Source organism: Ahaetulla prasina, chromosome 11, assembly GCF_028640845.1.
Source record: "Ahaetulla prasina isolate Xishuangbanna chromosome 11, ASM2864084v1, whole genome shotgun sequence".
Lineage (NCBI taxonomy): Eukaryota > Metazoa > Chordata > Lepidosauria > Squamata > Colubridae > Ahaetulla > Ahaetulla prasina.
The window spans coordinates 23,390,905-23,535,083 of record NC_080549.1 but is presented as its reverse complement, the minus strand read 5'-3'; the positions used below and the strand labels follow the sequence as shown (position 1 = coordinate 23,535,083).

General features: G+C 42.9%; 2 protein-coding genes across 3 annotated transcripts; both read right to left on the bottom strand.

Annotated features, from left to right (window-relative positions):
- Positions 1 to 13,344: 13,344 nt before the first annotated feature.
- ASB12 (ankyrin repeat and SOCS box containing 12) lies at positions 13,345 to 24,214 on the bottom strand. The gene is made up of 3 exons (XM_058197037.1): positions 24,006 to 24,214; positions 18,921 to 19,763; positions 13,345 to 17,505 (listed from the first exon to the last, which is right to left on the bottom strand). Exons 2-3 carry the CDS (start codon positions 19,738 to 19,740, stop codon positions 17,372 to 17,374), a joined length of 954 nt encoding a protein of 317 aa, XP_058053020.1. The 5' UTR covers positions 19,741 to 19,763; positions 24,006 to 24,214; the 3' UTR covers positions 13,345 to 17,371.
- A 1,176-nt stretch (positions 24,215 to 25,390) lies between these two features.
- MTMR8 (myotubularin related protein 8) lies at positions 25,391 to 104,641 on the bottom strand. Of its 2 annotated transcripts, XM_058197035.1 has the most exons (15): positions 104,538 to 104,641; positions 84,482 to 84,604; positions 68,205 to 68,367; positions 64,648 to 64,805; positions 63,992 to 64,120; positions 59,204 to 59,338; positions 58,334 to 58,466; positions 57,066 to 57,175; positions 54,639 to 54,764; positions 52,200 to 52,249; positions 50,536 to 50,736; positions 45,429 to 45,557; positions 44,059 to 44,185; positions 36,558 to 43,153; positions 25,391 to 26,280 (listed from the first exon to the last, which is right to left on the bottom strand). In XM_058197035.1, exons 1-14 carry the CDS (start codon positions 104,559 to 104,561, stop codon positions 42,854 to 42,856), a joined length of 1,908 nt encoding a protein of 635 aa, XP_058053018.1. In that variant the 5' UTR covers positions 104,562 to 104,641; the 3' UTR covers positions 25,391 to 26,280; positions 36,558 to 42,853. The 2 variants fall into 2 exon arrangements, with proteins under 2 accessions (XP_058053018.1, XP_058053019.1); XM_058197036.1 differs by lacking the exons at positions 25,391 to 26,280; positions 84,482 to 84,604 and having other exon boundaries at positions 40,429 to 43,153; positions 104,538 to 104,591.
- Between the last annotated feature and the right edge of the window lie 39,538 nt (positions 104,642 to 144,179).

The following is a 144,179-nucleotide window of genomic DNA, read 5'->3' as shown; positions in this document are numbered from 1 at the left end:
GAGGAGGGAGCACCCCCCGGCCCCAGCCCTGGCTCCATGCCCAGGCAAACGGAGCAGCTAGACCCCTCCCCCGCCTCCACAGCATGTGAGCCTGAGGAAAGTTTACTTCCAACAGCTGATTGGAGTGACCCTCGCATCAGAAGATTGGATAGGCGGAGGCAACAGAAGGAAGGGAGGGGCAGGCCTTAATGAGTGCTGAGTCATGGAGCCACACCCCATGGCCTATATAAAGGATCTGCTTTCTGGCAGTCTCTGAGTCAGGCAAAGTCGAACTTATCTTGCTGAAGTCACTTACTGGTCTCCTGGCTGCTCTGAGGACTTTGCTAGGACTTTGGGCAGAGCTGCAGAGGCAAGCCTGATTCGGATTTCCCTGACCCGGCCGTCAGTGGAGGAGTGGGACACGACAATGCTGCCCACTCACCCTTCACCTTGGGTCGGGGGCTGGGGCCCCAGGGATGCACCATTCCCTAAGGCCGCACGCCTTGGCTTGGTCAGGGAACACGTGATTCCCTGGCTCTGGCCTTGCATGGAGCTCTCGTCCATTCGCCACCCGCTCTCCCTTATGCGCGACACGTCGCCCCATTTCCTCTCCTTCAGAGACCCTGGCCCTTAATCTCCCTGCTTCTTCCCCATGACTGCCTCTTTCGTCATCCTGTGGCTGCAACCTTACCTTCCTCCCATGGCTGGCTGCCATCAGTGCCGCTAGGCTCCCCGCCAGCCGACATCTCGCCCCCCTAGTCGCAATATACCTGCAGCCACTACATGTTTTTTTGCAGGACAAATCCAAGTGGAGCAGGCAATGGGGTGCGCCTGCATGGCCAGCACATAGAATAGGGCAGCAGCGGCAGTGCATTGGAGAAGTGGAGCCTGAGGTTCGTAATTTTCACTGCAAGAAGCCTACAGTTGCCGTGTCTTTTTTTCGGTCTTCTCCTCCCAGCCACTGCCTCTTTGCCAGCCAGAATCGAGCCAGCAGCAGTGGCTGGCTGGAGGCTTCTTGCGCCAAAAACTACTGGTGGTCTCGAATGCGCCAAAAAAGCTGCTTCTTTTGCCACCCTGTTCTTCGACAGGACGGTGATGGCACTGCAGCAGCTTTTTTGGCGCGTTCGAGACCTCCAGTAGTTTTCAGCGGCCTCCAGCCAGCCACCACCTGTTTGAGAGCTTCTTTGCAACATTTTATTTATTTATTTATTTATTTTATTTTATTAAATTTTTATACCGCCCTTCTCCCGAAGGACTCAGGGCGGTGTACAGCCAAGATAAAACACGAAATATATACAAGTTAAAACATTTAAAACCTAGCAAATTACAAAAAGGCTGAATATTAAAATTTAGTTTTAAAATTTTAAAAATATTAATAAAATCCCAAATTAAAATTTGACACTATTATGCCAGTCCCGCTTGAATAAATAGGTGTGTTTTGCGCTCACGACGGAAGGTCCGAAGATCAGGCACTTGACGTAAGCCAGGGGGAAGTTCGTTCCAGAGCGTCGGTGCCCCCACAGAGAAGGCCCTGCTCCTGGGGGCCGCCAGCCGACACTGTTTGGCGGACGGCACCCTGAGGAGACCCTCTCTGTGAGAGCGTACGGGTCGGTGGGAGGCATAAGGTAACAGCAGGCGGTCTCGTAAGTACCCGGGTCCTAAGCCATGGAGCGCTTTAAAGGTGGTAACCAAAATCTTGAAGCGCACCCGGAAAACCACAGGAAGCCAGTGCAGGCTACGGAGTAGTGGTGTTACGTGGGAGCCACGAGCGGCTCCCGTTACCACTCACGCAGCCGCATTCTGGACTAACTGTAGCCTCCGGGTGCACCTCAAGGGCAGCCCCATGTGGAGAGCATTGCAGTAATCCAACCTAGATGTAACCAGAGCGTGAGTGACCGTACATAAGGCATCCCGGTCAAGGAAGGGACGCAACTGGCGGACCAAGCGAACTTGGTAAAAAGCCCTCCTGGAGACGGCCGCCAGATGTTCATCAAAGGACAGCCGTCCATCCAGGAGGACGCCCAAGTTGCGAACCACCTCCTTTGGGGCCACTAACTCGCCCCCAACAGTCAGCCGCGGATGCAGCTGACTGTACCGGGGTGCCGGCATCCACAGCCACTCCGTCTTGGAGGGATTGAGCTTGAGTCTGTTTCTCCCCATCCAGACCCGGAAGCGCACCCGGAAAACCACAGGAAGCCAGTGCAGGCTACGGAGTAGTGGTGTTACGTGGGAGCTTCCAGGCACCGGGACAGCACTTCGACCGCTTCGTTGGGGTGGTCCGGGGTGGAAAGGTATAGCTGAGTATCATCAGCGTACAGATGATAACTCACCCCGAAACCACTGATGACCTCACCCAGCGGCTTCATATAGATGTTGAACAGGGTAGGCGAGAGAATCGACCCCTGAGGCACCCCACAAGTGAGACGCCTCGAGGAAAACCTCTGCCCCCCCGTCAACACCGTCTGCGACCGGTCAGAGAGATAGGAGGAGAACCACCGATAAACGGTGCCCCCCACTCCCAATCCCTCCAACCGGCGCAGCAGGATACCATGGTCGATGGTATCAAAAGCCGCTGAGAGGTCTAATAGGACCAAGGCAGAGGAACAACCCCTGTCCCTGGCCCTCCAGAGGTCATCCACCAACGCGACCAAAGCCGTCTCCGTGCTATAACCGGGTCGGAAGCCGGACTGGAACGGGTCTAGATAGACAGTTTCCTCCAGGTGCTGGGGGAGCTGCCATGCGACCACACTCTCTACAACCTTCGCCACAAAGCGAAGGTTGGAGACTGGACGATAATTTCCCAAAATAGCTGGGTCCAGGGAAGGCTTCTTGAGGAGGGGCCTCACCACCGCCTCTTTCAAGGCGGCGGGGAAAACCCCTTCCACCAAAGAAGCATTTATAATCCCCTGGAGCCAGCCTCGTGTCACTTCCTGAGCAGCCAGCACTAACCAGGAAGGACACGGGTCCAGTAAACATGTAGTCGCATGTAACCTCCCCAGCAACCTGTCCACGTCCTCGAGAGCCACAGAATCAAACTCATCCCAAATAACATCAGCAAGACGTGTCTCTGTCATCTCAGTTGGATCGCTGCAGTCTTGGTCCAAACTATCCCGAAGCTGAACAATTTTATCGTATAGATAACCGTTAAACTCCTCAGCTCGTCCCTGTAAGGGGTCATCCCGTCCCTCTTGATGAAGAAGGGAGCGGGTCACCCGAAACAAGGCGGCCGGGCGGTTATCTGCCGATGCAATGAGGGTGGAAACGTAAGAACATTTCGCCTCCTTCATTGCCACTAGGTAGGTCTTAGTAAAAGACCTCACTAGTGTCCGATCAGCCTTGGAACGGCTGGACCTCCAGATGCTCTCTAGGCGTCTTCTCCGGTGTTTCATCTCTATCAGCTCCTCGGAGAACCAGGGAGCCAATTGAGATCTACGCCGGGTCAGAGGCCGCAAAGGCACGACACGGTCCAAAGCCCCAGCCGCGGCCCGTTCCCAGGCCGCAACTAGTTCTTCAGTCGTGCCGTGGATAAGATCCTCAGGAAACAGCCGAAGCTCCGTCAGGAACCTCTCCGGGTCCATCAGGCGCCTGGGACGGAACCAACGCATTGGTTCCGTCTCCCTGCGGTGGTGGGCGGCGGTCTGAAAGTCTAGGCGAAGAAGAAAATGATCTGACCATGACACCGGTTCCTTCACTATATCTTCTAAAACCAGATCATTAACCCACTGACCAGAGATAAAAATCAGGTCTAGTTAATTTTGAGTTAAGCTGCTGTTTCCATCCATTGTTTCTTGTCCTGCCCTTTGGTGCTTTGGAAAATAAATTGACATGTCACCCTTAGTCCTACTTTTCTCTAGACTGGCCAAATCCAAATCCTGCAATGCAGTGATGGGATTCAATTTTTTTCTTACTGGGTTCTGTGGGATCATGTGACTGAGTGGGTATGGCCAGGAGAGATGTCAAGTTTTTTACATGTTTCATCCATAATCACATAGTTTCAATGGCCAGGTAGAATAGAATAGAATAGAATAGAATAGAATAGAATAGAATAGAATAGAATAGAATAGAATAGAATAGAATAGAATAGAATAGAATAGAATAGAATAGAATAGAATTCTTTATTGGCCAAGTGTGGCTGGACACACAAGGAATTTGTCTTGGTGCAAATGCTCTCAGTGTACATCAAAGAAAAGAGACATTCGTCAAGAATCATAAGGTACAACACTTAATGATAGTCATAGGGAATAAATAAGCAAACAAATCATATTAGGAAACAGTCAATATAAATCGTAAGGATACCAGCAACAAGATTATAGTCATACAGTCGTAAGTGGGAGGAGATGGGTGATGGGAATGATTAGAAGATTAATAGTAACGCAGACTTAATAACTAGTTTGACAGTGTTGAAGGAATTATTTGTTTAGCAGAGTGATGGCCTTCGGGAAAAAACTGTTCTGGGTCTAGGACTTTTCGGCTCAAACCCCCCTTGCCTGTTTCACCTCAAGGTTTTTGCCTCTGGGTTATTAGCCACAAACTTTTCTCCTCGGCTGGCCCTCCCCCAGTCTTTTGCCCGGGCACAACGGCCACGGCCACTCCCTCCCAGGCGCTTCGCTGCAGCCCATGCACAGAAGAAGGTTTCCTCCTAGGTTTTTTGACACCTGGGACAGCTAGGGCCCAACAGATCAGCTAGACGGGGAAGGAAGGAAGGAAGGAAGGAACAGTTTTGGTGAAATGGGAGGGATAAGGCAGGAGAAAGGGGGGGGGGACTTCCACCTCTGGGTTTTGTTTTGTTTTTTTGTTTTGTTTTTTGTTTGTTTTTTTTTGAGAGAAGGAAGGACCCATTTCAGGCCAAATATCCAAATCAATAACTAATGACAATGAATAATTTATGGCATTGATTCCCACCCCAAAAAAGGGGGGAGGTGTTGGCAAACATCCCATTCAAGATTTAGAAAGGAAGAAAAGGAAATTGTAAAAGCGCTCCGTTCCCACCCCTGCCCGTTCCCCCAGTTCAAAGGGAAGCACTCCTGTGGTTTTTGTGTGTGTGTGTTTTTTGCAAGGGGAAGAGTTAGTTAATTAATATCTTAACCAAAAGCAATAGATAGTAGTGTTTCACCACTACCTAGTGGCGATACCACATGATATCAACGCACCAAGCTCTCCGTGTGTCTCGTCCTGTTCGACTAGCCTGACTCACCTGGGGAAATGGGAAATGGCCAAGCTTTTCGGCGGACTGGAGCCACAGTTGCTGGCAGTTCCTGAGGTTCCCAGATGACCACCATCACCATCTCCTCCTGTAACCGTGTCGATCCAAGGGGAGTCGCAGGTGCCCACCGTATTTGGACAATTACACATGCACCATCCAAGTGGGAAGGAGTGTTGTGTATGAGGCACAACAGCTCTGCCGGTGACAAAAATGGACGTGCGCTCTTGGTCGGCGCATTTGAGAACTACTATATAAATAGCAGCCTGCCTGTTTGTCATTGTTGCCAGTTCCCGCTACTTGTTAGCACGTTGCTGTTCCTGAATAAACGAGTTAAGCTTTAGCCCTCTGTGCCTCACTCAATTTGCACCCTTGTTCTTTGTAGAACAGTCTACAAAGAGGACCATCGCATAGGTCATTGGAGATTCAAGATGTTGTAGGATGTAGTTCAGAGCCATATTAACAGCATCATCTGTTGATCTATTTGCTCAGTATGCAAACTACACAAGGTCTAACAGCGGGTCCATGATGGTTTCCAAGTGGGACAGCACAAGCCTTTCAAAGGTTTTCATAACTACAGATTTTAGAGCAACTGGTCTGTAGTCGTTCAGTTCCTTGATGGTGAGCTTCTTCGGCACTGGGATGATAGTAGAGCATTTGAAGCAAATAGGAACATAGCACATCTCTAGTGATTTATTGAAGATTCGGGTGAAGATGGGGGCCAATTGGTCAGCACAGACTTTTAAGCAAGAAGGGGACCTGGGCCGGGACCTTTTCCTGACTTTTGTCTGTGAAATAGGTCTTGCACTTCCTTTTCTGTGATCATTAGGGGTTGGGAACCCAATGAGATGGGGTCAGTTGTAGGAAGTTTGGCTGTGTTGGTGTGTCTGAGATGGAGTCAGTTGTAGGAAGCTTGGCTATTGTTGGTGTGTCTGAGATGAGGGTTGTGGAGATAGGTGGCTGTAGTTTCCTTTCAAACCTGCGGTAAAATATGTTCAGGTCATCCGCCAATCGTTGATTTCCTTCAGCCTGGGAAGGAGGTTTGCCGTAACCAGTGATATTTTTAAGAGTTTTCCGCATGTTTGCTGGTTCATTTGTTGAGAACTAATTCTTTAGCTTTTCAGAATAGCTTCTTTTTGCTGCTCTGATCTCCCTTGTTAATAGATTTCTGGCCTGATTGTACAGCATTTGATCACCTTTTCTGTAGGCTTCCTCTTTGGAACGATGTAGCTGCTTAAGTTTAGCTGTGAACCAAGGTTTTGTTTTGTCCCCCTCCCCCCAACACTCCCAAGAAAATACTCCAGTCAAAGGCCTTCTGCCAACAGTTTATTTACACTTGGCCGGGTTCCCTTTGGAACAGAAATGTTCTGGCCACATTTCCCCACGTGCCTGCCAAAATCTCTTATCTCGTAGAAGCAAGCTGAAACTGTTACCAAGGTAACCAGGAAATTACAGGGAAAGCAAAAGGCACTCACAAATAGATTCAGTCTTAAATCCATGAAACAGATTGTCCAAGGAGTTTGCGGCTTTGTCCAACACAAAGAGCCACGGAGCTCCTCCTCCTGCTTTTAGCCCCTATGAGGTATCGCTCCATGACTCAGCACTCCCTGGGCCTGCCCCACCTTTTCCTCTGCTGCGCACGCCTATCACGTCTTCGCAGTCTCGCATTGAGCCAGGATTGGTCCTCAACAACTGTCTCTTGGGATGTTGCCACGTGTTGTGTCTCGTCCGATCTCACCACAGCCGGGGTCTTCTTATCTGCTTCCGAACACGGAGGAATGTCCTAGTATGCCTCCCGGCCCCAGCCCTGGCTCCATGCCCAGACAGGCTGAAGAGGAGGAAATACCTCCAGCCCCCAGCTCTGGCTCCATGCCCAGGCAAACAGAGCAACTAGACCCCTCCCCCTCCTCCACAGCATGTGAGCCTGAGGGAGGTCAATTACCAACAGCTGCCGATTGGAGTGACCCTCGCGTCAGAAGAATTGATAGGCGGAGGCAACAGAAGGAAGGGAGGGGCAGGCCTGGATAAGTGCTGAGTCATGGAGCCACACCCCATGGCCTATATAAAGGATCTGCTTTCTGGCATTCTCTGAGTCAGGCAAAGTCTAAACATATCTTGCTGAAGTCACTTTCTGGTCTCCTGCCTGCCCTGAGGACTTTGCTAGGACTTTGGCAGAGCTGCAGAGGCACGCCTGATTCGGATTTCCCTGACCCGGCCGTCAGCGGAGGAGTGGGACACAATATCACGTAGGAAGAGGGCCCAGGGGAATCAGGCCTTGTCAGCCCCTCCTCCTCCTCCTGGGGCGGTGTCAGGGAGGAAGAGGGCCCGGGGGTATCAGGCCTTGCCAGCTCCTCCTCCTCACTCTCTGAGTCATCTTCCTCCAGGATGCCAGGCCCGGGGGCCTGGGTCACAACAGGTTTGTTGTTACTGTATATTCACAAGTTCCTGGTCGGTATACAATAGGTCTTCACAGAAGCTGACATATGATGTTACAATATCTGAGTTCATCTGCAGTACTTTCGAAAACATTCCAATCAGTGCAGTCAAGGCAGGCCTGTATTTTAATTTTGCCTTGTCAGTCCAGGTCCTCACTGATTTAATTGTTGGTTTTGTGGTTTTAAGTCTTTGCCTGTAAGCAGGTACAAGGTGAATCATGCAATGATCAGAGTGTCCCACAGCTACTCATGTTAATGACAGATAAGCATCTTTTAGTGTTGTGTAGCAATGGTCTAAAGTAATCTTGCCTGACAATTGACCCGCTGAAAGTATTTTGGTAGCTCTTTCCGTAAGTTTGCTTTGTTTAGATCTCCCAAAATAATGGCCAGTGAATCGGGGTATTTGGCTTCAGCCTCCATAATCTGGTCAGCTAGAGTTCGTAATGCCTTGTTTAAGGAGGCTTGTGGAGGGACATAAACAACAATTAGTAGAAATGAGGAGAACTTGCGTGGACAGTAAAATGGTTTACAGTTGATAAATAAAGATTCTGTTTTCATTACAGAATTTGTATATTATAGTTATATCCTGACACCAGCTGTTGTTGATATATAAGCATAAGCCTCTTCCCTTCTTTTTACCTGATGATTCTACAATTCTGTCTGCTCTATGTATCTGAAATCCTGGAATTTGCATGCTGTTGTCATCAATATCATCATGTAACCAGGTTTCAATAAAGCATAGTGTAGCTATGCTGTGAAAATCAGAGTTGCATTTGTTTAAAATCTTCATCTATTTTGTTAGCAAGTGAACATAAATTTGTCAGGAAGATTGAAGGGAGGGCAGTTTTATTTCCTCTATTCTTTAGCCTGTTTAAAATTCCCACGCTTTTACCTCTCCGTCTCCGTTTCCTCCATTTGGTTTTTTTGGGTAATCTTTAGCTCCAGGGAAATTGCTTCTTCCTGTTTTAGAATCTCCTCCATGTTTGTAAAGACTGGGGGGTGGGATGAGATCACAGAAAGTTGCTCCTTAAAGAAACGTTACTTAATTCTTAGCAGATAGTCTTGTGAGTATGAAATCCATAGTGAGTCACAGAGAATAATAAAAAATAAAGAAAACAGGTCTTCAGAAAAGGTCGTGATATTTTGTGATTTTTTCCAGTTCTTTTTCTTCGACTCTGGCATTTTCTGGTACCATGATGTCAATAAATTGTACATTTTGGTCAGTAGTGAAATCTGAACCGGTTTACTACTAGTTCACTGGCTGCGCATGTGAGGTGTGCACGCATAGTGCATGTTAAAAGGAGGCATGTGGTAAATAGAACAGCGCACGGGGGGAGGGGTCAGCTGTTGTGCATGACCTTTTTTTTACTTTTAAAAGCATTTTTTACAACCTATTCAGCCAAATAGGTTTTAAAAAATGCTTTTAAAAGTTAAAAAAAGGCTCTGATGATCGCGTGGCTCAGCTGGGCGGGGGTGGGGGGGTGGGCAGGGATTTTTGCTACTGGTTCTCCGAGCCATCCACTGCCATCGCTACCAAATCGGCCGATCCGGTCCAAACCGGGAGCATTTCACCCCTGGTTTCGGTCTTCGACAACTGTGCTATCTGGCATGTTGTGTTCCAAATAACGATCCATCTGTATTCGAAAGTCCCACAAAATCTTCACCTTCTCATTTTCTATAAATTTTTCCACTTTATGTTCCCATGACTTTTTGGATACAGGTAAATCGTATTTTTTACATAATGACCAGTGGATTAATTTAGCAACTCTATCGTGTCTAGCTTTGTAATCAGTTTGTGTGATTTTGCTGCATTCACATATTAAATGTGAAACAGTTTTAAATTTGTTGTTGCAAAGTCGGCAATTTGGATTGTTGGTGGATTTTTGTATCTTCGCTTTCATTATTATTAGTATTATTTAAAAAGTTTTCCTTCAGGAACCAAGGTCATCTCGACAGACCCACACTGATCATGAAGCACGACCAAGGACCAGAAGCCAGACCCCAGCTGCAACATTAGCCATGTCAAACCCCTCCAACCCATACATGCAGCAGACTGACACCCACTATGAAGATGTAGCACGACCACGAACACAAAGCCAAACAACAGCAATGCAGCTCACCAACTCAAATCCCCCTGCAACTCAGACTAATCTGAGCACAACCAAGCTCCCACCCAAACAGGACACCCCCCCCCCATCCAATCAGAGCACAAAAAAATCCCCATCCAATCAGAGCATAGCCAAGCTCCCAACCAATCAGTTCAAACCCCCACTAGCAGTTAAAAGGAAGAAACAGCTGCGATCACACATTGCTCCCAGAAGCACGAAGCTGAAGCCTGAAGATGACGAATGAGACTTTGTTGAAACGTTGCCAAGACACTTCCAATTTTACGTGGGAGAAAACCCGAATAATCAAAGACCTACATATACATCCATCCATCCATCCATCCATCCATCCATCCATCCATATATATATATATTTGTATTAAATTTATATGCTGCCATCTCACTATCAAGAGATTCTGGGCAGTTTACAATATCATAAATAACAGTATAAAACAATTATAATTAAAAACATTGAGCATTAAAAGTTAAAACACTAAATTTATCAACAAACAGGATAAAAAGGATCAATGCAGACGAAAAGACGGTATCTTTTCTTTTATGTACACTGAGAGCATATGCACCAAGACAAATTTGTAACAGAGTTGTTAACGCTTGGAACTCACTACCTGACTCTATAGTCTCTACTCAAAACCCCAAAATCTTCAACCAAAAACTGTCTACTATTGACCTCACCCCATTCCTAAGAGGACTATAAGGGGCGTGCATAAGAGCACAAAAGTGCCTACCGTTCCTGTCCTATTGTTCTCTTCATTATAGTATTATATGCATACTTTTACTTATACTTTTACTTATATATACTTTTTTTCTCATGATGAATTATTGTTTATGTTGATGATTGTATATACTGTTGTGACAAAATAAAAAAAAAATCCTTGTGTGTCCAATCACACTTGGCCAATAAAAATTCTATTCTATTCTATTCTTAAAAAGACCAAGAAATTTACAAATGTCTTGTAAAGAAAAAAGGAATTTTGGTGGCCTTCTCTCACACACAAAAAAACACCATAGCAACCTTGCACTGATTAAAGTATGAATTGATGGGAAAACTTGTTTGATGTCTCATAGATCCCAACAGGATCCTGTGTTTGGCAGTGATCAGCCTCTCCCTACTTTTTTTAAACAACAAAAACAACAGAACAATGTCCAGCCATTCCAAATGGAACATTTAAAATAAGTAAAACCTCCCCAAAATTTCAAACACCTTGACAGCAAGACATTAAAAACAAAACCTCTTTCAGTAAAGAAAGAAACATTTTGAAAATCTTCTATTATCAGCACACACTAATTTAAGCACCCTAGGAATTCAGGGCTTAAGCACGAATAATGCAATTATTCCATTGGGAATTGAATGACGTTCTCAGTTCTCTTGCAATTGATTATATGGTCAATGACTACAAACAGCAATATTAGCGAAATGCAATTGTTTCAATATCTCCTTCACTTGGAATTGGTTTTCTTTTCTGAAAACAAAGCAGATTATTTTCCTTCTTCAACCTTATTATTCCTCAGCAGAAATTCTGAGGGAAAAAAGTGTAGTTGTTTCCATGCAAAGAATAGAAAGTAATTATAAACTTTTATCCACCAGTCGTTTACTTACGCTCTAGGAAGCAGTCAGCATCTTCTCTTTTTGCAAGAAAGAACTATTTGTCATGAAAGTTTGAATGTTCTTCCTTTGGCACTGAAATTGGCACAAATTGAACGTGCTAGTTGTCACCTTTAAAGCCCTACCTGAGCTTATTTGAAGACCCTCTTTTCCCAGTTGTATCTACCCAAGTCACCAGAGTGGACAGACAGGGGATGTTACAGGTCCCCACTCTTAAGGAGCTCCATCTGGGGGACCAAGAGGAAGGGTCTTCTCTGTGGTGGTTCCTTGTGGAACATCCTCCCTGCCGAAATAAGATTGGCCTCCATTTTGACACTTATGAAAGGCCCTGAAGGTATGGTTTGTCCCTCCAAGACAGAGTGGCTGTGGATGCCGGCATCCCGGTACAGTCAGCTGAGTCCACGGCTGACTGTTGGGGGCGAGTCATTGGCCCCGATGGAGAGGGTGCGCAACTTGGGCGTCCTCCTGGATGAACGGCTGTCTTTTGAAGATCATTTGACGGCCGTCTCCAGGAGAGCTTTTTACCAGGTTCGCCTGGTTCGCCAGTTGCGCCCCTTTCTAGACCGGGATGCCCTATGCACGGTCACTCACGCCCTCGTGACGTCTCGTCTGGATTACTGCAATGCTCTCTACATGGGGCTCCCCTTGAGGGGCATCCGGAGGCTTCAGTTAGTTCAGAATGCAGCTGCGTGGGTGATAGAGGGAGCCCCTCGTGGCTCCCATGTGACACCTCTCCTGCGCAGACTGCACTGGCTACCTGTGGCCTTCCGGGTGCGCTTCAAGGTCTTGGTAACGATCTTTAAAGCGCTCCATGGCATAGGGCCGGGCTATTTACGGGACCGCCTGCTGCTACCGAATACCTCTCACCGACCCGTGCGCTCTCACAGAGAGGGACTCCTCAGGGTGCCGTCAGCTAGGCAGTGCCGTCTGGCGACACCCAGGGGAAGGGCCTTCTCTGTGGGGGCTCCCACCCTCTGGAACGAACTCCCCCCAGGACTTCGTCAACTTCCGGACCTCCAAACCTTCCGTCGCGAGCTTAAAACACATCTATTCATCTGCGCAGGACTGGATTAGATTTTAAATTTATATTGGTTTTAATGGGTTTTATTATTTATATTGTTCTTTTAAAAATTCGGCCATGTAGAATAAGTTTTTTAACTGTTATTTTATTCTGTATTTATATGTACTTTTTTACTTGCCTGTGAACCGCCCTGAGTCCCTAGGGAGATAGGGCGGTATACAAATGTGATAAATAAATAAAATAAATAAATAAATAAATAAATTGGGCCTGGGGACCCCAGGGGGATATGGAGCCCATCAAATGCTTGATTGATTGTTATCACTGTGGGATGTCTACGGAGATTCTCAGTCATCCAGGTCATGGTTGTCCCAGAAATGCTTGTTCAAAAGGCAACTGGGAAAAATGGAACACCTTTATTACTGTAGGCACTTTTTGGATTTGGATTTGGAGTTTTATTTCTGTGACCTGCCTGGGGTCACCGTGAGTGAGTTGGGCAGCTATATAAATTTTCCTAATAAAGATTCTCGGTCTGTGACGGTTCAGTTCCTCGGATTGTCAGTTCAAATTCCTCTCAAGCCAAAAGGACTTCAAATCTGGCACTACGTTCTGAATCATTGCCAGGTTCAGTGCAATAAAAGAATAAAAATACACCTTGGTTGATAAGAGCGTCATAAGCACAGACATTCTAGGCTGCCCAATTGTCTAATCTGTTGATGAAGAGCCAATGACTGTGAATCCCCATTTGGTGAAAATGGCACCTTTATTTACTTACCAGGAAACCTCAGTTATCTTCTTCCTAAGTGGATGCAAATCATATTAGGAATTTCTTTCAAGCTACTGACATACATTTCTTTATCTTTTGCAAAGTGAGATTTAAAATCTGCCTGAGTGTGCTTGTCTTTTCTTCCTTTCTTCCTTTTCTTTCTTTTTTTTTCTTTCTTTCTCTTTCTTTCTTCTCTCTCTCTCTCTCCCCCTCCCCCCTCTCTTTTTCTTTCTTGCTATACCTCTTTGCAATTATTTTCACTTCTGGAGGGAAAGAAGACCCTGCCAAAGTCAAAAGTTGACTTTGTATATAATATACAAATGGATGAGACTATTGCTTAACACAATGTAAGCTGCCCTGAGTCTTCGGAGAAGGGCGGGATATAAATTCAAATTTTAAAAAAACTGAGGGTAGATACCCGGTTATGTTTTTTGCAGGCTGAAAACTACAGACTCGGAACGTAGCATTTGAGCAACATTAAGTTCAAAGGAAAACACGGGAATTTTAGCATCCATCCTGCTTGCTTGAGTGTCAAAGCAAGCTAGATTAGAGATAGTCCAATGGAGTAATTGCCAGGAGCCTACAGCAATGTTTGTCAAGGTTGGCAACTTTTAAGTTGTGTGGACTTCAACTCCCAGAATTCCCTAGCCAGCATTTTATTTTTCCTTAAGGGAAGGGCCTGCTGCAAAGCAAAGGGCCAGCTTCCAATCCCCTGTTTATTTTTCTAGGATGCAGCTAACCATTGTCAGAAAACACAATGGCGAAATGGTTGCAACTGAAGCACCCCCAAAGATAGCTCAGGTTAGGGATGCAGGTAATCCTCGACTTACACTCATTTGTTTAGCGAATGTTTGAAGCTACAACAGCACCACAAAAAGTGACATACAACCAGTCCTCATACTTACAACCGTCACATCATCTCCAAGGTCAAGCGATCAACATTTGAGTGCTCGGAAACCAGCATATATTTACGCAAGGTTGCAGCATCCTGGGGTCATGGGATGGCTATTGCAACTTTCCAAGCCAACAACAATGGCGGATTTGCTTAACAATTCCCCGATTCACTTAGCAACTGCAGTGATTTACTTAACAATCATAACAAAAAAGGTTGTAAAATCAGGTGAGACTCACCTAACCATCTTACTTAGCAATGAAAATTCTGCTGCCCCCCCCCCCCAGTTGTGATCAATAGCTGAGGACTACATATAAGAGAGTTTGTCTCATTTTTATTCCAGGGAGGTTATGTTATCATGTAGTTTGCTTTATTTGAATGCTCTGGATCATCTTGAAGTCTAGCCTCTAGCACTTCCATGAGCCAAGAAAGGATTGCTCAGAAAGCAGAGATTCTGGCAGCTGATTGAACTGGAAAAATCTACTACTAGAACTGTCAGAAAGAGCCACAAAATAAAGGAATGTGAGGCAATGTGATGGCTTTGCTTTGTTTTTAGAAGTTAGAAGCAAGGTTGATGGGTGAGCAAACTCACCAGTTTTCCTTCTGATAAATGGCTATGGCTTGATTGGTTGGGTCAACCAATTATTCCAAGAAATAATTTCTCCTCCTCCTTCTCCTCCTCCTCCTTCTCTCTCCCTCCCTCCCTCCCTCCCTCCCTCCTCCTCCTCCTCCTCCTCCAGTAATTATCTTGTGAGGTCACCTGTTACTTCTGCCAAAAAATTCAGCTCTCCGTTGACCCACAAAACAGTTTAAATGGTGATTGGAATCAGAAAAGGTTCTCAGCACTCTGTATTTTTGAATCAATACAGAACACAAAGAGCTATCTGTGTATAATTCAGCCTCCAAGCTATTCCTCAGACAACATTGTTCTGTGTTTCTGACAGCTTCCCCAGTTCCATTTTGAAAGAACCAAAGCACGGAACTCAACATTTCCCTCAGGAGACCTACCTATGGCTTAGAAAATGCTGGTTAATAGGGTTCACAGTCCTCTGACATAATTAGATTTTGGGTTTATAAATAATGCAAACGCTTTTCTATTGCCCTGTGCTTCAAAATATCCAAGATGATATTGGCAGATGGATTTCTCATAAAGCCTAGTTTTTTACATGCGGCAGATGAGATAGTAATTAAAACTGTCCAATAGAGATGGGAACCCCAAAATTTGCCACAACCCTCCAACTCTGTTCAACATCATAATTGCCAACAATATGAAAATGACAGTATAAGCTCTAAAACCAGCTTTTCTTTAACAAGCAGAAGAAATTGTCAGAATGTACTATTTCAGAATAGTCTTTCCAAGGAAGAGGAGGAGGAGGAGGAAAGGGAGGGAGGGAGGGAGGGAGGAGGAGGGAGGCTTGGGTTACAAAATGGCTAGGATCTTTGCAAACATGGGAGAAGAAAACCAAAGAAGGACTTTGCCACTTTGGTCCAAAATCCATCATAATCTCACCTCCATCTTTGCACCTTCCTGAATCGCTCAAGTAGAGCTTGAGTGCAATTGTCCTCTTCTGCCCCCTTCTGTTAGAATTATAGAACAACAATACATAATGGTACCTAGGTAATGTTTTTGGTTCAATACTGTCACCTAGTGGAAAATAACCTGTACTATTCTTTTTTTAAAAACATATTTCATTTTACAGGCATTATTGCTTAACATTAAAATAAACACTATAATTAAAATATTGTCAAAATAGTTCTCAAGGCAGCAGTTTTAGTCCAGTTTGGCATCCTCCTGACAGGGAAAGACACTGATGAATTTTAAAAAATCTGTGACTTTTCAGATGAATCCAAGCAATTAATTTTGCCATTTATTCATCCATTTATTAATATTGAGCCTGTGATATTGCAGCATAAACAATCTTCTCCCAGATTAAACTGAACAGTGCTGAAAACATGCAAAATAATTTTCATGAAAATCTGTTGTTCTAGATTGACTTAATGATGGAATATAACGATATATATCTTTAAAATAAATCTGATTTTGCTTCAGAATTTGAGAGGAAAAAAATGTTTGCATTTAAGGCAGTGAGTTTGCTCTTAAAATTGCATTTACTTTTACCTAGAGAATTAAAAATGCTTCCACTAGTAATAATTAAATTCATATTTGCATTTCCCAATCTTATTAAACAAAAGTGATATTGATTAAAACACTCATATGGTACCACAAGATGAGCTATCAAATATGGAATTTTTCAACCTTGGCAACTTTAAGATGTTTGGACTTCAACTCCCAGAATTCCCCTGATGGGACAAGTCTACTTTGGCAAGATTTCTGTCTGTAAGTGAAGAACAATAAAGAAATAAATAAAGAACAGCTTGCATCCAGAAGTTGTGGGTGCTCTATCACTGGAGGTTTTCTTTTTAGAATAGAATTTTATTTTATTTTATTGGCCAAGTGTGATTGGACACACAAGGAATTTGTCTTGGTGCATATGCTCTCAGTGTACATAAAAGAAAAAATACCTTCATCAAGGTATGACATTTACAACACAAATGATGGTCAATATATCAATATTTCAAGAAGACCCTGGACATCATTTATTCAGAATGGGACGGTATCTCCTTTTGGAGCAGGGGGGTTGGACTAGAAAACCTTAAAGGTCCCTTCCAACTCTGTTATTCTGCATCCCACAAATCTGTTTAGAACAACTGCATGTTTTTCTTGGGTTTTAGAACCTGACAAAAACAGATGAAAATTGTAGCCGAGTCCAAACATAGGAATGTCACAGTTAAAGACCAAAGAATTTTAGAATTCCTTCTAAAATGTCCCTCTCCTGATAAGAGCAATGGGTTTCATTTGTTCTATCTCTTCATTAATTGTGCCCTTTTGTTAACTTGGTGTTGCGAATCTCTGTTTTTGAGCAATGGAGCTTGATTTTCAAAAAAAAACCCCACAAGAATAAAGCTTGATTCTTCCCAGCTGTTCACCAGGAGAGTGAGATTTTTTTTGTCCATTTTAGTTAGTCAAGGTTAAAGTAAAGTTGGTGAACTTGTTAACATTAAGATACTGAATTTGTTAATATTAAGCATGCTGGCTGGAGGAATTCTGGGTGTTGAAGTCCACGCTTCTTAAGATTCCCTAAATTGGGAAACTCTGTTTAGCTAGTGCATTATTTTTCACACACACCATCAAATTCATTCAAGCAAACCACCACACACTTGTGTTTCAATTCTTAGAAGTGTCTTTCTTTCTCTTTCTTTCTTTCTTTCTCTTTCTTTCTTAATTCCTTTCTTTTTTCGTTATCCAGTTACATTACTTGGTAACCCTGGGCAATTCAGTGTCGATCTTCTGTTACACTTGGTGTTTGAGGTAGTTGAGCAGCACTAGTGGGATGTCCAGTTGATCCACAGCTTTGGGATGGTTCTCCAGTTTCATAAATCTTCTGATTGCCAGTCTGCATTGAGACATCAAGGATTTGGGCAATGCTGGAACAGCAGGAGGGAACGGTGAGGAGAGAGAGGCAGTAATCATCATTGCATGGTTAACACTGCTAAAGATTTCACTCCCTATAATGTTTTCAAAGTCATCACATCAATAGAAATGAAGAACAAAGAACCATGCATGCTTTGTGGTTTTTGGTCTGTGCCCAGCATGAAATCTAGCTGTTCTGGATATGGATTGAAATAGAGCTGTTCCAGGCAGAATTGGTTTCTTGGGGGGAAATATGTAAAATAATCAAAGATACCGGAGATGAAAGAGGAAAGGAAGAAGGGTCACCTTGAAGAACATTGGAAGATCTAGGATGAGCTGCAGGGGAGAGGGGAAAAAAGAAAAAAAAGTGCACCACCCTTGTTCGAACAACCCTTAAAGTTCACCCCAGGACCCCTAGAAACCTATTCACCTGGAACTCGGAGCAACCAATGTTCATAGTGTCTATGGAGAGTCTCCAACATCCAGGTCATGATTGTCCCAAAGGTACTTTTCTAAAAGTCAGCTGGACTTTCTTGCTTTTTTTTCCTTTGAAAATGTTTTGCTTTTCATCCAAGAAGCTTCTTCAGAATATTTTCAAGGAAAAAAGTAAGAAAGTCCAGTTGCCTTTTGAAAAAGCATCTTTGGATCAACCATGACCTGGATGATGGAGAATCTCCATAGGTATTCAACTTAATGACTTTGCTTAACAAAAACCTATGGAGATTCTCCGTCATCCAGGTCATGGTTGATCCAAAGATGCTTTTTCAAAAGGCAGCTGGACTTTCTTACTTTTTTCCTTGAAAATGTTTTGCTTCTCATACGAACAGCTGAAGAAGCTTCTTGGATGAGAAGTGAAACATTTTCAAGGAAAGAAGCAAGTAAGTCCGATTGCCTTTTGGAAAAGCACCTTTGGAACAAATGCTCATAATTTTGTTACTCCTCAGCTGTGACTGACGTAAAACCGTTTGGTAGAGTTTTTAGAAAGGGATGATTACTTCCATCCAGGCTATAAAGAAAACCAGTTATTCATTTTGTGCTTAACCCATACAGAAAATAATGGAAAGACATAAGGAATGTTGTTATGAATGTAGATTTAGCTATATGTATATGTTTGTCTGGGTTTTTTTTCTTAGCTTGTGACTTGAATTGTTTTGGGTGACTCTTTTTATTCATTTTATGCACCTTGTTTGGTATTGCTTACCTCAGAAACAAATAATGTATGGAAAGAGGAAGGAAGGGAAGGGAAGGGAAGGGAAGGAAGGGAGGGATGGAGGAAGGAAAGAAAGAAGGAAGGAAGAAAGGAAGGAAGGAAGGGAGGGAGGGAGGGAGGGAGGGAGGGAGGGAGGGGAGGGAGAAGGAGGGAGATTTTAAGAATCTGCATAACCTTGTATTAATTTAATTTTACATTAAATTAAAAAAAACAAGTTACCTCTTTCTCTGGCCAACAGCTCAAGCACTTCAGGGTTTGCTGAGCTCTTCTCCAGCGTGATGCCAGGCAAGTATAGATTGGCACCAAAATCAATGAGGAGCTTGACAAACTCCACCCTGGAGCCATGCTTCAAGCAGACTTCCAGGAGAGTCTTGGGGTGTTTAATTCGGGTGATCATGTTCCTATCCAAGCAGTTGTAGTTGGGCTCAGCCCCGTACAGCAAGAGGGTTTTGAAGCACTCCAGATGACCATAGACAGTAGACAAATACAAAGGTCCACAGCAGGCCACGGAGTTGGCCGCCCACTCTGGGATTCGAGGTTTGACGTTAGGGTCTGCCCCGTGTGACAGCAGCTCCTGCAGGATTCCCAGGGCTCCTTCTCTCGCAGCCGTGAGCAGCGGGGTGCAGTTGTTGTGAATGCTCCCAGAAGGACAGGCCCCTGCCTCCAAGAGGACCTTCACACAGTCAAGGTGCCCATTGTTGACGGCAACGAACAGTGGTGTCTGGGCCTTGACATCCAAGCTGTCCACTTCAGCTCCGTGGTCCAGAAGCACCTTGACGCACCTGATATGGCCCTTGCAGGCCGCTAGGCGCAGGGGAGTGCCTGGCACCCCCCAACCGCTCCGATTATTGATGACCCGTTTGTAACTCTCTTGGTGCAACAGTTGGTCCAACAGCTGGTAGTTGTCCTGGGACACGGCGAGACTCAGCTCTTGTCTTTCTCTGTCCCCATCTTCATCTTCGCTGGGTTGGAACAAGGAGAACATCTTGGTGATATCCAGCAAGCTCATCTTGAATTGTCTCTTGAGGGGGACTTTCATCGTGAATGGTGCTGTGCTGGAAGCTAGGAGTCACACAGATGCTGGGTTAACGATTTGGATAAAGCAGAGATTTGCAACCTTGGTCAGGGGTCTCTTGGTGGTTCACAAGTACCAAATCTAGCATACACTAATTACATGCAAACACAATGTAGTTTCTAGGATCTGGATGAATAAATAAATGTATTTCAGGTGGCTTCCCTAGCATTTCCCTACAAAGTAAAGAAAATACTTGGCAACTTTAAGATATGAGGACTTCAACTCCCAGAATTCCCAGCCAGCTGTGCAACAAAGATGACTAGGGGACTGGAGGCTAAAATATATGAAAATCAGTTGCAGGAGTTGGGTATGTCTCATTTAACCAAAAGGAGTGACATGTTTGATTTAGGTATAATTCTTTTTGCCAGGGGAAAGATCCAGTTCTTCGGGATGGAATGGGGGGAGAAGCAGCTGAATGTACTGAGTCCTCAACTTGCAACCATTTTTTTAGCAACCATCTGAAGTTGTGAAAAAAGTGAAAAACATGACTTAAACCATTAGAGTGTCCCCCCCAAGGACTGATGCTGGTTGCAGCATCCCGAAGTCACATGATCACCATTTGTAACCTTCACAGATGGCTTCCAACAAGCAAGTCAATGGGGGAAGCCAGATTCACTTAACAATCATGCACTTCCTTTAATGACTGTGGTGATTTGCTTAATGACCATGGCAAAAACAAATCACAAAATCAGGCGTCATTCACTTAACCAATTTAGCAATGGAAGTTCTGGTCCCAATTGTGGTTGTAAGCCAAGGATGACCTATACCTGAAAAAGCATCTAAGGATGTCCTGATCCACAGAGTAGAAGCCAAATTTTGGGTAGCAATAAAATATCCTTGCTTCAATCTCTCTGGGAAGAACAGAGGAATCTTAGACAAGAAAAACCAAACGTACAAGTACAGATAACTGTAAATGAAATCTGGCCCAAAAGCGGTAACTGTGAGAGGGATCTTGAAAACGTAATGGACAATTCCTTAAATATGAGCCAGCAGCCAAAAAAGCCAATGCAATCCTAGGCTGCATAAACAGAGGAATAGAATCAAGATCACGTGAAGTGTTAGTACCACTTTATAAAACCTTAGTAAGACCACACTTGGAATACTGCATCCAGTTTTAGTCATCCCATTATAAAAAAAAGAGTGCAGAGATGATTAAGGGCCTGGAGACTAAAACATATGAAGAATAGTTGCAAGAATTGGGTATGTCTAGTCTAATGAAAAGAAGGACTAAGGGTGACACGACAGCAGGGTTCCAATATTTGAGGGGCTTTCACAAAAAAGAGGGGGTCAACCTATTTTCCAAAGCACCAAAAGTCAGGAGAAGAAGCAATGGATGGAAACTAATCAAGGAGAGAAGCAACCTAAAACGAAGGAGAAATTTCTTGACAGTGACAACAATTAACCAGTGGAACAGAAGTTGCCTTCAGAAGTTGTGGGTGCTCCATCACTGGAGGCTTTTAAGAAGAGATTGGACAGCCACTTGTCTGAAATGATACAGCCTCCTGCTCGAGCAGGAGGTTGGACTGGAAGACCTTATAAGGTCCCTTCCAACTCTTTTATTTATATTATTCTATGTTACATTTTGGGTAGTTCCAGTGATTCTGGCCTCTAACATTTAACAAGCGATTCAATATTCCCAAAGTTGAAGATGCTAGCTAGGATGAAAATTTCTGATAAACAAATCCCTATTCATCCACAAAGACTTCTTTTGGTCTTGGGAAATTGATAGTTCTTAAACTTAAACTCAGAAGCACAGTGCAGAAAATCGAGACACGCTGTTTCTTAGCTGAAGAACAAAATACAGGTGAGGATTTTTTTCATGCTCATATTTCAAGGTCAGAATTTTTGAAATGCAATCACTTAATCTGAGTGTTCTGCAAGTAAAACATGTTTAATACTTTAGAATTGGATTCTGAACAGTTTTACTTCTGTTTAATTTAGCAATGTTTCCATGTCTAGGGCCTCAGTGTGTTCACCTGTGTGGATTGGAGCTGCAGAACACACCATTTCTGTGGCATAATGGGACTTGTAGTCCAAGACATCTGGTCATGGGACACCAGAGGAAACAGGGAAAGGTTTGAAAGGACAAGGAGAGTTGAAGGCAAGGAGTGATGCTATCATGCTGGGGAAACGGTAACCACATCAAGCCTCCACAGTCGGAATGGATTCGCTTATTATGCTAATGGTGCTTTGTCTAGTCATAGATTTGCTGAATATGGGTAGTCCTTGACTTCTGACCACAATTGAGATCAAAATTTCTGTTGCTAAGTGAGACATTCGTTAAGTACGTTTTGCCTCTTTTTATGACCTTACTTACCAGAATTGTTAAGTGAATCATTTCAGTTTAGCCACTGAATTACAGGTAGTCCTCGACTTACAACAGTTCATTTAGTGATGGTTCAAAGTTACAGCAGCAGTGGAAAAGGTGACTTATGGCCAATTTTCATAGCTACAACCTTTGCATCATCCTTATGGTCATATGACAAAAATTCAGATGTTCAGCAACTGACTCATATTTATGACGGTCACAGTGTCCCGGGGTCATGTGATCCCTTTCTGCAACCTTCTCACTAGCAAAGTCAATGGGACAACTGGGATACGAACTTAACAACTGCAGTGACTCACTGAACAACTGTGGCTTGGAAGGTTGTAAAATGGGGCAAAATTCACTTAAATGTTTCACTTAGCAACAGAAATTTTGGGCTCAATTGTGGTCATAAATCGAGGACTACCTGTAGTTACTGCCTTCCCCACTGACTTTGCTTGTCAGGAGATCACAAAAGGGGATCACGTGACCCCGGGATGCTGCAACCGTCATAAAAATGAACCCGAAGCCAAGGGTCTTAGAGCTTGATCATGTGACCATGGGAATGCTGCAAGGGTCATCAGGGTGAAAAATGGTCATAAGTCACTTTTTTCAGTGCCGTTGTAACTTTGCCCGGTAGCTAAACGAATGGTTGTGTCGTGTCCCACTCCTCCGCTGACGGCTGGGTCAGGGAAATCCGAATCAGGCTTGCCTCTGCAGCTCTGCCCAAAGTCCTAGCAAAGTCCTCAGAGCAGGCAGGAGACCAGAAAGTGACTTCAGCAAGATAAGTTCGACTTTGCCTGACTCAGAGACTGCCAGAAAGTAGATCCTTTATATAGGCCATGGGGTGTGGCTCCATGACTCAGCACTCATTAAGGCCTGCCCCTCCCTTCCTTCTGTTGCCTCCGCCTATCCAGTCTTCTGATGCGAGGATTACTCCAATCAGCTGTTGTTGGGAGTAAACCCTCCTCAGGCTCACCTGCTGTGGAGGAGGGGGAGGGGTCTAGCTGCTCCGTTTGCCTGGGCATGGAGTCAGGGCTGGGGCAGGGAGATGCTCCTTCTTCTGCAGTTTGTGTGGGCATGGAGCCAGGACTTGGGCCGGGAGGCATACATTCCTCAGTGTTCGGGAGCAGGTAAGAAGGCCCCGGCTGCTCTGAGGGCGGGCAAGACACAACAGGTTGTAAATCGAGGACTACCTGTAACTAGGCTTGCACAGTGCCTTATGCTGAAAGCTATCACTTGCAAACCGCAACTGCTCAACCTAAGGAAGGCCATGAGTCAACTTAAGGCAAGGGCATTTGCTGTGATACAGTTTTCTGTTCAGTGGGTGCAGCCCAGCCAAGAGGCAGAATCCTGAACTGGCTTTAAAAACCCACATCCACTCCTTCAAGTGGCTGACGGACAAAACAAGCAGACTAAGCACTCTGCGAAACTTAAGAGGGGAAAAAAATCTGTTCAGAGAAAGCCACTTTATGCAATAAATGCGTTCACACCAATTATACTTGGCTAGTACTACCTTTAATGGACTTTTTGGGGCACACTGTATGGGGCGGAAGCCCCTCTTCTGGCTAATCTTATGATTTAACCTATTGGGTGACAATGGGATAACTCAAAATCCAGGTGAAGAGTGTAAGCAGCCAAAGATTTGCATGTTGGGGTGCAATGGCTTGAGCCAGGCTACTGCTCCCCCATTTAAATTGCAGTCAGTTTGGGAGTCGCCCTCAAGCCCAGCCCTTCCCTTCACTCCACCTGTACCCAGGTACCCCGCCTCAATCCAGCTCGGAACCTGCCAGGCTGGAGATGCGTGCCGTGAACCGCCTGCTCCCGTCCCGCGCCCTCTTGGCCCGGCAGAAGCCCTCCGCTAGTCGGAGGGAGCAGGGCTGGAGAGGAGTCCCCGGCCCGCCCGGCGGCAGGCGATACTCACGAGCTGTTAGCGGTCGGACGGGTTGCCGGGTCGCCCGACGGAGCGTCGCTCGGAGCCACCACCGGCCGGGCCGGCTGTGTCGCAGCCCGGCCTCTGTGAGGTGGCCGGGACCGGCTCGCCCGAGCTCTTGCCTGCCCCCGCGGCCGCCCCGCTTCTTCTCCGGGAGAGCCGTCGAGGGTGGCCAGGCCAGGCGATACAAGACGGGACGGGACAGCTGCGCCGGGACGCGCCGCGCTAATTTTAGCCCCGCCGGCTGGGCAGCTTCCATTCTGGGAGAGCCTCTCCCGCCCCGCGGAGAAAGGTCGGGACTGCGGACGGAGGAAAGCAGCCCCGCGTCCCGGCTTCTCCAAGCCGGCGCCCGCCTCCCTCCAGGCTTCCGTGCGGGGCAGGTTGGCCGAGGAGAAAGCGGAGATCCTGGTCTTGCTGGCAGCCTGGGAGGGAGGAGGCCTTCAGGCCGGGGTTGCCCCGCTCCGGTTTTTAAGAAGGCCAGAAAGTCAAGGCGAAAAGGAAGATGCAGAAGGAAGGTTGAGCGGCCGCAAACGCAGTTACGCTTTTTATCTATTTTCTGTTTTTCTTCAAGCCACAGAACTAGGAGCTGGTTGGGGTTTCGTGCATTAAGCGGGGCCACCAAAACCCCCAATGCGCCTTTGGCCCCGTTTCTGGCAGACCTGGGACAAAACGCCCCCAGGAAGTCCTTCGCCCACCAGGCTCCCGTTGCGGACTTGGGATAACTGTGGAGACGGCAAGATGTGGTCGGGTTCAGCTAGCACTTTGGGGCAATTGACTCGAGGATGGAGAAGCCTGGGGTTAAGATCTCAGATTAAGGTGGCATGCTCTAAACCATGTTGTGAGAACCCAACAGATGAGTTTCTGTAATAAATCACAAGGAAAAGTATTAGATAACCGTCCATCACAACCAGAGCTTGCAGCGTGTCCAGCTTTTACAAAATTAGCATTTTCAGCTTCTTCCTAGACACATCCACATCTTTGGTTTTTTGGGAGGTTTGGTTTTGTGTGTGGGGAGGAAACTTCCCTTTCTAGCCTACTTCACTGGGAATTTCTTAATTTTTCTCAGCTGAGAAGATTGCAATTGTTGAATGTTTGTTTGCTTATTTGTTTATTTATCTGCCACCCATCTTGCCAAGAGGCATTTACATTACATGACCCACTCAGGGACATTGCAACCATTATAAATACATGCCAGTGGCCATGTGCTCAAAATTTGATTATAGGATAGAATAGAATAGATTTTTTTTATTGGCCAAGTGTGATTGGACACCCAAGGAATTTGTCTTGGTGTATATGCTCTCAGTGTACATAAACGAAAAGATACTTTCATCAAGGTACAACACTTACAACACTTAATGGTAGTCATAGGCCACAAATTTAACACTTAATGATACAATATTTAATGATAATCATAGGGTACAAATAAGCAATCACGAAACAGTATCAATATAAATCGTAAGGATGCAAGCAACAAAGTTACAGTCATACAGTCATAAGTGGAAGGAGATTGGTGATGGGAACAATGAGAAGATTAATAGCAGTGCAGATTTAGTAAAGAGTTTGACAGTGTTGAGGGAATTATTTGTTTAGCAGAGTGATGGTATTCAGGGAAAAACTGTTCTTGTGTCTAGTTATTCTGGTGTGCAGTGCTCTATAGCGTCGTTTTGAGGGTAGGAGTTGAAACAGTTTATGTCCAGGATACGAGGGGTCTGTAAATATTTTCACAGCCCTCTTTTTGACTCGTGCAGTATTCAGATCCTCAATGGAAGGCAGGTTGGTAGCCATGGTTTTTTCTGCCATTCTAATGATCCTCTGAAGTCTGTGTCTTTCTTGTTGGGTTGCAGAACCAAGCCAGATAGTTATGGAGGTGCAGATGACAGACTCAATAATTCCTCTGTAGAACTGTATCAGCAGCTCCTTGGGCAGTTCAAGCTTTTTGAGTTGAACGCAGAAAGAACATTCTTTGTTGTGCTTTTTTGATGCTGTTTTTGATGTTAGCTGTCCATTCTAGATCTTGCGATATGATAGAACCTAGAAATTTGAAGGTTTCTACTGTTGATACTGTGTTGTCTAATATTGTAAGAGGTGGAAGTATGGAACGGTTTCTCCTAAAGTCTACCACCATTTCTAGGGTTTTGAGTGTGTTCAGTTCCAGATTGTTCCGGTCGCACCACGAGTTCAACCTCCCATCTGTATGCGGATTCATCATTGTCTCGAATGAGACCGATCACTGTTGTGTCATCTGTGAACTTCAGTAGTTATCTGACTTTGGGGACAGGTGCAACAATTGTAAGTGTGAGGACAAATTTTCAAACAGCTGGAGGTGGTCTAGTCCAGCTCAAGCAGGGGACCCTAGGGCCTATACCAGTGATGGCTAACCTTTTTGCCATCGCGTGCCAAAACTGGGGGCAGTGCAGGGGGGGGTCACGTGTGCATGTGCCCACACCCATAATTCTAAATGCCCTGCCCGCATGTGCACGCAACCCCCCCCCCCGTGCTCCTCAGCTTTTGGCACTCGATGGCACGATGGGCACAGTAGGTCCATTTTTCGCCCTCCCCAGGTTCCTAGAAAGGCTCTGGAGCCTGGGGAGAGCAAAAAACGGGCCTTCTGGTCCCATTGGAAGTCGGCAAACGGGCCATTTCTGGCCTCCGGGCAATGGTGAGATTCAAGTAATTAAAACAACCGGTTCTCTGCCCTAATGATTTCTTCCAACAACCAGTTTGCCAAACTGCTCAGAAAGTTAACAACCGGTTCTCCTGAAGTGGTGCGAACTGGCTGAATCCCACCACTGCCTCCAGGGGATTAGAGAAGGCTGTTTTCACTCTCCCCAGGCTCCTAGAAAGCCTCTAGAGCCTGGGGAGGGTGAAAAACGGGCCTTCCCCAACCTCCACAGAGGCCCTCTGGAGGCTGGAAACAGCCTGTTTCCAAACTTCCGGTGGACCCAGAAGGGCCGAAAATCAGCTGGCCAGCATGCACATGCACGCCGGAGCTGAGCTGGTGTGCCCACCGATATGGGTCCATGTGCCACCTGTGGCACGCATGCGATAGGTTCGCCATCACAGGCCTATACCATTTCAGATAAATGGTTGTCCATTCCCTTTTTTAAAGTCACGTTTTCAGTACTTAAAAAGTAACTTTAAAAACTGGTTTTGTTATTAAGCAATGTTACAATTTAATACAGTGTGCATGGCCAAGCATTTAACACTTACAACACAACGCATGCAGCTAAACTGAACAGGTGTAAGAGCATCATGATTAGGAAACCCAAGACCAACTGCCCAGCCCCACCCCCATCCCAGAAAAAGTATTCTTGGATCCCATCCGCATGATGCCCGATGGTTTTAAAACTGACCAGAGGTTTTTATCAGAAAAACAAGAGGCTTTATCAGTACTTACAATTGATAATGGGCAAACTAAATTAGTCATAGTAAGATGTTCAAGGATGGAAAAACAAAAAGGCAGGGAGGGTTTGGCTTTTGATTCTGCTAATTTATTTGGGCTTTTCCTTTGAGATTTAGATGCAGATTTTACTCAAGAAGCTTAATTTTAATAGTCTGTATTCCTAGTTTACTTATTTTACTCTGCTTACTCATTCCATGTATATACACAGGTATTGTCCTCTCTCTCACACTTTTTTTCCTGCTGTTTTTTTTTTTTTACACCAATCAAAATGAATAAAAACTATAGTCTGTCTATTTATCTAGACAACACACTTTTTATAAGATTCTCTTTTGACCACCGTGTTTCCAAAGCAGCTATAAAATACACTTGGGGGAAAATGCACAAATCAATAGCTGCATGACTTTAAAAAAGAACATCAGAACATAAGTAAGGTTTGGAAAAGAATGAATTACCATGGTTTATAAGATTACTCATTACATAAAGGAGAAGCACCGTACAAATATTCATGTGGTGAGGAGGAAGACCAGAGAAGGCGACAAGGCAGCAGCTGTGCAAAAGGATGAAATTAAAAGCAGCTGCAGCAATGCATGCAAATACCTGGCTGAGCATCATTTATTATTAGTCACTGCAAATGGAATTGTGTAAAATAGATTAGAATGGTTAACCGAAAGAAAAAAAAAACCCGTTCAAGATTGCCTTCTCCATCTGGCATTTTTCACATGTGCTAGATCAGTGGTCACCAACTGGTGGTCCGTGGACCACTGGTGGTCCGTGAGAAAATTTTGGTGGTCTGCAGAAAAATGATTTGCATTTTTTATATTGCATTAAATCAGGGGTCCTCAAACTATGGCCGGATACGTGCAATGAATGTTTGTATTACTGCAGAGAGTCTCCCCCTTCAGGTATTTTTGCATGGGTTGGAGGGGGGGGGGCAGAAATTGCAACTTAGAGTCTGCTTCAGCTTCCTGGTGTGGGGCTTTGGGTGAAGGCTAGAGGGATGTGCCACTAATGGCAAAGAGTTGGAGGGCCTCATTCCAGTGGGACTGCATCATGGCCTAGAACTGGCTGACCATCTCAGCCCACTGAGCCTCCAGGCACCGGTACCTGAGCTTGCACTCTGGCAGGTCTTCCCTCTGCTTGAAAAGTCTATGTTCGTAGTCCTCTGTGAGGTGCTTCTGCTGAGCCTCCTTCTGGTCAGATCCAATTTGAACTGAACCAGCTGTTTTGCCAACTCTTTCTCATGGTGGCTGCTTAGCTCCAACATCTGCTTCCTATTGGGGCCCTAAGGAGACCGGATGGGGAGGCGAGGAGGGGCTGGGAGGGGAGGGGTGAGTAGAGGCCAGCGAGGGGACCCTCAACATGAGTGACATCAAGTTGGCCACACCCACTCAGTCACATGACCACCTAGCCACGCCCACCCAGCTGGTCATTAGGCAAATCATATTAGTGGTCCGCAGGATTTAAAATTATGAATTTAGAGGTCCCTGAGGTCCCAAAGGTTGGTGACCCCTGTGCTAGATGACAATCCTGCCATGCTAAAGGATGATGGGGCCTGGCATCCACAGTTGGATTCGTCCAAACCAGAATCTGTTTAGTTTAGTTTTAGTTTAGTTTATTTAGACTTTTATACCGCCCTTCTCCCGAAGGACTCAGGGCGGTTCACAGCCAAAGTAAAAAACAACACAATATATACAATAAAAACAATAATAAAAATCTTATTAGACATCAGGCCAGATTAAAACTATTAAAACATAAAAAACCCCAAATTAAATCAAAGTCTTAAAACTGCTAAAAATTTATTTTTAAAATTTCTATGCCAGTCCTCCACGAATGAATAGGTAGGTCTTCAACTCGCGGCGAAAGGTCCGAAGGTCAGGAAGTTGTCGTAGTTCTGGGGGAAGTTCATTCCAGAGGGTGGGAGACCCCACAGAGAAGGCCCTTCCCCTGGGGGCCGCCACCCGACATTGTTTGGCAGATGGCACCCTGAGGAGTCCCTCTCTGTGAGAGCGCATGGGTCGGTGAGAGGCAATCGGTAGCAGTAGGTGGTCCCGTAAGTAACCCGGTCCTAAGCCATGGAGCGCTTTGAAGGTAGTAACCAAAACCTTGAAGTGCACCTGAAAGACCACAGGTAGCCAGTGCAGTCTGCGCAGGAGCGGTGTTACATGGGAGCCACGACCGGCTCCCTCTATCACCCGCGCAGCTGCATTCTGAACCAACTGAAGCCTCTGGGTGCTCTTCAAGGGGAGCCCCATGTAGAGAGCATTGCAGTAATCCAAGCGAGAGGTAACCAGAGTATGAGTGACCGTGCATAGGGCATCCCGGTCTAGGAAGGGGCGCAACTGGCGAATCAGGCAAACCTGATAAAATGCCCTCCTGGAGACGGTCGTCAAATGATCTTCAAAAGACAACCGCCCATCCAGGAGAACGCCCAAGTTGCGCACCCTTTCCATTGGGGCCAATGACTCGCCCCCAACAGTCAGCCGCAACTGCAGCTGACTGTACCGGGGTGCCGGCATCCCCAGCCACTCCGTCTTGGAGGGATTGAGCTTGAGCCTGTTTCTCCCCATCCAGACCGGCTTCCAGACACCGGGACAGTACTTCAACCGCTTCGTTGGGGTGGCCTGGGGTGGAAAAGTACAGCTGCGTATCATCAGCGTACAGTTGGTACCTCACCCCAAAACCACTGATGATCTCACCCAGCGGCTTCATGTAGATGTTGAACAGGAGAGGCGAGAGAATTGACCTCTGTGGCACCCCACACATGAGGCGCCTCACGGTCGATCTCTGCCCCCCTGCCAACACCGTCTGCGACCGGTCAGAGAGGTAGGAAGAGAACCACCAATAAACGGTGCCTCCCACTCCCAAACTCTCCAGTTGGTGCAGCAGGATACCATGGTCGATTGTTGTGTCTTGCCCGCTCTCACAGCAGCCGGGGCCTTCTTATCTGCTCCCGAACACGGAGGAATGTATGCCTCCCGGCCCCAGTCCTGGCTCCATGCCCAGACAAGCTGAAGAGGAGGGGGCACCTCCCGGTCCCAGCCCTGGCTCCATGCCCAAGCAGGCTGCAGAGGAGGGAGCATCCCCCGGCCCCAGCCCTGGCTCCATGCCCAGGCAAACGGAGCAGCTAGACCCCTCCCCCTCCTCCACAGCATGTGAGCCTGAGGAAAGTTTATTTCCAACAGCTGCTGATTGGAGTGACCCTCGCATCAGAAGACTGGATAGGCGGAGGCAACAGAAGGAAGGGAGGGGCAGGCCTTAATGAGTGCTGAGTCATGGAGCCACACCCCATGGCCTATATAAAGGATCTGCTTTCTGGCAGTCTCTGAGTCAGGCAAAGTCGAACTTTTCTTGCTGAAGTCACTTTCTGGTCTCCTGCCTGCTCTGAGGACTTTGCTAGGACTTTGGGCAGAGCTGCAGAGGCAAGCCTGATTCGGATTTCCCTGACCCGGCCGTCAGCGGAGGAGTGGGACACGACAGTCGATGGTATCAAAAGCCGCTGAGAGGTCTAATAGGACCAGGGTTGAGGAATAACCCCTGTCCCTGTCCCTCCAGAGATCATCAACCAACGCGACCAAAGCCGTCTCCGTACTGTATCCGGGCCGAAAGCCGGACTGGAACGGGTCTAGATAGACAGTTTCCTCCAGGTATTGGGGTAGTTGACGTGCCACCACGCTCTCTACAACCTTCGCCACAAAACGAAGGTTGGAGACCGGACGATAATTTCCTAAAACAGCTGGGTCCAGGGAAGGCTTCTTGAGGAGGGGTCTCACCACCACCTCTTTCAAGGCAGCAGGGAAAACCCCTTCCAACAAAGAAGCATTTATAATCCCCTGGAGCCAGCCTCGTGTCACCTCCTGCGTGGCCAGTACCAGCCAGGAGGGGCACGGGTCCAGTAAACACGTGGTGGCATTCAACCTCCCCAACAACCTGTCCATGTCCTCAGGAGTCACAGGGTCAAATTCATCCCAAACAGTTCTCTGGCTTCTCTGCTAGCACTGTAAAAGTTCTAGCTAAGAGGGTCTCTTACAAAGGGTGTGTAAAATGTCTGAAGTGGTACAACTGAAGCACAGTCAACTCATACGGATAGTCAATCCTACAACCACAATATCTGTTGCTAAGCGAGGCAGTTGTTAAATGAATTTTGCATTATTTGCACATTTTCTTGCCACAGTTGTTAAGTGAATCTGGCTTCCCCATTGACTTTGCTTTGCTCAGAAGGTTGCAAATGGTGATCCCATGACCCCGGGACACTAAACTGTCTTAAATACAGGTAGTCCTCAACTAACAAAAGTTCATTTAGTGACTGTTCAAAGTTACAACAGCACTTAAAGTTCCTGCCACAATTTTTCCTTTTGGGAATTATAACGGATTGTACAGGGATTGAGACTAAACTGATTCTGAATTTAATAACAGCAGCAAGACTGTTGATTGGACAATACTGGAAGAAAGAAGAGATACCTACAATAGAAGAATGGATACTGAAAGTCATTAATTTGGCTGAGATGGCTAAAATCTCAGCGTTTTTAAAAGACAATACGCAGGAAAGATATTTAATTGAATGGGAAAAATGGATTGATTATCTACAAAACAGATATCAGATTAAGAAATATCAGATTGCCTTTGAATAATTAGAAAGTTATTTTATGTAATGGGGAGGGGGTTGGGAGACGAAAAGCTTTGGATGTGGTTAATTGGATTGGAAGGGAAAATTTTATTCTATGTTTGGTTTATGTATAACAATACCTTGTGATTGACCCGGGAAGCCGGGGGGGGGGGGAGGGAGGGGGGAAGGGTTTTGGGTTTTTTTTGGGAGGGGGAAAAAAGGGGGAAAAATGTTTTTGTTTTGTAAAACTCTTTCAATAAAAAAAAAAAAAGTTACAACAGCACTGAAAAAAGTGACTTATGACAATTTTTCACAACTGCAACCTTTGCAGCATGCCCAGGATCATGTGACCAAAATTCAGATGCTTGGCTCATACGTATGACCATTGCAATGTCCCGAGATCATATGATCAATTTTTGCAACCTTTTGACAAGCAAAGTTAATCAGAAAGCCAGATTCACTTAATAACCTGGTTACTAACTTATCAATTGCAGTGATTCACATAACTGTGGCAAGAAATGTTGTAAAATGGGGCAAAACTCATTTAACAAATTCTTGCTTAATAACATAAATTTTGGGCTCAATTGTGGTCCTAAATTGAGGATTAGCTGAACATGCCAGTTACACAGTATCTGAATTTTGAGTATGTGACTATAGGGATACTGCAGCGATCTTAAGTGTGAAAAACATAATACATTACTTTTTCCAGTGGTGTTATAACTTTGAACAGTCACTAAAAAGATGGTTGTAAGTTAAGGAGTACCTGTACTTTTTTTGTTGTTGCAACTATTGTTAAGGTGGGCATCATTGCTTATGTCCTTATTCTGATATTCCTGCCCACAGAACCTTCCACAGGGCAGAAGGAGTGACACAGTGCCTGCTCTTATCCCTTTAACGGGTGATAAGAAGAGTCATTAAAAGGTAAAGGTAAATGTTCCCCTAGCACATTTATTTTTTTATTTTTTTATTTATTTTGTCACAACAATATATGTTAAGTATCATACAGAAAGGTTATATAGTATATAAAGGTATAAGCATATATATATATATATATATATATATATATATATATATATATATATATATATATATATATATATATATATAGAGAGAGAGAGAGAGAGAGAGAGAGAGAGAGAGAGAGAGAGAGAGAGAGAGAGAGAAGAGACCACAGAATCAGGTAAAGTATTCCAAGCACTGATGATTCTGTTACAGAAGTCATATTTTCTGCAATCTAGATTAAAGCGATTGACATTAAGTTTAAATCTATTGGTTGCTCTTGTATTATTGCAATTAAAGCTGAAGTAGTCTTTGACAGGAAGGACATTACAGTAGATGATTCTATGAGTTAAACTTAGGTCTTGTCGAAGGCGACGGAGTTCCAAGTTTTCCAAGCCCAGGATTTCAAGTCTAGTGGGATAGGGTATTTTGTTGTTTACAGAGGAATGGAGAACTCTTCTTGTAAAATATTTCTGGACACGTTCAATTGTATTGATGTCAGAGATATGGTGAGGGTTCCAAACAGGTGAGCTGTATTCTAGAATTGGTCTAGCAAATGTTTTATATGCTCTGGTTAATAGTGTAGTGTTTTTTGAAAAGAAACTACGCAAGATTAGGTTTACAACTCTTAGAGCCTTTTTTGCTATGTATTTGCAGTGGGCTTTGGCACTTAGATCATTTGACATGAAAACTCCAAGGTCTTTAACGGGATGGGGGTCATCTGTAAGGTAATGTCCATCAAGCGAGTACTTAGTGTTTGGGTTCTTTTTTCCTATATGTAAGACTGAGCATTTGCTGGTTGAGATTTGGAGTTGCCAAGTTTTAGACCAAGCGGTTAGATGATCAAGGTCTTTTTGAATGATAGATGTATTATCAGTGGTGTTAAATATTTTGACATCATCAGCAAAGAGAACACAATTACTTGAGATATGGTCACAAAGATCATTAATGTATAGTATGAAGAGTGTTGGTCCAAGAACGCTGCCTTGGGGAACGCCACTTTTGACAGGAACAGGATTTGATAGAGCATTGCCAGTTTTGACCACTTGTTTTCTGTTTGACAGGAAAGCTGTTATCCAATTGTGGAGGGGTCCTGAAATGCCTTGGATTTTAGTTTTTGGAGAAGTTTATTGTGTACTACTGAGTCAAAAGCTTTGCAGAAGTCTATGTAGATTGCATCTATTGTTTTGCCTTGATCAAGATTTGTAGTCCATATATTTTTACAGTGGAGAAGTTGTAAGTTGCACGATAATTTTTTCCTGAAACCAAATTTTTTATTGGAGAGTAGGTTGTTTGCTTCTAAGTGTGAGGTAATGGATTGGTTGATGATTGATTCCATGACTTTGCAGGTGACGCAGCATAGAGATTGGTCTGTAATTTTCGACTAAGCTGGGGTCTCCCTTTTTGAAGATAGGGATGACTGTGGCCAGTGACCAAAGTTTGGGAAGGGAACTGGTAGTGAAAGCTTTATCAAAGATTATGCTTAGGGGTTCTGCTAAATTAGTGGAAAGTTTTTTTAAGAAGTAGGCACATAGTCCATCGGGTCCAATAGATAGCAATGGTTTTATGTTATGAAGAGCTTTGCCAACATTTTCTTCTGTGAAGTCTATATGAGTTAAGTCATCATGTTCATTGCTGGTACATTTGTGGAATGTCGGATATGTGTCATCGCTGTTAACAAAAACTGAGCCAAAGAATATGTTGAAGAGGTTGGCTTTAACTGTTTCGTCATTGCATTCTTTGTTGTTAGAATCCTTTAGTGGTGGGATGGATCTTGTGTCTTTAAGTTTATTGTTAACAAAATTATAAAAGGCACAACTGGAATTTGTGCGCAGAAGGTCCTCTTCTTGTTTGGTGTGGTAATTTGTGCATTCAGTTTTTATTTGGTTGCATATGTTTCTGTAGCGGTTTTTGAAATTTGCTACAAAGCCTTTTTTGTTTCTTTTCCAGAGGGATTTTTTTTTTGATTGAAGCTTTTTTATTGATATGAGTAGTTTGCTTTTCCTGATCATGGTTATCATTTGTGGTACATATAGTTTAATGACTCTATTGATTTCAAGTAGGAAAACTCTATAGTGGTCGTCAGCAGTTATGCAGTTTGCAAACAGATTTTGCCAGTCCAGAAATGAAAAATCGTTATTTATAAGGTCGTAGTTGGCTTTGTTGAAGTTGTAGATAGGGATACTATTGTTATGACAATTTGAGTATGGACGTATATTGAGACGAAAATCAATCATGCAGTGGTCACTGTTGGAAAAAGGTTCTTTAATTTGTAGTCCATAAATTGAGTTTGGGTTGTTGCAGAAGATGAGATCAAGGCAGTTGTTGAGTCTTGTATTGTTAGTTACAAGTTGTTCAAGACCTAGGTTTGTAACAGCGTTGTATAGTGCATACGTGCTAGTCGTTGTCGCCTCTAGGGGGCGGTGCTCATCTCTGTTTCAAAGCCCAAGAGCCAGCGCTGTCCAAAGACATCTCCGTGGTCATGTGGCCGGCATGACTCATGACTCATGACTCATTGCTCCCAGAAATAGCTGGGAGGGGTCTCCTAGGGCACTTTGCTCCTGAGATATCTAAGGAAACCAAACTTAGCTCAGAAACTGAGGACTTTTTCAGACTTTCTGGTATTGTGAATTGGCACCAAAGTGACCATAGGGTGGACTTGTCAAGGCAACCAGGAAGATGAGAGTTGATACTGTCATGAGGTGGAGTAGAGCTATGGAGAAATTGGACACTCTTCCATCTCATGTTCCAATACTCATGAAGACATTGTTTTGTTAGTCATATACGAAGAGAAACATTTTCAAACCAGAAAATGGGAAATTAGAACATTTGTTCCACATCATGTTGTCTTTGTCAGATCTTCTGCCATATCCCTTTTCCTACTGCTTCTTCAGATACCCAGACAGAAAGTCGAAACATTCCAAATATTTATTTATTAAATTTATTTGCCTCCTACCTCACCGTGGAGCTATTCTAGGCAGCTTACAGCAATAAAAAGGAAGGAAAAAATGTAAACAAAGTGTAAGTAAAATAACAAAACAATAAACATTGAAAAAGGAAAATGAGAGAACATCAATATGATAACAAAAGTTGTTCCTTCTTCATAGGTTGTCTGAGTGAAGAAAGATGGCGGAAGTGATGAGGAAATATGGCAAAGAAAAAAATAGAAGTTCCTAGCAATGCCAATTGCGTGAATGAGGAAAGTTGATTATCCAAACAAAAACATGGGTAGAAGCAGCAAGGCACACTTAAGGGCTTACATCAATGGTGGGATTCAGCCGGTTCGCACCACTTCGGGAGAACCGGTTGTTAACTTTCTGAGCAGTCTGGCAAACTGGTTGTTGGAAGAAATCATTAGGGCAGAGAACCGGTTGTTAGATTACCTGAATTCCACCACTGGCTTAAATCATCATTTTTGCAGATTCTCCTACAAAAGAGCATGGAATCACATCACAATCTTCCAGACTTTGGGGTTGGTAGGGCTCTAGGAGGCCACAAAGACATGAGAAAACCACATGCAATCTTGGGCTGTATATACCTGATAGGTGGGTTGCATCACATGGACCTTCCTTCTAGCCTTGTTCTCTGCGTTTCCAAAACACTGTTGTGGTTTTCCATTTACCTCCAAAGTTCTCCAGTCTCACAGTCAGGCATTTGCACTGTGTGGGAGAGCAAAGAGCAAACCAAAAGGAGGATTTCAAAGCCAGCTAACCTTTTCTGGTTGTCAATAGGATTCATAAGACTAACAGTTGTACCACACAAGAAGACCTGAATCACAATCCAAGTATGAGTTGGCCAGGCTGTTCTCAAGTCTGCAACACATCTAAAAGCATTTGAGTGGGTAGCTTTGGTACTTCCATGAATGTGCAATTTTCGCCTTCAGTTGCCAGAAGTTGGGGAAATGTTATTCCCCAAAGAGCTGGTCCATGTTGATGTCTGCAGTTGCAGCTCATATCCTATAGGGGGCATGATAGAATAGCACATTCTGGAATCCAATGCATTTGAGGCTAGGAATTTATATGCTGCATTATTATCTTTCTCCAAAGAATAACTTTGCTCTTGCTCATTTAAATGGATAAATACAGGAAAAGCTTTCCTGTTGATCTCCATCGTGTAGTCCAATGCCAAGTTGTTTTAAACGTAGGGTATTTTCATGCTATGATAACAACTGCATTCCTAATTTAGAAAAATAAGCAAGTGTCTCGAGCACATTATCACTCCATGATTATCTCAGCATTTGGAGAGCACAGTCCAAGACACCAGATGCCTGAAATATTCTAAATAAAAGTAGGTATGTTAAGCACAGCTTCTTGGCTTCTAGAGATACGATACCAATTTTTTTTGGCCACACTATGAAAGAGGCTTGCTATTGCTTTCAACATCTAGTGCCTGTTGAAGCATTAATTCCAACCCTGCTTACCAGTAGCTTTTGAAGATCAATTTAATGTGAGATTGGAGCCAAATGAAGCACCGAAAAATTACTTTGCCACTTAAAGCTTAAACTCGATAACATAATTTAAGGTTTTAAAATAGCAGTATTGATATGATTCATGTCACCAGATGCTGAACCACAAATTTAATACCAACTAAATTCCAAATGTTGGGATTACACTTCCTAACAACATGAAGCAAACTGGCTCACTAAGGGAGGCAAAGGGAATTGTAGTCCCATCTATACAGGGAGGTGATGGTCTCAATTGAGGTGTGATATTTGTCTATCAACTTGGTAATTTGGTGTATAAACCTATCTTGTTATTTTAATGATGACATTTATCTTAGCAGGGAAAAGTGCTGAGTAATACTGAATGAATAATTAGATACTGAAACATTAAGCCTGGGAAATATGCAACAAAATCAGAATCAATGCATAAGAAAAAAACACAAAAATCAGAGTCCATATTGCTGCTAAGATAACTAATTGTGCCCATGGAGTCATGAGCTGAATTGAGTACATCTTTACTCTTTTCTTCAGAGTCACGTTAGAGACCAATTTCTGAAAAACTTTAAAAAATAGCTTTTTGGCAGAGATGCAGATGCGGGGACAGATCAACCAAATATATTTTTCAGGAATTCATTTTCTCACATATTACAAGCAGGGAAACATTGTTTTGATAGGTTGGCGTGAAAATCTCCTAAACCCTCTCTGTGGTAGTCCACCACCATTAATGATCAGAGCTTCAGCAAATGACTTCTGTGAGACATGTCACAGATGCAATTCACTTTTTAAAAAAATCAAACAAATGCCAAGTGACATGTATTTATAGTGCAGAAAGGCCAGGAATACTTTTAGACCAATTCTCAGCTGCCTTACCTCTCTTTCAAAATGTGTGCCCACCCAAGAATCTCAATCCCACAAAGATCCACAGTGAGTGGCTGCTACAAAGAGGAGGGGGTCAACTTATTTTCCAAAGCACCTGAAGTCAAGGCAAGAAGCAATGGAAGGAAACTAACCAGAGAGAAGCAACCTGGAGAAACAGTGTTCCTGACAGTGAGAACCATTAACCAGTGGAACAGCTTGCCTTCAGAAGTTATGGGTGCTCCATCACTGGACAGTCATTTGTCTGAAATGGTATAGGTTCTCCTGCTTGAGCAGGGGGCTGGCTAAAAGACATCCATAGTCCCTTCCAGCTCCATTCTCCTCCTCCCCTTTTCTTTTTCTTCCTTCCTTCTTCTTTGGATAGGAGCTTCTCCAAGTTGATTCTGCTGCTTGTAAATTTCTCTCCCTCCCCCAAAGAAAATGTCAGTTTAGATCTCTTTTAAAAGATCATTCAAAGCATTTTTGGTTTTCAATTTATCAGTTGCCAAGAAGAATGTATATCTCTCTCTTAATTTATATCACTGAGTTTGACTTATTTTATAAACGATGGTTACGAGACTTCATTTTATATTTTCAAAAAATTACTAAAAATTTGGAACCACAATAAAATCGACATCAATATTGAACATTTATTGGCATTGGTTGGGGAATTCTGGGAGTTGAAGTCCACACATCCTAAAACTGATGAAGTTTAAAAACACGGCACTGGAAGAACTGCTTTTTCTAAATTAGAGGTAGTCCTTGACTTATAAACATTAATTTAGCAAACTTTTGAAGTTACAACGGAACTGAAAAAAAGTGACTTACAATTGGTCCTTGCACTTAGAACCATTGTAGCATCCCCATATGATGAAAATTTGGGTGGTTGGCAACCAGCATATATTTATGACTGCAGCATCCCATATGATCATATGAACCTTCCTAGCAGGTTTCCAACAAGCAAAGGGGAAGCCGGATTCATTAAACAACTACAAGATTCACTTTACAACTGATTCTCTTAACAAGCATGGCAAAAAAAATATTGTAAAACCGGGTGTGACTTATTTAAGAACCATGTTTGCTTAGCAACAGAAATTCTGGTCTCAGTTGTGGGTATAAGTAGAAGACCATCTGTACAGATAAATGTTCATTTGAGTTTCACAATACAAAGTAGAACAGTAAACCCAGCAATGAAAATCTTAAACTGAACCCAGAGTCTTCTGCATTAGTGTTGGCTATTCAATAAAGCACATAAAATAAGACTGTCCTATATCTTGGGAAAGAATAATTGATGTTAAACTCCTGAGGGCAAGTTTTAAGCACGATAGTCTGTCACAGAGGCTCTAGTGCAGGGCTGTCAAACTTGTGTCATCACAGCAGTGTCACGTGATGTATCGGGACTTTTTTCCTTTGCTAAAGCAGGAATGGGCGTGGCCACGCGTGATGCTTCCGGCCTGTGGGCGGCAGGTTTCACAGCCCTGCTTTAGTGTAAGGTTTTTCAAACTAGTTCCATGGGACTAGATGTAAAAATAGAAACTTTCTCTACAAGGACTTAGGGACAACTATCCATAAGAGGTCCAAAGCTAGGAGTTCAGAATACAGTTTAGCCAGTGGAATGGATAGAAGGTGAGTCTCATTAGAAGGCCCCCTGCCCTTCTTTCCGCTCCAGTTCTGACCGTGGGAATGAATCTCTTCTAGATTGAAGCCATATTTGCATTCAGTCTCATAATAACTTTGTGGTGCACAAGATCAACTCTATCTCATCCAGCACAATGACCAGTGGAGGTGCCCCCAGAAAGGGCCTACTGCACAACATTCAAAATACAGAATAAAAGAGTTGGAAGAGTCTCTGGAGATTTTCAAGAGACCCTATACCATTCCAGATGTTGCTAAATGAGACGCTTGCTAAGTGAACTTTGCTCCATTTTACAACTTTCTTGCCATAGTTGTTAAGAATGTTCTATGGTAAGGACAAAAAAAAATCCTTTACCTAGAAAAACTCAACTGTGAAAAAATCCTTTCTGGAATACGTGCTGGGCTCAGAATGTCTTCAAAGCCGATCTTATTTAAAATGGTCTCAAATACAACATGGATCCAAGAAACCATCCCTGACTCATTTTAGAAACGCGAGGAATTTATTATTTTCATAAGAAATTAAAAAAAAATACTTACAAATTTAATTTACCATAAGACTTGCAGTAATATATCTTTATATACACAACTATAATCTCCTAATATTTCTACTTTTATTTTAGCAGGGCTTCAAGTGGACTCAAGACACACATTCAGGATGAGTTATCAAAAGTCTCTGATTCCACGGTTTTAGACAATCTTGCAAGACGAAAATACAGCCAGTCAAACTTTATAGGGACTGTAAAAATATTTCAGCCTGGATATGCAACGCACTTTTAACTATCTGCAAAAGGAAACCAGTGAACCTTTTCAAAAGAAATCTCTAGATGTTCACTTTAAAATTTGTTAGGCTTTGCAGTATAAAAAACATCACAGACGTCAACAAGGATGTTGTTTGACAACACAGACACACATAACAACGCAAATCCTTTAAAATGGACAAGCAATCATGCAGCTGGTAAAATTCTCTTCCTGCACTATTGTGAGTTCATCAGATGATTAAGATTACTGGGATGCTATAACCAAAAATATTTCAGATATTTTGCTTACAACCATTCAAACCATGCCAATAGGCATACTGCATAACAGTATTCCAGGGAATTTCGAAGTGCCGCAATGAAGACAATGATGGTGTGAGCATATGCATACACACATATGTGCACACACGCTTCCTTGAAAGAAGGTTGCTAAACACTGTCTTCTGAAATGCACTTACACATTCTGAAAGCTGCCTGATTCCAGGATTTTGCCCTGCAAGGTTTCAAGTCCATTTGCTTTCATAAAGAAGACAGTATTTCCATGAAGGGCCGTGTGTGTAAAATGACATCCTGAAACTGAGCACCAAAGGCAGCTGAAGAGCAATGGCTGACTTTTTCCAAGAAACACCCACATAGGTTGGAACAAGAACGCCAAGATGTTTCTCCTTAGGAATGTCATTTGCTTTACTAAAAAACTGGGGAATGTTATTGTGATCTGATCCACTGATGCAGCAGAAAATGGAAGATACAGTATAGATGTGCAGGATCCAAAAAAAAAATAGGTTGGAAGAACTAATTATTTATCGAGGGAAAACTGTTATTTCTCAAGCATTTTTGAAGCTGTAAGCTAACTCAGAGCTGGAATTCTTGATTCAGGACGTTCTCAAGTCTTTTGTCTCATCTTTTTGAAGGAGATGGATCTTCATAAAATCTATTGTCATTTTCTTGTTTCAGAGAATATTAAGAGTGTTTTCTCCCAAGAAGATTTTTCATCTGCATCACTAAGCAGAAAGGAACATAGATTCTGCATGTGCTTCTGTTAGTGGACTTCAGAGTCAGACTTCAGAGCGCTGTCTCTGCTCAGTGTTTCCTTGCTGGCATTAAGCCCTGCCCTAAATAACAAAACAGGAAGTGCGGGTTTCCTTTTGGTTCAAAACATGCATGGAACATGCATTCTAGCCCAGGTCAGAACTCTTAGTGAAACTTCAGGCAAGCGCATTATGCATGAAGCCGGGTGTTCAATTTGTGGAAGCTTTGCTGCTAAGGAGGAGCAGGAAGATGCTTTGTAACTTGGATAAAGTAAGAGAAGGAATTGCAGAACCTGGGGGCGGGGTTAAAAGAGGGATCAGCCTAGAATCCCTATGTAGCCACAAGCGGACTCAGTCTTTTTTAATTCTTCCCCCAGTTCTGATACACCTTCTACGGCCAAGTTCTCCAAAGTGACACCACATGATAAATGAACCATTATGATATTTGCAGATGCATTAAGTTTTTATCCTAACATGCCACAAACACATTCAAGGCCATGGACTCTGAAGAGACAAAACGACAAGTTCAGGAGAGTTAAACAAAAGACACAAGAGACAGGAAGTCTTGCAAAGACAAAAACCCACACTCCAAATACTGCATCACAACAATTAAAGTCACCTTGCCAACAGTTGGACCAAATGGGAATTCTAACTTAGTAAAGAGAAAGAGGCTCATAGAAGGATGAGGGGGTCTACCCAGAAGCGACCCTGCCCTCTGGTGGAACTCAAGGAGTTGGGAGCACTCTTTTGAAATGCATTGATGCAGGCATCCTTTATCTATCTAAATTCTCCCCCCCTTAAAAAAGATAACCTGCCATGAAACCCGACAATAGCATCAATTGGCTGAGTGCACATCTGTCCCCTCCCCACAAACAAATGTTTGGGAAATCTTTTTGGCTTGAATGAACTGTGGCAGCCCCTAAATCAACGTCACCCGCAACCTTTGGGAGTTTGCCCCAAAGTCCCCACTGGGCTCTGTCCTCCTCCACCTTGAGAACACAGAATACAACACTAAGCCACATGTCAGTGAGCTGGTGTTCCCAGCACAGAGTCACGGATCTCACAGACTTTATTGCCTCTTTGCTATGACTCTTCCAGCAAAGATGGAGGTCCAGCAGCTTCAGGCCCTCTGGAGATCTGCTTGATCACTACCCCAGAAAGGTACGCTGTGGATGGTGGTTGGGCTGCAGCCATTGCCGTTTGGGGTGTCGGGGGGAGAGAGACCCAGTTGGCTTATCACCTGCCCGTCTGGTCTGTCGCCTTCTCTTCCACCGACAGTGCCATTGGCCAGCAGCACAGGGGTTTCATAGTCCTGGGGGGTGTTGACCATAGGGGAAATGGAACTGTCCAGCGAAGAGGCAACCCCTTTGGAGAAGGCAGGTGTTTCATTTGGCAGGAGCCCATCCGAGAGAGGCAATTTCTGCATAGGTAGAAAGGAAGAATTAGAAAAGAGCTAACTCATAGGGATAAAAAAATGGGAATGTTGGTAAAACAAACAGGAAACTTAACTCCACCATGGGAAAAGTTATTGTTTGGTATTTTTCTGCATTCTGCAACTGGATGAGCACCTATGGCTCCTAAGGCAGAGAGAGGCAATACTTATCTCTCTGTGTGTGTCTCTGTCCTTCTCTCAAACACACGCAAAGAGAGAGGGGGCACTTCCCATGCCTTTTTAAGATTTATATCCTGGCTTTAAGATTTATATCCCCCAGAGCTTCAGATGGCTTACTTGAGGAATCCCTTAGATTTGTGCTCTTAGTAGCTTAAAATAATATTAAATATTAAATGAATCATGGTGATGCAGTAGTTAGAATGCAGTACTGCAGGCTAACTCTGCCAACTGCCAGGAGTTCAATCCTGACCGGTTCAAGGTTGACTCAGCCTTCCACCCTTCCAAGGTCAGTAAAATGAGGACCCAGATTGTTGAGGGCAATGTGCTGACTCTGTAAATCACTTAGAGAGGGCTGTAAAGCACTGTGAAGCAGTATATAAGTTCTATTGCTATTGCAATAGGCAATTGTACAATAAAACCATCAAAATTCTACAAAACAGCCCAAAAGGTCCTAGACAAAAAAATGAAGTAAATAAAACCAGAAAACCAACCAATTAGTGCTTTTCAGCCTCTTCTTAATTTGTAGTAAAGAAGGAACTGGTCTCGTACAGTCCAAACCAGAGAAAAGGTTGAATGAGATGCTAATGTCTCCCTGTTATTTTTCTTCTAGATACAATTTTGGAATTCTTCTGCCTCTTATGATGCAGAATAGCTGAAGAGATGTTGCAAAATGAAGTTGGGGGTTCAAGCAGTATCAGGTGCATTCCACTCACGTGTTCCAGGTCTGCAGCGTTGTTTTCCAACTGCAAATTCTGGCTGGTGCAGCTAAGCAGATGATCCAGAATACATTGTTTGGGATGCATCCCTTTATCAAAACGGTTATACATGCCGCACCAGAACCTCCGAGAGAGAAAGTAACAGAAAATAATAGTTCAGAGATCCTTGAAATGTTCAAATTCTGGGAGCTAAAGACCACACATCTTCAAATTGTAAGATTAAGAATCACTGCCTTAAAGGAAGAAGCAAGCTTAATTCCAATGGCTCTGATATAATCAAGCTGCAAGCTTGGAAGAAGGAACCTGGTTTCCTTTCTGCTATCCAACACCAGGGTCAACTTGCATTGTATATGGATCCAGAGTCTGATAACCATCAATCTTAGATGGGTCAGTTATTGCTAACAAATCTCAAAACCTTTAAACCAGAGTTACAACCCAAGTTTGATCCTGACTGGTTCAAGGTTGATTCAGCCTTCTGAGGCTGGTAAAATAAGGACCCAGATTGTTGGGGACAAGAGAACTCTGAGAGGGCTCTAAAGCACTAAAGAGCAGTAAAGTCTAAGTGCTATTGCTATTATTACAGGTCATATTTGACTTAAACAGTTCACTTAGTGACCATTTGAAGGTACAACACCGGAAAAAGTGATTTATGACCATTTTTCATCTTCATCTGCGCTGTGGTGGCACAGTGATTAGAATGCAGTACTGCAGACTACTTCTGCTGACTGTCGGCTGCCAGCAGTTCAGCAATTCAATCTTGACCAGCTTGAGGTCAACTTAGCCTTTCATCCCTCCGAAGTCAGCAAAATGAGGACTCAGATTGTTGGGGGGGCAAGATGCTGACTCTGTAAACCGCTTAGAGGGCTGGAAACTCCGTGAAGTGGTATATAAGTGCTATTGCTATCTTTATGACCGTTGCAGCATCCCCATAGTCACATGATCAAAATTCGGATGCTTGGCAACTGCATCATATTTCCAACATTTACAGTGTTCCGGGTCATGTGATTCCCTTTTGTGACCTTCTGACAATGTCAACCATGTTACCAATTTAACAACTGCAGTGATTCACTTAACAGTTGTGGCAAGAAAGGTAATCAAATGGGCCAAAACTCAATAACAGAAATTTTGGGATCTATTGTGGTCATAAGGCAATGACTACCTGTATTGGTGGTTCAAAAGTGACTAGATTCAAACAAGCCCAGAACTTATTCCTAAATTATAAAAAGCAGAGTTTCTCCTCTCTAACAAAATCTCTTTCCTGAGATCTCTTTCTTGATCTGCTGTTGATTTAATATTTCATAAACATTAAGCAGCATGCACAGTGGGGTTATCTGCGTTCACTTCTCCCTTCCCCAGTCACAACTTACTGGAAACTGAACGGAAGCGTATTGGGCTGGAGAGATGTGTAAGCAGTGTATCCCTTGTAGATTGGATTTCTGAATTCCGGCTTCCTCTGAAGAAGAAAAGGCCACAGGGAATGTGTTTTCTCAAAGATTCTACAAATAAGAGAGCAAAGAAGAACATCAGCACAACTGCAAAACATCACTCAATGATTGGGGAACCTGTCATTTAGATTATAGGGAACCAGCCTTGGAGGTTGTACAGTATCAAACAGTTAATTCAAAAAAAGGAGGGCAAAGTATCAATGGTACTTTTAATTGCCATTTCTTCTCACTTTTTCACCACTCATTGGAGTTGCAGAGAGATTCCTTATGATGAAGTTTCAGGACAGACAGAATCACAGAGCAAAGGGTCTTCATTTTTATTTGCTTCATCTGCTAAGCCAGTGTTTCTCAATCTTAGCAATGTTAAGATGAGTGGACTTCAACTCCCAGAATTCCCTAGTGAGCCATAATGTTTTCTTTGGGAGTATTTTTTCAGCAGCCCTGAGTAACTCATTTCCAAGAACCCGTGATGGTTTCCCATCCGCACCCCACCAGTCTTGAAACTGCTGGTATTAGAGTAGTGTTTCTCAACCTTGGCAACATAAAGTTGGGTGAACTTCAATTCCCAGAATTCCCCAGCCAGAATGCTAACTGAAAAAGAGACAATCCTTTACTTATGAACTTAATGGAGCCTTCCCATTATGGTTACAACCAGGATTATTGTAAAATGGGTTGCAACCAGTGGTGGGATTCAAGTAATTTAACAACCGGTTCTCTGCCCTAATGATTTCTTCTAACAACCAGTTTTCCAAACTGCTCAGAAAGTTAACAACCGGTTCTCCCGAAGTGGTGCAAACTGGCTGAATCCTACCACTGGTTGCAACCATTTTTGCTGTGGTCACTAATTGAATGCAATGGTATTAAGCAAACCCATTGATTGTTATGTTTACAACAAAAACATTGTAAATTGTAATCAGGTGACTTTAGGATGCTGAAAGCCACAAATGAGGGCCAGATGCCAAGCACCTTAAATGTAGTCACATGACCATGGGAGGAATCAGAACTGCGTTGTAAGACCTTTTTTTGGGGGGGGGGGGGTTTCCATCGTAACAGCGCAGTCACTAAGTCACCGGTCACAAGTCAAAGACTACCTGCATTAAGCAAAGATCTGCTCCAAATTATTTTCTTGGGATGCACACATGGGACAAATCCAAATCCTGGTTTAAGAGACTTGCTAAATTAGGTTAAAAAGTTCCTCTCTCTAACATCCTGCTTCCAACCTATCATTATGTATCATTAAGTGTTAAATTTGTACCCTATGGCTATCATTAAATGTTGTAAGTGTTGTACCTTGATGGAGGTATCTTTTCTTTTATGTACACAGAGAGCATATGCACCAAGACAAATTCCTTGTGTGTCCAATCACACTTGGCCAATAAAAAATTCTATTCTATTCTATTCAACCTGATGTATTCAAGGACCCACTTATTTCCTAGCTGTGGGCATTTCATGAGATTCTTTTCTTCCATGAATTTGTCATTAAAACTTTCTAAAAAGGTATATGTGGATGCAGTAGGAACACTGCATGTAGCTCTAGCAGAGCCCATACCAAAGCTCACTTGTGTGCCACACATTTACATGCACCAAACTCTCCTCCAAAAAGATACGAGAATTTTGCTCTCAATGTTAATAGCAATAGCGCTTAAACTTACATACAGCTTCACAGTGCTTTACAGCCTTCTCTAAGTGATTTACAAAGTCAGCATATGCCTCTAACAATCTGCATTCTCATTTAACTGACCTTAGAATGATAGAAGATTCCATCCATTACTTCTTGTCCTGCCCTCAGCTACTGTCCTGCTTCCCTGAGCAACTGGCATCGAAAGGACATATTGACCTGGTACCGGAAACTTTGGTGACCATCATGACTAAGAGCCATTTAATAGCCTTCTCAGATCTTTGAGTAACCGCTAATCTTCCCAATCTCAGCACTGTTGTTACTTTGAATTTTGAGACCAAGACAAAACTCTACCAGTGCATGAACAGAATGTTCTCCTTCAAATACAGGTAATCCTCAATTTATGACCACAATTGAGCCCAAACTTTCTTTCTTTTTTTTTTTTTTTATAAAAAGTTTTATTTTTACAATCATATCAAATAATTCATCCAATGTACAGTTATATACAATTAGTCGGGCTTGCCCAGTCACCACCACCCTTTTTAACACTCTTCCCTCTTCTACCTTCTTTTACTTTCCAAACCTTCCTCTCCTTCTCTTATCTACATCCACTCCTCCCTCCACCCTACACCTTCCTTCTTCCTCTACTATCCCTCTTCCTTCCTCTTCTCCTCTTTCCTACCTCCTACTCTCTCTTCTCCTCCCCACCGTTCTAAAATGGTAACTATGCAGACCCGACCCTACATTAATTATATTTCTTCAATAATCCCTGTACATTAACCATCACTCCATCTCTACCAAACCCCCCAATTCCCTCCCCTTACCCCCACCCCCACCCGACTTCCCAGAACAAAATGCAGGGTATCAAAACTAACAATCATAATCCAAAATAATTCCTAAATTATAATCTTTAGTCACACCACACTTAGTCACACTCTCAATTCCCCTCTCCTTCAAAAATAAATCTAATACAAAATATTTCCTAAATTTACTCATATTCTATTCGATATTTTTTTATCTGATACTTATTTTAAATATAATCAATCCACATTTTCCATTCTAAAATATATTTTCTAGTATATAGTCTTTCAAGTAAGCGGAGATTTTGTCATCTCTGCCAGATTTGATACTTTGAGTGTCCATTTGTTGTTTTGTTTTGTCCATTCTTCGATTGTAGGTAATTCTTCTTTCTTCCAATACTGAGCAATCAAAAGTCTTGCGACTGTTATTAAGTTCAAAATCAATTTAGTCTCTATAGCTGTATAGTCCATAATTATTCCTAGTAGAAAGAACTGCGGAGTAAACTTAATCTTCTGTTCAAAATATTCTGCATGATCCACCAGCCTTTAATCCAAAATACTTTAACTTTTTTACAAGTCCACCATATATGGTAATAAGTAGCATCTTCACAATCGCATCTCCAACATTTAGCAAGATCTAATATGTGTTTCTTGTAAACAGGTAATGTCATTTTTAAATTATTTCAAATAATGAAATACTTTCCTTCTCTTCTGCGGTGAATTCAGGCCATTAACATTCCAAGATAATAGTTTAATTGCCATTATCGGCCAAAGGAAACTTTTGGAACACCAGCCGCAGATCACATTTTACTTTAGGCCTTGCTCCTCCCACTGTTTCCATTGTAGTAGTTGCCAGTTGTTGTTGTGCCTTCATCTCTTGTTCCTTGCGTTTAGCAGCAGCTCTAGTCAGCCTTTGTTCTTTTGAATCTAAACCCGTCGTAGGTATTTCCAACACTTGTAATAAATCTTCTTCCATCACAATCTGTTCTTGTACCTGCTTCACTTCTCTTCCTTCACTTCAGCCTCCTTCTTCTAGCTTCCAATGGGGAAGACTTCCAACTTTAATACCTCAACATAAAATTCTCTTGCTTTTCCAACCGTATTGAAACGATGTACTTTCCTGCATAATATACTATTATACCAGTTGGAATATCCCATCTATATTCAATCTGATGTTTTTAAGTTCATTCACCAGGAAGGCAAATTCCTTCCTAGCCCTTAACATTTTGGTGGAATTTCCTTTAATATCAAGATATCTTGACCAGCAATCTGAATCTTCTCCCCTTATATGAAGCTTGCAAAATCTGATTTCTCACTATTCTGTTTGTAAAATAAATAACAACATCCCTTGGCAACTTTTTTGCCTTGCTATCCAAGAATTCACACGATATATTTTTCAATTTGATAAGCCACATCTGCTGGACGAGCTGCTAATATCTCAGCAAATACTTCAGAAAAAAATTCCCTTAAATTCTCTTCCTTATTTTCTTTCAAACCTCGGATTCTAAGAGCAAATTCCATATTTCTGTATTGTATCAAAACTATTTCATCCTCTGTCTTTTCCATTTTACTTTGAAATTCATCCATTTTATTTTCTAATTTTGAATTATGTTGCTTAATTACTTCAACCTCCTCTTCCAATAAAATCACATTCGTTGCCAAACTTTGTACTGCCATTACAAATCCTTCTTTAACTTCTTTATTTCCCACTTGAATTTCTGATATCTGCTCTTTCATTTCAGACATCTCATCAGTTATAACTTTAAATTTTTCTTCTATAAAGCCTTTTAAGTTCTCTTGTAACGCCTCTAAATTCAATGTTCTAGTCTCTGCTGTATGAGCTGGAGAGGCACCAGCTGATAAAGTTCCAAAGCTCTTTGTTACAGTAGACTTTAATTGTTTGGCTGCCATCTTCTATAAAATTATTTATTTATTTATTTCCAACTTAATATTCACTTTAAATCTTCTTAACTTCTGAGAAACACAGTCTTTTAAAGCAGTATTTAAAAAATCTCCCTAGATTCTATCAGCAGGCAGCAAAGAGTTAAAGCAGCAAGTAACATGCAAATTACCAACTGCAGAGGCACACGCTGAAAGTATCACTTTCGCTTTCCACTCCTTAACTTGTTAACAATTCGCCTCCATTTTCTTGCTGTTTTCAAGCTTGTTACAAAGTATCGGGGAATCGGCTTGGCTACTTGAGCCCAAACTTTCTGTTGCTAAATGAGACATTTGTTAAGTGAAATTTGCTCCATTTTACAACTTTCTTGCCATAGTTGTTAAGTGAATCACTGCAGTTGTTAAGTAAGTAAGAAGGTTGTTAAGTGAATCTGGCTTCTCCATTGACTTTGCTTGTCAGTAGGTCACAAAAGGTGGTCACATGACCTCAGGACACTGCAACCATCATAAATATGAGTCAGTTGCCAAGCATATTGCGCCTAACAATCTGGCTCCTCATTTTACCAACCTTAGAAAGATGGAAGGCTGTGTCAACCTTGAGCTGGAGAGAATCGAACTGCTGGCAGTCAGCAGAATTAGCATTCTAACCACTGCACCACCACGGCTATTCCATGAAACAGAAGGAACTCAAGATTCTGCTTATAGGACTCACTTTAGATCTTCTCGATCCTTCTGACAGGTTCCTAGAAAGTTGCCAAACTGGCAGGAATAGACATGATCGTGAATTTCAAGAAGCAGTCGCTCATTGAATTCAAATGCACAAGGAAACTGTTGCATGAGCTGCCAGGTGCATTCAAGGAACTGTGTGAAGATGGGAGACACCTCCTTGGGATCTCCTTCAAGATGGCCACACCTGGAGAGACCAAAAAACAAGCAGCAGCAATGCAATGATTGTGGTACTGATCTTTTTTTTGTTTTGTTTTTGCAAGTGCTTGCAGGTAGTCCTTGGCTTATAACCATTCATTTAGTGACCGTTAAAGGAAGTTAATTACCAAAATAAATTATTTTATATTGAGGTCAATCCTGTTTCCTCACTGCTGGGTAGTGCAGCAATGATACTGGAGCTAAATTGATCTCAGCTACTCATCTACAAATTGATCTCAGCTAAATTGATCTCAGCTACAAATACAAAATAAATATAAATAGTCCTCATCTTATGATCGTAATTGGGACCGGAATTTTCAGTCCCAAGTGGCTGTGTTTGTAAGTTGAGTTGGAGCCAATTTTACAATTTTTATGGCAATCACTAAGGGAATCGCCACGGCTGTTAAGTGAATCCTGCTTCTCTAATGGTCATTATTTGCTGGAAATCTGCAAAAAAGATTGCCAATCATGATCACGTGATCGCAGGATGTTGCAACCGGTCATAAATCCAAACTGATTGCCAAATGCCAAGTTGCGATCATATGACTGCAGCTAGGATGTGATGGTTGCAACTGCAAGCGATAGGTCATGTCACTTTTTCCGAAGCTGTCATAACTTTGAGCTATTGCTAAAGGAGTGGTCCTAAGTCGAGGACTACCTGCATTTGCAAAGTGTCATGCAGAATTGCAAAAATGGCATCAGCTCCACAGGGGTTCCCCGATCCACCTTTTTTCCCCCTGTTCTAAACAGATTCTGTAAAAACTGCAATGCAGAAGTCAATCCCGCTTCGCTGAAAGGGATGAAATGAGATTAAGCGAGCACAGAAAGAGCCAGTAAAATGAAACTGGAGAGGAGATAGCGGATGAAAAGATGTGGGAAGGAGGAACTAATCCCTTTTAGCTGTGCCTAAAAAAATTAGAGTTTTCCTCTCCACCAGCAATTTTCCAACCGCTGGAATAGCAGAAGACTTGGAATATCCTTTTCCAAATAATAATTTTAATTAAAAGTTTTTGTCAGGTATCAAAGATGAACAAAAAGTAAAATTAAAAAAGAAGTAAAATTAAAAAGTGAGAGAAGTATAAGGAAGAAAAAGGCAACAGAAGCAAGAATGGGAAAATATGTAATGACTCCCAATCTCTTTTACAGCAGTAAAAGCAAATCTTCTCACTTCCCTCTTCAAAGTTACATATTTCCCTTCTTCCCATTATCCAACCCTTTTTAAATCAGCAAATCCATAAATCAGCAAAACCTCTCCCCCTTCTCAGCAATAGGTTGATAAAAAATTTCCAGACTTCAATAAAAGTACTTGTTATCTTATCTCTGATCAAACAAGTCAATCTTATCATTTCTCAGTTTAGGAGCTGTTTCTTTTTGTTAATCATGCTCCAAGCAGGATGAAAAGACGACCTCTTATTCTACATTTATAATTCTAACACACAAACCTGTTTTTACCTGTGTGAGAATTTATGGCCCATCGCAATCCACTCCTTCTCTATCAGAACCTTTAATGTTAAATGAAAGAGGGAAAAAACAGAAATATGGCATTATAATGTGGCTTTATTTGTAGAATTCAAATCCTACTTTTCAATCAAAAACAATGGTAACTCAGGGTTGAACTGTGGGATCCTTGGCACAGACATTTCATTACCGAACCAGGTAACATAATCAGTGCTTGTAAGCATGTAGTTTGTCCTGCCACTGTTGTAGTTTTCTCCTTGGTACCAATAGGTCCTTGATTAGGGTATTGTTTTCTACTTGATTATTAGTCTGGTGTTGATCCCTACTTATCAGATGTTGATTGCTGCAGAGGATGTGTTCTGGTCTATTTTTTTGTTTCTTCTTAGCTTTTTCTTGTCTTTTGAATAATGCATAAATGTGGTTTATCTCTAGGTGATATTTGACATTGGATAGTTGATATGTATGAATATCAAGCTTCCAGGAATTCCCTAGTATTTTTTTGGATTTAGCTTGGTCTAATATGCTCACAGTTTTCCAATGGAAACTATGGTTGAGTAAGGATCCTCATCATGTTATCTGACTGCTTGTTTGTATTTATGGATGCACTTTGTTAGTCTTCTGCCTACCTATCCTACATACGTTGGGTAATCAAATGTCTGCAAGCAAACAACCAAGCTCAGACAGCCCCAAGGACAGCCTTCCACCAACAGACTGCAGTCAAGATGGTTAGCAGGAATAATTCAAAGGTGTTGGAAACACAACCTAGTACACATCAAAGTGCATAATAAAAGCAACAAAAATTCTCCAGCTGTATCATTCACAGCATAATCCAGGGAGACCAATGAAATTATTTAATATCCTCAGATGTACGGATGTAATTTCAATTTTAAAAGGAAATGGGACATAGATAAAGGGAGCAAGCAGTCCTGGGATATAAAAACAGGATTTCTCCTTCCAAAGATTTGCTGCACCGCCAGCTTTTCTTCCTCCCAGTTTGGTCCCTAAGTCAGGTAGCTATGTTTCCACTCAAAAATAAAACATCTTCAAAAATATCTTTCCTCAGCCTGGGATGCCTTTCATTGAGATTTCTTTATTAAAAGGATTTATTAAAGGCATGCAAGCTATTTCACATTTGAAATGCTCAGAGCTTACAACAGGGCCATTCGGGGTTTGGAATTCTTCCAGAATGGTTGAAATAACATGGGAACAGCTTTAAGTAAAGTATGCAAGGAATATTTTGAACTTGAAATGTTTTGCATACCAGGGCTGATCCAGGAATTTCTAGATAACCCTGCTTCCCCAGTAGCTTGTGGGCAAAATAGATAACCGTCATTAAGACATTCCATGTGTCCTTTCTGTTGAAGACTGATGGAAACAGATTGGGGAGAAAGAGAAGGGTCTAAGCAAGCTTGGTGAAACGATTTTTGCCACTCCAAGAACATTTCTCAAAACCAAAGGTGCCCAACCTTGGAAACTTTTAAGACCTGTGGACTTCCTAAAAGTACATTAATGTACTTTTAATGTATTAATGTAATTTTAATGTAAGTAAATGTAAAGACTGTATGTGTGTAACATGTACTACAACTCAGCCCAGCAATCTGGTCATTAAATGAAGCAGTCACTAAGTGAAACCACAACCTTGTTTATGATCTGATTTCAGCTTTCATTTGCATTAGAGACCTGCAAGCTCGTACATGCGAAGACTGAACACAAAGTTGCTTTTCATCATACTTTTAAGTGATTGCTACATAAGAACTGCCTGTATACAGGCACAGGTTGTAGAGGCGCACCAGGCTGTGTATCACGTCTGTCAGGCTCAGTTTGGTGCTTCACAGGCATCCTGCCATCAAAGGCTGGGGAGGGGGAGGGGAGCTGGGCAATAAAGCTGTATGTGTAGCAGTGGTAGGTTGCTACCGGTTTGACCCGATCGGGGCGAACTGGTAGAGGCAGCGATAGGAGGCTCTGCCCACCTGCCTGGATATCTCTGCACATGCGCAGAAGCGTCACACGCGTGAACTGGTAGCGGCTGAAATTGAAACCCACTACTGGTGTGTACATGATGGGAAATAGGGAGGGGGGGAATGACTGAAGCTCGGCACCAGTTTGTACCAGTGTCCAAGGCCAGGCACCCCGGGAAAGTGTGTGGATTACTCCAAAGTGTTCTCAAAATACTTTGGTGAGTTTTGATTGGCTGAAGACAGACTGGTCGTGTTGGGGGGGCTGAGATGAGGGGTAACCCTTTCTGTATTTTTTATGCGTCGGAAACCCAGAGCTAGCCTGACTGTACTGCAGCCAACATCTTTTTAGTAAAATAATATTTCGCTTCAATCAAATGGAGCTGAGGGTCTTTCTTTCCCAAGTGATCAGACTGGGACAGGTGTGACAGTGTGAAACATTTAAAAAGCGGACCCAAGTGAAAGATTTTCTGCTTACCATGAATCCTTTTAACGTCCGATAAAAAGGATCTAGAAGGAGACAAGCTAGAGAGCAGACTTGGGCTGTGCGATCCCAGCCATCTGAGCAGTGCACCACCACACTGGCACCCTCATCTCTAACTGCCTGGAAGGACAGGGATACAGGTGCTTAAGATTTTTTTTTTCTTAAAAAAAGAAATGATGCAAAGTTGCTATCAAGTGCCGAGCTCTGCAATATCAACAGGCAGAATAAAAAAGAATGAAGACAAAACTTTAGTACTGATGGAGGGATCGAAGCACAAATCCCTCCTTTAATATCTCCGGTCCTCTCTTTGTTGCGAAGACTCCTTAAGACAAGGTCAGCATCATAGAATTATAGGGCTGGAAGGAACCTTGGAGGCAGGGGTGAAATGCTTCCAGTTTGGTCCGGTTCACCAAACCGGTAGTAAAAAATGTAAAAAAAAAAAATTCCGACGACCAGGTGAGCAACGTGTGATCATCGGACCTTTATTCTTTTTTTTAACTTTTTTAGCATTTTTTTACTACTGGTTCTCCGGAACCGGTAGTAAAAATGAGTCAAAAAAGTTTTTAAAAAGGCTCTGACAATCACAGCTGTGGCGCGCAATTGTCAGAGCCTTTTTTTAACTTTTAAAAGCATTTTTTTACAACCTATTTGGCTGAATAGGTTGTAAAAAAATGCTTTTAAAAGTAAAAAAAGATCGCGCGCCCCCAGTGCACTGTTCTACTTACCCCATGCCTCCTGCTGGCATGCACTGCGCGTGTGCATCTCACATTTTGTGCATGGTGTGCACTGCGCATGCACGCTGCCAGCCCCACTTTGCTAGGGCTGCCATTCCGGCGTGGATGGAGGCAAATAGGTCGAAACTGCTCCACATTCAAACTGCCCAGGAAGCCTTGCCTTGTCTCCGCCTGCTTCCTCCTCCTGACAGATGGTGGCTCTCTCTTCTGGCCACTGATTCCAGGACTGCCGTCCTCTCCATTGCTGCCGGACATGCTACCGCCCCTCAGCTGAGAGGTGGACAGGACCATGCCTGCGTAGAGGTCAAGCCGTCCAAGCTAGCCAGAATTAATCGGGGCTTGCCGAGAGTATCCACTGCTTGACAGCCCGACAGCCCAGGACTGATTGAGGCTTGCTAGCCCAGAAGGGATGCAGCTGGAGCCCTCCGTCAGAGGCAGGATTTGGGGGTGGAGTCAGGGGGGTGGAATAGCAGGCTGGGGTGTGATTGGTTTAAAATGGTCGTGGGAGCATGAAAAGTCTAGAGGTGACAGTATTTCACTGAAACTGCACTGGGTGACAGTAGCGCGGAAGGTAAAACATTACAACCTCCACCCTGTTGTCTGATGTTTCCTTTCCCGTCCTGATTCGGAACCTGAGACACGCATGCGCAGCCAGCCAACTGGTAGTAAACCAGTTCAGATTTCACCACTGCTTGGAGGTCTTCTAAAAGGTAAAGGTTCCCCTTGCACATATATGCTAGTTGTTCCCAACTCTAGGGGGCGCTTCTGAAGACGTCTCCATAGTCATGTGGCCGGCATGACTAAACGCCAAAGGTGCACGGAATGCTGTGTCCCACCAAAGGTGGTCCCTATTTTTCTACTTGCATTTTTTACATGCTTTCGAACTTCTAGGTTGGCAGAAACTGGGACAAGTAACGAGAGCTCACCCTGTTACGCGGCACTAGGGATTCGAACCACTGAACTGCCGACCTTTCGATCGACAAGCTCAGCATCTTAGTCACTGAGCCACTGCGTCCCTTATTAGAGGTCTTCTAGTCTTCTTTTAATGCTCAAGCAGGAGTCCTTATACCATCCTGGACAAATGAATGTCTAATTTTTTCTTGAAAACCTCTAGTGAAGGAGCACCCACAACTCAGGAAGCAAGCTGTTGCATTGATTAATTGTTCTTTAACTTCCACCCATTCCCTCTTGTCCTATCCAAATTGACTTATTTGAAGACTAAGTCAATCCCCTCTTCTTAATGACAGCTTCTCAACAACTGAAAGACAGTTATCATGCCCTTTCTAATTCTACTCTTCCATAGGCTAGAGACATATCTAGTTCCCTCAACTGTTCATCATACTATTTAGCCACCAGATTTTAACATCCCAAAAATAGAAAAATCCAGATTCTTTTTTTCTCACATATCTTGCCTCCAGGGACGTTGCAGTCCTCCTAACATCTCCTAACCCAAAAGGTATTTCAAATGGACCCTGATGATGATGATGAATACTTTGCCTCCTGTGTGCAGCCAAAGCCATCTCTGTATATAAACCTGGAGAAATTTGAAACGGCTGACCACTCTTTTTCCAGGTTTTCTTCAAAGCTCCAGCTTTAACTCCCCCCCAAACAAGAAAGACTGCACACTGGTGAACATGCAACTTTTCCAGGAATTTTACAAAATGTTGCAAATTCAGAGTTGCTTTACCTTGGCCAGGAAGACTCCAGCATCCAACACAGCTTTAATGTGTCGCAACCAGCCTGAATTTTCAAGTCCTGTAAGGAAGTCGCTCATCGAAGGAGACTTTGCTTCACACACTAAAAAAAAGAAGAGGATGTCAGACCTGGAAGCCATTTTTCTACCTTTGTGCCTTCAGGCTTTAGGCTTGTCACAAATTTTACTGTGGGAAATTGGGAGGGGGGATTGCATAGAGGGAAGAAGATATGCAGTCAAAATAAAATTCTTTATAGAAAGCCAAGGCCAAGGTGTTCTGCAGCTGTGTTGAGAAGAATGAGGAGGTATTCTCTGTTCCGAACGGCACCTGATTGGATGTGTGGTGGACATGTGAGAGAGGGGCAAGGTCTTAAACTTCCTTTTCGGTGTGGAAAACCCAGAAGCTCTCAGATTCGTGTTTTCCCAGATGTGCCAATATGACACCTCTAATAAAAGTTAGCTTTCAGGAACTTCAATCCTCGGCGTTTGAGAGGAACCACAGTTTCAGTAAAGAGACAGCTGAGGTAACAACAATGGGCCTTCCAGAGGTCTGCATCCACATTAAGATTCCACTTGGTGATCTCTCACTAACAGTACAGGCAGTCCTTAACTTACAACCATTCATTTAGTGAACATTCAAATTTATAAAGGCACTGAAAAAAGTGACTTATGACTGGTTTTTCCACTTATGACTGTTGCAGGATCCATATGGTCACGTGATCAAAACATGGCAACTGGCACATATATACGATAGCTGCAGGGTCCTGAGCTGATATGATTACCATTTGTATGCTTCCCAGCCAACTTCCAACAAGCAAAGTCACTGGGGAAAGCCAGATTTGCTTAACGACCTGATTCACTTAATAACAGCAGTGATTTGCTGAACTTGCAAAACAAATCAGAAAATGGGGCAAAACTCACTTAAATGTCGCACTTAGCAACAGAAATTTGGGGCTTAATTGTGGTTGCAAGTTGAAGACTACATCTATTACAACTTAAGTAACAAACCAGGATTTATTTATAATGCATACTGCATCACTGTTACAACAAAGTGATTCAATCAATATACACTGTGCTGTATTTACATTCCCAATAAAAATAATATCTTCCTCCTGGATAGTTTATTACTGCAAAGCACAATGCCTGCTAAGAAGTCAGGTAAACTGAACAAGCCCCTCGGCTCAGTCAGAGTCTGCTAATGTCTTTCATTCAGAAGTTCCATCCGGGTCTGTGTAAGCAGGTAACTGCAAAGCACATCCTACCTTCCAGGAGTTTCTGCAGGCTGCTCCTCATCACATGGATGTTTTCAATGCCGATGAATTTAAAACGGATGCATTCGTAATTATCCACATTCTCATAGCCCTTTCCAGCAGCTCGGTTAGCCATGGCGTTCAACTAGAAAAATTTAACATGTATTTATTACTGGGCATATTTGCTGCTCCAATTGTACCCAATAGAGCTGGCTTCCCTAGTTATTCTGTCAACTAAGGATAAAAAATGCATACAAATGAAACAAAATTTACCATTCTATGCCACAGATGGTAATCAAACTAAATTCAAACAGAGCACCTGCTATAAATAAGAGGGAAGGAGTCACTTTTGAGGTCCTCTACTCCTCAACTCCTACTTGAACAGAAGACCCTATACCAGGGGTGTCCAAACTTGGTCCCTTTAAGACTTTTGGACTTCAACTCCCAGAGTTCCTCAGCCAGCTTTGCTGGCTGAGGGACTCTGGGAGTTGAAGTCCAAAAGTCTTAAAGGGACCAAGTTTGGACACCCCTGCCCTATACCATTCCAGACAAACAGCTATCCAATCTCCTTTTGAAAACCTCCAGTGGTGGAGCACTCAGAACTTCTGAAGGCAAGTCATTCCACTGATTAATTGTTCTGACTGTCAGGAAATTTCTCCTTAATGCTAGGTTGCTTTTCTCTTTAATGATCTTCCATCCATTATTTTTTGCCATTAGAGTAGACATACCTAGTTCCCACAAGCATTCACCATAGACTTTAGCCTCCAGCCCCCTAACATTTGAGAAATTCTAGGAGTTGAAGTCCACAGGTCTTAAAGTTGCCAAGGGTAGACACTCCTGATGTAAATTAAACCAACTTCCAAGGTTCCATGGAAGAAATACCTTTGGCCTTGTGTCCACCACGTACATGAAGCGACTCCCTGCCTTGGCTTCCCTAATCACTTGCAGCAGCTGTTCATCTTCCAGGCAGCGAGTACTAAATCCAGACAAAGGCTGGCTGCATCTGCAGATGGTGGCCTGAAATACAAAGGATGTGTAGAGTATAATAGGTGAGACATTCAGAACTGAGCAATGTTGTACCTATTCTTCCTTTTCAATTTGGATGCAACTATTGCAAGACTACTGAGAGGTGTTGACATTGATATGCATGAATATCAGAAATATGTTTGGGATAAAATAATGCAATTTGGAAAGAGAGGTTATATAGTTTTAATACTCCTTGGATTGAATTACAGGCAGTCCTTGATTTACAACCATTTATTTAGTGAGCGCTCAAAGTTACAACGGCAGTAAAAAAAGTGACATGGCCATTTTTCACTCTTACAACTGTTGCGGCATCCCAATGGTCATGTGATCAAAACTTGGCTGCTTGGCAACCAATGTGTATTTATGATGACTGCAGCATCCCAGGGTCACGTGATCACCATCTGTAACTTTCTCAGCTGGCGTCCGACAAGCCATGTCAATGGGGGAAGACAGATTTGCTTAAGGACGGTGTGATTCACTTAACAGCTGCAGTGATTCACTTAACCATGGCAAAAAAGATTGTAAAATTGGGTAAAGAACAGCCTTGCTTAGTAATGGAAATTCTTGTCCCAATTGTGATCATAAGACAAGGATTACCTGTATGTTTGAAATAACAGAAAATACTTGTAGCTCGGGTTTTAGATTTTGGCAGTGGTTTGCTCTCCAAGTGTGTTTCAATTTAGTTTCTGAACATTTCGTTACCAGACTAGGTAACATCATCAGCAAGATTTTCTGGTCCTTTTCTCCCTAGCTTATAAATGTCTTGTTTGCCAGTTTGGTCAGTTGGTCGTTTGATTGGTTGTTTGTTTAGAGCTATATTTAAATTCTGAGCAGCTGATTGGTTCTCTTGTTGATTGATTGTTTGAATGGTCTGGTTGCTTACATGTTCATATGCCGGATCTAGATCATGGGTGTCAAACTTGTGACGTCACGTTGCCGTCACGTGATGTTTTGTGACATTTTTCCCGTTCATGGAACTGGGGTGGGAATGGCCTGCACAAGACACATCCAGCCCATGGGGCACCAGTTTGACACCCCTGATCTAGATCAAAATGCTTGTTAATTGCTTCTTTGATAGAATACCAGGCTTCGATAAATTCACGTGTGTGGAGGTGCTGACATGGTCAATTATTTTTGTTCCTTTCCAATCAAACTGGTGTTGTTTATTATCAGTGCGGTTTGATATCAGGGATTTTTGGTCGTGCAGTTTAACTGCTAGTTGATGTTCATGAACCCTTGTTTTCAGTTGCTTTCCTGTTTGTTTCATGTGAATAAATGCATATTCCAGTTTCTCCCAATCCAACTCTCCAATCATGGGAGGCTTCAAATAAAATTCTACATATAAGTCAGTGGTGAAATCTAAATTTCTTTCCTACCTGTTCTGTGGGTGAGGTGGGCGTGGCTTGGTGAGGTCATGTGTGGGTGTGGCTATGTAACCATGTGACTAGGGGATCAAAATACAGAAACTCACTAACAATGTCCTGCTGAAGCAGGGTTGGACTAGATGACCTTCAGGTCCCTTCCAGCCCTGGATTATCCTCTGAAGCTGCATCTAGTGCCAGGTTTGTAGTCCTGCCTCCCTCCCTTTTTTTCTTTCTTTCTTTCTTTTTTCCACCCTTCCTTCCTTCCTTTTTTCTTCTCTCTCTCTCTCTCTCTCTTTTTCCTCCCTCCCTCCCTCCCTCCCTCCCTCCCTTTCTTTCAAAAATGGACCCCGCATTTTTGGCCTACACCCCAGCAGAGGGAGCAAAAACAGATCCCCCACCCTGTAAAAAAAAGGTTCCAATGATCGCACACCACAGCTGTGATAGTCGGAGCCTTTTTTTACCTTTTAAAAGCATTTTTTACTACCGATTCAGATGAACTGGACCTAACCGGTAGCATTTCACCCCTAATACAAGTCATCTCTTTTCCAAGAAGACGTGATCATTTTGTTTTCTCTTTCTTTTTCTGCTTCATCACCTTCTATTTATTTGCCATCAATATGGGGGAAATGCTGAGAAAGGAATGCAAGTGATCTAAACAATGCTAAAGGGAAATTTCTCCCGGAAATTTAAATCCATCGCAAAGTCATTTTGCCCAGCCTTGAGGTGAGAGCACTACAGGAACAATGAAGCTGGCAACTCAGCAGCTCAGCAGTTTATTCTACACTAAGAATCAGTTCCTCAATCAGCCAAGTAATAAAAGAAATTATCTGCTCTAAGCTATTTCCCTTGGGTTCAAAAAGCTGAGATTAGCAGAGATGAGATGTAATTAGTTGAAGGCTGCCCTATGTAACTCATTTTGAGGATTGAAAAAGCACAATATGCCTTTTAGGTTGCTCTGAATGGAAAGTTGCCATCTAGATCTTCACAAAATTGAACTTGATGGCACATATTCCCCTAAGATCCAATGAAGGGAGTTGCTGCAGTCAGCAGAAATTTTAGCAATCAACTGACCTCTCCAAAATCTAGTGACCATAAAGAACATTGAACTTAGCTGGATTCCAAACACTTGCGTGCATTAAAAGATACACAGCCTAACATGGTATCTTCCAAGTGCTGATAGTGTTTTTAAAACATGCAGGTGCCTTGAATCCAAGCTCTGCAATGCTTCATGTTTGATTCAAAAAAGGCACTTTGGAACATGTCTGTTTTACCTTGTTGCAGCTGCTTTTATAATGGAGAAAGTGATATAGCTGCTTTAATGAGGCCCCCTTTGTGTGTTTGTGTGTGTGTTCATGTTCAAATTGCATGGAGTAGTCCCCTGCAATCTTCTTGCAATGTTTTTTGGAAGTGGTTTTTTTTTTTTAATTTGCATTTATATCCCGCCCTTCTCCGAAGACTCAGGGCGGCTTACACTATGTCAAGCAATAGTCTTCATCCATTTGTATATTATATACAAAGTCAACTTATTGCCCCCAACAATCTGGGTCCTCATTTTACCTACCTTATAAAGGATGGAAGGCTGAGTCGACCTTGGGCCTGGTGGGATTTGAACCTGCAATAATTGCAAGCAGCTGCTGTTAATAACAGACTGTCTTAGCAGTCTGAGCCACCAGAGGTTTGCCACTGGTACTTTCCCAGGGTTGAGAGAGTGACTGGTTCAGCAGGCTCATCCGTCTGGTTTTATGCCTAAGGCAGCACTAGAACTCATGGCGTCCAGTTTCTAGCCTAATGCTTTAACCACTACAAGAAACTGGATTTGAGTCATAGACACTGCATTTAAACTCCTGGACATTTCAAGCATCTCTTCAAACTCAGAGCCATAGCAATGCAGGGCAGAGATCTATTAGATAATAGATATTTCTGCAGTCACCTTCCTGTGATTTTCATCTCAATTCGATTCGTCTGTTGTCGTCGTATAACAGCTATTGCACCATTTCATTTCATTTCATTTCCAACTTCCCAATGTTTGCAATCTACCTGAAATCCCAGATTTTAGGACCTTGAATTTTGATATCAGTTTCATCATTAAGACTCTTTTTAAGTTTCATTTTTAGTCTCCACAAAATTGCAAAAACGGGTAATATGCAGCCATTAGGCACAACCACCACCACAAAACTTCAGTAAAGCCATGTCTGGGAAAAATTCCTCAAATATTGCAAAATGTTGTCATTTAAAGTTACAAATGTAAATTATATTATAAAAATGCAACCCTTCCCCTACAAAGAGAAGAAATTCTAGCTAGCAAGAACTGTGCAAAAACGGTCCTTCTGATAGTAGCTCCAACTTACCACCAACCCAGATCATTTCTATCTAGGAGACTGTTCAAAGCCATGATTCTCTCTACTCCTTAATGGTATGTGAAAATGGTCCTGCGAGACAGGAAGAAGAGCTGCAGACTAGGCAACAGTTAGATAAGTGGCAGTTCGGCTCGCAGAAGGAATGTGGGCATGGTAAATGATTCAGAAGGGACCCGCCCTAGTTTCTAAGACTGTAAAGGTGAGGGGGGAGAGATGAACTTTTAGACTTGAAGATTCTGTTAATGTGACCTTACAATAAAGGCAGAGATAAAACACCCACCCCCCACCCCCCGGTGTGCTTTCTGTCTGGATTACCTCGCAATGTTACCTATTACCTTATTCTCCTCAAATACAGTACCTCACAAAGTACAGTTTTCAAAAGGTACCACTTTCTATAGAGGGACAATTGAAAGCATCCTATGGTATTTTATTGCTGTGTGGTTTGGAGATATTACTGTTTCGGACAGGAAGGCTGTGCAGAGAGTGGTGAGGACAGCAGAAAAGATTATTGGAAGTTGACTTCCTTCTATCGAGGACATGGTATTGGAAGCAGAACAACTAGATTCTGCAATACATTTATACCTATAATATCAATCTTGTTAACTCCCAAGACTCTTCTTTCTGCTATGTATTCTAAATGGTCTGTGATTATTATGTATATGTGTATGTGTGTGTCTATATAGCATTTGTATAAGTATGTGAATGTACTGTATGTTTATGTGTATGGGTGTAATGTGTGTGTGTATGTATACTTTTGACAGCAGGCATCAGAATTTCATTTTTTAATGTGTGCAAGTGTGTTCACAGAAAAAGTGACAATAAAATTTATCTTATCCTGTCCTGTTAAACAATATGACTTTCACTGGTTGTAAGCTGGAAAAAAATGAGCAAACCCACAGAAAACAAAATGCTGCATGACTAACGTTATTCTCTTTGTAGAAGTAGGAAAGCACAGGTATCCGACCTCGGCTTCGAAACTTCGCGCTTCCCAAGATCATTGCCCTAGTAGCCATTTTAGGCACGACTAGTTCCCGAGAATAGGTGCTGCAAACCTAGGACAAAGAAACAGATGGAACTATCTTTAGTTATTTACTGATGGTCTATTCACTTGCAAAATCATTTCTTACAGACTCACAGTTTTAGCAGAGGTGCATTATAGGTAGTCCTTGACTTATGACCATTTGTTTAGCAACCATTCAGAGTTACAAAGGTGCTGAAAACATGTCTCAGAACTGTTGCACTTACAACCATTGTAGCATCCCCACAGTCCCGTGATGGCAATTTGGGTGTTTGGCAACCAAAATGTAATTACAATGGCTGGTTGAAGCATCACAGAGTCTTCTGAATGCCATTTGCAACTTTCTCAGTGGGCTTCTGAGAAGCAGTCAAGGGGGGGAGCAGATGTACTTGTTTAATGACCGCACAATTCACTTTAAAAATTGTAAAATTGGGTGTGATTCACTTAATGACCACATCTCTTAGCAACAGAAGTTCTGTTCTCAACTGTGGCCCTTAAGTCAAGGACTACCTGTAGAATCTCCTGGCCTAGATAGCAGACCCAAAACCGATGCAAGCTCACCTCGTAATCCTTGTTGACATTGCTGATTTCCCAAGAGCTGTTGTCAATGCCCATCCGCAGATAATCTGCTTTGACATCTATTGACTTCCAGCCTGTTTCTCGGCTGCCTTCAGGCATTTTGGGGTTGTAAGAGAAGGCGTAAAGTTCTTCAGGTTTCACTAAAGCACAAAAGCAATTTTCAAAGGCAAAAATTTACCATTTGGGCACTTGAGACCAAATCTTAACAATTGCCCCTGCATAAAATGATATTACAAATAAGTTCTTCCTTTAATTTCTATTCTACTTTATTGGATTTGCATCTAACATTTCCTGCAGATTTAAAAATAAACCTAGAAGTTACTAAATCCCAAGATAATTCACTAAAACACTTTCAGCTATTGCAAATATAACTACAAACAGCCATTTTGTTATTAGTTTTTTTCAATAAAAATGTCTACCAATATGCACAGTTGTTTAAAGATATTGTTGCTTACCACTAACAGAATAACAGAGTTGGAAGGAACCTTGAAGGTCTTCTAGTCCAACCCCTGCCCATTCCAGAAAAGTGGCTGTCCAGTCTCTTCTTCTTCCAGTGGTGAAGCACCCAAAAAGCAAGTCTTTCCGATTTCTCCTTCGTTCTAGGCTGCTTCTCTCTTTAATTAGTTTCCATCCATTGTTTCTTATCTTGCCTCCTGGTGCTTTGGAAAATCGGCCGACCCCCTTTTCTTTATGGCAGCTCCTTAAACTGCTATCCTATCACCCCAGTCCTTCATTTCACTAGACTAAAAATACCCAATTCCTGCAACTGTTTTTCATTAGTTTTAGCCAGAGGTGAAATGCTCCCAGTTCGGACCGGATCAGGTAGTTTGGAGAACCGGTAGCAAAAATTCCTGGGCCCCCCTTGCCCATGCCCACCCAATCGCCCGGTCCCCACTTGCCTATTGGCAGCTTGCTGCTTCTTTCAGGCTCGCTCGCTGCCTTGCTTTGCTTCGGCTGCTGCAATCAATTGCATCAGCTAGCAACTCAATCTGCCTGCCTGCAATCCATCTCACTGGTGATCAACTCAATCTGCCTGCCTTCAATTGGGTAAATAACTGGAGGGGGGGGGAAGCTTTAAAAAAATAGTTAACTAAGATTTTTTTAGGAGTTTTATTTTTTTTTAGACATAGCAATTTAAAGTTAAGGATGTTTTAAATTTAACTGCCTTTATCTAAAAATATAAATAAAATAAAATAATAAAATAAAATATTTGTGCAGCTTTCTGAGATTTGGTGTGTTTCTGTAGTGTTTCACTCTAACTACACAAACACACAAAATCTCACAAAGCTGGATGTGGCTTTTCGTGTGTGTGAGTCAGTTGTGTTGTGTTGTGTTGTGTGTGTGTGTATGTGTGTAAACTGTGAACGTTGATTTTTGAGCTTTTTGTGGCTGTGTGAGGTTCCTGCTTGTTGCAGGGGCCATTTTGGGTGAAGTGCAGCTGTTTTTACATTGTGTGTGAGTCAGTTGTATTGTGTTGTGTTGTACGTGTGTGTGTAAAGTGTGAAAGTTGGTTTTTGGTACCTCTTACTATATTGTGTACTTTGTTTATTATTTTTATTTTTTATTGTTATTGGCCATGCCCACCCAGTCACCTGATCACCAAGCCACACCCACCAATTAAGCCACGCCCACAGAACCCATAGGGAAAATTTTTAGATTTCACCCCTGGTTTTAGCCTCCAGTCCCTAATCTTTGTTGCTCTTTTCTGCACTTTTTCCAGAATCTCTAGATCTTTTCTATAACATGGTGACCAAAACTGGATGCAGTATTCTAAGGGTGGTCTTTATAAAGCAGTACTAATAGTTCACATGATCTTGATTCTGGCCTTCTGTTAATACAACCTAGTTTGCAATTAGATTGGACTTTGAGACACTCAATCCTTTCTGAATAGATACTTTAAAAAAACTCTTCTAGTTGATAGACTAGAAAACTGAACAAGACACAGGAAGCACACAAGGCTTTATAGCTTCTGGATTGCAATCAAACCTTATGATAGGTTTGGGATTCTGATGGGCAAGCTCTCTGGTCCCTTCTGAAAACTGCAATCAATAATTCATCCTTGCCAATTCTCCCAGCAGCAAGCTCTTAAGGAAGAAAGAATTGGATGAAGGAGACCATGTACCCATCAGGTAATCCTCAATTGTCAATCAACTGCTAACAAATAATGAGGGATTTAGGTGTTTGGCTGACAAAAGATACAGTGGAGTTTTTTGGAGAAACTGAATCAGAAGAGCACTGAGGGAAGGCAAGCTAGACAAAAGAAAAGGTTACACTTTGCTAAGACAGGTAAGAAAACTGTAATTTCTTCTCCCAAAAAAAGGATGCACGAGGCATAGAGGGGCAGCTTTTGGTAGCTAAGGGCCACAGGAAACATTTTTAGTCACAGGGGACAATGATGCAAAATGAAGAGCAAGATTTACTGGTTTTCGTTCTGGAATCAAGGGGTTTCCTTTTTCTCCTATTAAGCAGCGTTAAGAGTTTTGGAAATGCAGTTTTCAAGGATTTAAAATATTATATGGCAGGGCTGTCAGACTCCTGGCCCAGGGGCCAGATGTGTCACATGCTGGCCACACCCATGGCTGCCGCTGTGACGACATGAGTTTGACACCCTTGCTATATGGAAACCTCCAAGTATGGGCAGAGATGGTTCTCAGGGCGCATAAGCAAGACTCCAGAGATCAATTATAAGACTTGATTTAAAATCTAATGGGCAGCTTAAACCCAACATTTATTGGACTGTTATTCATGGAAAATATTATGACAGCATTAAAATCCAACCCATGGAACAGCCATCAAAGTTGAAATAACTTTGCTCACTTTGCAGATTATAAACTCTCTACCCATGCCCAATGCCGATCTTTTATCCCAGGCCCAGAGAAGTAGCATCTTATCGAATACTATCTGCACAGCTTCACATTGTGATATTTATTAGATTTTTATCTCATCTTTATTACTTTATAATTAATTCATGGCAGCAAACACATCTACTCTTTCCTCCTCTTGTTTTCCCCACGACAACCAACCCTATGAGGTGGGTTGGGCTGAGAGACAGAGTGACTGGTCCAAGGTCACCCAGCTGGCTTTCATATCTATGACGGGACTAGAACTCACTGTCTCCTAAGTCACCGAACCGGCTCTCATGCCTAAAACAAGATTAGAACTCACAATCTCTTGGTGATTGGCCCAAATGACCCAGCTAGCTTTCATGCCTAATTTGGGACTAGAACTCAGTCTACTGGTTTCTAGGCCAGCACCTTAACCACAACGTTTAATAATAAAATAAAATATTAATTAAAAGGCCTTTTTCTCTTGTGCCTAATTTTCCTCCCTAGCACTTCAGTGTCCCAGCATCCAACACAAAGAATGCTTGAATCTTGCTAACATCTTCCCAGGATGAAACCCCAAAGCAACTGAGCTATTCCTCTTTCAGTAGTGCCTCTCCTCCCCAGGGAAAGAGGCACTTAAAAGTCAGGGAGAACAGGCTGCTACCACACAGCAGCCCTGGGACAGGAAGCAAACAGACTGTGCACTACACGCACCTGGTTGTGAGAGCTTCAGCAAAGAGGTATAGACTTCATGGCAATCTCGTTCTTGCATCATCAGAAAGCGAGCTACGCGGAAATTCTTGCAATGAATTTGCAGCTGGCAGCCAGACGCATTCAGTGGTAACTTCTCCACGGTAGCTATGTGGTGGTGGAGGACCTGGAGAAAAGAAGAAAAGTGAACAATGGTAATGTGTGTGTGTGTGGGGGGTCAACTATGAACCTTCCTGTGGCTAAAATAGCAAAAATCAATACAGGCGGTCCTCAACTTATGACAATTGAGCCCAAAATTTCTGTTGCTATGCAAGGTGGGCATTCAGTGAATTTTGCCCCCTTTTACAACCTTGTTTACCACAGTTAAATAAACCACTGCAGTTGTTAGGGTAATAACATGGTTGTTCAGTGAATCTGTCTCCCACATTTCCTTTGCTTCTCAGGTCGCAAAAGGGGATCACAAGACCCTGCAACCATCAAAAATATGAGCCAGTTGCCAAGCATCCGAATTTTGATCATGTGTCCGTGGGGACGCTGCAACAGTCATAACTGTGGAAAACGGTCATAAGTCATTTCTTTCAGTGCCACTGTAACTTTGAACAGTCACTAAATGAATGGTTGTAAGTCGAGGAGTACCTGTACCCATATCCATCTGTGAAAAAAATGGCTTGCAGGGCCTGAACACTGAAGAGGCAGCACTAACTTGTATTTTGGGACTCTGAAACGATGTATCTGATGGAGAATGGCAAGTGGGCGTGAAAGTGGCTGCCAATTTGACTTCTCCTAGGTGACTTCTCACTGCCAAAGCTGCCAAATCTCACAGACTCGGCACTGTATGTTAAAATGGCTCTGTTTTTAAGCAGGAACGCCATCTAAGATAATGGAATGAGGCTTCTGCAGGCTTTACTGTTGTGGGAGAGAAGTTGATTTTCTCGGAGGTAGGAGGCTAAGAATGGAGAACTTGTGGCCAAGTTAAGAGGAAAGTTCAGATACTGCTCAGGTGGTGGGGAGGAGACCTTGTTTTGGCTACTTTTATATTTTCTTTTTCACTAAATGACCTCAGCACAGCAGGGTTCATGCAGGGATGAAAATGAATATTTTTTTTTTTTTGTTTGTTTGTTTACATTTATACCCCGCCCTTCTCCGAAGACTCAGGGCGGCTTACAATGTATAGGGCAATAGTCTCATTCTATTTGTATATATTTACAAAGTCAACTTATTGCCCCCCCAACAATCTGGGTCCTCATTTTACCTACCTTATAAAGGATGGAAGGCTGAGTCAACCTTGGGCCGGGCTCGAACCTGCAGTAATTGCAGGCTGCTGTGTTCTTAATAACAGGCCTTACCAGGCAGAGCTAAACCGGCCCTATTTGAACAATGACCTCTGTGCCTATTGCATCTTTAGGCCAGCTTGTCAAGGCTACTTTGGCAGTGCGCTAAACTCATCAAATCAACCCTTAAAAATGTAGGCTCTGATCTCAGTTAACTGATAGGAACAGGAGCGCATGCAAACTATGGTGACAAAAGGCAAGATGTGACCCTCAGGGTAACAATCAAAGCTCCATCTGTTTTTTTTTAAAATATGCATTACACACAATAAACAGACAGGGCTTCACTTGCACTCTCATTATCAGGCACAGAAGGTCAGGTCCACCTGTGAAAGTCCAATTAAACTGATTTATTGCTACTCATGCAATATTCTCAAGGAATGGTCAGCACCTGCTTGGAATTAGTTAAGGGTCAACAGAATTCAAGGGTAGTTGGAATTGGTCTGCTTATGGCTATGTATGAAACAAACAAAATGCTAAAAAGTTGTGATATTTATGTTGTTACTTACCAAGCACCTCTAGATTATATCCCGTATATACTTACGGGACCGCCTGCTGCTACCGAATACCTCTCACCGACCCGTGCGCTCTCACAGAGAGGGACTCCTCAGGGTGCCGTCGGCTAGGCAGTGCCGTCTGGCGACGCCCAGGGGAAGGGCCTTCTCTGTGGGGGCTCCCACCCTCTGGAACGAACTCCCTCCAGGACTTCGTCAACTTCCGGACCTCCGAACCTTTCGTCGCGAGCTCAAAACACACCTATTTATTTGCGCGGGGCTGGGTTAGTTTTTTAAATTTATTGGTTTTAATGGGGTTTTTAGTATTTATATTGTTTTAATAATTTGGCTATTTAATAAGTTTTTTATGTGTTATTTTAAATTGTATTTATATGTTTGCTTTTAATTGCCTGTAAACCGCCCTGAGTCCTTAGGGAGATAGGGCGGTATATAAATTTAAATAATAAAATAAATAAATATTAAATTAACCAAAATATATTTACAATCCCCAAGGCATGTCACAACTTTAGAGCACTAATGTTTGGAAATTGAAAGCTGAAGAATTTAATATGAATCCCTTAGGGAATTCATCCAACAACATAACTACCAACCTGATCTATTAATATTCAAAGACATTTCAACCAACTTCAGGTATCCGACGCTCAACACCCCTCATCACTGGGAGACCTTTGTCTGCAGAGAAGGTATTTAAAGACCGGTGCTCCCCCAGACAAGCACAATCCAAAGCACACTGAAGATGTCTCCTCAAATAGGGATGAAATGTTTGCAACCAAATCGCCAAGCTCAGAGTTCAAACCAACAGCATACTGTATTTTTCAATTTATAAGACGCACCTTTTTACCCTCCAAAAGAGGGTGAAAATCTAGGTGTGTCTTATATGCCGAATGTAGCCCCGCTCACCCCCCACCCCCCACCTTTTGGAGGTTGTCACCCTAAAATCCCCGCTGCTGTGTTTTCCTTGAGGACACGCAGCTGTGCGAATTGCATCGGGGAGGAAAACGTGATGCATGGAGGCAACGCTCTTTTTCCTCCCCGATTGCCCGAAGCAATTCGCAAAGCCAACTTTGCTCGGAGACAGAGTTAATTTTTTTCCCACGCCTTCCTTGCCTGGATCCTCCAATTCGACTCGTCTTCCATGAGGAGGTCCCTGCCAATCCCGGAGAGGACTTTGCCTTCCTCAGGCAGCCCCTGGCAATTCTGCAACCGCCATGCAGGGAGGCAACGCTTTGGGCAATCAGATTGCAAAGCAATTTGCAGAAAAGGAGGAGGAAGGCACGCGGCTTTGCAAATTGCTTCGGAGAATTGAGGGGAAAAAACGCTGGAAAACACCATGCAGAGAGGCAATGTTCTTTTTCCTCCCCGATTGCCCAAAGCATTGCCTTTGAGTAGCGTCGTAGGCTGTCGATGACAGCTGAGGCAGACTGGCTCAAAGCAAGTGTTCCTGCTGTGGCTGTAACTGCGCTACGTGCACCCATGCTCAACGAGCTGGAGGGGAGGCCTGTTGGCTGTCCTAGAGCTGAGTGTTTCTTCAGAAGGATTCGGGCAGCCTGGCTTGCAAAAAGCGCTCCTACCACGGTTATGTTGATGCCAAAACAACACATAAATCAGGCAGCCTGGCTCATCATGAGCACTCCTGCCGTGGCTCTTGGGGCGCCAGACACGCTTGCCGCTGTCAGTGTGCCTGGACAAACCAGGCAGGGACCGGGTCCCTCTCTGCGGTTGCAGAATTGCCAGGGGCTGCCCAAGGAAGGCAAAGTCCCCTCCGCGGAACACGGGACTGGCAGGGACTTCGGCCGATCTCAGGCCAGTAGGCAGGATTACCTGTAGACTGGTAACCTCCCAGATCACTCTCCCGCGATCGTCGAGCCTTGCTCAGTAGAAATTAAAGTTGTTTCTGTCAAATTTGTCATGAAGAATGGTGAGCCCCATTTTCTCAGTCTCTCCTCATGGAAGACCAAGTCGAACTGGAGGATCCAGGCAAGGAAAGCGGGGAAAAAGAAAAGTTGGCTTTGCGAATTGCTTCAGGCAATTGGGGAGGAAAAAAAGCGTTGCCTCCATGCATTGCGTTTTCCTCCCCAATGCAATTGGGGTTGCTGGGCGCTGCGCAGGAGGTGTAAGGCAAGGCACTGCTACCTGAAAACTTTTGCCGCTATCTCTGCTACCTGGAACTGCCCGAAAACGCGATGCTCTTTCTTTGCCCCTGCACACCTCATTTTTGGAACTGGGGAGGCAGCAGAGATCTCCAGGCGGCAGAGATCACGGCAACAGTGTTTTTGGGTGGCAGCACCTTGCCTTTTGTCCCCTGCACAGTGCCTGCTTCGCCAAGCAAGTCCTGACCTCCGCACTTCCCCAGGCCGCTCCCGTTATCAAAATCCGAATGAAAGTGAGGACGCCGCTGATCCTGATGCTGGTAGGCAGAGGCAGAATTCTTTTTTTCTTGTCCCCCCCCCAAATTAAGGTGTGTCTTATACTCCAGTGCGTCTTATACACTGAAAAATATGGTAACTATAGCACTAACCTCGAGGAGCAGGAAGAAGAGCTGCCACTAAGACAACAGTCAGATAAAAGAAATTTGAGTATAAGGGAAAAATGTAATTTAAGAAAGCAACTCATAATCCATCAATCAGAATAGAGCTGGAAGGGACCTTGGAGGTCTTCTAGTCTAACCCCCTGTTCAAGCAGCAGACCTTATACCATTTCAGGCAGGCTGTCCAATCTCTTTTTAAAAACCTCCAGTGATGGAGCACCCACAACCTCTGAAAGCAAAATGTTCCACTGGTTAATTGTCCTCACTGTTAGGAAGTTTCTCCTTATTTCCAGGTTGCTTCTCTCTTTGATTAGTTTCCATCCATTGTTTCTTTTCTTGCCTTCTGCTGCTTTGGAAAATAAGTTGACCCGAAACTTCTGGTTGACATCATGGTGAGAACAGCTTGGAAAATAGCATGCTCTGCCGAGCCCTGCAAAATCCAGCCAACAACCACTATCAGGAGACCCTATGGGGTCAAAGCCGCCTTGCAGGGGTGGCAAAAAAAGGAGAGGTGCTTCGTGGACCATGAGGAACTTGCAATTTCCTCATTAGGTCTGAAGCAAGCTCTCCCAAATGGCAGCAGGGACGATGGCCATTTTTGGCAGTCACAAGCTGGGACAACCAGGACCATAAGATTTGTGCTGGAGCAGTCCGTGGACAAAGCATTGAAATTGGGTGAGATAACTTCCAACTCTTACTCTAAAGATTTAATTTAAGTACAGGAATGTTAAAAGATAATCTCCAAGCATTAAGGAAGTAGCAAGACATGGAGAAGATTAAAGACTGAAAATTAAGACATGAAAGAAGTGCCCAGGGGAAGCTTTAAAATACAGAAAGTCTGGAAAAAAGCTTAACCAATTTGAAATGTGATTTTTGGAAGAAACAGTCTTGCTTATTTGTATTTCTAAACCCTCTGGACTTATCGGATAATCAGCTGTTTTTGACATACTGTTTAATGTTGGACTTGAGAGTAGGAAAGCCATCTACTGGAAGAAGAGGAGCACTACAGCGTCAATATTCTTAGTGAAAGTGAGGCACAACACACATAAAGTCTAATACACAGAATAGAAGGAAGTAAATAACACCTGGAAGGTAGCCTGACCTTGACTCTATTTTAGAAGATGATTTGGATATTTTGAAAATACCTAATGAGTTTCTTTTTCCTCTTGAAGATTTCTAAGATGAACTAAATTGCAAATAACTAAACTTTATTGAAACTGGCTATTGGATTATGGATTTGACAGATTGGAGGAACCTAGTGGATTAATTTGGATTTGGATTATTAAGGCTATTGGACAGAACATTCTACAAGCCAAAAGAAGAAAGGTGATAGAAGAAAAGAGAAAAGGAAGAAAAGTTAAATAAGACTTTAAAATTTTGACAATTGGGAAGATATGTAATTGGAAAACCACAAGGGTGTAACTTACTAAAGAATTTTAAAGATTATAAATTTAGGAGATTTGGAGGTACAACTATGGGATTAATTGAATTTTATTAAGTTGGAGTTTTTAAATATTGAGATGTTAGAACCAAAGAGGTTATACTGAGTATTTTTTATTAAATTGTTACAAAATGGATTTACAGGGGATAATAGAGGCAAATGAAGAAATAATTTTGATGCTCAAAAACATGCATGAAACTATAAAGAACAATAAGGAGACATTTCTTTATCTTTGTCTAAAGATAAAGAAATAAGTGTAGAAGCCACTCAAGAATTGGGAGGAAAAGATGAACATGATATTCAGGAAATAGATGAGAAATTAGAAGAAGCTGTGGAAGGAAAAAATCAAAACAAAGGGCCTCTGGTGGCTCAACAGACTAAGCAGTCTGTTATTAACACAGCTGCTTGCAATTACTGCAAGTTCAAGTCCCACCAGGCCCAAGGTCGACTCAGCCTTCCATCCTTTATAAGGTAGGTAAAATGAGGACCCAGATTGTTGGGGGCAATAAAAAGTTGACTTTGTATATAATATACAAATGGATGAAGATTATTGCTTAACACAATGTAAGCTGCCCTGAGTCTTCGGAGAACGGCGGGATATAAATTCAAATAATAAAAAAAACAAGATGCAAGAAGATAAAGATAATGAAGAGAAAGGATTAATAAATAGGAATCAATTAGATAATTCCTTAACAGCTTATAATAGAACAGAGAAAAAAATAAAAAATCTCTTCAAAAAAATGAAAGGTTTAGAGAAAAAAAAAGAGAAAAATCTCTTTAAAAAAAAGAAAGTCTTATTGATGGGTGTTCAAATAATACAGCAGAAAGAGACAAAGGGCAACCCAAAGGGAATGTTCAGTAGGTATAAAAATATCAAAAGGTGTTATAAGACTCCAAGAGAGAAAAATAAAATGCTGATTAAAAAATCAATAAACGATGGAACTCCAAAAAGGTTAAGAGATGATGGATAATGATAGAATATATTAATAAAAAGAAAAAATAGAAAATAACAATAAGGAAAATAGTAGCATACATATTAACAGATAATAGAATCTATTATAATTAAAAATAAGCTAAGTTTAGTAGCTGGAAGTTTAGGATTAGGTAATTCAATTGTATTATTAATACTAGCTGAATACCCGTGCTCCACTATGACACTATGTGATCAGGCTTGATAAATCAACACTTACAGCTTGAAAATTAATTAGTAGTTATGATCAGCCTTCTCCCCTTCTCTCCCTCAGGCTTGCCCCACAGAAGCCTCCCCTATCCTATCCCCTTCTCTCCCTCAGGCTTGTGAAAGTAAAACTGAAACTGAAACTCCTCTCCTCTGCTTGTGTTTTGCATTTGGAACAGATTTCTTTTCAGATGGGGAGGGGGAGTAGAACTCCTTAGCATCAGAGTGTGTTAATAATAATATAGAAAATACTAATGCTTTGATGGTCATTTTGAAAAATCCTTTCTTAGTGAGCATCTAGAAGCCTAGAGGAACATACATGGCAAATTTCAAGTTTGTAGGCTTTACAGTTCTGGAGATTTTGTGATGATGTGTGAGTGGTATTTCGCTTTTGTGTGTGTGTGTGTGTGTGTGTGTGCATGTGTGTGTGTGTATATATATATACATATATATACACATATACATACACACACACACACACATATATATATATACACACACACACATACACACACACACATACACACACATATATATATCTCAGGGGTGAAATGCTCCTGGATCGGACCGGCTCGCACAATCCGGTAGCGATGGCAGCTGCTGGTTCGGAGGACCGGTAGCAAAAATCCCTGGCCCCGCCCCCCTGCCTCTGCTGAGCCACACCATCTGCAGAGGTTTTTTTTTTTACTTTTAAAATCCGGTTTTCCTTCAGCTGAAACAGGCCTTTAAAAGCAAAAAAAAACAAAACCTTTGAGGATCCCGCCTCTCAGCTGAGATCGGCAGAGATTTTAAACTTTAAAAAAAAATATTTAAAGTCTCCTCTGGCAATCTCACCTGAGTTCCTCATCAGCAAAACCTTACTTGTACTCTTACTTCTAGAAAACATGTTTTCTATAAGTAAGAGTAGATATTCTAAGGCACTTACCTGATTACTGATGAATGCATGGCTCTTTTTCCAGCCGAAAGCTCTAGTTTCACTTTCAGCCAGACAGAATCAATCGCTTAGCTAATCTATTTCCTCGGTGATCAACTGGCTGGCTTTGCTGGCTGAGGAACTCTGGGATTTGAAGTCCACAATAAAATAAAATAAAATAAAATAATAAAATAAAATATTTGTGCAGCTTTCTGAGAATTGGTGTGTTTCTGTAGTGTTTCATTCTAACTACACAAACACACAAAATCTCAGAAAGCTGTATGTGGCATTTTGTATGTGTGTGTGTGTGTGTGTCAGTTGTGTGTGTGTAAAGTGTGAAAGTTGGTTTTTGAGCTTTTTATGGTTGTGTGAAATGTGAAGTGCAGCTGCTTTTACATTGTGTGTGAGTCAGTTGTGTTGTGTTGTCTTGTGTTGTGTGTAAAGTGTGAAAGTTGGTTTTTGGTACCTCTTATTGTTTTTTATACTTTGTTAATTATTTTTATTATTTATTGTTATTGGCCACGCCCACCCAGTCATCTGACCACCAAGCCATGCTCACCAATTAAGCCATGCCCACAGAACCAGTAGGGAAAATTTTTAGATTTCACCCCGATATATAGTGTGTTAAAATATATTGTGAACTTGAATGTTTAAAGATTAGAAATTGTAGGGACTTTGAGATATATTTATTTATCTATTTTATTTTATTTTATTAAATTTTTATACCGCCCTTCTCCCGAAGGACTCAGGGCGGTGTACAGCCAAAATAAAAACAAAATATATACCATTTAAAACAACATTTAAAAAGAGCAAATTTTAAAGGCTGATTATTAAAATTTAGATTTAAAAATTTAAAAATATTAAGAATACCCAATTTAAAATTCAACCCAAGTTATGCCAGTCCCGCTTTAATAAATAGATATGTTTTGAGCTCACGACGGAAGGTCCGAAGATCAGGCACTTGACGCAGGCCAGGGGGAAGTTCGTTCCAGAGCGTCACTGCCCCCACAGAGAAGGCCCTACTCCTGGGGGCCGCCAGCCGACACTGTTTGGCGGACGGCACCCTGAGAAGACCCTCTCTGTGAGAGCGTACGGGTCGGTGGGAGGCAAAGGGTAACAGCAGGCGGTCTCGTAAGTACCCGGGTCCTAAGCCATGGAGCGCTTTAAAGATAGTTACCAAAATCTTGAAGCGCACCCGAAAGACCACAGGAAGCCAGTGCAAGCTACGGAGCAGCGATGTCACGTGGGAGCCACGAGCGGCTCCCGTTACTACTCGCGCAGCCGCATTCTGGACTAACTGCAGCCTCCGGGTACACCTCAAGGGCAGCCCCATGTAGAGAGCATTGCAATAATCCAGCCTAGACGTAACCAGAGCGTGAGTGACCGTGCATAAGGCATCCCGGTCAAGGAAGGGACGCAACTGGCGAACCAAGCCTGGGATTGATTAAATATTTGGCCTTATTAGTAGTCCTAGACATTTGGGATATTGAAATTATGGTGGAATAATGTGTAATTCTCAAAATATTGTCAGGCCTGGAAGCCGTCTTTTGCACTAGGCCTAGTAACTTAGTAGCTAAGTACTTAGTAACTTAGTAGTGGATAACAAATACATGGCGCAAAGAAATGTTATTTATGTCTAAATGAATTAATGGAAAACATGATAAAGAATTATAAAGAGAGAATGGTACTGTTGAAGTTTGAAGATCAGGACTATGCATATTTATTTGTATTATTACTGTTAGCATTGTTTAAAAAAGATTTGACCCAGTCAATACACTGTCCACAAAATATGCATGGTATGTATTATATTAAAAAAAATTTAAAAATATAATTTAGTGGAAGCCCCTCAAGCACTGGAATACTACTACCATGTCACCCCTAGTCCTCTTCTCTAGACTGGCCATACCCAAATACTGCAACTGTTCTTCATGTTTTTGTCTCCAGGCCCTTAATTATCTTAGCTGCTCTTTGCACTTTTTGTAAAATCTCAACATCTTTTTTGTAATGTGGTGACCAAACTGGATGTAGTGTTCCAGGTATGGTCTTACTAAGGATTTTTAAAGCAGTACTAATACTTCACATGATTTTATGTTTACTTTATTGTCATTGCACTTCGTATAATGAAATTTTGATTCTATGTCTCTGTTTATACAACCAAGAATTGCATTAGCTTTTTTGGCTGCTGCCTCATGTTTAAGTGATTGTCCATAGGACTTCAAGGTCCCTCTCACAGTTACTGTTTTTGAGCCAGGTTTCACCTAATCTGTACATGTATCTTTGGTATTTCCTGCCTAGGTGTAAAACCTTGCTTTTCTCCACATTAAATTTCATTTTGTTGGAGGCGTGACCAGCATCACAGTGATATGACGGGCTTCTTTGGGGGCTCCTGAAGATCCATCGATATCTCCGCTGTCTGCGGTCTCAAGTGACCTAAGTCATCCTGTGGGGATGACGAACAAGAGGAGCGCGGACTGACCAGCACAGGGAGACCGCAAACTCCTTGGTTGGTCGGAAGAAGCTCCTTAAATTGGGCAGCGGAGAAAGCGGCCATAGAAGCCACTAAGAAGCTGGGGTGGCCACAATGGAAAGAAAGAAAGAAAGAAAAAGAAGACAGCATGTGTCACTGAGGTGAGAGAAAAAATTGTTTTTGAAAAAAAAAGTTTCCCTTCATATCCACTTGCAAGAAAATAGACTGGAAAAGAGGCTGATAGTGAGGAGGGAGAGCGGGTGTATATTCGCTCTCACTTCTGGCATTTGGGCGGTGAGGAAAGCGAAATTCCAAGGCAAAAAGAAATATTTTTTTTGAATGAGAAAAGGGAAGAATTTGGGGACTCTTTTAAAAGTCAGGATTAACCAATGTGAGAAGACGGAACCCTCCTTTTTTTGTAATGAGATGGAATGGTTGTAAATAAATGTGAACTAAAGATTGAGCAGAATTAATTAAAGGAATTGAAAATGCTCTGCTCTATTGAATGAATTAGCCTTCAGTGCCATCTAGTGGCAGAAGAGAAAAGGAGAGGAAAAAAAGGACTTTGAAGTAACTTTAGCTCTAAGGCTGACCGTGACAGTTCTGACTGGAAAAATAAGAAAGCAGATATGCACGAGAGGAGGATTGAATTGTTAACTTTGTTTTTACTTTTCAAATTTTTATTTTTTTGCTTATTCTCTTATTTACCTTCTTGTGAACATTTTGAAGTACTTTGTTTGGATCCTGCTGTGGTGGATAAGTATTGGATATTTTTTTGTGTGTTTTCTTTTTTCTTCACCTTTTACTAGTGACTAAAGGGTATAAGGAGTGGATAATTTGGGATGCTTTTCTTTCCCCTTTTTTTGCATCCTTCTTTTTTTCTCTCTCTTGCTGCTGGATTGGAAAAGAGGTGTATGGTTTAGAATTTGGATTATGGCACGAGCCTGAAGAAATTTTTTGTTTGCCTTAATTTTTTATTTTTTCTCTTGGTTCTTAAGATTTTTTTTACTTTTTGGGCTTTTCTTTCTTCTTTTTTTCTTTCTTTCTCCTTTTTTATTGTTGGATTGATAATATTCCTTGTAGTTTATTTTTGGGGTGGTGGTGGTGTCTGATTCATTTTATTTTTCTATTTTTTATTTTTTCTAATCCAACCATTGGGGAGGATTTACAGAAACTTAAAGCACATCTACATCCGGCAGCAAGCCCCTCATCGACAGAAACACAAAAAAAATCGGAGACTATGGAGTTAAAAAATCTCATACAATCAGTCCATGATGATTTGAAACAGGACTTAAAAGAAATGAAAAAGCTGATTGGGAAAAATGAAGAAAGAATTAAAAAAGTAGAGGAAAAGGCAGAGATGACAGAAAAGAAAGTTGAGGAGCTAGAAGAAAAGCTAGTATCAGTTGATAAAAATCAAGAGAAAACAATTATCTTGTTGGAAATGGACCGTTCTGATTATTATCTAAGATTTCAAAATACACAGGACAAAAAAGGAGAAAATTTGCCAGAGGTGATTGCTGAGATGTTGGCAGAGGTCATGGAAGAAACTAAGGAGAAGATTTTAAATGAGATCGACGAGGTTTTTAGAGTACATACAAGATACGCAATAAGAAATAACCTACCGAGAGAAGTACATGTAAGAATTACAAAGAAAGCAATAAAAACAGAGATATTACAAATAACAAGAAGCACAGCATTGAAATACGAAAACAAAGAAATAATAGTATTGAGACAAATACCTAGAAGAGCTAGAGATCTGAGGAGAGACTATCAATTCTTAACAAAAAAATTAATAACAAAAGGAGTGAGTTTCAGATGGTTAATACCAGAAGGAATTTTGGTGACGTGGCAAGAACAAAGGCATAGATTAGATTCCATTGAAAAATGAGCTCCATTTTATGAGCAATTTTGTGGACCATTAAAGGATGAATTGGGAGCAGAAAGAGAGACCAAACACAAAGATGACGTAAAAAGTAAAGAAGAAAGTACAAAGAAACAGGAAGAAAGAGCACTAAGAGAAGGAGCAAGATCTAAACAATAAAAGAGGACAATTACTATAATTTAAAAAGACAAATTGAGAACGATTTGGAGAAATTGAAAAACTTGCAGCTATCACTTATGGGAAAGATTGCAATAATTAAGATGAATATACTACCGAGACTATTGTTTTTATTCCAGACAATTCCAATAAAAATTGAAAAGACTTATTTTCAGCACCGTAACAAGATAATAAGGAAATTCATATTGCTGGGGAAGAAAGTGAGAATTAGTATAAAGATGCTACAAGATGCAAGACTACGTGGAGGATTTGGACTGCTGAATTGGGAATTATATTACCAAACAGCAGCATTGACTTGGATAAGAGAATGGGTCGAATTAAGAAATATACGACTTTTAACTCTGGAAGGACACGATTTACAATTGGGATGGCATGCATTTTTATGGTATGGTAGAAGTAAGATGCATACATATTTTCAAAGAAACTATGTAAGAAATGCATTATTGGTGTGGGAGAAAATAAGAGATAAATATTATTTGAAAATACCAATGTGGTTATAAACAATGGAAGCATTAATACACCCAAATATTATTAATTTTAGAAATATTTTTAGATACAAAGATTTACTAACAGATAAGGGGGAATTGAAAGGGAAACAAGAACTGGAAGAACAAGGGATTGAGATGGACTGGAAAACGCATATGCAAATACAAGCAAGATATGAAAAAGATGCAAAATTATATGGCTTTTATTTAGAAATGACAGATCTGGATAGGATACTCACAGGAACAGAGGATAAAATAATCAAAAAATAATAATTTCTACTTGGTATTGAATTAGAAGAAGAACAAGTAAAAAAAACAATGATAACATGGGCAAAAAAAATTGGATATTCAATGGAGCTAGACAGATGGCAAGTTATGGGAAAGGAACTATAAATTAACAATGTTCACTGCATACAAAGAGAATCAATATAAAATGTTTTATAGATGGCATATGCCTCCGGAAAAATTGGCAAAAATGTTTAAAGATAAATCAGCTAAACGTTGGAAATGTATTCAGGCACCAGGATCCCACTATCATATGTGGTGGACATGCCCAGAAGCTAGAAACTATTGGAGTAAAATTAAAACATGTTTAGAAGAAATGATTCAACAACATATTGATTTAAAACCTGAGCTGTTCCTATTGGATATCTTCCAGAGAAAATTAGTAAAGAAAATATATATTTGATTAAACATGTAATAACTGCAGCGAGGATAGTATTTGCACAAAGATGGAAAGCAAAGAAAATCCCTTTGGAAGGGGAAGCAATTAAAAAAATTCTAGATTGTGCAGATATGAATAGATTGACTTTGATAATTAAAGAAAGAGAGGATACGGAATATTTTAAGATATGGGAACAATTTTATTATTGGTTAGAAAAGAGATATAGATAAACATATTAATAGTTAAATAAGAGAATCGTATAATAAGAGTATTATATCGTGGGGATAATGCTGTAACAGGGGAACCGAAAATATTAAGAAAAAATTCAGGTAGGAGTAAGAAGAAGAAGTCACTGAAGAAACACCGAGATGACACATGGAATGACTGATGTATTATGTGTTTGTATATAAAATAAAATAAAAATTTTGCAAAAAAAATCATTTTTTTAGTTAGGGCCCAATGTTCAAGTCTGTCAAGATCTTTTTGGATCCTGAGCTTGTCTTCTGGGGTGTTGGCTGTTCCTGCCAGCTTAATGTCATCTACAAATTTGATGAGTTCCCCTTCTATTCCCTCATCTATGCAATGGCTGAAATAATGACTGTCCTAAGTTCATAATTGTAACTTTAAATGTATGTATGGCTATGTAACCTAAGAAATATCTGCACCTCCAGATGTTTATTGTTAAATATTTAGCAGGTGATTCTGCTGTCTTCACTGCCACCATCACTCTGCACCGCTGATTGCCAAACACTGTTGGTGTGTTAGATGGCTCAGCGCTTCTCTCTGCTGACTTGCAAATCTCCAGAAGATGTAACAGTTGTCTCTTGCAAACCGGTACAAGCCATCTCCAGCAGATCTACCTCTCCTACATATCTATCAATCATGTCTCTCTCTCTCTCTCTCTATTTTTTTTTTTTTTGTTTACATTTATATCCCGCCCTTCTCCGAAGACTCAGGGCGGCTTACAGTGTGTAAGGCAATAGTCTCATTCTATTTGTATATTTACAAAGTCAACTTATTGCCCCCCCCCAACAATCTGGGTCCTCATTTTCTCTCATCTAATCATCTATTCATGGTGAGCTCTGGTGTTGTAGCAGCTAAAGTGCAGCATTGCATGCTAACTCTGCCTACAGCCAGGAGTTCAATTCTGACCGGCTCAAGGTTGACTTAGCCTTCCATCCTTCTGAGGTCAGTAAAATGAGGACCCACACTGTTGGGGCCATATGCTGACCCTATAAACTGCTCAGAGCATGCCATAAAACACTATGGTGGAGTATGTAAGTCTAAGTCTAAGTGCTATTCATCCAGAGATTGTAGCAATCTCATGCTTGATCTTCCTTACTTCTCTCAGATATAAAGGAAGGGAGGTGTATTCATAGTTGCAAGATATGATTAATTTAACCTTATAACAAAAGTAATATTAGCAGTCAGAACTTTGGTTTCTTAGTCTGGTCTACCTCGAAAGATTGACATTGACAATCTTAATTGATAACCCTTTCTATAAAAATATGGTATGCATGTTCAATTGTTTAATAACAGCTATATCAGCTGCAGAATATATTTCCAAACACAATGTGCTGAAAAGCAAGCTATAGATTTCGGGTCTTCATGGTCTATTGGCTGTTGACTAACTTGGTTAACCTGATCCATCAAGGATCCCGTGTTCAAATGTTGCTTATGAGCCATAGGCCAAACACAGCCATCTTTAACCTGGTTAATGCTGGAATTTGCAATTTTCAGCATATACAAGACAGCCAGTTAGAGATAATCAGATTGCTTAGATTAAGCCCATTACAGATAGTTCTTGACTTACGACTGTAACGAAACATGACCAATTATGGTCATAGGTTGTGGCAATCATAAAGCTGGTCATCACATAACCAGACCTGATTTTACAACCTTTTTGGCAGTGGTTACTAAGCAAATATCATGGTGGTACAGCAAACATCACCATTGTAAAGCGAACCCATTGTTTGCTATGGGGCATTTTTGCAAAAAATGGAAGTAAGCACCAGTTTTCAGCAAAAACATTGTAAATCATGATCACATGACCACAGCCATAAATGTGGGCCAGGTGCTATGGTTACGTGACTACCAGGAGGGACAGTTGTCAGAACTAGAGAACTGTGTCGTAAGTACATAAGTCCTGAAGTTACGACCACAATTAAGCCCAAAATTTATGTTGCTAAGTGAAAAGTTTAAGTGGGTTTGCCCCATTTTATAACTTTTTTACCACAGTTGTTAAGTGAATCATTCCATTTTGTTAAGTTAGTAATATGGTTGTTGAGTGAATCTGGCTTCCCCATTGACTTTGCTTGTCAGAAGGTCGCAAAAGCTGATCACGTGAACCCCAGGACGTTGCAACCATCATAAATATGAACCAGTTGCCAAGCATCTGGATTCTGATCATGTGACATGGGGATGCTGCAGTGGTCATAAGTATGAAAACCGTCAAAAGTCACTTTTTTCAGTGCCATTGTAACTTTGAACTGTCACTAAATGAACTATTGTAAGTCGAGGACTACCAGTACTTCTCCTTTGTGGGAGGGTCTCTTGTAACTTAGCAACTTAACTGTTGCTAAGAGACCAGCTGTAAGTTGAGGACTAGCTGTATTAGAAAAGTGGAAATGAGCTGAGTGTTCAGGAGACAAGAACTGTTTGGTTCTCAGTGGTCTGGAAAATTGCCATATTCCAACCTTACCCATGTCTCTTTTCGAACGTCAGTTGAGGTGTCCACATAGATCAGATGAGTAGCCGTCAAATATAGTGTCCCATTTGCTGCTTTCTTGTTGGTATAACGATCTAGCAGCTTGACATTTTCTACCTGTAGGGCAGAGAGGGGGAAAAAAAGAAAGCAGAAAGGAAGAAATTAATTAGAACGTGTCTAAAAGAGGCAGAGTGCACCAGATCAGTCACTGCGCATGGAAAGCATTTGCACCACTCAAAGTGCCTGCTGTTCAGCTCTCCAACTTTGTACCAGCAAGGAAGTGAATAATTATTGAACAGATGGGAAAAGGTATCCTTCTTCTAATTAGTCCAGAGCGTCATCATGCTGCAATAGGAAGCCAAGTAGGTCAAAATTGTAATCTTTGCACACTGGGTTGTCCATCACGAAGAAAAATTGCTTCTAGGTGAATAAGAAAAAAAATCTTTTATGATCGTGAATTAGACATCATGTACCCCATTACAAATTTCTGACATAAGGTTCAGCTATTCAGCCAATTTGAGAACAAGGAGTTCTGCCTAATGGATGAGAATCCGGGGTCAAGAAGACGGTGGGGTTTGCAAGAATAATGACTTTCTGTCAAGGGAATAATAATTATAAGGCTCCTCATTTTGCTTCAATTAAAATGAATTCAATCAGAAAAGCTGGAGGAATAAAACCCAGAACGAGTACTTATGAGACAACAGTGTGCACCTAAGCATACAATCAAAGATATCCTCTCTCCTTCATTCACAGGGCTCATCTTCAAAATGGTTTTTTTTTCCTTTGAAAACATTTCACTTCGGAGACGACTTCCGGTGTCCAGCGGCAACGGTCGTCTGGAAGGCTTCTCCTGCCTCCAGCGCCCGAATCCGGCCGCCGCCGAGGCCCTTAGGGGCCAGGTGTTCCGAAAAGGACACCTGCCGCACGGACGGCTCGCCAGGGGTCTCCCAGCCGACATACAGGACTGTGGGGACCGATGCTGGCGCGTCCTAGGCTCGGCGGGGTTTGGAGGCCACGGGCCACGGCCATTATTTTGGTCGTCGCCTGGGCCGCTGTGCCCGGTGACACCGGGGCTTTGGATTTATAACTGCAGCAGCCTGGTGGTGAACAGGGAACGGAGAAGAATTGAGGAATGGAGAAGGGAAGGAGATATCGGTAAACGCGAGTGGAGTGCTCCGGAGTGCGGGGGGGTTTTTCTCCCCTGCGGTTGGAAGGAGCACGAGTCATTCTGGAGAGAGGAGAACTTAAAATAAGAAGATTACCGGTTTTGTGGAGCTCTGGAGAGAAGAGGTGATGGAGAAATTTAGGAGGGAGGGTTTGAGGCCCCCCCTCCCTCTGGGGAACAGTGGTGGAGTCCAGCTTCCGCCTTTACTATGAGAATCTTGATGACATCACTTCCCTTCGGCTTCCTGGTTGACTAACTGTACTCTGGACTCGTTGCTCCTGTGAGTGCCCCCTGGTGGATCCGGAGGAAATTACAAGGATACTGTGCCTGCCTGAGGATTTTGTATTATTTTTCTCAATGGCAAAAGGTCAGAGACCAACTGCTGGAGAGATGGAGAGAATTTTGGAAAAGTTATCTAATATGGACAAGAAATTGGATGATTTGCAAAGAGGCCAAACGGAAATAAGAGTAGAAATTGTGACTATCCAAAAGGATTTAAAGGATACTCAACAAGTCTCAGCAGAAAACAAGCAGAAAGTGGAAGGTCTGAGGGTGAGATGCGGCAGTGCAGAAAAGAGAGGAGACGACAGGCAATGCTGTGCTTGACCACAGATGGATAAAATGTCTTATTTCCTTAGGTTTCAAAATTTGGAAGAAGTGGACCAAGAAGATTTGAGAGATGTTGTGACTAAATTGTTGGGAGAATTTCTTGGGAGAGGTGTTGATTTCATGAATTGGGATGTGGATCGAGTTTATAGAGTTAATTCACAATATGCACGCACGCATGCAGTTCCCAGAGAGGTTCATGTCAAATTTGTGAGAAGAGAGACGAGATGAAATTTTAGAAAACATAGGAGTGGGGCACTGATTTACAGGGGCAGGGAGATAGCCATTCTGAGGCAGATTCCCAGACAGGTACGTGAAATGAGAAAGAAATATTACTTTTTGTCAAGCAAATTGTACCAGAAGGGAGTGGGCTTCAGATGGCTGATGCCAGAGGGATTGATGATTTTCCGGGAGGGCATTACGAAAAAAATTAGTACAATTGCGGAGGCTACGGCCTACGTGGAGGAACACAAAGCCCTCCTGGAATCAGATGACCCAGGAATTGAAGAAGGGGAGGTTATAGACCATGGGGCGGGGGCGGCTGCCGCTGTTGCGGCCCTGGAGTTGGGTCAGGCTGAACCCAGAGTTCTGAGATCCAAAACTAGGAAGTGATAAAGATATTTGGGATTGTGTTGGTTTTCCTTATTCTCTTTTGTACGATATTCTGTTTATTCTTGACCCTTCTTTATTACGTATTTAAGATTTGTAAACGTAGCTACTTCGTGTCACCTGCTTGCCATATGGCTGTTGTAGGTGTTAAAAAATTTGAGTAAAATTCTTATTTTGGATAAGAAAAATGAAAATTTACCATACCTGATATGTATTTGTATAAACCTTTATTGACCAATAAAAACTTTTTGAATAAAAAAAAAGAAAACATTTCACTTCTCATCCAAGAAGCTTCAATCAATCTCCAGTGAAGGGGGAAAATCTCCAATGAAGGAAAAAACAATGGGTTACTCTATATCAGGGGTCTCCAAACTTGGAAACTTTAAGACTTGTGGACTTCAACTCCCAAAATGGGAGTTGGCTGGGGAATTCTGGGAGCTGAAGTCCACAAGTCTGCCACGTTTGGAGATCTCTGTTCTATATGGTAACCCATTCCACTGATTTGACACGTCTTGCTCTATCAAGAAATTCTCCCCCATGTCAAATCTGTATCTACATCCTTGAACCTCCATCTGAGTCTAAACCTCTGGGGCTACTGGGAACATCTGAACGTGACAGCCCTTCAGATAGTTGAAGAGGACTATCACATCTCCAAATCTTCTGCAAGCTAAATATAAAGATAGTCCTTGACTTACAACCACAATTGAGCCCAAAATATTTGTTGCTAAGAAAGACAATTGTTAAGTGAATTTTGCCCCATTTAATGACTTTTCTTATCACAATTGTTAAGTAAATCACTCTGGTTGTTAAGTTAGTTACACAGTTGTTAACCTGGCTTCACCATTGACTTTGCTTCTTGGAAGATCGTAAAAGGAATCAGGTGACCATGGAACACTGCAACTGTCATAAATATGAGTAGTTGCTAAGCAGCTGAATTTTGACCATAGGACCATGGGGATGCCAAAACGGTTCTAAGTGTGAGAACAGTCATAAGTCACTTTTTTCAGTGCCATTCAGGGGTGGGCTCTAAATTTTTTTACTACCGGTTCTGTGGGCATGGCTTATTTGGTGGGTGTGGCTTGGTGGTCATATGACTGGGTGGGTGTGGCCAACTTGATGTCACTCACGTCAAAGGTTAGGGTTAGGGTGCCTGGCGTCGCCTCGCCTCAAAGGTCTCAACGAGATACAATTTCCCTGTCTATTTATTTACTACTATTGAACATCCAAAATATACTATTTAATCCTATGTATATATCTATGTATATGTACATACACATTACATAGTACAGTGTGTATAGGCACACACAAAGATACATTATCTACTATACACACACACACACACACACACACCTCTTCTAAAACTATACACATTCAACCTCACTTACTACATTTGGAAAAACACACCCAGAGTCCACTTTCTGCCACACATTTAACTATAACTTATGTACGTTTAGAACATTACACACACCTTCAGATGTTCTTCCCTAACTTGCACGACTGTTAGAGCCAGGAGAGATCATGGATTGAGTAAAATGGGGTGAAACTCACTTAACAACGCACTTGCTTAGCAACCAATTCTGGTCATAAGTCAAGGACTATCTCTGCCTTCCTCTGCATGGCAGCCTTGTCCTAGTAAACTCCTTCTCCTTTCTGGCAATTTTCCTCTCTGTTAGAGGCACCAAGATAATCCAGACGATGTAAGGTTTCCTGCTGCAGCAGGGGTTTGGACTAGATAGCCTCTAAGGTCCCTTCCAGCCGTAGATTGTTGTCCTGTTTCAAAGCATCTTCTGAAGCCATGTCTAGTACCAGGGTTTGTGGTCCTTCCTTCCTCTTCTCTCTCTCTCTCCCCTTCCTTCCTTTCTTTCTTGCTTTCTTTCTCTCTCTCTCTCCCTTCCTCTTTCTTTGTCTTTCTCTCTCTCTCTTTTCTCTCTCCCTTCCTTTTCCCTTCCTTCCTTCCTTCATTTCTCTCTGTCTCTTTCTCTCTCTTTTCTCCCTCCATCCTTCTTTCCTTCTTTTTTTTTCTTTCTTTGTCTCTTTCTTTCTCTGTTTTTCTATTTCTCTCTCTCTCTCTCTCCCTCCCTCCCCTTCCTCCTGAAATGTCAGCAAAACCCACTACTTTGTTCCTAAAGTGGTCTAGGCCAGGGGTCTCCAACAGGGGTGAAATGTAAAATTTGTTACTACCAGTTCTGTGGGCGTGGCTTGGTGGTGGTGGTGGGGGGAATGTGACTGGATGGGCGTGGTCAACTTAATTTTTTTTTTACTTTTAAAAGCATTTTTTCTACAACCTCTTTGGCCAAAGAGGTTGTAAAAAAATGCTTTTAAAAACCTCTGATGATCAGGCAACTCAGCTGGGATCGCCAGAGGAGCCTTTTAAAAGCACTTTTTACAGCATCTTCGGCCAAAGAGGTTGTAGAAAAAATGCTTTTAAAGGGTTCTGGGGATCCCAGCTGAGTTGCCTGATCGCCGGAACCCTTTAAAAGCACTTTTTTTTTTACAGCCTCTTTGGCTGAAGACGTTATAGAAAAAATGCTTTTAAAGGGTTCAGACGATCCCAGCTGAGCCGCGCCATCATCAGAGACATTTGTTTTTACTTTTAAAAGCATTTTTTCGCCGAAGAAAAAATGCTTTTAAAAGAAAAAAAAACTGATGATCATGCGGTTCAGCTGGCATGCGGCGGACCCACACAGTGTAAGTGGGTGGAGGGGGACGGGCGAATCTGGCAGCTGGGGTGAGCGAGCGGAACTGGTTCAGGGGCGTGACCAGCCAGCAATTGCTAACGGTTCTCTGAACTAGCCGAAATTACCACTACCGGTCCTCCCGAACCAGTGCAAACCAGTAGCAACCCACCACTGGTGTCGTTGTAACTTCGAGCTGTCACTAAATGCTGTTAGGACTTTTAACCATTCCTTGTAGGAACAGTGAATTCAACTGGTGAGCATGACCAAATAAGAAATAAAAGGAAGGTCTTGAGGTAGAGAAGGGAGCCCAACCCTTCACCAGGTACGGAGGAAGCCAAGGAACAAAAGAACTCACCCTAGATGCTAAGCACTTCACTGTGGATGGAAAAGAGGACCCTGCACAAAAGCATGGACATGCCCTGGACCACTGCATACACGCTCAAACTTACTTTGGAAAGCAAATGGAGAAATAATAAAGCTATCATCTAATATTTCAGAAACTGCTGCACAGAGTTCAATGTGATTATAGGTAGTCCTTGACTTATGATCAATCATTTAGTGACTGTTCAAACTTCTGACAGACCTACCTAGGGGATACTTATGACAAAGACTGGGCAGTCCCTCCCCTTGCAGTCATGTGACCGCATTTCAGGTGCTTAGCAACCAGCCTCCAATTATGGCCCTTTGTACTATCCCACAGTCACATGACCCTGTTTTATGACACTTTGCCAAAACCCTGAATTTACTTCCTGTTCTTGGCAAAACCGGTCCATAGCAGTCAAGTGTTTTGCTTAATGACTATGGCATTTACATAACTATGGTGGTCATTTTAATTGTATTTGCTTAACAACTGCTGCAAAAAAAGATCATACAATAGGGTCGATCATGTGAGTGACCCTTTTTACAACTGACACGACTTACCACCATAATGGGTAATCTCCATTATGGTCATAACATGAAGACCACCTCTATAAAAACTCAAGTAAATCTGCTCCTGTGATAGATAAAGCATGGTAGAATAATCTCATTGTTCATCTTAATCTTCAATCACTCAATAATTGTTGTGCAGTTAATTCTCCCTCTTTCTCTCTATGAGATGCAAAACCTATCATACTGGGCACTTTATACTGTTTATATTGGGTATTCCATATACTGCATTCACTCCACACTCCATATTTAGCACCCCATCACAGAACGTAGAATAACAGAGTTGGAAGGGACCTTAGAGGTCTTCTAATCCAACTACCAGCTAAAGCAGGAAATCCTTCACCATTTTAGGCAAATGGTTGTCCAGTCTCTTCTTAAAAGCCTCCAGTGATAAAGCACCACAGCTTCTAAAGGCAAGCCATTCCACTGGTTAATTGTTCTCACTATTAGGAAATTTCTCCTTAGTTTTAGGCTACTTCTCTCCTTGGTTAGTTTCATCTCTTCTTTCTTGTCCTGTCTTCTGGTGTCTCAACATTTTTTTTATATTGTGGTGACCAAAATGGATGCAATATTTCAAGCATCGTCTTACTAAGTCTACACTTGGAACTATCATTCTTGACCTTCTTTCTTTGTGATGTATTACACACTTTTCTTCAGTGTATTCCACTTTTATGTTTTCTTGACATGCCCAAATCTTACATATAATAAAACCGACATTGACTTATCTGAACATTGTTTTTCTGGGTGTTGTGATGATAATCCATGCAAGGGGGTGATCTCCTATCCAATTGTCAGAGACTGAGGGAATATATTTTGAACTGCTTAGCCACACCTCCTGCTGGTTAAGCTTCAGTCTTTTTCCATGAAGGTCCTCCAGAATACCTGGATCTGTAGAAATAAACAGAAAAAAACACCCACCCTGGCCAAGTTGAGGAAGCCTAAAGGGCGGGATGGATTATCCTCACAACACCCAGAAAAACGACGTTCAGGTAAGTCAACATCCATTTTCCAGTGTGTTGTTCGGATAATCCAAGCATGGGAATATACCCAAACTTACGGACCCAGGGTGGGAGGCTGACTACTCCCTAGGTCCTGGGTGGAGTGTACACTCTGCAACACCCGACGTCCAAAAGATGCCTCAGCCAAAGCATAACTGTCTAACTTGTAGTGACATATGAAAGGGGATAATGACGACTAAGTAGCCACCCTACAAATGTCACTAACAGAAGCCTGTGTGGCCCAAGCTGCTGTAGTTGCAGCACTACGAGTTGAATGCGGCAAAATCCTGCCTGGTAAAGGCTTAGATTTGAGTTCATATGCCAATGAAATACACACCCTCAGCTGCCCACTGTCGATGAGGAGACCTTCTTCCCCATTGATATCAGATGAAAGGATACTAAAAGAGCCTCTATTCACTGAAAGGAAGATGTACATTTGATGTAACGGCAAAGAACCCTCCACATGTCCAATGTGTACCAACACTCCTCCAGTGGATGGCAAAGATCAGGACAAAAATCTGGAAGAACCAACTCTCGGGCACGGTGAAACCAAGAGTTCACCTTTGGCATGAATGATGGGTCTAATTGTAGAATGATCCTATTGGAATGAAAAATACAGAGGTTCTTTCTAATGGATAAGGCCGCCAACTCTGAAATCCTCCTGGCAGATGTAATTGCCAGGAGAAAGGTGACTTTCAATGTCAAGAACCAAAGAGAAATCAAACCCAGTGGTTCAAAAGGTGAAGTCATCTGAGCTTGAAGTACCAAGGGAAGATCCCATGTAGGGTAGCGATGCACTACCAGCAGTAGAAGATTGGTAGCCCCCTGGAGAAAACAACGAACTCTTGGATGTTGCAAGTGTGTCGGGTAAGCATCACAGGTGAGAACGGTAGACATAGCTGCAACCTGTTATCGTAGCATGGAGGGGACTAATCACTTGTCAAGACCAGCTTGCAAGAATTCCAAAACATCCAGAATGAAGTAGGATCTATGTGTTGCTTTGAGCACCACAAACAAAAAGCTCTCTAAGAAGCGTTGTAAATGCGGTTCGTAGAAGCTCTCCTAGAAGCCTGCATGGTTTGTATTACTTTCCCTGAAAGGTTATCCTTCCTCAGGAGGATCCTCTCAAGTGCTAGACAGTCAATTGGAGCCACTATGGCTCCGGATGGAGCATGACCCCCTGACTAAGAGAAATCCGATCCTGAGGGCCACTGAGAGGCCTACTAGATCTGCGAACCAAGGACGGCGAGGCCAATACAGTGCCACTAGAACGACCTCCGCTCTTTCCACCAGCAGCTTTCGAATCACTATTGGGAATGAGAGGAATGGGAGGGAATGCATACAGCAGACCCTGTGGCCAAGGACATCTGAGGGTATTGCAACCCTCCACCTCCGGACTCGGGAACCTCGATAAGAAATATGGAAGTTGTTTGTTGTCGGGGGGAGCAAACAAGTCTATGATGGGTAGACTGAATCGCCTCGGAATCTCCTGGAACAACTGAGGATGAAGCTGCCATTCCGAAGGATCTAGTTGTGCCCTGCTCAACCAATCCGCTTGAACATTTAGAACGCCTTAGATGTGTTCTGTTTTTATGGAATGAAGGTACTTCTCCACCCAGCTCATTAACCTCTCTGCCTCGTCCATGAGAAATCGTGAAAGAATGCCACCCTCTTGGTTGATGTGTGCTTTCGTTGCCATGTTGTCTGTTAGGATCAAAACATGCTGACCTGTCAATGTGGCAGAAAAGCGTCTGAGAGCAAGTCACACTGCCCTCAACTCTAGTCAGTTGATGCTCTTTGATGTTGATGTTCTTTTTTTCTGCTGGTGTCCATCTGCCTTGTGCCACCTGAGAATCCAGATGTGCTCCCCACCGAGAAGGCTTGCATCCGCTGTCACTGTGATGCGTTCTGGTTCCAGAAACAGACAGCCCTTCTGAATTGCAGCTGACTGCCACCTCCTTAAGGACAGACGTACCTGCAGCGGAAGTAGAACTTTGGTCCTGGAATTGCTGCGCTCCGCTTTCTGGAATGGCAAGAGGAACCACTGTAGAGGGCGAGCATGCCGTCGGGCCTAGGGGACAATAGCGATACACAAAATCATCTTCCCCAGCAACTGTGACAAGAGGATCAATGGAACAAGACGCTGAAGCAGAACCTGCAACACCAACTCCTTGAGACTGGAAATCCTCTCCGGTGACAGGAACACCTGTCCTTTTATTGAGTCTATTACTGCACCTAGATGAAGAATGCGGGTAGTTGGATTCAGGTAGCTCTTCTTCAAATTGAGAGAAAACCCATGTTGTTGCAGCGCTTGAAGTAGAATCCCCCTGTCTCGTGTTGCCTGTAAGTGTGATGTTGACAGTATCAAAATGTTGTCCAGGTAGCATAGAACGCATATTGGGATCCCTCTGACAGAAGCTTCCACTGCCGCTAACAGTTTTGTGAAGGTTCTCGGGGCCGAAGAAAGCCCGAAAGGCATCACTGGATATTGAAAATGCCGATTGGCATAAGCGAAGCGGAGATACTTGCAATGCATTGGATGGATTGGAACATGCAAGTATGCCTCCTTGAGGTCTACCGATTGTAAAAGGTCGCCCTGCCGGATGCAACTCAAAGTTGACCTGAGGGATTGCATCCTGAACCTTCTGTACAGGATGTAACAATTTAGTTTTTTTAGGTCTAAAATTCCCCTCCAGCCCCCTGAATTCTTTGGTACCAGGAACAGAGTGGAATAAAACCCTGTCCTCTCTTGATCGACTGGCACCGATTCTATTACGCTTATGTCCAATAGATGACTGATTTCAGCTTCCATGATTTGTTTCTTGACAGGGTGCAGAGAAACCGGACACTGAAAGAAATGGTTGGGAGGGCTGGAGAAAAATTGTAAAGTGAGGCTATGCCTCACAGTCCTTAGAACCCAAACATCGGTCGTTGAATTCTCCCAATGATGATGAAATAGCTGGAGACGACCACCAATGGGAGTACGATCCAAGGAGTCATTTGCCACGCCTGAAGGACCGGTTCCCGGTTCCCCAAAATGGTTTCTTGGATGGTGGCTGGCGACGGCCTCGGTCCTGAAAACCCGATTGTCCATATCCTTGTGAATAAAAGCATTGAAAATAGGACCCACTGGATCCTGAATCCGCACGAAAGGACTGGTGTTGAAAGTATGGCACGTATCTGCGCTCTGACCTCCTGTAAGAAGGACCTTCCTTTTATCCTTATCCTCAATCAAAATTGGGTCTCTCCGAAAAGAGAGGGCCCTTTGTAAGGTGCAGCAGCTAGCTGCCATTTCAATTTCATATCCACTTTCCAATGGTGGAGCCAAAGAAGCCTACAAGAAGTGACAATGGATGCTAAAGCCTGGGAAGCAAACTTAACCTTATCTAAAGATGCATCTGCAGAATATTCCATAGCAGCCACCAGCTTGTTAATGTCCTGGTGAACTCTTGCGTCCTCTGGTGGTATACGTTCCTGTAATTGCCAAAGCCAAATCAAAGAGGCTCTATTAAAAAAGGAAGCCGTTGTAGCTGCCCGGATGGCCCAAGTGGCTGCTTGATGAGTTTTCCAAAAGGCCATTTCAGCTTTCTTATTCTCAACTTTAAACCCTTCGCCAACATCACTAGAAAAAACAGTGGATGATGTGAGGCTAGCAACAGGTGCATCCACAGAAGGTAATTGGAGTAGCTGATCGAGAGCAGGATCAGAATAATACAATTTCTTATCATGATCACTAGGGCCCGCTAGAAAGCCAGGTTGCACCCGTGTAGCATCTGAACTACCTCTGTAAATAAAGTCGGGCAAGGAATAAAGTCATGCTCAGGTTTAGGCATCATGAGGATTTTCAGATCCTTGAAGCTGAGAAAAATTCAATTTCTACTGGACAATCCTTCTCTAAATTAGAGTCCTCACTCTGAGAAGAGTTATGTTGAGATGATGCCTCAGCGATCCTAGGCCGAAGCACTGGAGCATCCTGGAAATAGGTACATTGTATTGGATCCGAGCTCCTTGCTGAATGCCAGCTGCCAGGAATTTAGAAAATGCATCTGAAAGCAAGGCTTGAAAATCCGCTGATGGAACTGGATTCTGTTCCTCCCCTTCACAGAGTCCCGCAGCGGTTGGGGTGAAAATTACCTCTGCCACATGGCGCTGCACCAAAGGGTGCAAATGAGCCAAAGCTGAAGATGTTGAGGGCAATGCAAAGGAAACCTCATAAGAACTTCCTGTCACTGGTTGCTGATGCATAGACAATGGCTCTTCCTAGACACCCTCAGACACCCTCAGAGGCAAGGGAGACCTTCCTGCCTGAGTTTGTAACACAATCTCTCTGGCAGACTCACGTGGCACAGAAACTTGTGCATTGCATTGGGCTATTTCAAACTGGCGTTCTAGGGCTTTGTGTCTCCTCTGGGCATCCTTATCCCTGCCTGGGACCCCTTTAGATTGCAAAACTGGCTCAGGTTGAGTCATAGGAGCCGTGTGCCGTGTTGACTTTGAACTCTTTGATTTTGATGACTGCCCCTTACGTGTCTTGTGGGGGGGGGGGGAGGCTGGGTACCTGCTCTATATCTGAAGGAAGATCAGATTCAGCCATAATAAAAGGCTGAGAATTAAAGTCCAGTAATTGAAGATATTAGGAACGTGGTGGCTCACGGGCTAGGACGTTGAGCTTGTCGATCGAAAGGTTGGCAGCTCAGCGGTTTGAATCCCTAGTGCTGCCGTGTAACAGGGTGAGCTCCCATTACTTGTCCCAGCTTCTGCCAACCTAGCAGTTTCGAAAGCACGTAAAAATGCAAGTAGAAAAAATAGGGACCACCTTTGGTGGGAAGGTAACAGCGTTCCATGCGCCTTTGGTGTTGAGTCATGCCGGCCACATGACCACGGAGATGTCTTCGGACAACGCTGGCTCTTCGGCTTTGAAACGGAGATGAGCACTGCCCCTAGAGTCGGGAACGACTAGCACATATGTGCGAGGGGAACCTTTACCTTTACCTTAATTGAAGATACCAGGCTATTAAATCAGGCAATGGCAACTGGAGCCAGAATAATGACAAGCTCCAATACCCCCAAAGGGAGAAGAGCTTTAAGACACCAACTTCAGCAGAGAGCCTTAAACCCCAACGAGGTCAAACCTGGCCTTTCATTCTGCAACAGTCTCCTCCTTCAGTAATGGCAGTGCGAGAGCACAGCACCGCTCTCCCAGCGCTAGGGCAAGTCACACACCAGGCACAATCAAGGGAGCCGAAACGGACTCCCAAAAATGCAGCTTCACTCCTCCAATGTCGGCTAAAACTGCTACAAAGGCAGAAAGCCGAAAAACAGCTGATCAGGGCAAGAAGCACACCACCGCACCAATCTCCGTCTTCCACGCTGTAACTGCAATGAAAATGGTGCTTGCGAGCCGGAAACACCCTTGTGCTGCCGCAGTCGCTTCCTCAGCCAGCAGAATGGAGGCACAAAAACTAAACAATTTCTTCAGCGCCTCGAGACAAGCGTGGTCATAAGAGCGTGCTGCGGCAACACCGGGCACTAACTCTGGAGCCACCCACGATCCAACGACACTTCAGGTGGTGGTGGTTTTACCGGTGGCCAGAAAAAAAACCAGCCACCCCACCAGCGGCTAAATGGGGCTCGGAGGTGTTCTCCTGAGAAACAACAACTCCGGAACGCTGCTTCCGATCTTCTTGGGCAGTTGGAAAATGGCCTGGAACCCCAGGACCCTTTCACCAACTACCAGCAGCAAACAATCAGACATCAAACATATAAAGAAAACTTGCCTGAACCTTGAATGAAACATCTATCTTCCAAAGTGATCCATAGCAGTTCAAATAATCCAAATATAAGTGATCTGACCATATAATTGTCAGACAAACTAAACTCAGCTCACTTCCTTCAGACTGAGTGAAAAAGACTTTATTTCTACAGATCCAGGTACTCTGGAGGACCTTCATGGAAAAAGACTGAAGCTTAACCAACAGGAGGTGTGGCTAAGCAGTTCAAAATATATTCCCTCAGTCTCTGACAATTGGATAGGAGATCACCCCCATGCATGGATTATCCGAACAACACACTGGAAAATAAGTGGAAACACACTCTCAAGCCCAGTCATTCCCTTCATTCCCACCTTTGGCACAGCAGTTTCTTTCCCATATATAATTAAGATGCTTCTTCCAACTTTTTACATCAAATCACATAAAGACTTTTAAAACTACCCACTCAGCTTTTTACTGAGCCCACTTCATAAAACATAGAATCACAGGGCTGGAAGGGACCTCAAAGGTCTTTTAGTCCTTATAGCATCCCGTTCAAATGGTTGTGCAATCTCTGAAGAACATATATGAGGTTCCCCTAAAAGACTTGCTCAGACTGAAGAAGCTACCTGGATAAGCAGAGAAACATTTCAAACCAGCAAGAAAAGTCCAGTTGCCATAACTCAACTTCCAGACAGGTTGAAAATTACTCATCAGTTGCTCTTCTCCAACCTCTACCAGACGTCACCTTTAACTAGCCATGTAAAAGAAATATTTTAAACCACAGATGCAAGGAACAAACTGAGCTGGGTTTTTCCCCCTGGGATATTTTTTTCTTATTTATAAGATTTATAAGGCCACCAACTCAACTAGTGTAACTCTGGGCAGCATACAACATGATAACGAACAATAAATCAAAGAAAAAGCCCATATAAAGTAACAATAAACATTACAATATATAAATATACTGCATATTAAATGGCAACCAAGGACATAAGAAAATAACCACAAGTAGACTTGCACTCCACTGGTCCGTGGCTGCTCATCCCACTACAGGTAGTCCTTCACTTAAAACTGTTCACCTAGCGACTGTTTAAAGTTATGATGAACCCCTCCCCCCAAAAAGTATTTATAATCCAATTTTTAGGTTACAATGGTCATACCACAGTTATGTGCTTGCATTTTGGGCACTTGGCAACCAACTCATTTTTATTGCCATTTGCAGCATCCTGCAGGCATGTGACTGCAATTTTCAATGTTTTTGTTGATTTCCAGGATTTACTTTCAGTTTCTGATCAAAAACACCCATTAGTTATAATGAATTCACTTAATAACTGCACTGTTCCCTTAATGACCACCACAAAAAGTGTTGTAAAGTCAGGTCTGGTCAATGATCACAATGATAATTCCTGGCTCAAATATGGTTATAAATTGAGGACTCGAGTCTAATCCAGACAGGGCCCTTAATCGTAATCCAGTCAATCATTCCTGTTCTGATATTTCATTTTATTTTAGCCAAGATCCTTCTTCCAATTACTTCCAGTATCACCAAATGCTGCTAAAGCTTCAGCATCTCAAGAACTTTCAACTTTGCCTCTTTTAAGAAGAAAGCCCCACCAATCCAATATTTTTTGTTCTTATTTATTTATTAATTAAATAAATTTAATAAATATTTATTTAATATTTATTAAATTTATTAAGTATTTATTCTTCCGAGCAGGACTGGTATAACATGGGTTTTAAAATGGATTTTAAACGGGGTTTTATATCGTGTTTTTTATAGTTTTAATTTGGCCAATGTTGAATAAGTTTTTTAAATGGGTTTTATTGTATATTGTATTGTATTTTTATCTGGCTGTTAACCGCCCTGAGTCCTTCGGGAGAAGGGCGGTATAAAAATTAAAATATGATGATGATGATGATGATGATGATGATAATGTACAGTAATGAATAATGAACCAAAATCTGACTACAATGCAACATCACAGCTCCTACAGATTGGTTGGCTGTTCCTGGAGACCAGGAGCCCTTTCTGCAATCCTTGCATCTCCTACTAGCCAAGATTGCTAAAAACAAGTTGTGTCAGAATCTTGCTTGCAAGAACTGTCCTGTAACTTTTCTCAGTGCAAGGGAAAAAAGACCTAGGCGCTAGTCAAGAGACGGAGAGCAGCTGTTGCAACCAAACTCCTAACACAGGTTTCCTGGCTCTATTTTTAAAATATGCATGTGTCTGTATTCCAGCTCACTAATAAGCCATCTTCCCATCCTGCCCTACTTCCCCCATCTGGCATTTTTCAGGAGTGTCACAAGATTTATCTCTGAGTAATGAGAGAGGCACCACACAGTCAGACCTCTACATTTCCGGACACTGTTCTTACAAAAAGGGAAATAAATTACTGACTTTCCTGCAAGTTCCTTTTCACCAAAAGGAAAGAGATTGGATGGGTTTAGAAATACTGGGTTCTTTCCATTTTCTCAATCTAGGGAAATGGGAGGGAGCAATAATAGAAGGAAATGGATCTGGGGTAGGTAAGCTTTCAATGCTGGAAGGATACTTTGATTCCCACAATGGACAAGTGGCTCAAAAAATTGATGGAGTTAGCAGATATGGCTAAATTGACTGCTTTGATTAAAGAAAAGAATGCAATTAATTTTGTTTCTACTTGGAAATTGATTTGGGATTTTGCACTTGAGGTGGAAAAAAATGAATATTTGATTTTGGGTTTTGCTGATTAGATATGTTTGTTGTTATAAAAATGGCTAGTATATATTATTATGTAGAAATAAAAAGTTGAGGTTCTGTTATTCTCTTATTCTACTGAGCCAAAAGGAATTGGAAGTCAATGCTTTTTTTTCTTTTTCCCTTTACCCTATACAGAATAATGGAGTTGGAAGGGACCTTGGAGGTCTTCTAGTCCAGCCCCCTGCTCCAGCAGGCAACCCTATACCATTCAGGACAAATGGTTGTCTAATCTCTTCTTCAAAATCTCCAGTGATGGAGCACCCACAACTTCTGGAGGCAAGGTGTTCCACTGGTTAATTGTTCTCACTGTAAGGAAACTTCTTAGTTGTAAGGTTGCTTCTCTCCTTAATTAGTTTCCTTCTTTTGCTTTTCCTTCCTTATTTTCATTTTTCTTTGTATTTCTATATTTTATATTTTACAGTTTTCTCAAAACCATAAACTTTCAGTGCATCTGAATAATCCGAGTCCTCCAAGCTGAGAAGTGCCACTGGAACAATTTTGAAAGCAACCTTCTCATTATGAACTGCATCTAAAATAGGTAGGAAGTGCAAATTTACATGCTTTTGGGTCCTTTGGAGGGCTTGCTGCTTCCAAACACCCCTGAAAATAAGGTTATGGCCTCATAAAATAAACCAATTATCTTTGCTAGCCTTTCAAGCACTTTAGAAACTTCACCAGAGACTCTTCTAGGAGTTATTCAGCTTCCCAGCAGCACATTTAATGGAAAAAAATGTATTGCTAGAAACACTCTCTGGGCAACTGATTTGGCCAGCTGCTCATGGCAATAATCTGGATGGGTAAAAATAATCTTTTCAGAGAATAAAACACTGAGAGACAAATATAGCAGGGAAGCAGAGGTTTGCAAAGGAATTTTAATACCTTGGTTATAATTAGGGCACAAAAGGATGCACTCTGCACGTGCTCCTAAAGCCCTCTAATGATCCTGCACATTTTAGTACTCATTTGCTGGGTCTTTGAATTGAAAATCACACCCTGAAGATACAAAGGCTCCAGCTTGATAGAAGAGAACAAAAGGCTGATGGAAACAGGGACAAGTACAGGTAGTCCTCACCTTACAACCACAATTGAGGCCAAAATGTATGTTGTTAAGTGATAAAATTTGTTGAGTTTTACGACTTTTCTCACCACATTTGTTAAGTGAATCACTGCAGTTTTTAAATTAGTAACATGGTTGTTAAATGAATCTGGTTTCCCCATTGACTTTGATTATCAGTAAGTCACAAAAGAGGATCACATGACTCCAGGACACTGAAACGGTCATAAATGTGAGTTAGTTGCCAAGCATCCAAATGTAAATCACATGACCATGGGGAAGCTATAACAGTCGTAAATGTGAAAAATGGTCCTAAGTCACTTTCTTCAGTGGTGTATCTTTGAACAGTCACTCAATGAACTGTTGTAAGTCGACTCAACTTATGATCACAACTGGGATCAGAATTTCCACTGATCAGCAAGGCAGTTGCCAAGCAAATCATGGCCAATTTTACCACCTTTTTGCCCCACAGTTGCTAAAAGAATTATTGAAGTTATTAAGTAAATCATAGTAACAGAATAACAGAGTTGAAGGTACCTTGTGTGGTCTACCATTCCAGCAGTTGTAGTTCCAGCAGTAGTAGTTGTTAACCAAATCACTGCAGTTGTTAAACTAAACAATTGTGAATCAAGTTGTTGCTCAGCAAATTTAGCTTCTTCCATTGATCCTGGGGTACTGCAACCATCATAAATACATGTCGGTTGCCTAGCGCCCAAATTTTAATCACATGACCATGGAGATGCTGTAACCATTGTAAGTGTGAGGACTGGTTGTAAATCAATTTTTTCAGTGCCATTGTAACTTTGAACTGTTGCTAAACAAATGGCTGTGTCAAGAACTATCTGTAAGATGATTGTTTAACCACAGATCAGAACATATAATGCAGAATAAAATAAAGTAACGGTAAAACAGAAAGTTTGTAAAATAAAGTAATTAGAAGAATGGTAGATGCAGAAAGGTTACTGAGAGATAAAGCCAAAGCTACAACTAAGAAATTAAGTATTTCTAAGTTTAAATGGGAGACAAAACTTGGTATCTGGGAAGACAAGGAATGGAATCACAATTGTGGAAAAGCCATGCTCGTGTTTGCCTTGGCACCTCTTTTCAGCAGTAAAGCCAGATGTAACAAAAAAAATGTACTCTACACATGTTCAGAGGACCCTTGATCCTGCAATGTGAAATGTACACTTTTTCTCAATGTCCAACATCCAGGTCCCCTTCTACTTTGAATGGTTCTTTTAGCATCACACACTCACTGCCAATTAGAAGAACCAATTTGTTCCATTAAACCAGAGCACCCAGGTCCACAAACCCACTGAGATGAGTGTGTATTTCAGGGAGTTGTGAGAACAGAGACTAAAAATCAGGGCCAGGACTGGCTGGCCAGATCTCAAGGGGAAGGGACCCACTTCCTTTTCCCACCAGCTTGGAAGCAACCAGCCCTGAAAACAGTTACAACTGGGTGCCCTCCAGAGATGCTGGACTGGCATAGCCATCAGTGGTGGATTTCAAAATTTTTTACTACCAGTTCTGTGGGCATGGCTTGTTGGGCGTAGCAAGGGAAGGATACTGTAAAATCTCCATTTCCTCCCTATCAGCTGGGACTTGGGAGGCAGAAAATAGATGGGCCAGTCAGAAATTTTACTACCGCTTCTCAGAACTACTCAAAATTTCCACTACCGGTTTTCCAGAACTGGTCAGAACCTGCTGAAACCCACCTCTGATACCCATCATCCCCAGCCAACTCAACCTGGTGGCTCCGTCTTTGGATGCATCATCAGTTTTATCTGCTGTGTTGGCATTGTCAGCTTCAGCCCTGGGATTGGGCGGGGGGGGGGGAGTGTGGGTCTCAGATGCCAGTCCATTATTACAATGTGGGCATTATTTTTACTTTGGTTGGCTTGAATAAAAATAAATTACAAAACACATTATAATTATTTTTCTATTTTTATCCTTTTCCATTCATATACACAGTACTGTATCTCATATACATTTAAATGTTTTATAAATGTATAATTGTATAAACGTAAACATATTTAAACATAATATTTTATAAAATATCATAAATTTATGCTATATAAATACTATATTTATACTCAGACTGGTAAGACAGTCTGTTATTAACACAGCTGCTTGCAATTACTGCAGGCTCGAGTCCCACCAGGCCCAAGGTTGACTCGGCCTTCCATCCTTTATAAGGTAGGTAAAATGAGGACCCAGATTGTTGGGGGCAATAAAAGTTGACTTTGTATATAAATATACAAATAGAATGAAGACTATTGCTTGACATAGTGTAAGCCGCCCTGAGTCTTCGGAGAAGGGCGGGATATAAATGCAAATAAATGCAAATAAATAAATATATACAAACATATATGCAGTATTTATAGTTATTTATACCTATGCATAATATAAATATGTAATGGAAAAATAAATCATTATACAAATATGTATGTATGTGTGTGTGTGTGTGTGTGTGTATATATATATATATATATATATATATATTTGTTTTCTGAGGTTTTCACGGGTGTTTGTATATAGGTCTTTGGTTGTTCGGGTTTTCTCCCGTGTAAAATTGGAAGCCTGAAGATGACGAATGAGACTTCGTCGAAACGTCGCCAAGACACTTCCAATCTTACACGGGAGAAAACCCGAACAACCAAAGACCTATATATATGTGTGTGTGTGTGTGTGTGTGTGTGTGTGTGTGTGTGTGTGTGTGTTTTCTGAGGTTTTCGCGGGTGTTTGTATGTAGGTCTTTGGTTATTCGGGTTTTCTCCCACGTAAAATTGGAAGTGTCTTGGCGACGTTTCGACGAAGTCTCATTCGTCATCTTCATGCTTCAGCTTCATGCTTCAGCTTCAGCTTCGTGCTTCATGCTCCCAGAAGCACGAAGCTGAAGCCTGAAGATGACAAATGAGACTTCGTCGAAACGTGGCCAAGACACTTCCAATTTTACGCGGGAGAAAACCCGAATAACCAAAGACCTACATATATATGTATGTATGTATGTATGTATGTAAAATAAAAATACATAATCAATACATAATATCTGTATCAATAAGTCAAGGTGGCTCCTCCCACCCTTGCAAAACAACCCTGTGAGGTAAACTGGCCTTCATTCAGCACTGCAAGAGGGCAGAGCTCTGTAAACCGATCTAGTAAGTGAGCCACTTGGCAACCCTGCTCAGCGACATGTTCCTTCCCGTCGTTGCATTCACACGACCCTGGGCGCGCCTTCCTCGGCGCGTGACACGCGCGCGGCGAGCTCAGAGTGCCAGGAAACGCGTGTCGTCCGTCAGCCCCACGTGGGAAGCCCCTCAGGCTCCCGAAGGGGCTGACTCCTCCTCGCCCATCTGCCCGGGCTCGCTTCCCGTCTCCCCCTGGGGCGGACCCAGCCCCACGGAGCCCGCGGGGACGCCGAGCCCCGGGGAGCCGCTCTGCACGTGCCCAGAGGCCCCCTCCACATGTCGGGGGCGCGCGGGGGTGGCAAACGTCAACCCTCCCTCTCCCGCCTCACCTTGGGCGTCGTGATATACTCCATCGCCGAAGCCGCCGGCCTCTTCCACGTCCTGATCCCGCGAAACGTCGCGAGATGTAGCGGAGGAGGCGCTTCGTCCGCCATCTTGCGTGAGGGCAGCTGCCCTTCCCCGGAGGAGCGCTGGAACCGGCCGGCACTTGGAGTTCTTGCCCGCCTCCTTCCGGAGGGACCCCCGAACTGCACCCCTCCCATAATTTTATTTATTTTATTTATATTTATTTTAGAATAGAATAGAATAAAATAGAATAGAATAGAATAGAATTTTATTGGCCAAGTGTGATTGGACACACAAGGAATTTGTCGTGGTGCATATGCTCTCAGTGTACATAAAAGAAAAGATACGTTCATCAAGGTACAACATTTACAACACAATTGATGGTCAATATATCAATATAAATCAATATCAATATCAAGATTTATATCAAGTATATATGAGTATAAGCATGTAATAACCATATAAATTGTATATAATGAAAGGAAACAGTAGGACAGGAACGGTAGGCAGGTTTGTGCTCTTATGCACGCCCCTTACAGACCTCTTAGGAAAGGGGGTGAGGTCAATAGTAGGCAGTTTTTGGTTAAAGCTTTGGGGACTTTGAGAAGAGACCACAGAGTCAGGTAGTGTGTTCCAAGCACTAATAACTCTGTTACTGAAGTCATATGTTCTGCAATCAAGATTGGAGCGGTTAACATTGAGTTTAAATCTATTGTTTGCTCTAGTATTGTTGTGATTGAAGCTGAAGTATTCTTCAACAGGAAGGACATTGCAATAGATGATTCTATGAGTTAAACACAGGTCCTGTGTTCGGAGTTCTAAGTTTTCTAAACCCAGGATTTCGAGTCTGGTGGCATAAGGTATTTTGTTGTACTCAAGAGGAGTGGAGAACTCTTCTTGTAAAATATTTCTGGACATGTTCAATTGTATTGATGTCTGAAATGTGGTATGGGTTCCAGACAGGCGAGCTATATTCAAGAATTTGTCTAACAAATGTTTTGTAAGCTCTGGTTAGTAGTGTAGTGTTTCTGGAGAAGAAGCTACGTAAGATTAGGTTTACAACTCTTAATGCCTTTTTTGGGCTTTGGCACTTAGGTCATAATCCGCTGTGGAAATGCATTGGGCTGGTGGTGGGGGACACCACTAGGCTGAGACTCCTTGCGTTTTGCCCCAGGAGATACAGAGAACTGGTATCTCCTGGCTGTTTCCCCCCAAACAGGAGCATCCCTGTGAAGTAGACCTGAGTTTGGATCTTGCTGGTCCTAGTCCAACTCCTTCCCACGCCCAACTGCTGGCCTCAGTACAGACCACGATTCATTGCAAGCCGTTACACAAATCATGAACCTCAGGTTGCATTAGCTAGCCAAGGTTGCTTTAAATAAATCGTGGTTTAACCAACCATAGCTTAAGCAGTTTGTGGGAAACAGGTCTTTAAATAGACGGCTGAATGCATGGAATTTGAGGGGACAAGTCAGTCAGTTGTGAGACACTTACCGGGAATTCCTTTATTTTTCATTTAGTAGACAAATATAGGGCTTTCTTCAGATTCAAACCATTATCAAAAACTATAACAACTCATCCGTACCATGTTTATTAGTTTATTTATTCAATTTCTGTAGGTGCCCATCTCAGTCAATGACTCTGGACAAGCTACAATTCAAAAAATATATTGCAATTCAAAAACCCTGCTAAAGTGGCTAAGGTTGAGAAATACTGATCTAAGATCACATGTTTGGGCATGGCAACTGAGTCTTTTTGGGCTTCCAAATCCTTGCCTCCTTTGTGCAAAGGAACCCTCAGATCTGAAATGTGCAACAAGTGATCCATGATTTAGAGGCACAAAACAAAAATTGGTTAGGTTGCACTGCGATGTTATTATTCTTTTAATCATGACATGTTGAATAAAACGAAGCCATTGGCAAGCAAGCAAGCCACGTTTTGACTCATTGTTTTGCAAACTGGGGCAAAATAAAAATAAAAAGTAGAATATTGGGGGAATATATTGGGGAATACATTTCACTTCTTACTTTGCTAAGACCCTGTGACTTGAACAGCAGGTATCTTGAGTTTTCTCTTCTAATTAAAGCATGGTTTGCTGAACCTGAAAGCTGAAGCAACTAAGGAAACATTCCAACAAATGTCATTTCTTTTTAAAAGTTGATATTTTTCACAGAAACTAGGAATAAAAGTCCAAGAAATCCGCCAATATTCATTTTGCTTCTAGTGAAGATGAGGAATGCAACCTGTGAACTCTGGTCAAACAACTTCGTTTGATTTGCTGGCTATGAGAGTTGAATGGGTGTTCAATAATTGGTCATTTATTCTCAAAATTAGAAAACTTACGTAGCTCAAGGTTGAACTATGGGGTCCTTGGTGCTCTCTGACCTTGCTTGCTGCTTGCAGATATTCCATTATCCAACTAAGTAACATCATCAGTGCTACAAGGGAGTGGGGTTTGCTCCCTCATTATACACAGTAGCTTGCCCTGCCAATTTATATATTCTGTAATGTATTGTGTTCCCATTTCCATCTTTTGCTATTAAAGGGCTGCATATGTGGGATTACATATGCTCAAAAAATCCATGCAAAAGGCGCCTTTTGTTAGCTGGTTCACACATTGTAAACTCAAGTTCATTTACTGATTTAAATATCAAATTCGGAGACAGCCTATCTCATGGAGGGAATCTGGGTGGTGTACAGTTAAAACATAAAACATACAAACCATATACACATTCCATTCCAATGGAAGACAGTTAAAGAAATAAAATATTTAACATTAATAAGGCAGCCAAGGAGGACTTGAAGTTGACTAACTAACATTCAAATCCTTGTTTTGCCATGGTTTATCAATTTAATTTTCATGGCAGCAATATAGAAGCAGTTTATACTGCCGTTTCTGAGATTAATCTTACAATTTTAGACTTTTCTAGTATCTGCCGTCAAAATAATAATTGATTAGATTTATATGCTGTCTATTTCCCAGCAACTCAAGGTAGAATTTACTTGGCTTGATCAATCCCATCAACCAAATAAAATCTTCAGATTGAGGTGTTCCACAGACACTAGTGCAGGGTTTTGCTTTGTTAATAGAACAAGGAACAATAGGGTTGGAAGGGACCTAGGAGGTCTAGTCTAAACCTCCTGCCCATGGCAGAAGATCCTGTACCATTCTGGACAAAAAGTTGTCCAATCCTTTCTTGAAAATATCCTGTGATGAAACACCCACAGATGATTTGTGGAAAAAAGATTTGGAACTTTCTTATTGTATAAATTGATTGTGGTGAGAATTCTAAATGCACAGGAATGGAAAGATATCTCAATCCCTACAACAGAAGAATGGATGGAAAAAGCGATGGAGATAGAAAAGGTGGCAAAATTGATTTTTAATTTGGGAGAAGAACATATGCAGCTTTGTTTCTACCTGGAAATTGTTTTTGGACTTTGTGCTCAAAGCAGGAAAAAAATGAACTTTTGACACTGGGTTTTGCTGATTAATATACGTAATTTGTTGTTATAGAAATGGCTAGTGTTTCTTAAATTAATAATACAAAAAGTTTGTACTTTATTGTACTAAAAAAAAACTTGGAAGTAGATAATTTTTTGCTGTGCCCTTGTACTATACATCATTTTTCTTATTCATTTTCCCCCTTGCCTAGTTCCCTCTCATCTTTATTTTCATTTGTATTTTATATTATGATAACTTTAATAGGAGAAAAGGTTGGTTTACAAAATAGCATTATGTATGAAGCCCAGTCACTGTGGTTGATGTAGCAAATCATCACTATATAAAATGATGACTTATGATGTAGAATGTAGAAGTTCAGTCTGCTACTTTAACAGAATCTTTCCCAGTCTAACTTCTAAAACTGAAATAACTGTATATGAAGGTTTTCCAAAGGATTCAAAATTGTAGCCGTTAAAAAAATGACAAGAGAGGATTAGTTATCTCTCAGGCCAGCTTAGACTGTGTTGACAGTCATGGGGGGCTGCCTCTTATCTGTGAAAGTGAAATATTATTTTTAAGGAATAGCAGCAGGTAAGCTGAAAAAGGGACTGGAGCTGCAATCAATTTCAACTTAAGTGTCCAAAATTTTCTCAAGATGTTTTACCAAGATAGAAGTTCTTGGGAGCTCAATGGCTCCTTCACACAATATGCATTCCTCTGATTAGCAATATAAAATGGTTTGCATAGTATGCTAAGTCGAAACAAATATTTTTTAATGAGGGATTAAAATGATGGTTTATCCACGCAACCTGCTAAGACAGCTGTTGGGTCCTGAGAATCACCAGCTCTCAGTTCTACTTTTGCCAAGTCGGTTGTGTAATGAAGCCCTCCAGGCAGTGGTGGGATTCAGCAGGTTCGCACCACTTCGGGAGAACCGGTTGTTAACTTTCTGAGCAGTTTGGCAAACTGGTTGTTGGAAGAAATCACTAGGGCAGAGAACCGGTTGTTAAATTACTTGAATCCCAGCACTGCCTCCAGCACATATTTTGAAGTAGACCTCAACAGAATTGTATTGACAATATTTCTTCTTATCCTTCAGACAGAAAGGGTTGAAGGGCAAAATGGAAACAAGCCAAAAGGAAAGAAAATCACCTTGGAAAATCTAGTACAAGCATACACACACACAGCTCCCCCTTTGAGAGAGAGCCGGGGTGAATGGGGAGGATTGGGCCGTGCTCTTTCCCACCCTGGTCCCGCAGAAGCCCTGATAGGGTATAAAACCCAATCCATACCCAGGAACCGAGCCAAGCCAGAAATGGGCCAGCAGCTTCAGGATTGAAAGTTGCCTTTCAGTGGGACCCTTGCCGTGGGCACTGAAAGCCGCTGGGTCCTTATTGATGGTGCAGGATGGGAGCCAGCAGGCTTGTCCCACAGAGGTTTTGGCAGACTATATTTATTTATTTTATTTATTTATTTATTAAATTTTTATACCTTCTCCCGAGGGACTCAGGGCGGTGCACAGCCAAAAGATAAGAAATATAAAAAATATACAATTAAAACAACAATTTAAAACCGAGCAAATTAGAAAAAATGGCCGGCATTAAAAAATTTAAAATTTAAAATTTCAAACCCTAAAATGATAAAACCCCAGTTAAAATTTAAAAATATTAGGCCAGTCCCGCTTGAATAAATAAGTGTGTTTTCAGCTCACGGCGAAAAAGGATAAAGGATGCGCCTCCCGGGAGCTGCAGCGTTTGCAGTGTGGGGGTGGGCCAGGAGCTTGGCCAGGCTGCCCCAATGGCACCCCTGCCCACTGGAGACGCTGCGTCATGGCTGGTGCTCTGTTGCTGCTGCTACTGGCTGGCAGACCCTCGAAGGGTGAGCTGTGTCCCCCAGAAGGCACCCTTCACTGCCCACAGCATTGCAATGACGCAGACGCCCAGGTGTGCTGTGGTGCCTGCTGCCTGTTTTCCTGCTGCCTGGCCGGAGAAGTGCAGCTGGGGAGGCAGCAGTGCCCACAGGAGGTCCCGGACACCCAAGGCCCACCGACCACCCAGCCCTCACCCCCCCAACCAAGCTGCCCACGGAGACCTCAACCCACAAGTTTTTGGAGGGTAAGGATGCCGCTTCCTGGGCTTATGAATAACAGGGCTTGTGCTCTGGCAAACTAACGTGGATATTTGTAAGGCATCTTTTATCATTAGCAATCATAGTTTATAAAAAATAAACCAAGTTCCTGGGTTCTTGCAACACTCTAGCTACGTTCCTAGCATGCGTTCATCTAGATTTAACTGTATTTAATTTTTTTCATAATTAAAAGGTAAAGGTTCCCCTCGCACATATGTGCTAGTCGTTCCCGACTCAAAGCCGAAGAGCCAGCGCTGTCCAAAGACGTGGTCATGTCGCCAGCATGATTCAATGCCAAAGGCGCACGGAACGCTGTTCCCTTCCCACCAAAGGTGGTCCCTATTTTTTCTACTTGCATTTTTATGTGTTTTCAAAACTGCTAGGTTGGCAGAAGCTGGGACTAGTAATGAGAACTCACCCCATTACATGGCAGCACTAGGGATTGGAACTGTCGAGCTGCTGACCTTCCGATCGACAAGCTCAATGTCCTAGCCCCTGAGCCACCGCTTCCCTCTTTTTCATAATTACCCTTGCCTATAAAATGATATTTTGGAGAGGAATATTAACTAGTGGGCGCAGATGAGGTTGTCACACCTTACAGATTCCCTTACTTATTGATTTACTTTCATTTTACTTCCTTGGTTATTCTCTTTATGTAAGTTTAGTTCTAATCTTGATATTTGAGTCAGTAACTAGGATATTGATGGACTATGTGCATACTTCTTAAAAAAGCTTTCCACTAATATAGCAGAACCCCTAAGCATAATCTTTGAAAAAGCTTTCACGAAAAAGCTTTCAGTTCCCTTCCCAAACTTTGGTCACTAGCTACAGTCATCCCTGTCTTCAAAAAAGGAGACCCCAGACCAATCTCTCTATGCTGCGTCACCTGCAAAGTAATGGAATCTATCATCAACCAATCCATTACCCTCCACCTAGAAACAAACAACCTACTCTCTAAGAAACAATTTGGTTTCAGAAAAAAATTATCATGTAATTTACAACTTCTTCACTGCAAAAACATATGGACTACAAATCTTGATCAGGGCAAAGCAATAAATGCAATTTACATAGACTTCTGTAAAGCCTTTGACTCAGTGGTACATAACAAACTTCTAAAACAACAAAGTGATAAGTCATAGATCAGAAATAATAAGACACAAACATAAGTCATAAATTGCAAACAACAACTGCTAAATCATACTATACCAATAGAAGGAGGTAGTAGGAAAGGTGAGAGTTGAGAATGATGAGATGACAAGGATAATAGTAGTACAGCTTACTACATGAGCAATATGTTTAGGCCTAAGATAGTGCTGTGGGAGTTAGGTGTTTAGCAGAGTGATGGCATGGAGGAGGAAACCATCTTTGTGCCTAGTTGTTTTGGCATTGCAATGTCTATAGGGGTGTCTTGAGGGAAGAACAGTTTATGTCCAGGATGTGAAGGGTTCATAGATATTTTCTCAGCCCTCTTTCTGATTTGTGCAATATACAGATCCTCAATGGAAGGCAGGCTGATTGCAATTGTTTTTTATGCAGTCCTAACTATCCATTTAAGTCTGTACCTATCCTGTCTGGTTGCTGTGCCAAACCAGACAGTTACGGAGCTATAAATGATAGACTCAATACTTCCTCTGTAGAACTGTATCAGCATACAGGAGTCCTTTTTCCTTGCATAAACTTCTACCAGTATGTCATTGATTTCTCTAGTTGAATTCTAAGATCTCCAATTCTAAGACCAGGCCTCAAGTGCAGATAGTTAATCAAGGTGCACCATTTTTAAATAAAGCGATGTCTTTTCATTGGCTCAACCGTCTTCTTAGTGGTGTAAGTATTTGACTGCTGTGCTTTCCCAAGTATTTGAATCACAGATGCAGGAGCATCCACCGTGAATATTTCTAAAAGTTATGGCAATGGCTATGATGACACAATCAAAATGTCACTGTTTTTATGTCTTGTGATGCACATGAAAAAATGGGTGGAGCTTAGTTGTAGCCACAGTCTTGACTTTGGGGACTATACCTTGGGGACACAGGTGTGCTGCAATCTCTAAACACATTCAATCCTAGTGCAAAGCAATCCAGATTAGTTTATGGTTCAGTAGCCCCCGAAAGGCGCGGAATTGAGCATATGGTGGTTAACCTAATCAAGGGTAAGAGCTATAGATGGTTGTGGTTACATTTTACAAGATAGAAACTTTGGTTAATTTCAGTTGAGCTTTATTATAGGGGTGTCCATCCTTGGCAACTTTTAAGACTGTGGACTTCAACTCCCATAGAATACAGAATAACAGAGTTGGAAAGGTCCTTGTAGGTCTTCTAGTCCAATCTCCTGCTCAAGCAGGAGACCCTATAACTATTTCTGAGAAGTGACTGTCCAGTCTCTTCCTGAAAGTTTCCAGTGATGAAGCACTCACAGCTTCTGAAGGCAACTTCTGTTCCACTAGTTGATTTTTCTCACTGACAGAAAAAAAATCTCATTTCCAGGTTGAATTTCTTCTTGATCAGTTTCCATCCATTGTTCCTCATCTGGCCTTCAGGTGCTTCAGAAAATAGGTTGACCACCTCCTCTCTCTCTGACAGCCCCTTAAACATAGGAACTCTGCTCTCATGTCTTCCTTGGTCCTTCTTGTCACAAGATTAGCCATGCCCAGTTCTTGCAAGTTGCCAAGATTGGACACTCCTGCTTTATTACGTACGTATCGTTGGAGAGCATAGTGAATCTTGTCTTCTTTATTTCACCATTTATGGACCAAAACATCATTTGATTCCAAAATGGCTTAATTCTCCAATCATGGCTTGTGTTGCATAGACCATGTGATGCTAGAGCGAAAAAATTGGGCATGTAGCAGATATTTATTTATTTATTTATTTATTTATTATTTAAATTTTTATACCGCCCTTCTCCCGAAGGACTCAGGGCGGTTTACAGCCAGATAAAATAAACAGTACTATTACAAAATAAATACTATTAAAATACCACTAAAAAACTTATTCAATTTGGCCGCAATTAAAATGTAGCAAATAATAAAACCCATTAAAAACCCATTAAAAACCCATTTAAAACCCCTTAAAAACCCACGAATTTAAAAACTAATCCAGTCCTGCGCAGATGAATAAATGTGTTTTAAGCTCGCGACGGAAGGTTCGGAGGTCCGGAAGTTGACGAAGTCCTGGGGGGAGTTCGTTCCAGAGGGTGGGAGCCCCCACTGAGAAGGCCTTCCCCTGGGTGTCGCCAGACGACACTGTCTCGCTGACGGCACCCTGAGGAGTCCCTCTCTGTGAGAGCGCACGGGTCGGTGAGAGGTATCCGGTAGCAGTAGGCGGTCCCGTAAGTAACCCGGCCCTATGCCCTATATCACAGTGCTGTGACTGATAAAAGCCCTATATTTTCTTATCCACTGGAACCATTACTTTTTCCCCCACCTGCTAGGTCTCTTCACTAAGCATACAAGCTTTGTTGTTGTGCACAATTATATAGATGCCTTCCTCAAGAAGAGCCCCACCCTCCTTGCCTTCACAGGTTCACTGCCTTCTATGTCAAGTGATTGCTTTCCATTTCTTCTTACATCATTGGAAAATTGAAATAACTGGGCCACGGAAAGGGACAACCTTATGGAGCCCCATACATCGATTTTTTTTCCTGCCGTTCTATTTTAACTGGTTCAGCCCTTAGACTTTCTGCAAGAAAAAGCATCTCGGATCAGGGTTCTTCACATTTTGAATCCGATTTGGAATCTCTTTTCTTCTTATGGACAACTCGGGACAATTCTTTCTCTGAAAGAACCTAAAAGAATAGGTTCCAAAACGAACCTACCCACCCTCTCCTTTACACATTTGAAGCCCGGTTCAACTTCATGTCTTGCTTCTCCGGAAACCGAACCAGGCCAGGAGGGACCAGCAGCTTCGGGAGCGAAAGTTGCCTTTCAGTGGAACCCTCGTCGTGAGCACCGAAAGCCGCTGGGTCCTTATTGGTGGGGCGGGGTCGGGGCCACGCAGGCTGGTCCCCCGGAAGGTCTGGCGGGGCTATAAAAGACGCACCTCAGCGGAGGCGCAGCGTTTGCGGACCGAGGGAGCTTGACCAAACTGCCTCGACGACACCCCTGCCCGGCTGGAGACGCTGCGCCATGGCTGGCCCCGCGCTGGGTGCTTTGCTGCTGCTGCTGCTGCTGGCTGGCAGACCCTCGGAGGGCGAGCTGTGTCCCCAAGAAGGCGCCCTTCGCTGCCCGCAGCTGCGCGAGCGCGCGGACGCCCAGTTGTGTTGCGGCGCCTGCCGCCTGTTTTCCTGCTGCCCGGCCAGAGAAGCGCAACTGGAGGGGCGGCGGTGCCCGTGGGAGACTCAGACCGCGCGGCCCCCGATTCAGGACGAGCCCGGGAAGTGTAAGACCACTCTTCTCATGGGCAGGTCGGGAGCCAGCCGGCCTTGGGGGTTGGTTTCCGTCGGTTTGGCTGCACTTTCCGCCGCTGAAGCCAAGTGTCACCCGGATTAGGAATTTAACCTGGTTTGTTGAAGAAAGCAGGAGTGGTAGGATTCGCACAAGGTGCCTCATAGAAAGTTGCAGAGTTATAGGTGGCTGCCTTGCTAGCAAGTCCATCCCCCAATTATCACATGGCTAAAAGCTTTGTTTACACTGAGGGCTTGGCTCCCATCGGCTGGAAGTCACCAGAAGATCGTTTGGTTGATCCGCTTTTTGCCTGAAAATTCAGCCTTTTGTGGTTTATTGAACGAACTATTATTTAATGCAATCTTCCCCCAAATGGGCATGTTTCAGGTGTGTAGACTTCAGCATAACGCAGTGACGAGATCCTACTTGATCCCAACTCATTGGGTTGCCCTACTACTCTGTAGCTGAACTGCCGAAGTCCATTTAACCACTAAATGGCAACAGAGATGGATTATGGGGTCTTTTGTGTTCTCTGAGCTTGGTTGTTTTCTTGCTGATGCACTGATGATGTTACCTAGTTTGGGTAACAAATATCTGCAAGAAAACAACCAAGCTCAGGGAGCACCAAGAACCCCTCATTTCAATCCTGAGCTACAAATATTCTCCTCTAAAGATGAATTTCTTCTCATTGCCTTCTTCTGTCTCCTTCCACCTTTCCAAGCATTAAAGCCTTCTCCGGAGAGCTGAGTCTTCACATAATGTGTCCAAAGTAGGATAATGTAAACTTGGTCATTTATGTCTCGAACGAGTTGATAATGAGCACAATGAGCTATGTGCCAGTTTTCTTAGCTGCCCATGGTATTCGCCAGAATCTTCTCCAACACCAAACTTCAAAGGGGTCAACTGTCAATATCATGCTGCTTTAAAGTCCAACTTTCACTTCCATAGAGTGTTTCCATCATGGCTTGCATGATTCTGATCTTCCTAGGTAGAGACAAGATAGAAACCCAGGTCTATACCTGGATATAAGTATAGGTCTGTATCTGGTCTGTACCTGTCTGTACCTTTCTTGTACCTTAGGTGTAAGTATTGTTCTATACTTATACCTAAGTCTATATACAAGTAGATATTGACAAGACATAGACCCCACTCTCTGCTGCTCTCTTGTGGTACCCATGTCCTTTTGCAGCTTCCTGGAGGAAAACGAGGGATTGGGAAGTTGTTAATAAAGGAAGTGGAGAAGAAACAGAAGGCAAAGAAAAGATTTCCTTGATAACTGACGCTTTTTCTTCTTTTTGCAGCTGTAGACTGGAAGCCTAGAGTGACATTTATCATCTTGTTCATTGTCTTCCTGCTGCTTTGGATGGCAGCTTGCTATTGCAAGGGCTGCTTCTGGCAAAGGGGGACTTTCTATTTGCATCCTTCCATGCCAGACTACGAGAACCAAGCCTTGTTTCCTTTAAACTCTCTTCCACCTCCTTCACCCAGTTTTCTGAGTCACCACCCTCTCTATGATGATGAGCAATCTGGGTTTGCTGCCTCCCCACCTCCCTATGATGATGATGTACCCATCTTTCTGATTTCCCCTACTTTCTATGGCCATGAGTCTCCTGGCTTTCTGGGACCTCCACCTCCCTATGACACAACGCTCCCCACCATTCCACTTCCCTCACCTCCCTACAGTGATGACCCACCACCTTATAGTGTTGAAGATCCTCTGGGCAACTGGGACCAGTCCCCTCCACCATCATCCCCATGCCTGAGTAGTGGAAGCTCAAGCAGTGAGGCTGATGTGGGACTGCTGGTGCACCGAAACGTGTCTCACTATTCTTCTACTTCAACCTTGGAAGCAGATCCTTGAGCAGAGGAGGAACCCACAACCCGGAAGACCATCTCCTCCTAAGGTGGTTGAAGTAGAATCTCTTTCTTATGGTGATGGTTAGTTTTTAGGATCCAGGAAAGGAATCCACCTTGACTCAGAGCTTCTCTCATCTGTGTCCTGCCAGATGGACTTCAAGTTCAAGAATCCATGGCCAGCATGGCTGTTTGCTCAGGCATCTGCGTACTGAAGTCCCCACACTTCTGGTTGGCATCAGGTTAGCGAAGATTGCTCTAGGACAAGTTCCAGAATGACTCTTTCCTTATTGTGATGGCTCTCCCTGGAATTGGAGCCATAGTGGTGATAAGCCAGAAGAATTCCTGCCGTGTTACCTTGAAGGTTCTGCTGACTGTAGAGCTTTTTAAACTGCCAATTGTGTGACACTTTTGGTGTATTAATTGTGACAAAAGGAAGCTGGCAAAAGTGCATGCCAGTTCAATGCTTTGGCATACAAGCTGTTTCTTTTAGCATACTAACATATTTATGTTTATTGATGTGTTCTTTTATTCAATAAAAACAAGCATTGGGGGCTGAGATTTAGCATATTTGCCATGATTTATTCAATTAAAGGTAGGAAATACAGGTAGTCCTTGATTTATGACCACAACTGAGCTCAACATTTCTGTCACACATTTGTTAAGTGAATTTTGCCTCATTTATCACTTTTCTTGCCACAGTTGTTCAGTTGGTAACATGGCTGGTAAGTGACTCTGGCTTCCCCATTGATGTTGCTGGTCAGAAGGCCGCAAAAAGGTGACCACATGATCCTAGGACACTGCAATAATCATAAATATGAGTTACCAAGAATCTGAATTTTGATCACATGACCAAATACTGCAGTGGTGGTAAGCATGAAAACCAGTCATAAACATCAGGCTTACCTCCGTTCAAAACTTAAGAAAAACCCCAACTCCATCGGTTTAGAGGAGAGGTACTTTTACTAAGTTTGAAAGGATAGCAGCAAAAGGAAGGCAAGAACTGAACCAAAGCACATGAAAGTTACACATTGAAAGTCACCACAAATCCCTCCCCACAGAATCCAGCACTGAGAATCCAGTCAACATGTGGTATGATGTTATGGGAAAGCTCCTCTGCAGGTATTTCTCACTTCTGGAGTGTCAGGACAGTTGGCCTTGATGGAGTATAAACAACTCCACTCGGCAGCGCAGTAATTCATGAGTGCAAACCTCCCTTCCAGTTCTCATGAGATTACTACACGCCAGCTCGCTTCCCCAACTCAAATGCCCATGCCCCCATGCCCGTTTCTATGGCAGCCGAGAGCAAGCAAACTTCAAAAAACCATGCTGGAGATCTGACTGTTGCCTTTTTCACTGCTGTTGCAACTTTGAACAGTCACTAAATAAGCCATTGTAAATTGAAGATTACCTGAAATTGGGGTGATTTGGATCCATGGGGTGACTTCCCTATGTTGTTTGGCATATGAAGATGCCCTATAAGTATAAGAAAGCTCAGGTGCTGGTTTTGGTTCCTGGTAGTTTTATCCTTGGTTGGAGTGGGGTGGTGGTGGTTTGCAGTACTTTGCCAAAGTATCAGATGATTACAGATCAAAATGGACTTGCTTATGCCCACAAAATCCACTGCTGTTTGCTTAACTACACAAATTAAGGAGCAGTGAATCATGCTAGATTTTAAACCTTTGAGCCTATCATTAGAGTCTGTCATCTCTTGTTCAATGAAGTTTGCTATGCGTAGTGTACAGTGGCAGGATTTGTACAACATCCTAAATCCTCATCCCCAATTAACGAAAAGCGATTGCTGCGTTCATGCAACATGGTAAAGCTCTACGATTAGTTTAATTGGGTTATATCGTATGAACCTGCTTACACATAGTATTTTTTCTATGTAACAGTGCAAAGTGTATTTGTCTCAAAATATGTAGGACTGGATTATCACATTCCAATTTTACATTGCATACAACAAGTAGGAGTATTGAACAAAAAGGATATTTTTAAAAAATAGTGCTCATGTAAAAGCTCTGTATTCTAGGTATTGAAAACATTGGTTGGCCTGTGCTGTGCTCACCATCATATTAACCTACCACAATCGCGCTTCAGATTATACATTTCACATCCAAACTGCCCTGAAATATGTTCTACTGGATAAAACCAATAACTATGGAGATTCTCAATCGTCTAGGTCAGGGTGTCAAACTCATGGTATCATAATGTCAGTGTTCCAGAAAGCTGCCTCCTGCAGAAAAGACTCCGAAGCCAACATCTTTCAAAGTTCTGTTACTAGCATAGGGAAACTGGCACAACTGGGGAAACTCCGAATCTGCAGATCTGGGTTTTTCCTCAGTAAGACAAACTCCAAAATCACCACCCCCTTAACCCCTCTGCTGATCACATGCTCCAATTGCCAACCATCCCATCTTGAGACATCACTCCGGCCACTCCTTCTCCAGATGCAGGCTCGGCCTGACCTTGACCAGAAGGAAGAATGTTATTATGTCTAATGGCCCCTTCTACCAAATCCCCCCTCCTATTTTCCCACACATTGGGAAGTGGCAGCATGGAAGCCTTTGGCCTAGTATGGCTTTCAAAGCTGACACATGACTTTGCTAAACTGGGGGTGGGCGTGGCCAGAGCATGATGCATCTGGCCCCTGGGCCATGAGTTTGACACCCCTGATCTAGGTCATGGTTGTCCTGAATGTGCTTTTTAAAAGGCAACTGGAATTTCTTGGTCTTTTCTTTCACTTGAAAATATTTCGTTTCTCATCCAAGAAGCTTCTTGAATGAGAAGCAAAGTTTTCAAGGGGAAAAAAAGAGACCAGACAGTTTGTACAACATAAAGGTAAAGGTTTCCCCTATCCAGTTGTGTCTGACTCTGAGGGACAATGCTCATCTCTGTTTCCTAGCAGAGGGAGCCAGTATTGTCTAAAAATGCTTCCGTGGTTATGTGGCTAGCATGACTTTTACTGAGGAATATAGAATGCTGTTACCTTCTCACCAAAGTTATACCTGTTTATCTACTCACATTTGCATGCTTTCAAAATGCTAAGTTAGCAAGAGCTGGAACAGGAACAGGAGCTCTCTCCATCCTGTAGTGCCTGGGTCTTGAACTGCCAACCTTCTGGTTAACAATCCCAGCATGTTAAGCCCACTAGCTATGTTGGGACTATTCATTAAACCACAAATGAGCCCACCACAGTTTAAATCTACCCTGTTGTGGGTCCTGCCTGGCTTAATTTGTGTTTGTTCCCTGACAAAGCAAGCCAAACCATCTAGGTTTGTTACTGCATTGCCCCCAAACTAAGCAAAGGGATGTCAATAGTATTCCCCAAAGACTGTGTGAAGATTCATTTCAGGGATTTGATTAAAAGGTGATTCAGTAAAAGCTCTCCACTGTCTTAACTTTCTGAACCTGATCAAACTAATAAAATTGGATGTGTTCAAATTGATCTGATTTAGAAAGTCTAATCAATTGCCTCTGATTTATCTCTGCAGACTGAATGCATTCCCGTGAAAGAGACTTTGGGGATTATTGTGTTGTGTGTTCTGAGTTTGTAGGACTGCAGAAGATCCTGAGATAGATGAGAAATGATCAAGGAATGAATCAACACCACATATACTAGATGTCCTTGGGGAAAGTCTTGCATATACAAACAGGGCTACCAGCAGATGCCACTGAGTCTGTTTTAAACACCAAATTATTCTTACCTGCAGAAGGGGATGGAGATGACAACCTTATTAAACATGGTTACCTAGAGAGGGCATTGGCAGTTTTATCTCTGAAGTCCACACACCTTAAAATTGTTGAGGTTGAGAAACACTAATTGACCCCAAATTGATTGTAATGAGTCTCTAAAGCATGGCTGGTTGAGGAATTCTGGGAATTGAAGTCCACAAATCTTAAAATTTGCCAAGATTTGGTATCCCTGCTCTAAAGACTAACTTTTAGTAGTCCAGCCTCACCTATCCTCTGGGGTGAATTCATTCAGGTGTGCTCTAGAGATATTCAAATTGCTGTAGTGGAAATATGCAAAGAAATCTGTTACAGAATTCTTTAGTTGATTTTCTTAGAAAATCAAGGGTGCTGCAATTTAAAGTCAAAACAGGCTCCCTGATCTGGTTCATAGTTTTTTGGAATTTAATGGCCATCAGCCTTTGGCAAAGGATTGGAAAAGTTGCAATCTAAATTGATTGGAGAGCACTTACTTAAAGAGCCTGGCCACTGTTTATGATAAACCATGGGTAGTTGAACAGACCACGAATGTTTGATTTATACAATGCCCTTAGTTACCAAGCCCAACAGCTGGAATCCTTTTCCTTCCTCCCTTGCTATCTCCTGGATGAGGTGATTCTGGCCATTGTTAATCCACAACCAGCCAAACGACACTTTGCATGAACCCAGAACCTACGACTAAACGCCAATCAAGCCCGGAAGCCATCTGCTTTCGATTCAGCCTAGGGCCAATTCTGGGGCCTCGGGAGATGCGCCATCCCAGCTTAGCTGAGTTGGGGCTTGATGAAGGCGAGGAGCAAAGGTCCACCGCAGCTGCGCGCCTTCTGTTGCTAAACAGTGCAAGTCGGTGCGTCCTGCAGGCTACCTGCGCGACAACGGAGCAGCTCCTTTACTTCTCGAAGTGATACGCGCAGGGTCCAACTTTCTGCTTGGCGCGCTGGTCAAGCTGGGGATCAGCGGGGACATTCTGGGCAGGGCAGGCGAAATTCTCGGGGCGCAGCCTTTGTCTCGGGGCGCAGCCTCCCTTTCCGGGCCGGTTTCGCTGCGGCATTCGCGAGTCCTTCAACTGCTGCGCGTTCCGGCGGAAGCTCCTGGATCTGGGCCGGGATTAGACGATGGAAGGGCTAAGGCTGAAGCACTCCGGTGGCCGAGTGGAAGCGGCGACGTCGAACCTCCATGGGGAATTCGGTAAGGGCCTTTGTTCGCCTCGAGGGGGAAGCTGGGCTGTTGCGGAAAAGACTCTTAATCAGAATATAGTTGGAAGGGACCTTGGAGATCTTCTAGTCCAATCCCCTATTCAAGCAGGAGACCCTACCATTCAAGACAAGTGACTGTCCAATCTCTTCTTAAAAACCTCCAGTGATGGAGCACCCACAACTTCTGAGGGGAAGCTGTTCCATTGATTAATTGTTTTTATTGTCAGGCAATTTCTCCATAGTTCTAGGTTGCTTCTCTCCTTGAATAGTTTCCATCCCTTGCTTCTTGTCTTTGGACTTCGGACTCTTTTCTGCTCTATCCTCATTAGACATTTGTAGAGATATCCAAGCATCCCAGGTGGCATCTCAACCTAGCTTCTTTTTCTCAGCAAGGGCCAAGAGAGGCTGGTCCCTTAAAGCTTACAGATCCCGAACTTTAGGACAGAGCCAAAGCAACTATCATTTGTGGTTGGGCACAGCAAGCTAACCCAAAAACCAACTTCATGGGCTGGAGGTGCATGACATCCTGTGCTTTCTGATTTGTGGGTCAGTAAACTTACCAACCACCCAGCTTTGAATTGTGTAAGGAAAGAGGTACACCTCGCCCCAGACAGGCTTAAAGTGGGCACAGCGCAGAGTGAGTTTAGGAGAAAGTTACACTCATAGGCCCAGTTATCTAATTAAACAATCACTTAACACCTAAGTGTATGGTTTGTATTTGATTTTATTCCTCCTCAGTTTAACATTACTAAGTTTGAAAACTCCTGGCATGTAGCACACATGTATGTAACATAAAAAAAAATCAGTGAAGGTCACGGGGCTTACATACCATAATGTGATATGTGAACACAGCCAGTCTGGTTTGCTAAGTGTAATTTATGGGGTTAGTATGTTGTGTGAACTCAGAGAAATCAATTTGCCTGACTGAGGTCATCTAGGCCTAGGGTGCTAAATAGCACACGTAGCTGACCATGATGGCTTGCACAGGTAGTCATCCAGTTACATCCACAATTGAGCCCAAAATTTATGTTGCTAAGTAAAACATTTGTTAAATGAATTTTGCCCCATTTTATGACTTTCCTTGCCACAGATGTTCAGTGAATCTCTGCAGTTGTTAAATCAATAACCCAGTTAAGTGAATCTGGCTTCCCCATTGACTTTGCTTGTCAGAAGGTTGCAAAAGCTGATCACATGATGCAAGGACATTGCAACTGTCATAAATATGAATGGGTTGCCAAGCATCCGAATTTTGAGCATGTGACCATGGGGATGCTGCAATGGTCATAAGTATCATGTTACTTTTTCAATGCTGTTGTAACTTTGCACAGTCACTAAATGTGAGTTGAAGACTAGCTGTAGTCTAGTGCACAAACCTGGAAAATGGTTTAATTTGGAAATCAGTTTAAGTGTGGGAATGTAGCTGGCATGAATGTAGGGTAATGAATGGATTTGGAACGAGTCTTTTGAAACCTAGGAGGAAGAAGAGAAGTGGATTTTGTTATGCATGAGGAGAAAATAAGGATTTCAGTGCAGGGGGCATAAATATACAGAAGAACCATGAATGGTGCAAGCAACCAAGTTTTTCTTTCCCTTTTTCAGCAATCTCCAACGCCTCCTGGTTTTACATCATTGTGATTATACTTTGCTTCCTTGGTCTGACTATCTGCTTTTCCTGTAAGAAATTTCGACATCGGCTGCTAGGCCTGGATGAACAGACCAATGAGTCGGAGAGAGAAGCCGTGTCTGAGATGAGCAGTTCAAATGAACTTCCTGAAGACGTTGAACCACCTCCATCCTCTTGCTCCACTGTTGGTCTCCGGTCTGCCCACAGGCGGACTTGTGTTGACAGGAATTTGGATATTGAGATGACTGAACTTCCTCAGGTTCCCACTAATCCTCCACCAACCCCAGAATCAGATTTTCTGGATTAAATCAGGGTTTCTCAACCTTAGCAACTTTAAGATATTTGGACTTCAACACCCAGAATTCCTCAGCCAATCCTGCTTACTAGGGAGTTCTGGGAGTTGGAGTCCATATGTCTTAAAGTTCCCAAGATTGAGAAACACTAGTCTAATGAATGATATTTTAAAATGAATTTGGGGATCTTGGTAAAGCTGTGACATATGGCTCTCAAGGAGGCATGACCTTATATACCAAGGAAAATGAATCCTGGATAATCATAATTGTGCTTATTTTATTTATTAGGTGAGCTAATTTTTTTAAGGTACTGTTTTTCTGTTTGGCCAGTCTTATCCTTCCTTTGTGGGGGAGGAAGAGAAGAAAAACTAGGCTACAAGGACTACAAGCCATGTCTAAAACGACTGAATTCTTGGATCAAGATTAACCCGTCACCAACTAGCTCATCTTGAGCTAGATGGGAGCTGTATCCAACTTTTTCAATTTCATCAATCTCTTCCCTTGGCATTGAGTAGGAATCTTCTCAGTTTAGAACTTGTCAGATGTGTTACATTTCAACTCCAAAATTCCTGAGACAGCAAGGCCAATGTTTCTGAAGGCATCCTTTCTGCTTGAGGTGGTTTCCTCCTATATTTGTGGTGGAGTGTATCCCTGTGTGCCTTAAATACTTACCATATCATTATACTAGTTGATCTGTGAAAAATGTAAGGGGACTATCATTCCTCTCTTCTCTATAGTTTAGCTGAATTGGACCATTACCTACTACACTTCACTTCAGGTACCTGTGATTGATGACCGATGGAAATCTCTTTTGAAAGAACACTTACCTGCTGAGAAGATTCTTCCATTTATGGAAAGTGCTAATTGTATACTTAGTTCTGTATCTGTACTTATAAATACAAGGCAAGAGAATTTTTGTTGAATTATTATGGAGTTAATGCTGTGTGTGATACTTCGTTTGTTCAATGTATTACTTTATTACCAATAAACGTTGCTATAGAATTTTAATTCTACCCTCTTGAAATGGGATGGTCAACTTCTCCTTGGGTTCCTTTGTATTCTTCTCTGACTAAAGGCTGCAGGTGCTTGTATCATTTAGCCATGCATCTGTTGTGATAGTCCCCTTCTTCTATCACATTGACAAAAGTTAGTATACAAAGGTGTAAAATTCACAAAAACTCAGCCCTGAGTTAAGAAAGGAAATGAACCTCCCCAAAGTTCCTTTGTCCTAATCAAGAATAGTACCACAGACTTTGTTCCTGTTCCTGCATGGTGTAATTATATAAACCACAATCCATTCCACCATGTTTAGTATGAAGTAAACCTTGGGGCTGAGCTTGTCATGTGATGTTAGAAACTGGGTTAATACAACAATGATGGTTTAGTCTAGACTAGTGTTTCCCAACCTTGGCAGCTTGAAGATCAACTCCCAGAATTCCCCAGCCAGCAGGCGAGCTGGGAACTGAAGTCCATGCATCTTCAAGCTGGCAAGGTTGGGAAACACTGGTCTAGATGCACAATATACATCATATTCACTTTCTAGTATCCCTTAAATCCAACGCAGTCCTCAATCCCCCCTCCCCATCCCATTTATGTCTGATTCTGGGTATCAAGATTTTTGCCCCATATCTTTTGCCCCATTGTAATCATAAATAGGTCTATCTTATGTTTTACAACTTTAATTCTTGATCCTTTTAAGCAAGCAATGGAGGTATCTGAATACTTTACTGTTCACCTTCCTTTTGTTCTAGCTGAAATTTTGCCCCTGACATCTACTGAAGTGTGTCAGAGAACATCCAAGCTCTAAGCTTACTGAAGTTGATACATCTTTTTTTCCAGTGAACTATTAAGTCCAAAACAATCCTGCTGTTGCCCATTTAGATGGATGAATTTAGAGGAGAGGAGTCCTTGGGAAATAGTTTGGCTTATTCCAGTTTTATATCCAACATTTTCAGTTCTAGTTTTGTCTAGAGATGAACAAATGAGGTTGATACCATGAATCATCATATCCTCTTGGACCGTTTTGTATCCCATGATATAAAAAAGATGGGGAGACCCTAGCAAAAGTGCAGAGAAGACCAAGACCAAGAATGATGATTAGGGGACTGGAGGCTATGGTTGAGTAAGGGGGAGGACTAGGTTGAGAGAAGGACTAGGCAGAAACATGTCTTCCAGTACTTGAGGGACAGTCACATAAAAAAGCTTCTTAAAAAAGCTTTCCACTGTTATAGCAGAACTTCTAAGCATAATCTTTAAAAAATCTTTCAGGACCAGCTCCTTTCCCAAACTATGGTCACTAGCCACAGTCATCCCTGTCTTCAAAAAAGGAGACCCCAGCCTAGTAGAAAATTACAGACCAATTTCTTTATGCTGCATCACCTGCAAAGTAATGGAATCAATCATCAACCAATCCATCACACTCCACCTAGGAACAAGCAACCTACTGTCTAATAAACAATTTGGTTTCAGAAAAAAATTATCCTGTAATCTACAACTTTTTCACTGCAAAAACATATGGACTACAAATCTTGATCAGGGCAAAGCAATAAATGCAATTTACATAGACTTCTGTAAAGCCTTTGACTCAGTGGTACATAACAAACTTCTAAAACTAAAATCCTACAGCATCTCCGGATCCGTTCATAATTGGATAACTGCGTTCCTGTCAAACAGGCAGCAAGTGGTCAAAATAGGCAGTGCCCTATCAAATCCTGCTTCTGTCAATAGCGGTGTTCCCCAAGGCAGCGTTCTAGGACCAATACTCTTCATATTATACATCAATGACCTCTATGACCATATTATAAGTAATTGTGTTCTCTTCGCCGATGATGCTAAACTATTTAAGACTACCAACAATGCGGCTACCCTTCAGAAAGACCTTGACTTTGTGTCGGAATGGTCAAAAATTTGGCAACTCCAAATCTCAACCAACAAATGCTCTGTCTTACACATTGGAAAAAAGAATCAGAACACTAAATACAAGCTGGATGGACATGACCTTGTAGATGACCCTCACTCCGTCAAAGACAATCCCAAAACACTATTGGCATTGACAAAATCCTCAGTCGATTGCAAAAAGCAGGTTTACTGGAAACAACTTTCATCCTGCAACAGTACCTTTAAGGCCCTCAAACATCCACATCTGACTATCCCAAGTCTTTGGGAAGCACTGGACAGGCAGACAAAAATGCCAAATCTAGTCTGAAGATCTGGCTGACTATATAATAAACCATAATGATGTAACTCCCTGGGTGGCTTACAAATCGCTAAAAACTTTTTAAAACAATTGAAAAAACACATGAAAAAACCAAGATGGCAACAAAAGCAAACCCCGATGGGAAGAATGGAAAGGGGCATTAATCATGTTCGCCAAAGGCCTGGGTGAGGAACCACCTTTTCAGGCCCTTCTACATTCCAACAAAGGGATGTGATGGCATCTCAGGTAAACCTCATTCCAACGAACAGGATTGTGATAGAGAAGGCACATTTCCAAGGTCCTTAAAAATGGCATATGTATTTATTTATATCCTACTTTTATCATTTTTTATAAATATGTCAAGGCGCAAACACATACAATACCTCTTCCTCCTCCTATTTTCCCCACAACAACAATCCTGTGAGGTGTGTTGGGCTAAAAAAAATGACTAGCCTAAAGGCTACCTTTCAGGCCAAGGTGGGACTAGAACGCATAGTCTCCTGGTGATTGGGTCAAAGTCATGCAGCTGACTCTGATGCCTAATGCAAGGACTAGAACTCAGTTTTTTGACTTCTAGCCCTGGGTATGAAATTGGTTCTTACAACTGATTGTTGTTGTTAGTTGTGAAGTCATGTCCAACCCATCGCGACCCCATGGACAACATTTTCCCAGGCTTCCTGTCCTCTACCATCCTCTGGAGTCCATTTAAGCTCATGCCTACTGCTTCCATGACTCTATCCAGCCACTTCAATTCTCTGCCGTCCCCTACTTCTTTTGCCCACAATTGTTCCCAGCATTAGGCTCTTCTCCAGTGAGTCCTTCCTTCTCATTAGGTGGCCAAAGTATTTGAGTTTCATCTTCAGGTTCTGGCCTTCTAAAGAGCATTCAGGGTTGATCTCCTCTAGGACCGACCGGTTGGATTGCCTTGCAGTCCAAGGGACTTGCAGAAGTCTTCTCCAGCGCCATAGTTCAAAGGCCTCAATTCTTTGGCACTCAGCCTTTCTTATGGTCCAACTTTCACAACCATACATTGCAACTGGGAAAACCATAGCCTTGACTATACACACTTTTACATACTTTTGTTGGCAGGGTAATGTCTCTGCTTTTTAGTACGCTGTCTAGATTTGCCACAGCTTTCCTCCCCAGGAGCAAGCGTCTTTTTATTTCTTGGCTGCAATCCCCATCTGCAGTGATCTTGGAGCCCAGGAAAATAAAATCTGTCACTACCTCCATTTCTTCCCCATCTATCTGCCAGGAATTGAGAGGGCTGGATGCCATGTTGTTAGTTTTCTTAATGTTGAGTTTCAAGCCAACTTTTGCACTCTCCTCCTTCACCGGCATCAAGAGGCTTTTTAGTTCCTCTTCACTTTCTGCCATTAGAGTTTTATCATCTGCATATCTGAGGTTGTTGATATTTCTCCCAGCAATCTTAACTCCAACTTTTGATTCATCCAGCCCCGCCTTTCTCATGATGTGCTCTGCATATAAGTTAAATAGGCAGGGCAACAGTATACAGCCTTACTTACTTTTTCAATTTTGAACCAATCAGTGGTTCCATGTCCAGTTCTCACAGTTGCTTCTTGACCCGCATACAGGTTTCTCAAACAAATAAGATGGTCTGGTACTCCCATCTCTTTGAGAACTTGCCACAATTCGTTGTAATGCACACAATCTTATAACTGATAAAGGAGACTATTTGGGAATTTGTAATTCAGGATTGAAATGAGAGGTCCTTGGTGCTCTCTGAGCTTGGTGGTTTTCTTGCAGACATTTTATCACCCAACTAGGTAACATCATAAGTCCACCCAGTGAACATTATCAAAGAACACAGGGTCCCCTCAAATATAAGAACATATAATTTTGAAACACACATGGAGCAAATACTAGCTAAGTTTAAAGCTAACCCAGTTTAGCATAAAGTTTCAACAGTGGCTTGGTTCAGCTGCCAACAGCTGGCTTGGTTCAGAATATGGTGCAGAATTAACCCTTGAGTAAACTTGCATTGGATCTGGGCCCCTCTCAATAAACTGCCTGATCTTAGCAGTAAGTTTGCAATAAAAGATATAGGTGATTTTAATGCAAAATTAACTGAAACATTAAAAGCTAGACCTCCTAGAAACTATCATGCCACCTTTATATTTTTAGAATATAAAGGCATTTTGGAAAAGAATAACCCCTTTATAGCTAGGCTAACTAGCCACAATTCTAGTTATTATGTTGACATCATGTTAGACCATCAATACTGTCGTTGGCAGTCTCTTTGTCTTGTTTATAAATTAAGATAATTTTTTTAAAAGGAGCATATTCCATGAAATACTGGAGTCTTTCTTAGGAGTAAGGTCTCTCAATCAGGGCGTCTCCCGGCCCCTAATTAGCCACAGGGCAGAGGGGGCCAGCCTCAGCCGGGTCAGCTGAGACAGGTTAAGCACCTGACCTCATGAATTTCCTCCAGGATATAAAGCCAGCTCTGCGGGGTTGGTCTGCTTGCCTTTTGGGGGGCTCATTTGTTTTTACTGGGGTGGGGTTTGGGGTGGGAGGCCGAGGGTGGGTTCGCCATGGAGGGGCCCCTTTTGCGCGTCTTTTTCTTCCTGTTGGCTTCCAGGGGAGGGAGCGGGCAGCTGCTGGGCGCGTTGTGCTATTTCCCGAAGAAGGGACCCGGGTCCCACATGGCAGCTTACTACTGCCCGGGGTTTCAGGACCACCCCAATGCCCGGTTTTGCTGCGGAACCTGCAGCAAGCCCTTCTGCTGCTCCTCCCGAGAGAACAGCTTGGATGCGACTCGCTGTCCTGCTTTCGACCCGGTTCCTGAGGTGACCACGCCGACCACACCCTTGCTTGGAGATGGTAAGGAGCGTCTTCTCTGGGCTAGAAAACATCTTGGGCGTTGAAAATATGGCACCCCCTTCGCCCTTAACTTCATCTCTTTCTCTTCTGCCTCATTTCGTCCCCCTTTCCCACGTTTTAGAAAGTACCCGCTCCCTGGCTTGCTTATCTCATGAACAGGAGACCACCAGGAAAGAAAAAAGGAGTTACTGTTTTCTTAAGGGAGGCTTCTTCCCCCTGTAACAATGGATACCTGAGGGGCTTGGGTGTTTATTTTCCCTCGGGGGCCTTTGGCCCCGTTGATTTTATGCTACCGTGCCTTCCTCCATCCGAAAAAGCTGGCCTTGTCTCACCTAAAACCCATCCATTGTTTGAGGGTCAATTGTCCAATATCACCCGTTTTCATTCTTTAATCTGTCCGCTATTTTGTAACCTGGGCTACTTGAAGACAGTGGACTTCAACTCCCAGAATTCCCCAGGCAGCCATGCTGGCTAGGGAATTCTGGAAGTCCAGGTTAAGAAATGCAGAAGCCATCTCGGAGTGGAAAGTCTAAACTTGTTTTCTGCCCCCTTGCTCGTGGCGAGCTGTGTTCGGGTCATGCCCAGTTCCCACTCCCCCTGGCTACTCGTGGGCTGTGGGTGCTCCTCCACCTTTGCTTATTCAGCTGGTCCCAACCCAAGACGCTGCTTCACAGATGAGCGTGTTGTGGGACTGCAATGGATGGCCGCTGGAGGGGCAGAGGATGGAGGAGGAAACCCTCCTAAAAGGAAACCTTTTCATCTCTCTTTTTTTCCAGACCGGTTGAACATCCTTTGGTGTTTTATTGGGATCTTCGTTGGCAGCTTGATCGTGTTGGGCCTTTGCCACAGTTGCAGAGTTTTGAAGTGTTTGAGATTCTGTGGCAACTACGAAGAAGAAGAAGAGGAAGAAGAGATGGAGATGGAGGAACGTCGCTCTCCCGTTCCGCCTCCCCCCATTCTCCTACCTCCCCCTTCTCCTCCACGCTATATTGATTACCCACCACCATACAGTGCTGTAGATCCTCTCGCCTCTTTGCCGGTTTCTGTGACCAATGCACCACTTAGGATGGGGGCATCTCGGGCCCAGCTCCGTGGGGCCGAGGGAGGAGTCCCGGCCCAACTCCGTGGGGCCGACGATGGATCCCCGCCCAGGCTCCGTGGGGCCGAGGGTGGAGCCCGTAGCCGGCTCCGTGGGATCGAGTGGGGAATCCCGGCTGGATTCCATGAGGCCGAGTGGGGAGACCCGCCTCCACCTTATCCGGGTGACCCACCCCCATACAGTGACATCGATCTTTTTGCCTCCCCGAGTATGCTGCCTCCTGTGACCAGTGCCGCGCGTCGGAAGCGCCGAGCTAAGGCCCGCGGGTCTATGCGGAGGGCCCCAGCCGAGCCCGCCGGGGCTGTGGGGGGAGCCCCAGACGAAGCCTCTGGAGCAGCAGCAGGAGGGGCCCCAGCCGAGCCCTCCGGGGCTGTGGGGGGAGCCCCAGACGAAGCCTCTGGAGCAGCAGCAGGAGGGGCCCCAGCCGAGCCCTCCGGGGCTGTGGGGGGAGCCCCAGACGAAGCCTCTGGAGCAGCAGCAGGAGGGGCCCCAGCCGAGCCCCCCGGGGCTGTGGGGGGAGCCCCAGACGAAGCCTCTGGAGCAGCAGCAGCAGGGGCCCCAGCCGAGCCCTCCAGGGCTGTGGGGGGAGCCCCAGACGAAACCTCTGGAGCAGCAGGAGGGGCCCCAGCCGAGCCTCCGGGGCTGTGGGGAGCCCCAGACAAGCCTCTGGAGCAGCAGCAGGAGGGGCCCCAGCCGAGCCCTCCGGGGCTGTGGGGGGAGCCCCAGACGAAGCCTCTGGAGCAGCAGCAGGAGGGGCCCCAGCCGAGCCCTCCGGGGCTGTGGGGGGAGCCCCAGACGAAGCCTCTGGAGCAGCAGCAGGAGGGGCCCCAGCCGAGCCCTCCGGGGCTGTGGGGGGAGCCCCAGACGAAGCCTCTGGAGCAGCAGCAGGAGGGGCCCCAGCCGAGCCCTCCGGGGCTGTGGGGGGAGCCCCAGACGAAGCCTCTGGAGCAGCAGCAGGAGGGGCCCCAGCCGAGCCCTCCGGGGCTGTGGGGGGAGCCCCAGACGAAACCTCTGGAGCAGCAGCAGGAGGGGCCCCAGCCGAGCCCTCCGGGGCTGTGGGGGGAGCCCCAGACGAAGCCTCTGGAGCAGCAGCAGCAGGGGCCCCAGCCGAGCCCTCCAGGGCTGTGGGGGGAGCCCCAGACGAAACCTCTGGAGCAACAGCAGGAGGGGCTGAGGGGGGAGCCTTTGCAATGTAGCTGGGTTCCGCTTCTAAGGAAGCCCTTGTGCTTCCCAAGCAAACCACCACACTAAATCCCTTATTTTTAAAATCAAGAAAACGAATGACCCTCAGGATTATGATTTTAATTGTATTGATTAGCCTTGCTTAATGCTTTTAACCATGTAATCCTTTACTTGCTTTAATGTCTATCACCTTTTTGCCACCAAGTTACCACCAAGCTATTAGCAAGCCATTGAAGTGGTTACCATGTCCCAACTGATGCTAGCAGTGGGAAGAGTAATTCTTTTTGCTTTGGACCAAGATCTTCCTCTCCTCCTGCCCACCTTCCTCTCTGCAGAGTGTGAACAAACCAGCTGGGCTTGCATTCCAGATCAACATTAGACCAGGATTGTGGATTACCCTCCTTTGTAACAAATGGTTAGAACTGATATTCAATTTTGAACAAGCTTTGCTTACGAAAGAAACTTCCATGTATAAGGAGTAATTCGGGTTGTATCTAGAAAGTTACTAAGAGTTGGAGTTAAGAGCTGTTTACTTTCGAAAGTGTTGCTTAGTCATTGTATCTTTGTTAATGTGTACAACTAGCTCCAGGTTAATAGGGAAAAGTCCGCTGAGAAGGGCAGGGAAGCTGACTCTCTGAAGCAATTGTATTAAATACTCTTGAAGATTTGAAAAGCTAGCATTGTAACCACCTGAAATGTTTGCTTAGATAATGCCTTGGATCAGCTTATCTATGAATGGTCTGCCATGCAATTGTTTTGTGTACCTTTGCCGACATCTACAATTCTAGGTGGGACATAGCCAAAGGGGACCGACCTGCCCCGAAGATTTTTAAAACTTGGTTGTATGACTCAGTCTTTTAGCTTTATCATTGTATTAGGAAAAATAGCCACGCTGCCTCCTGAACCCCCCTGAATGAGAGAAAGCAACTGTTTTTACCAAATGTTTGTTAAATCAACTTTTTCCTTCAAATTGTACTAAACTGCCAATAAAAACTTGTATTGTGTGGTCTTTAAATGGTGGTTTGACATTTCTTTGTGGACTACATTAAAGTCCCCCCATCCCCCTCCATTAGCAGGAAAGGATAGTTGAATCTTCATGGTTACTTTAGCTAAAGTAACACAATTTGTTTGCTGTGTCCTTATATCAGGGATGGCCAACCTTGGTAAGTTTTAAGACTTGTGGACTTCAACTTCCAGAATTCCCAGAATGCTGGCTGGGGAATTCTAACAGTTGAAGTCCACATGTCTTAAAGTTGCCAAAGTTAGATACCCATCTTAGATGTTGCTTGGTGTTTGGGTGTGTACCTAGCCAATGTTGAGATGCTTGTAAATCAGAGTTCAACCAGTGTAATGTAGGCTTTTCTAATCTTGCTTAATGTAGAATTATATGTGGGGTTGTTCCAAGAAGAAACCCACATAGTTGAGCTAAAATGGAATTTGCTTTTGAGTAAGCCAAGGGTAACCTTGATAGAATCCATATGGGGATATAAAGCAAATCCTGAAAGGAAATCTCTCCCCTTTTTACACAGATACCGAGAGGGTGAAAGGTCTTTGGTGATATTTTCAAAGTTTGGACCTCATGATTGTTTTATGAAGTTGGGTTGCTACTGAAACAGCAGGGTGCATACAAATATTGCCTTTTATTTGATATTAGCATGGTGCATGAATGTCCTGTAGTTTATTCAATAAAGTGGCCATCTCAACTCTTAAGCAAAAGCCACAATACACAATGCACTAGCTGAATTTGGAGAACAGTAATCCACAAACCAAGACTTTTATATTACAATTGAGTATGGTTTGATATGAGAACTAGGCTAGAACATAGAACATACAATCATAGGGCTGGAAACAGACCTTGGAGGTCTTCTAGTGACACCTTGTGCAAGGCAAAAGACCTTATTCCATTCTGGTCAAATGGTTGTCTAGTCTACTCTTGAAATAGATACCCACAATGCCAGGAGGCAAGCAGTGCCATTGATTGATCTCAATCAGAAAATTTCTCCCGACTTTTAGATCGGATCTCTCTTTAACAAGCTTCCATCTGTTACTTCTTGTTCTGTCCTCTTAATTGATTTTACAGTGGGTTTACTTTAGGCAATGCAATAAGCCAGAATCACATGTTGGCTTTTAAATCAGCTGCAAATGAAGTCTAGGTTGCTTATATAAGCTATGACATGACATTACTTGCATTATTAGAGCCATAACAGTGAGTGTGACATTTTGGGATGCAGGTGGGATGTTCCAGGGGGCAAGTGCTACAATGGAGAAGACCTCCCTGGATCTCCCAAGGTGACAAGGCTTAATGCAAGATATCAGAGCATGCCAGCTTGACCCAATCATTCAAATCAGGCAAAAACTAAGAAAGATGTCACTGAGTTCAGCTCAGGAATTTTAAGACTAAGGGTTTTAACTTCCAGACTTCACCAGTCAGAATCCTGGCTAGAGAATTGTCTGAGTTGAGGTCCATGCTTCTTAAAAAAAATTTGAGGTTGAAAACCATTGGTTTAGAGAACTAAACCATTGCTCTCCCTTTTGCAGCAGGTTTTATCCTAAAAGCTGCAGGGTTATTTTTATTGTTGTTTTGAGATGGCAATAGCAGTTCCATCTTTCCAGTGAAGACAAGGGCACCATTAGTATAGTGTGAAGTTGCCCTCCTCAGCCCCAAGCAATACTAAGAGTTGGCTGCTTTGTAGGCTGTGCCTGAGAGACCAAAAAGTGAATGGGCCATTGAACTCAGAGGTTGCCTTCACCCAACAGGCAAAGACAAACCACCTCTTAGGTTCCATTGTTGCATAACGCCAGCAATTTAGAAGTGCAATTCCCAGTCTATGGCTTTGATGGGGGAAAGCCAGTAACTGTGATATATTCAATAAACCATGGTAAACCATGTTTAAATGGCTTACTGAGAGGTACCAAGGATGATAATTGTGCTAAGCTGCAACAACTGTGCTCACTTTAAAATTATTGCATTTTAAATGTAATTTAAATATTAGAGTAACAATTCCAGGATTTGCTCAGCCCAGTTTTAGGGGCTCACATGTAGCAGGCTAACTCTAACACTCTGAACTAAACAAATCATATTTCATGTTTTATATGTATGGATTAATAATGGTTTAATGGGAGGACCAACAGCGAGGCCATGCTTAGCTACCACCACAAGGCAAACCGATTGATTGATATATGTCCATCAACTTGTTTTCAGCTCTTAGGTTTTCTCCATGATAACCTATCACTAATGTGGTTTTTCAGAGTATCAATACAATAAATAATAATATAATGAAGTCCTTTTACCTTTGTTTTGTATGTTGCATGTACAAAGCCCCCCCCGTTCCATATACTAACCAACAGGTTGGGCTCATCCAACACATGAAGAAGAAGAAAAAAGGGGGGGGGAATCAAACAAACAACCTATGTGGTTTCTCTTTTTACTTTTTATTTGGCCCATGAGATGCTTCCAACCATGGTAGCTTGCAAACTTGTTTTCAATCTATGAGTTGCCTCAAATTACTGACTCTGAGTAGGACTATGGAAAGTAGTGCCCTCCATGTGTTTGGGACACCCGTTCAATACTCTGGTTGTAGCTGATGGGTGTTGTGATCCTCAAAACATCTGTAGAACATCAACCTCTTTGCTGGTAGATTAGCCATTCCTGGCCTTCGTGGCTAATGAGACACAAGACTCGTGGCAGCGTCCGCGCGACGGGCTGGGCTAAGCCTTGGGAGGGCGGGGATCCAAGCCAGCTGAGCTCAGTTGCATCTCCGGATCCACAAAAGAGGAGAAGCTCTGGGGAGGCGATAAGTTGAAAGGTTCTTAGACAGCCGGAGGAGAACGCAAATTCCACGGAAGACTTGCTGGGTCGACGACGCCTCTGTCCATGGATCTGGTGATTTTATGCCTCCTAAGCTGGCTCTGGACTCCCGGCGCCGCGCCGCCCCGGGCTTTGGGTTGCGCCGGGGATTTGGCGACTGGGACGAAGGTCAGAGATCTCCCCAAGCAGGCCCGGAGCTGCACAGAAAGTGGAGTACAACCCGGTCTCCCACTCTCCGCCAGCAATCTGAAGGTGAACTTCAGCCAGGCCGCGTGGAGGAAAGGGAGCTCGCCTTTCCCGGCTGATAATCAAGGTAAGAGTCTTTGGAGATTCTCAAAAGGGCTCTCGCTCTCGCTCTTTTGCCAATTGGACTTTCTTGGTGTTTTCTTTGAAAACGTTTCGCTTCTGATCCAAGCAGCTTGATTTCTTAAATGAGAAGCAAACGTTTTCAAAGAAAACACCAAGAAAGTCCAGTTGTTTTTTTGGTGGAAAAGACCTTTGGGACAACCGATGTAAGACCTGAGTTGAGGGTGGTTGAAGAGCGAGAATATCTGCTCATTCTGCTCCTGGTTTAGAGTAGTTGCTTCTTCTGAAAGGCTGAACTTGCTTAACAGGACCGCTGGTCCCTGGTGGTCTGACTTCTCCGGGGCAGATCTTGGGGGAAGCCCTTCGTGGGGCGGGGTGTCTGCTACCTCCAGGCTGGCTGGAGCTGTTGGGCTCTGCTTGGAGAATGACTTCGAAGTAGAAAGGGGACGGGCAGAAAACAGGTTCCTTTAATTGCAAGCCCTATTTTTTTTCTCCAGCTGACTGGGATTTCGTTCTCGTCCTCATTGCCCTCTCTGTGGCTGCCTTCGCTTTAATAATCTATTGCTTCTTCCACCGGAAGTGCCATCCCTGGATTCTCTCTTGTCTTCACCCGAGTTTGCAAGACTGGATGGACAATCGTAGACTTCTTCCCAGGACCTCCTCCATCAACACTCTGCAGCGCTGTGGGGCTTTTGCATCCAGAACTCCACAAAGTTTTCCTGTTGCTGAGAGCAGCTGCAACGTCTGGTCTGTTCCCTCTGCACTGCACAGAGAGGCATTTGTGCATTTCCGAAGGCCAAGTGTCCCCAAGGGTGGGTCAGCTTCCTTGTTTGCAGCAGCTCCTGGAAGTGGAGTTGATTGTGGATCTACCTCAGAGACTATTTTAGAAATGGAAGATGAGTTCTGAGCAGTGGAGAAAATTTTGCTCCTCGTGAGGAAGCTATTCTATGTAGGATCCCAGCTGAGAGACACAATCAATCACACTCTGCAAGAGATAAATTGGATTTTAGTTCCCACCTTCAGTTCATTGGCTTTGTTAGCTGGAGATAAATGGAATAAGGTCAAGTTTACTTAATGTGTAGAAATATTGTGAAGCTATTAAAATCATAAGTTCATTTAATGGACAACTTTTAAATGTAGGAGTTGTTTCTCCAAATTGCCCTGTTTTAAGAAATAAGAGACTGATACAATGCCGATAACTAATTGCATCCATTGTTCCTCAGACCATTGTTATAGTGAAATCAAAGCAGGTAACCTGCAACCTTTGATGTGTTTTGAGCCACACTTGCTCCAGACTGTTGCTACATAGGTGATGGCTGGGACTAATAGATACTGGGGTTACTAAGCTGCTCATTCCTATTCTTACAGACCTTTGAATGTAATATTCAACCTCATAGAAATGATTCTATTTCACAAAGTATGTAAATTAAGAAACTGCATTAACTCCCTTATCAAGCCTGTATTCTTATCCAATTGTTCTCAGTTGATGCAAATGAATGGCTGTGATTGTACCAACAGAAGCCGAGGGCCCTTTGTACAATTCCTATGGAGATTTTATGACCCACAGCATAGCATGCAGCTTTTTAAAGGTGTAGATTTGTATGGCCATTTCTGTGTAATAAACCTGAAGGGATAAAACAATTATGTGTACCTCTTGAATGAAATTCTATGGTGGAAGAGGCTGGTTTTTTTTAAAGCATGGACATTGCTCAAGTGCAAGGTTGTATGTGAATGCACCAACTCAGCAATAAAAATGTCTAGTTTTCAGAAACTGCCCTTTTGAAAGAGTGGTCTCTTTCAAATATCACCAAAGCCAGAAGGATTAATTCTAATGAACACACAAGAGAAAAACACTGCTGTGCAGGTATAGTGCCCCCAATAATCCAGTTCAAACAATCTGCAAAACTATAGCTTATTTATCCATGGATATGAAATAACCATGGCTATAAACCATAAATTAAGGTAAACCCATAATTTACAAGCCACATTGACTCGGAGCCCTTTTGCTAAGCCAAAAGCAATTTGGCTTTTAGCGTAATGTAGGTGAGTGAATTAAATGACACACAACTACAATTAAGAGTAATTTCTGGTTTAGCATGGTGTCAGAACTTGTCAATGGCAGATTAATTCCTCTAAAAGAACGCAGCGAATATATCTGTCCTTTAACAGAATGGGTGGAGCTACATAGAGCTTCTGTCAGAACTACCAGCTTTGGCTTGGCACCTCGTCGGTGTTCTGTTATCAAGGGAACAAATGGGCAATTTGCTGTATACCTTTATGGCGGAGGAGGGAATGGACAGTTGAGGAAGAACAGGGCCATTTGGAAACTGGTTCGTGCTGGTGCAAACAGCATCTTCAAGACTGTTTGTCTGCAGAATTTCTCAAGCCGAAAAAGTTTCTCGTATCTCGATGGTGGATTGGCTATGCACGGATGGACCACGGAGTGGGATGGGGGTGGAGGGGCTGGGGAAACCAGGAATTTAGTTCTGTATTACCGTGCAGGAATTTTAGATTCCGTTTGATTTTCCTGCAAACAGCATCAGTAAAAGTACCTTTTCACTTCAAATGGAGTAGAGAGGTTTTCTTGCCTAGGAGCTCAGACTTGGGCAGGAGTGAAAATGTAAATAGAACTGGTTCAGCTTTTATACAAAAACACCAGCTGCTGTCAATTACCTATGTGCCACTATTAAAAATGAGCTATCCCAGCTCATTGGCTGCCAAAATATAGTCTGTGGGCATTGAATCCTTCCTACTGTATTAATGGTCTAGCAATTCTTGATATTGCTAACAGCCAAGAAATGCTATTTATTCCACCAGGATTTCAGCATTGAGTTTTGTTCAAGATCTTGAATACATCTTCTACCATCGATCAGATTGGGTCCTCTTTCTACATGTTAGCTACTTCCATCAATGTTAACCAGCCTTAGAGTTAACATTGTCTTTGGTAACAGTACCTTTGGGACTTGATCCCAGGTTGGTCGTTTTGAGCACATGGAATCATGAAGGTAGCCTGGTCTGCCCCCTTTTTAAAGCAGCTACACCATTTATTTATTTTATGTATTTATTTATTTGATTTTTATACCGCCCTTCTCCCGAAGGACTCAGGGCGGTTTACAGCCAACATAAGAACAATTTGATAAATAGATTTTAAAAACATTTTAAAAATCTTATTCAATTTGGCTAACCCCGTTTGAAAATTATAATAGAAAAATGATAAAAAAAGCCAGTTAAAACCAAAGTGTATTAGGCCAGCCCTGCGTGGTGAAACAGAAAGGTCTTGAGTTCACGGCAAAAGGTCCGGAGGTCGGGGAGTAATCGTAGCCCCAGAGGAAGCTCATTCCAGAGGGTGGGTGCTCCCACAGAGAAGGTTCTCCCCCTGGGGGTCGCCAGCCGACATTGTTTGGCTGACGGCACCCTGAGGAGACCCTCCCTGTGTGAGTGCACAGGTCGATGGGAGGCTAGCGGTGGCAGCAGGCGGTCCCGTAAATAACCGGGTCCTATGCCATGGAGCGCTTTAAAGGTGGTAACCAACACCTTGAATTGCACCCGGAAGACCACCGGCAACCAGTGCAGTCTGCGCAGGATAGGTGTTATATGGGAGCTCCGACCAGCTCCCTCTATTTTATTTATTTATTTATTTATTTATTCGTATTTGTATACCGCCCTATCTCCCGGAGGACTCAGGGCGGTTCACAGGCAAATAAAACATATATGTACAAATTAAGATAACCATTAAAAAACTTATTCTAAAAGCCAGATTATTAAAAATAGTATAAATTATCACCCGCGCAGCTGCATTCTGGACCAGTTGGAGCCTCCGGGTGCTCTTCAAGGGGAGCCCCATGTAGAGACCGTTACAGTATTTCCCAGGATGATGGGGGCAAGGAAGACAGCTGGGGTGATCCTAGGTAAAGAGGCATTTGCTCTAAAGAACTACAGATGATCACGTTCTCCTGTGTCCAGAAACACTTTCTTGGAACTGATTTCCAAGTGCTCCTACTCATTTTCAGCACCACGGAGAGCGACTGATATCCATAAAGATTTTTCCATTATGGAACATAAATTGCTTCTTGGATCTTGGATGAGTATAGACTTAGAGATCTTGAGGAATTTGCTTTTCTGGTGCACCATGCAACTACCGGTAGAAAGGAGTAAGTGCTCCATGCAACCTATAATAGAACTCATCAAAATCTGGAGGGTTAAAGATCCCTTTATTTTCGACTCAGCTATCCAAAGATCTTTCTGCATTTTAAGAACTGCACAAGTACCATTTGCATGATATGAATATGGCTATCAGTTTCTCATACACAAAAGTTCTTATATAAATGGAAAAATTGGATCCTTTGTGGACAACCCTTCTAGAAATTTCTGGCTACTTTCAGGAACCAGCTTGTGGTTCAGATCACAGACTGGAAGCTGGAAACGTTATTATCTTTATTGATAAGTCACCTTAATTAGGTTGAATTGACATTTAGATAAATATTAAGAAGCTAAACTTTAACAGATTTGTTAAGCCAACACGGCTGTTGAATTTCATGGCATTAACAAGAGCATACCTGTAGTATTCCTATAACACACCGACCCCGACAAATAAGCTCTATTACGGCTTAACATAAAAGCCTGATTCACAGAGCCTGCTAAGATAACTGATCCTGAACTACAAACAAGCTTCTTTAACTTGACCCTAGTCTATTGTGTTATGGAAACATAAAAATAGGTACTGTCCTGGGGCAGTCGGGGCTTCTCAGGAAGAAAAAGCACCCAACTATAAACTCTAAGTGTTGACATTTTACCAAGAATAGTTCACAAACCCTTCAACTTAGCTTAATTTTCCAAACCAACCTTGACTATCCAAGTCATCTAAGTCAAAGCAACAGTCCTGCTTTCGAGTAAGCCAAGTCTCATACCCGCTTCCAAGGACTCGATTCTCTGCATCTCTGGGCTGGTGTGAATAGGTTAGGGTTAGGACTCCTGGCCAATTAAGACTAAATGCTTTTCCAGGGCTTTGGAGGGCAATAAAACAATTCTTCAGAGTGGGGAGTTGGAAAGAAGACATAGGGATACGGCCCGGGGCGCTTTTACACAATGGAGAGATCTCTTTCCCCTCATTCTCCTATTGCTTTTACTTCTAGGATGTACAGCCGGGGAACGCTAGAGTGACCGCACGTGTCACCCTTATGAATCGCGGCTGCTCGACGACTCCATCCAATGCCCGTACCACTCGGATGCCTCCAGGGAATCTTCCTTACACTAGCAGAAACCTCCCCTACGTTGCAGGGAAGACACGCCTGCGAAAGAGACCAGCTGTCCTTGGGCTTTGCTTAGCAGCGCCTCAGTGGAAGAGGTTAGTAGATCTCCCACCGACCCACTGGGTAAGAAGGACTGTGATTCATGGGGATTGGGGACATTGACTAATGGGGCATCTGCAGGCGGCCCCAGCATTTTTTTAATGAGCTGCTTTCAAGCTGTGCAAGCTTAACAGATTTGAAAGGGACGTTGTGGGTCATCTAGTCCAACCCCCTGCCCAAGCAGGAAACCCTACACTATTTCCGACAGATGGCAGTCCAATCTCTTCTTGAAAGCTTCCGGTGATGAAGCCCGCACAACCTCTGAAAGCAACTTCTGTTCCACTGGTTGATTGCTCTGTCAGAAAATTTCTCCATGTTTCCAGATTGAATCTCTCCTTGTTCCGTTTCCAAGAATTTCAGTTTTTTAAGAGCACAAGTGACAGGACCCGGTTCTCCACCGCTGGGTGAGGGGAGAGAGAGTGTGTCTCCTTGAAGAAAGTCTCTCCTGGAAGAAAGTCTCGAATAGTTACTCTGCTTCCCTTAAATGTCCCTCCAAAGTAAACCATCTCTTCCCTTCTGGTGCTGAGCTAACAATAAGGGCGACTTTTGACTGACTGGGACTGGGAGCCGCTCTGCAAACAATGAACATACAGCTCTTCATTCATTTCAGAAAGATGTCCTTTAGACGTGTTATTTAGCTTTTTGGTTTTACTCTTGAATTTTCCTTTGTAAACCAATGTTAAAGACATGCCTTTTATAACCCTTAGGAACCTGTCTCAGATTTGACCCTTGTTCAGGTTCTTTTTCTCTCCAAGAATGATGTAGCTATTCATCATTTACCATCCTGCATGGATCTTTGCCATGTTTCTCTCAGTATCTAATCAAATTTATAAGATGGAATCTTTGCCTGTCTCTGCAACTGGCCATTGTTTAACGGTAGAGCCAGTTCTGCAAATATGTTTGTGTGCAGTAGAACTACTTTGGATGCTTGTTTTCTTTTTAAAACTTAAATGTTGGGATTGGTCAGTTGAACCGCAAGGAGTGTCATAAATGGGTTCAGATACAGGTGCCCCACCCAACAGAATCACCTGGCTAATATTTTTTGCTGTGACACTTCCATAGCATCCTACTGTGGTTCATCCTCCAAAAATTGCCTAGATCAGAGAAGCTATTCCAGGGTCATTGAGAAGATGAAAGACCAAAGAGCAGGAAAGACTGTTTTGATCCCAACTGAGAAGCCATATAAGGGGATGGCATCCATAGCTCCGTTGTGGCACCATTTGGATTTTGATTTTGGAAGAAGGGAGAAAAAAATCAGACGGTCTCAAACTTGGCAGCTTTGAAATGGGTGGGTTTGAACCCCCACAATTTCTCAGCCAAACTATGCTGGCTGGGTAATTCTGGGTGTTGAAATCCACATCTCTTAAAATGCCCAAATTTAGAGACAGTGGGCTAAATCCTTAAAGAAACCCTTAGCATTATCAAAATAAGATGGGGTAATTACCTGAAAGCTAACCAGCTTGGATGAGACACAGCTAGGAATTTTGAGGACATAAACCTGGGAAGAAAAAAGTTGTAATCCACTGTTCCCAAGAAAATCATAAGGGTGTGTTCATGGGAATGCAGGAATTTGAGTCGAGAGATTTATTTTTCCCCTTTCTGAAATTACAATAGCAATGGTACTTAGACTTATATACTGCTGCACAGTGCTTTACACCCCTCTCTAAGTGGTTTACAGAGTCAGCATCTTGCCCCCAACAGTCTGGGTCCTCATTTTACCGACCTTAGAAGGATTGAAGGCGGAGTCAACCTTGAGCCCCATTAGAATCGAACTTCAGACTGTGGGCAGAGTAAGCCTGCATTCTAACCACTGAGCCACCAGGGCTCAAGAAAGTGTTAATATATCTAGTAGTTGGCTGGCAAAATCTTCTTTCTTTGCTGCATGCCAGTCCCATTTCCAGATTACCCACTGGTTGTGCTCACCTTTGTTCATCCTGGATAAATATTAAGCAGACTCATTTGCACAGAAATGAGGACCCTGGTTAGATAATTTTTGCATGATCTTGTTGCATACAGCCAGCAATTAACTCTGAGTATGGGTAACCAGATTAAGCATGCTGCACGAATGTAACTGCTGATTCTCAAACTAAGATTTGACTGAAGATGTGAATTCAACCAGGGTATTTTCATCATATCATTACAGAGTCAGACAATTGTTTTATTTCAATTTATTGGCTGCCCAACTCCAGTAGACACTAGCTGGCATACACAACTAGAAAAAAACCCCTCTTGAACAACTTCAGACATAAAATCAGATGGATAGCCCAGATTAAAATAACAAAATGGAGCCATAAATTTTACTTTTAATCAAGGAAAGCATGAGAATGAGGAAACATTTGAGGTCTGCCTCGAGGACAGGTTGGATGAGACACTTCTAACTTTCAGCTCAGGTAGAAAAACCCGTTCTCTTCCCCTCCCACAACACACCTTTTGATGACTTGAGAGAGCGCAAATGCTTGTGGAGACACAACAAGGAGAGTAAGTGGCCATTTAAACACGGTCTTTTATTTCACTTTTCTCATTTGATTTAGCCACTATTGATAAGACAAAGAGCAGGCCTTTTTAAGAAGGAAGGGTTGTTTGACTTGCTGTGTTTTAGCCTTGAAGAGGAGTAAACAGGCAAGGGGCTTGAAATGCTTTTTTAATGCAACTGTCAAAGCATTTTTTATTGTACAAAGTTTTTATTGTATCTCTCTGACATCAATCACTAAAGAGTGTGATGTTTTAATCCTGGTTTCTGGCGCATTCTTGAAACTCTGAAGAGGCTCCACTCATTTCTTGGCGTTTTTAGGTCCTGCTATGAATCCTTCTAAAATCAAAGGATGCAGAGTGAAGTAAGTATCAGATGCAAGTTTTTGGTTCATTATATGGTTGGCAGATGTGCTCTTTTCTTTAAAAGATGTTGCTCTTTCAGAGAGATTGGTCACCCATGTGATCTATTTGGTTTTGGCAAAATGTGACCTCAGCCACTCTGGTATTCATAGGGGGTTCTGGGCTGCAAAGCCACTTCTCCAACCCAACCCAAAGTGTTGAGCGGTTTAATGTAGGCATGTACAGAAAACCAGGTTTAACCTGGTGTCCCAGTGCAGCTATGTGGCGTGTTTGTGAATGCTGTTTTGATCCAACAAACAACATTTAACCCAATCTCATAAATTTGGTCTGTGGCTGGATTCACACATCTAGCTAGGTAG

Bases quoted from the DNA above. Each gene is read 5' to 3' on its own strand.
- ASB12 (XM_058197037.1), bottom strand. From the start codon at position 19,740: ATGAAAGTCCCCCTCAAGAGACAATTCAAGATGAGCTTGCTGGATATC. The intron at 17,506-18,920 runs GTAACTTGTTTT...CTGCTGTTCCAG, and splicing joins GCTGTTGGCCAGAGAAAGAG to CATTGCCCAAATCCTTGATG.
- MTMR8 (XM_058197035.1), bottom strand. From the start codon at position 104,561: ATGGAGTATATCACGACGCCCAAG. The intron at 64,806-68,204 runs GTGCGTGTAGTG...TTTGTGCTTTAG, and splicing joins GCTGAAGCTCTCACAACCAG to TGAAACCTGAAGAACTTTAC. The intron at 64,121-64,647 runs GTGAGCTTGCAT...TCTTTGTCCTAG, and splicing joins ATGTCAACAAGGATTACGAG to GTTTGCAGCACCTATTCTCG.